A 140,247-nucleotide genomic window follows, 5' to 3' on the forward strand; every position below is an offset into this window, starting at 1 on the left:
GTTTGAATCTTAGCGGTGAGCAGTTTTACCCACACGGGAGACTGATAACTAAAGCATGAAATTATGCTCAATCTAATCGACTTACTAATTATAGAGTTTGAGGTGGGATACTCTCCAGTCTCCATATTTTCTCTCCATTTTCCCTCTTCATTATTATGATTGCTTCCAAAATAAAATATATATAAACGGTCTAACCCAACTTGTTTTGGAACATTTTATTGACCAGGGATCATGTATGTTGTATTGTCTAGAGGTTTAGATTAATACTATGTAAATACTAGGTTTTGTGTTTAAGGGATTTATAGTTTACTGAATTGGTAGTGTGAATTGGCACAATGCGTGATAAACTTGGGTGGATGCTTGAAATGTTGAAGTAAATCTATGAGATCTTGATAAAAATTGTGTAAATGTGGAAGTACTAGTACTCCTTCAAGCTTCTTTATTTGAATTGTTGTCAACCTCAAGTTCTAAAGGAGTGAAAAAAAAAGAAAAAAACAAACCATATTTGCAACCTTTTTTTCCCTATAGATTGATAACTAGGTGAAAATGCATGTTTACAGTAAGATGTATCATGGTGGGGTTTGTTATGCATTTATGCACCACCTTCATTGTATCTGCCACAGTCTCTATTGAGGCAGCCACACCCACACCATTTATTTTGTCATCTAAACACAGTCAAATCACTGTTCAAGAGCCATCACCTTACCAACAACTCCTAAAAGGGAGTTTCTTTTGCCACCTTACTATTTTCTCAAACATCCGCTACTTAAGTAGCGGACGACATTTTTTCTCAAATTTCTCATTTTTACTCATCTGCTGCTTTTATTTTTTCTTTTTAAGAAGAAAAAAAGCATAGGCAAAAGAAGGTCTCCTAAAATAGGTTAATTATAAGCTACATTTCTTGTTGTATGACAGAAAAATATCTGTTTACAGCGGGTAATATTTCCATCATTATAACTTGGGATCCAACATGTGCATATCACTCATTGAGACCCTTCGTAAATCTTATGTTTAAAACATGACTTACATAAACACATCACATATATGTAATAAAAAAAGCATGTAAATATGTCCCATAAGTCATAGCTTAACTGGCAAAATTGCCGAAATTGTTAGGCCGGACGTCGTGACACGGGTTCGAACCCGGGATCTCACAATTATTTATAAGTTTAATTTTAGTGGATTATCACTTCATCTAAGACAAAAAAAAAGCATGTAAATACTAATTGTAACAGTAACTGATAACTCTGTCAAAGAAAAAAGTAACTGATAACTAATAAACCTAAACTAACATTATGTATATCTCTTGATAGTGAACTATAGTATGTACATTGCATGAATAAGCAACTTCAACAAAGTATAATATGAAGTTCTAATTTGACACCATAACATAATTGCCTTATATTAATTAAAAAGTTACCCTTGCCCAGTAAATTAGTATTATCAAATAAAATATTTGTCAAGAAATAATAGTATGCTGGAGGTGGTGTTCGGCTCACCTTTAAACAAGTTTGTTTTCGAGCCTAACTTTAAAGTGTTACCAACCAACAAAAAATTAGATTCTAGGAAAGAATGAAACAGCTCACACTGACTATTGAACAACCAAATGACAACTAAGGGAAACTAGAAATCATTGCACAGAACAATCATTATAACGAAATACAAAACAACTTAGATATTATATATATATCTTCAAGCAAACAAGGTAGTCGTCCTAACTGGGATATTCCAGTCTATTAATACATAAAACGTAACTTAAGAAAAAGGTGGGAACCATGAAATGCAAATTTGACAATTAGAATTCACAATAATTCCAAGAAAGAAAAGCATCAACCACCTTATACTTCAAGGAGATCTAGAGTATGTTAGACGAACGAACACCCACATAGACTCCAACTTCTTCAACAGCATTGGAATGAAAAAAAGGAAGAAGAGGAGAGAAATACATGTCGGGGAAATGGTTGTCAAATTTTAAGACCGACCTAGAAAATCACAATATCGAACAGGCCTTTTGCGCTTTACTCTTTTTTTTCTTTTGCTTTGGTGGTTGAAGGACAACTTTTATAGCTGAATCAAAGACTCCTTTCACGTTCTGCAGTAAAGACCATAAACGAATTTAAAACTACTAATTGAATTAACCGTCATGTACAGGAAGAAAAAACTAGATTCAATTATGTACCTCCTGTGATTTTGAACTGCATTCAATATAAGCAGGAGCATTGATCAGCTTCCTAAGCTCTTCTCCCTTCAAGAAGATATGCAAAATTTAGATTTGATTTAATTAAATAGCTAAAATAGATTGCAAACATGCACAAGAAGTATAATGCAATTAAAGAAACACCAGAAGCACAATATTTACCTGAGCAGTGGTAATGGGAACAGCACCAGGATGGTCGACGAAGAACTGCTTATCATCCCGAAGATCTGTCTCATTCCAAACAACAAGATGGTAAAGGACTAATTTTTATTTGACAACAAAAAACTTGTAATAGAATATGGTCATGAAGACTGTTAACACAATTATTCATCCCCCAAATAGAACAAAAAATGCTGTGCAACTTCTTCGCATGCTATAGATAGATATCTAGATATAGGACCAACCCATCTACTTATACACACACACTGCAGCAATAAAAAACTGAACAACTGTGAATTACAATTCGGAGTGCAAGGCATTAAAACTTGCACAAGATTAAGAGTGGATGGGCTTTAGTTAATGTCAAATAGAAACACATATCCAGTGAGAACAAGAACAATGCAGTAGCCGGTAGTCCAAACTCCAAAACAAAATTTTAAATTAACATCTTTCAAATTGTACTTTAGAATTTGACAAACACTTCCTACTTTCTAAACGAAAGCACATAATCAAGCTTAATAATAGTTGAGACCTCTATCAATGTACTAGACTTCCAAATGCCTTTGATCTGGTGTGTTCATATGACAGGCAAAAGAAGAAAACAAAAGAAAGCCTAATTCATCAAATAGTAAGCATATTGTTCATGTTCAACATCTAAAACTTCAATGAGGATGAGCGTGTAAAATGTATCAATTAGATGATATAAGACAGAAAATGTAAACTTATGTAAAATCCCTACCCATACAAAACATCTTGGAATAGAGACAAGAAAGAAGAGTAATATCCAACAATAATCATGACCATAACTGTTGTAGCAAGCAGTGGAATAATAAATTGAAATGAAAGCTTCGAAGAGAAGAAAACAAAGCACAAGATGAACCAATCAATTATGCATCATCCATTCACAGGAAGAAATAAGTTCCTCTTTAGTATGACTGTTCATCATATATAATATCAACTTAAAAAGAAATATGAATCAAGTCATCAACTACCTCATAACAATGCATAATTTGCAAGGATCTCTGAAAGCAACATTAATGGAACATGGACTCCATACAATAAAGATCATATGATTTCACAGCACAAACAGTGATTAATATAATAAATTAATACGCTAGAAGGAAGCAACTGACTAATCCATGATATTGCAATATCAGATTTTAGTATGTTACATTAGGCAGAAATAAACTTACCAAGCTTTGTGCCAACAAGAATAATGGGAACACCAGGTGCATAATGCTTCAACTCTGGAATCCACTGGAAATGAAATAGCAGGTGAAATTTATCATCAATTTTTTATTAATAAAAACAGTATACCATTCATCCCAGTTTACAAAGAAACCTCATTCATATAAAGCACATATAATTTATTTATTTTTAAATGGCCAATGTTAGTAATTAGTTGTTAGATTAATATTTTTCTCCTTTTGTCCGGGTTTGAACCCAGGACCATCAACTCCTTTAACCCTTGCATCAATTTTTAATTAATATAAAGTTATAAACAGTATACGATTCATTCAAGTTTATAAAGAAACCTCACATTCATATTAAAGGGAATATGCAAAAGTGCATTTCAAATTCATGCGACACAAGTTCTGAAACACCATGGGATAAGTACCTTTTTGGAAACATTTTCATAACTGGCCTTGCTAATGAGGGAGAAAGCCAGTATGAAAACATCGGCACCACGATAACTCAAAGGTCGTAATCTGTTATAATCCTCTTGCCCTGTTTCACAAGATAATACAATAAAAAATCCAGAAAGCACTCACTACATTGTATACTTGCAAAAAGGACAGATAAAAAAAAATGTAACTATATAACAATACCTGCAGTGTCCCACAAACCCAGATTCACAGTGGCTCCATTCACAACCACATTTGCACTGAAATTGTCGAAGACAGTTGGCACATAATCCTGTTTCCAAACAAAGTGAAGAGATGCAAAAATAACAATCACCTATCTTTTTCAACAAGCACACAACACATACATGATAGCATGTCATGGGAGCACAATCCTAGAATCTAATGACATCTAGCAGGATAAACACAGTACCAGAATCTAATTATTTCCTTTCTAACATTTGAATTAATACCCAATTATTCATTTCATATAACTCTCATACCCTTGAAAAGTTCCTAAAACAATTGAAAAAATTTAACTTTACAAAAAGAATTGAACAATTTTACCAAACAAAAGAATATTAACGAATAAAAAGGAAAAAAAAAAAAAGTAGATTACAATACAAACATGCAGATGTATCAAAACAAGGCACATCAAACATTGATTTATTCATATCTGTGATTACAAAAAGAATCACACAATGATATTTTTAAAGCAAAAGGAAAATCCTCCCATATAATTGGTACATCTCAAAATCTCATTTTCATTATAAGAACAGAAAATGCAAACCAACTCAAATTTCCTCAAACATCACTAATCATATGCCAACATTTACGACTAAATTTCTCATAGGTAAAATTCAACAATCATAAGTCATAACACCACTCAAATATGATTAACACCCAAAATCAAATCCAAATTAGTGAAATGTCAATTTCAAAAGGGAAAAACAAAAAATTGATAACAAAAGAGGATATACACAAATTAATCATTAAAAAAAAAAGGAAAAAAAACTCACAGTGGGGAAGGTATTGCTGGTGTATGAAATAAGCAAACAAGTTTTACCAACAGCTCCATCCCCAACAGTAACACACTTGATGAACCTAGAAGCGCTCATCTTCTTGATTTCACCTCAATCAATCTCAAAACAAAAACGAAAACCCTAGCCAGATCTTTCACCTTAGTAACACAAAAATCACTCTCACCCACACACACACAAACACGAACACTCAAAACTTCTTATCCTCCTCCAATTTCTCGCTTCAATTACGCATCTGTACGATGCAAAAACCAAAATCCAGAAAGTTCCATGAAATTAAAGAAAATTGATTTTAAAAAAAATGTAATGTAATAATAATTGAAAATGTAAAAAACAAAAAATGAGAAACCCTAACCCTTTTGGAGGAGATGAAAATTAAGCGTGAGAAAATGAGAATTGATGAACACGCATGAAGATGAAAGAGAGGAACCCCGGAAATTTTGCCGTTGAAGCGTTCGTTAACTCTGCCAACAAATTACTGCCTTATGTGTTCTTACTATTATTGATTCTTTTTTTGCTTTTTCTTCTTTCTTTCTTTCTTTATATATATTAAAAAAAAACATTAAATTCGAGTAATAATTATTCATTTTTTTTGTACTGTGTTTTTATGGGGAAATTTTACTACAATTATTACGCATTAATCGCAATGAAGCTCGGTTTCAACTCAAAATATTCGGATCATGACTCAATTATGGTCACAAAAATGATTTTAGTTGCATATACTTTCTTTTTTAGTTAACTCTACTTACAAAATTGTTTTCTTCGTAAAATAGTCTTCTTTTTTTTTTTTGTGTTAATCTTTTCATTTTTAAATAAGAAAGGATTCTATATAAAAAATAAAAATTCTGGTAAGTAAAACAATTGAAAATTTGAGTTGTTAATTCATCGTAGAAAGAATTGAGTTAAAAATTTGAGTTTAATAAGACAAGTTATTTTTCGAGCTCTCTGATATCAAAGTTTAATTAAAAAAAGAAAAATGAAAAATAACTTGTCTTATTAGTTTACTTTACATCAAAATAATGTTCAAATTATTAACGATGAATTTGTTTAAGTGATAAGTGTTTTGGTCCTCTTAAGTATGTGATTAGAGGTTCGATTCTTAACTTATGCGTATGGAAAGATTTCGATTGGGAGGGAAGAACCTATCTTATGTGCACCACAAGTTCTCCGACATAAATTAATCATCGCCAACGAAGGTAGGAAGTTGTAAAAACAATTTATACTTACATTCGATAAGAATAAACTATAGTGCCACAAAAACAATTTATACTTTTTTATGATGAATTTTTTTTTGGTGTTTAATCAAAACTTTTATAAACTTTGATCGATATTCATTTTCTATGTTTGAAATTGAAAATTGATTGTAATGCTCCAATTCATCGTATATAAACGATATACTTTGCAAATTAAAATAGTATAACAATTGAGTCTTGATAATTTTAACTTCTAATCTTCTATGTGTATATGTATAGATATAGATATATTGCAATAATATACCACAATATTCACACAAACTAAAATACCCAAAAAAGACTAAACAAAACATCAACGCCTTTCAATCTCCACCACTCTTGTTGGTAAAACAAATTAATATATGATTTTAAATTAGTTTAACTTAGTTGATATGTATTATATATGCAGGATCAGGGATCAAAATCCGAACATCCTACTTATTTAATTTAAAATTGAATTTCTATTCACTAGACTCCTTAGAAAAAGAAAACTATTTATAGAGTATATGATAATTTTGTAACACAAAAATAATGTCAATATTTTTATATGTGCAAAATAAAAATATTTTTATTGTCCCAAGTCAAGTGTACTGATTATTGCAAGTCTTCTAATTATTTTAAATTAATTAACTTGCTGTTATTGACTCAAGATCAAATTTCCCTTATGCATATAGTATATACATATATCCATAATGGAAACTTTGCAAATTATCTTCTATTTTAAAAAATATTTCAGCCACCGTGGGCTCGAACCCACGGCCACAAGATTAAGAGCAAGTGTTAATTGCAAATTCTCTTCTATATATATCCTTACCGCAAATCACTACGGTGGAAAATAGATACTTAAAAATCATTAAAAATTTTGAGGACAATCGATGTCGTCAACTTTATGTACGTAAGCATATAGTTTCTTTCTCGTCCTTTGGACCGATACTCAGCGTTGATTTGGCGAAACCAATAAAAAATGAACACAAATTGAAATTTGACTTTTGAAATACTAACTTCGTTATGTTTTTGACAAATCGGCTTCCATTGAATTTTGAAACATTTTAATGTATGAGACAACTCTCCACTCTAAAAATCACCCTAACGAATTAGTTCGATTCTTCTAAGCTGCTCTTATGGTTGACTAAACTAAACCATGAACAATCCTACTGTTGACACATCCTAGTGTTCTACTTAGTTTGAGAGGTGAATTTCAACATGCAATTAAGCAACCATGTTATTAGTTGCCGTAAAAGAACCAAAAGTCTGTTTATTGGTATGGGCATGCAGGGATGGTATATGTGAAAAACTATGATAACAATAAGGTCTTTAGAAGATGAGTTTGTTAGAGGTAGTGGTGCTTGTAGAGGGAATTAATAGGGCGTGGTTTTTAGAACTTGAGACTAGAGGCATTTATTTGGAAGCATCTAACGCACGACATTCTTTAATGTGCAAATAAGTGGATGAACTCCCCTGTTAGAATTTTAGTCTGAGTCTATGTAGCATGGATACTCCTAAAATGGTGAAGTACCCGTACCGGGTACGTATCAGTACCAGATATTTCATGATACTCGTATGGTACGCACCGATTCCGTACCCATTTTTATTTGGTTGATTTATAATGATGAATACGGAAAAAACATATTGGCTGTTGAAAAATTTCTTAAAATATTATAATTTTTTATTATATTTCAATTATCTCTCATTTTTTATGAAAATAGTTCAGACGATAGACAAAAAAAATTAAATCTTCAAATCATGATGATAATAATTCACTTAAAAATAGTTTTTCTAATATTTTATACTAACGTACTCGTACCTTAAATTTTCTAAAAATATCGTACCGCGTACCAGTACCGGTACCGGATACCGTACCCGTACCTAGGCAAACATAGGTCTCAATCTAAATTAACCATTGCATAATAAGCTTCATTGTTCAATTTATAATTTGTTTTTAGGTTATGGAGAATTTTAATACAACTCTCTTATGTACACGACTGAACATCTTAATCCGAGTGATTCGATAGTGGTGACTTGATAGCTGATAAACCAACATATCTAGACCATAATAATATCATATTGTAGAAATTATATTTAATCTAACTCAACTCTTACAAAATTCATTAGATTTGCCTCGATCCATTTGTAAATTCATTTTTTTAGTCTTTCCTCATTTAATGTGGGACTATTCATATTTTCTCTGGCCTTATTTATAAAAAAAAATTACTGCCTAACAATGAATTGTTTTTTGTTTATACAAAGTTAAAGGGAGTAGCTATCTAATTATAAGACAGCATCAATGCATGAATACATGTAGAAATGTAGATATATTTAGGGTCCAATAGTTTCTTGATGTGATTATTCCCGAAACTTAGTTGTTAGATATTTAAGAAATTATTGGAGGGGTCGAAGTTCGAATCTTGAATGCTTCACTTCTCCACACACTGTTTAGTTGTTGGCTCTTAAATAAAATTGTTACTTCTATTACTAAAATTTTGAGTGGGTAAAAGTTCGATTATATCATAACTTTTTTTTTAAAAAAAAATTGTCACATTTATTCATCCAAAATCATAGTAATGGAATTTTCCTTTTTTATTTAAGAAATAAATGAGCCCTCTTTTTCTACAAAAAAGAAAAAAAATTGAGGAAAAAGAAGAATGTCAAAACCATTTTGTATTTTCATTAACTTCTTTTTCGGTGTCGGGTCTCAAACCGAATACTTCAAGACTGAAGAGATGAATTCTCAACCAAGTGACTTCTCGGAAGACAAGCTGTATTTTCCTTAATTTCATCCATTCGTATTTTAACTAAAAAGAAAACATCATTCACTATATTTGAGATCAACTCATTTTAATTATCTAGCATATTAGGAGTAATTACTAATTGAATGTTTATATGTAATCTTTGTTAATTGAATGTTTATATGAAATCTTTGTTTCTTTGCATTTTCTTAATATAATTCAAGTAGTTTTTTTTTTTTTTTTTTTTTTTGGAATGAATAATTCAAGTAGACCATTAGAAGGTTCAATCACGTAATAATGGTTGGTGCATGAAAATCTAATGACTAAGCCACTCATCATCATGTAACTTGCATATCTTGATTTGTTTTATTTTATTTTATCATCACAAACGGCACATTATTTTGATGCTATTATAACTTGCAAGAAATAGATAGAGTATCCCTAATTTTTTTTAACCATGTTAATTGTGCGAATTATTCATCGACTTTGTCGATAACTAATATTTACCGAAAAATATAACTGACCACCTTTAACTTAGTCTTTCCTTGAGATCTTGCTTAAAGAATTCATTTTCAAATGTGGATAGAATATCCCTAAAATATTTACCAAAACTTATAATTGATAAAAAAAAAAATGTTGGGAATGAAATACAAATGTGCTATTTTATGTTATGTTTTTGGTTACAACATGATACACATGTGTTATTTAGAAGGTATCAAATTAAAAATACTATTACACCCCCCTCCCAAAAGGTTTCCTATAAATTGGGTACACCAAAAGTTGAAAATGTCATTAACTTCTTTCAAAAACATAAGTTGAGAAACCTTAGTCATAGAAATTAACATGAAATCACTCTTTCAAATGCTTTTTTCTCTAAGGCTTCAAATAATTTATTTCTGTTATTTCATAGCCATAATCTTGCAACATGTTTCTTCTAAGAGTCTACCAAACAATGAAACAGTTCCAGCAGTTTTTGTATTTGGTGACTCTATAGTTGATCCAGGAAATAACAACTATATCAACACTATTGTCAAATGTAATTTTCCACCATATGGTAGAGATTTTGATGGAGGAATTCCAACTGGCAGGTTCAGCAATGGTTTAGTCCCATCAGACATAATTGGTACAAAATTTCATTCTCTAATGTATTTTAGTAAAATTATAGATAAGTGAACATAATAAACTTGTTACAATTTTCATTGTTCAATTTCTTATAAAAAAATTTTGGCTCATTTTTTCAGCTGAAAAATTTGGAGTCAAGAAAGTTTTACCTGCTTATCTTGATCCTAATATACAACTTCAAGATCTTCTTACCGGTGTAAGCTTTGCATCAGGTGGTGCTGGATATGATCCTCTAACCTCGCAAATAATGGTAGTTAATAATTATTTCGACAACCATATATACACCATATGTTCCTTTTTAATTGTCGATTTTGTAAAGAAATTTTAGTTTTATTTATTCCGCTTTTTCAAAGCTCAATACAACATTAATTATATCAATCATGAACCATCTATTACCGAAAAAAATAAGTTGAACGAGATAATAAATAATTTAAATTATCTTGCAAAAGGCGATTCTTCAAAAAAAATATCTTACGACAAGACATATAATCATATAAAATATAAGAATTGTTTTTAGATAAGTTAAGAGAATATCATCTACCATATTCTCACAATAATATAATATATAAAATATAATAAAAAATTACAGGAGAAATAAAAACTGGAAGACATATAAATAAGATGACAATTGACAACTAAAAAGAAACTAAGCTATCAACAAAAAAAAAATAAAAAAAAAAAGAAACTAAGCTATTAAATACTTTCTATGAATAATATATATTTTTTAGAATATCTTAATTAATGCTAACTTGAATTTGATGTGTGTTGTGTGATAAGTTTGTGAAGTCATTATCAGATCAATTAGACATGTTCAAGGAGTACAAGAAGAAGGTAGAGGAAGCAGTTGGAGAAAAGAAAAGAGAAAAAATAGTATCAAAGAGCATATACATAGTGTGCATAGGAAGTGATGACATTGCTAATACTTATGCTCAAACTCCATTTAGACGTATTCAGTATGATATTCCATCATACACAGATTTCCTACTTTCTGAAGCCTCAAAATTCTTGCAGGTATATACAATATTAATTGTAGATTATATATCTTTTTAGTTGTATAAAATATCTATATTTTGATTTTATATAAAAAAATTATATATTTTTTGTCCCTATCTTTTAAAAAAAAATTGGTGTTTTTTTTTCCTTTCCCACCACCACTATCCGGCCTACTGGACCGTCTAATCTGGTTCAGAGGACGGTTTTGACATCAAGTGATTTCAGCAGTTGCGGGGAATGGGAATTGAACTTTGATCCTCCCTAATAAGTCCAGCGTAAAAAAATTGGTGTTTTTAAGAGCACACTTTTTTTTATAAAAGTAAGAATGAAAATGGTAACAAAATTAGGAGGACTAAGGTTAAAAGATCTGTACTTTTATAAATATATATATGTAACTCTTAATTTTATAATTATGTAAAAAACAAAAAGTAGCAAAGGACACTCAACTGTCTCTGTGCATTTTGAAATTATCTGACTTTATAATTCATAAATGTAACATTAAGGGATAATTGTTCAATTTTCAATTATAGGACATGTTAATGTTACCCCTTATTATACTAAACTCAAATTTAGGTAAAGGAGTGTGGTAGTCTTAGACAAATAACTGAAATCTTGTGATGGTTTTTCTATTTACAGCTAACATGCTCTATTCATATATAGGTAAATATCAATTTCTTCAATTAGGTAAACATCGATTTCTTCAATGAGGAGATTTATCTTTGGCACCGATATTTCTGATAAAAGGCATGTCGGTTTTCAACATGTGTTGACGTCTGACACATATGATTACATTCAATTAATTCATTTTTTAAATTTTTACCGGTGTCAAAATGTCGATATCTTATATGATGTATGTGTCTATGTCGATGCTTCAAAAGGGTACTGATACATTCGAAGTATAGAAAATATTATATACTAAGAAGTAAGAATATCAAACATAAATTTACTATTTGAACTTCTCTGTTTTCAACATGTTGTTAAACCACATACCAAACAAGAACAATTTGATTTGGAATGGACTTTTGAGTTTTAATTTTTATTTTTACATACTCTATTTATATATTATTTTTTAGTGTCTTTGAGTAAAAAAATTAGTAAGATTGGGATGCAGGAACTATATGGACTAGGAGGTAGAAGGATTGGAGTATTCAGTATACCAGCTATAGGGTGTGTGCCTTCACAAAGAACAATTAATGGAGGCAAACATAGAGAATGTTTAAATTCTTCCAACCAAGCAGCACAACTCTTCAATTCTAAGCTCTTCTTCAAAATGAAGGCACTTGGGAAAGAGCATTCAGATGCTAGATTTGTATATCTAGATTCTTACAATCCATTTGTGGACATCATTCAAAATCCTTCTAAATATGGTAAATACTAAGATTTAATTATCATACACCGACATTCAGGACAAAATTTTACACCGACATTCAATCATATTTTACCATGTAGATATTTGTAAGGGTATTTTAGGAATTAACATTGTGACACGACACAATGATAAAATATTCATGCATATTACCAATAGTAATTAATCTCAAATACTAATTAGTTACATACATTCTTTACCATTATCTAGTTCTCATAATCACCTATTTGATGCCAATATTATGTGCCCTCAAAGTCACAATCCATAGAGTCATAAAATTCATTTGCATGTTCATATAAATCTTGGTGTAAATATGTTTACTCTCAATAGTTCCTTCATGCATTTCACATGTGACATACAAATTATCATGAAAAAGCCCTCAACACCTAACTTTTTTTGTATTTATTTGATGATCAATATATAATGATATCATGAACAATTTTGCATGTCTTAAATTATTTTAATTGTATCTCAAAATTTTGAAACATTTCTCATATTTGTAATTGACTAATTGTTTTTGGAATTTGGTGGTTAATTAGGTTTTAATGAGATAGATAAAGGATGTTGTGGTACAGGAGATATAGAAGTTGGGATTTTGTGCAATCCTTTGATGAACACATGCTCAAATCGTTCAGATTATGTTTTTTGGGATAGTTATCATCCTACAGAGAAGACTTATTATGTGCTTAGTTCACTTGTACTTGATAACAAAATTAAGGACTTCTTCTAATAACACTTTTAGTCTCATTCTAAATTTCTATTTAATAATGTATTTTTCTTCTTAACTAAGAGTGTTATTATTGCATAATTAGATGTGATCAAAATAGTACTATATTTTACCATGTATAAATGGTGTACCATGTGACATGCATGGGAATGTAACTCCATGATATTTACTATTTAGTTGTATGGATTTATGGTTCCTTTGTTATGAAAATTTATAGTGAGCCTATTTATTTCAATTTATATGTCTTACCTACTCTCTTTTGAACAAGTCTAATGTTAGTGTGACATTGTTAAAGTTAGTATTCAAATAATTACATTTGGGAGAAAATACTTTAAGCATAATTAGATTTTAATTACACTTTCTAAGGTTCAAAATTTACAAGCCCCACCTCCCCACAGACCAAAATTCACTGCTGTACCAGTTTCACATTGTTATAAATTTCAACTATTGTATTTAGATTGGACGGTCCAGAATAAATACACAATTATATAATCATATATGTTGATTCATATCGGAAGGTCCACAACTTAAACTGAATCACACAATTACAATAGGATATGAAATGAGTGGATTGGTTAGTGTTTGTTTAGGTATAGGCCGGGGTTGCATTGTCCGAATACATCAAATAAATTGAACAAAAATCATTAATGATTGCTCTTTTGTCTCCGTGATGCTCAAAATAGACAAACCACACTATCAGAAGATATCTTTCGATAGGATTTAAGGGTTTCTGAGCAAACACGGGGGAGAACATTCATCGAAACCATTTATGCTTATCTAGTCTAAAGATTCCCTGCCCTTCTCTCCTAGTAGCATTTTCCCACAAGTTTAGTTTTGGACCAATTGAAGTTTGTTTCATATCAATGAGAAAATGTAAGGTGATACCTATAAACTGTAAACAGGTACATTTGTGGAAACACAAAGTTTGTATGAGCTATCTTTCCTGATAAACTTAGAAAAACCTATCCCACTGGATTGAAAAACTACAAGTGCTTGATTTAACTATCTTTCCGTGCACATGTTTAAGGAACCAAAGAGATATTTCAAGAGTAAACAATTAATGCAATTTTAAGGTTATTATAATATATTCAATCCGTTTTAAAATAAGTTGTTTATATTTTCATATAGATTAAAAAACAATAAAATCTTATAAAAAATAAAATAAATGGATAAGTTTAACAATTTTACAAAACTGTCTCGATTAACTGTTGGCTATTACTAGTGATACTCCCTCTATCTCATATTATATTATCCATTTACAATATCTATTTGTCTCATATCATATGTCTATGTTAAAGAAGTTTTACAAGTTTTACATTGTTGCGAGATGACTTAAATATATGTTTATAAGTGAGGGTGATCCTTATTTTAGATGTCAGTTTCGTAGGGTTGAGTTAGGCTTAACTCTTAATTCTAAAGTGGTATTAGAGTCTCCTCCACAATCTGTTGGACCGTCTGTTATCAGGTTTCTAATCGGACCATCCATCATTCATATATGCGCCCCAAGCCCAACAGTGGTGGGTGCGAGGGGGTGTGTTAAGAAGTCGCACATCAATTGCAAGATGACATAAATATATATTTATAAAGTAGGGGTAATCCTCACCTTACAAGCCGATTTTGTAAGTTTTTGATCGGACCATCCACAATTTATATCAGCGTCCTAAGTCCAATAGTGTTGGGCACGAGGGGTGTGTTAAGAAGTCCCACATCGGTTGCGAGATGACCTGAATATATGTTTATAAGTGAGGCCAACCCTCACCTTACAATCCGGTTTTATAGGGTTGAGTTAGGTCAAACTATTAATTCTAAGAGTTTCATTTGAGATACATAGCACTATTGAGCTTGTGTAGTGCATGGATGTAAATGGTAAGTGGTCCGATAGTGAAAACTTGATAGTCGGTGATCCAACGGCTTTGGATTTGAGAGGCTCTGATACCATCTTAGAATTTGGGTTGGGCCTAACTCAACCCTACAAAACTGGAACACGCGCCAATGAACTAGAGTTAAGAAAATTGAAAATTGTGCCCTTTAATTTTTCCCTTGACTAACAAGAGATAGCTAGCACTCTGTTGAAATCTATCGAGTGTGAGTTAAGTTTCACATTGGTTGGAACTGGAAGTGTTGAAGTTGAGCAATGTATAAATGAGAGGACCGTAAATCCAATGCCTTAAGATTTAGAGTGAAAGTGTGGTGTCAAAAGTCATTTATGTAGTTGCCTTTAGTCTAATGCGTTGATCCAACTCAGTGAGACTCCCCTTTACAGCCCAACAAACTCTTACCATGGCAGTTAAGTAGCAGAGGCCAACAGGTAAAGTTTTACATATAGTTCCAATCAATATATGTGTTAAACATGTCCTTATCCTTTATAAATCTACATTCTTCAAGGCTAAAACAGAAGAGTGAAAATTAAATTCAAATCACATGATGAAGATTTTCACATTTATTAAATCTTTTTATGTCTGTTCTTTTCTAGTTTTGTATCATCCATTTGTTGTGACAGCTACAATTAAACCACTTTATAAGAACTATTCATTTCCCGCTGTTATTGCATTTGGTGATTCAATCTTAGATACTGGTAATAACAACTATGTTGCAACGATAATAAAGGCGAATTTCAAACCGTATGGGAGGGATTTTATTGGAGGAAAACCGACGGGAAGGTTTTGCAATGGAAGAATCCCTTCTGATTATTTCCGTACGTAGTTCTAAGTTTTAAAATCGAAATGCTAACTAATATGCTTCGTATTACTTATATAAGAATCTCTAGTAGAAAAAAAATTGAGTTAAATTTCGTTTTTCGTCCCTTATTTACATTTTTTTTGTCCTTATATCTCCGATGAAGTTTTGTAGTTTGTAGAAACTGAATGATGTGTATAAGGACTTAAAAACAAAATTCGAGATAACTACATTTATAAAACATATCTAACCGTAAAAACTTGCATGGTTCGTTATGCTTACGGATTTTCATATAATTGCAGTTGAATACTTTGGTATTAAGGAGGCTATGCCAGCTTATCTTGATCCAAATTTGAGTACTGAAGAGCTCTTAACAGGAGTGTGTTTTGCATCAGCTGGTTCAGGATATGACCCTCTCACAATTGAACTAGCAGTAATTTTTGTCTCTAAAATTTAAATTCTATTTTAAAATTTGTGTGTCCAAAAAATCCATAACATTTTATTTATTTGTGTTATATTATAATTATATAGTCAGCAATTTCATCAGAGGATCAACTAGATATGTTCAAAGAATATATTGGAAAATTGAAGGCTGCTGTGGGAGAAAATAAGACAGCTGAGATTATTGAAAAGAGCATATTTATCATAAGCATGGGAAGCAATGATATTTCAGAAACATATTATTTGACTCCATTTAGAAGGATTGAGTATGATATAGAAAAGTATACAACTATGCTTATTACTGCAAATTCTAAATTTGTTGAGGTATGTTAAATGTTGTTATTTAAGAATATTTGCTAGCTATTAGTATTTAGCAAAATTTTAAAATTTTAGGGACCAGTTTGCAATTTATGAAAATTTAGGGACCTATTTGCAATTTTTGAAAAATTGAAGGGAAAAATTTAATCAATTTTTTTTTCTTCATATTTTGATGGAAATTTACATGAAATTGATGAAGGATCTTTATGAATTGGGAGCAAGGAGATTTGGAGTGTTCAGTTTATCACCAATTGGATGTGTGCCATTGCAAAGAACTATAAAAGGAGGCATAAAAAGGGATTGTGTAGAAAAATTAAATGAGGGAGCATTGGTTTTCAACTCCAAGCTTATCACTTCACTTGTAGATCTAAAAAAAAAACTTCCAGATTCCAGGGTTGTCTACCTTGAAAATTTTACTCTATTGCATGACATTATCGTAAACCACACTAAATATGGCAAGTATCTCTACTTAATACTATTTAGGTCCTCAACATAGTTAAATTTCATGCTATGCAACTTAATTATATTATTCCCAACTCTAGAGTTAAATAGAAGTAAAAAATATTTATGTATTTGATTCAAATTTGGAATAATTTTTTTTGTCTATATGGCTAATGCTACGATGGACCAGGTTCACAAGTGGTTCACTGTGGACCAATGATTAAAATTATTAGAAATCTTAACACTGTCGATAATATTTTTTAAAGGTACAAAATTACGACTCTTGTTATTTTTACGGCTAAAAAAATGACATTATAAACGTCAATTCGGTATAAGTTACATCTTTATTTGTATATGTTGTTTTAATCAAATTGGTGTCAATTAATTCATTATTTCAATTATGAAAATAAAAATAACCATTAAATTATATGAGAATATTTATCTGAATTAACTAAGAAGATTACCAACATAATCCCTATTGAATATGGTTAATTGACTTATTGATTTTTTGTGGAACAGGATTTGAAAATGGGGATGGTTCATGCTGTGGCATTGCAAATCTAGAACTTGGTCCTCTTTGTAGTTCTTTCACCTTAAAAGTGTGTCTAGATACCACTCAGTATGTGTTTTGGGACAGTTATCATCCCACAGAGAAAGCTTACAAAATACTTGTCCATGAAACCTTAAATAACAAAGCTGATGAGTTTGTTTGAAATATTTTCCTTTTTAGATTAGGACTTAATTACCATTTAATGTATTTTACCAGTTTATGGATTATATTGTACTAAGGATGTGAATAAATTTTTTGACAAACACTTGCAACAAAGAAAAAATTCAAATGATCTTACAACAAGCAGAAGTATTTTAACTATTTGTTTCTTTATAAGTTTTGTTTGTTTGGTTATAAAATTTTAGACGAGTTGAATTTCGAGACTTGTCAAAATCAAAGAAAATTGTATGGTTTAAAAGGTGCTTGCAAAAGTAGTAACGTATTACCGATAAATAATGTTTTTATTTACATTGGAAGCAGCACTCGAACCCAAATTATTGTGGATCTGAGCTGAATTCTTATCGACCGGACCAATTTACTTGTATATGTTGTTTGCTTCACATGTGACTTCAGAGTTTTACAACATGAACACATTGGTCATCATTGGCGCATCAAATCTGACAAACAAGGGATCAATTGGATATTTAAGACAAGGTTTTAGAAGAAGCGCTCTTTTTTTTTTTGTGTTCACTCTCCGATTCTTACGGGAATGAGGACTTAATAATTTGGAGTTCGGCTATGAGTTAAGTAAAATTTGGCTAAGAAATTGTTCTACTCAGGAATCAAACTCGAGTTCTTCGAAACGATTCGTCCTTTGGTGAAACTCATTAACAGTTTGAGCCTAATTTAGAAGAAGCACTCTACTTAGTCTATTACTTAAGAAAATATATAATTAAATTTCTTCTTTCTTTTTATTAATTTATAAAAGCTTATTTCAATTAGGCAGTATCTAGTCTATAGATTGCCTGTCTTTCTCTCCTAGCAGCATTTTCCCACAAAGTTGAGTTAGTTTTGGACCAACTGAAATTGGTTTCAATATCAATGAGAAAATGTAAGGGGATACCTATAAACAGGTACTTTTGTGGAAACACAATATTTGTATGAACTATTCCTGATAAACATACAAAACTTTTCCCACTGGAATGGATTGAACAACTACAAGTGTTTCATTTAGCTATCTTTCTATGCACCTGTTTTAAGGAATCAATACACTAACTATTATTGTTAAGAGTGTTTTTGAAAAATAAACTATTTTTATCATTGAAATCAATACAACTAATCATTTCTTAAAATTAGACACAACTCAAATAAGTTCTACCATAATGTATATCCACAACAAAAGTTTATAAGCAATTTAAAAATTCTACTTATTATTATTAATTTTGAAAAGGCCTTCAATAATAATCCGCTTTAGGCCTCAAAATACGTTGGGCCGACCCTGCTTGAAAGTGATCCACACCTTACTAGTATTAACATTTTGGAGTAAAATTAAAATAAATAATTTTTTTTTAAAAAAATGCTAACATGTGCCCTTAGATTATTGTCATGAAAAAGAATCGGAACAACACAAGCCAATGAAGTATAGAGTTCAGAAAATTGAAAACTGTGCCCTATAATTTTCCCTTGAGACTAATTAACAAGAAATAGTTCTAACACCCTTAACATGACAGTTAAGTAGCAGATACCAACAGGTAAAGTTTTACATAGTTCCAATCAAACATATGTGTTAAAAAACATGTCCTTACCCTTTATAATCTACATTCTTCAAGCCTAAAACAGAAGATTGAAAATTAAATTCAAATCACATGATGAAGCTTTTCACATTTGTTAAATCTTTTTATTTCTGTTCTTTTCTAGTTTTGTATCATCCATTTGCTGTGACAGCTACAATCAAACCTCTTTATAAGAACTATTCATTTCCTGCTGTTATTGCATTCGGTGATTCAATCGTAGATACTGGTAATAACAACTATATTGCAACGATAGTTAAGTCGAATTTCAAACCGTACGGGAAGGATTTTATTGGAGGAAAACCGACAGGAAGGTTTTGCAATGGAAGAATCCCTTCTGATTATTTCCGTACGTAGTTCAAAGTTTTAACATTTCAATGCTAACTAATATGCTTCTTATTACACTCGATTCTTATATAAAAATTTCTAGTATAAAATTGAGTCAAATATGTTTTTCGTCCCTTAAAATTTACATATTTTGTTTAGTCCTTATACCTCCAATGCAGTTTTAGTGTGTATAAGCACTTAACAAAATTCGAGATAATTATAGTTATAAAAACTTGCATGGTTCGTTATGCTTACGAAATTTCATATAATTGCAGTTGAATACGTTGGTATTAAGGAGGCTATGCCAGCTTATCTTGATCCAAATTTGAGTACTGAAGACCTCTTAACAGGAGTGTGTTTTGCATCATCTGGTGCAGGATATGATCCTCTTACAATTGAACTAGCAGTAATATATATAGTTTCTATCTCAACAATTTTAATTCTATTTTAAACTTTGTGTTACAAAAATGTCATAACATTTTTATTATTTGTGTTAAATATATAGTCAGTGTTGTCAGCAGAAGATCAACTAGATATGTTCAAAGAGTATATTGGAAAATTGAAGGTAGCTGTGGGAGAAAATAGGACAGCTGAGATTATTGCAAATAGCATAATTATAATAAGCATGGGAACCAATGATATTGCAGGAACATATTATTTGTCACCCTTCAGAAAGCATCAGTATGATATTGAGAAGTATACAACTATGATTATTAGTTCAAATTCAAAATTTGTTGAGGTATGCTTTTCATGTCAAAATTATAACAATATTTGCTCTTTAACCCATTGAATAGAAAATTTAAAATTGTTATATAAGAATATTTGCCATTTAGCAAAAATTTAAAATTCTAGGGACCAGTTTGCAAATTTTGAAATTCATAAGGACCCATTTGCAATTTTTGAAAATTTGATGGAAACAATTTTATCTAAATTTTGTCATATTTCGATGGAAATTTACATGAAATTTATGAAGGATCTTTATGAATTGGGAGCAAGAAGGATTGGAGTGTTCAGTTTATCACCAGTTGGATGTGTGCCACTTCAAAGAACTATAAAAGGAGGCATAGGAAGGGATTGTGTAGAAAATATAAATGATGGAGCATTGATTTTCAACTCCAAGCTTGCCACTTCACTTATAGATCTATCAAAAAAACTTCCAGATTCCAGGGTTGTCTACCTTGAAAATTTTAGTCTATTGTATGACATTATCATAAACCACAATAAATATGGCAAGTATCTCTACTTAACACTCTTTAGGTCCTCAACATAGTTAAATAGAAGCAAAAAATATGTAAGTGTATTTGGTTCAAATTTGAAAATGGTTAACTGACTTATTGATTTTTTGTGGAACAGGATTTGAAAATGGGGATGGTTCATGCTGTGGCATTGCAAATATAGAACTTGGTCCTCTTTGTAGTTCTTTCACCTTAAGAGTGTGTCCAGATACCACTAAATATGTGTTCTGGGACAGTTATCATCCCACAGAGAAAGCTTACAAAATACTTGTCACAGAAATCTTAAATAAAAAGATTGATGAGTTTGTTTGAAAATATTTTCGTTTTTAGATTAGGACTTAGTTACCCTCCAGTGAATCTAATTCTGAAATGGAAATATACCATTTAATGTATTTTATCAGTTCGTGGATTAAAGGTATAACAAATATAGTAACAGACTTGGATTATGTCATGCTTAATATTGTACTGAGGATGTGAATATTTTTTTTTGACAAACACTAGCAACAAAGAAAAAATTCAAATGATCTTACAACAACCACGAGTATTTTAACTATTTCTTTATAAGTTTTGGTTGTTTGGTAATAAAATTTTAGATGAGTTGAATTTCGGATAACATATTTTAGATGGTTGGTAAAACTTCAAGGTTTAGAAAACATTTGCAAAAGTAATAACATATTACCAACCAATGAAGTTTTTACATTGGGAGTAGGACTCGAACCCAATTTTTTGTGGGATCTGAGCTGAATCTTTATCAACTGGACCAATTTACGTTCACAGATTCTTTATAAGTTGAAATCAAGAAGGAAAATTGAATTTTATATTGGTTACATTGTTGACTATTTTAAATAGTAGTTCGAGATTGACTTGGTGAAAATGTTATCTCTATTTGAAAACTATGGCAGATGGAAATTTATGGAGCCTCACACAAGTTTAAAAGGGTAAAAATAAAAAAGAGTATAGTTTCATGTAAATGGTATCTCTTTGTTTGGAATTTAGGAAAGGTTCCAATAAAATCAATCCATGGAAATGTCACACTCACACCATACTTGCTTAGGGATTGGTTAAGGCTGCAAAAGATTAGCAGAAGATAACTTTTTCATGTTAGCTTTAATTAAAGCATGTCAGCTATCTACTTATAGGTTCTAAAGAACAAAATTAATAAACTAACAACATGGTACCTGGTACAGTATATGGCAGATGCAGAGTTTTGCTGGTACAGTCCCAAACATGATCGCCTATAGTTCGATTTTATGAAGTAGTTAATCTCATCTGATGATATGCAATTAAGCTCATATCACATAGTCAGTTTGACGCAATGAAGCGATTTCAATTTTCAATTGCATGACACAGTTACGGCAGAGAATCCAATTCTGTTGCCAAGGTGCTGGTTGCATACAATGAGTTCTGATGTGAATACATGTGTGCTCAAATGAGAACTCATGTATATGTCGCACTGGTGGTCGCAACACCATTTTGAAAGTCTTTGTTTGAGAGTAAAAATGGAGGAAAATGGTTTGAGAGGAGGAAGAGAGAAAGCGATAGCAATTTCTGAATTTGTTTGGGATTTTTTTTTCTGGATGAAAAGGCGGAACATAATACTTTATGATATATAAAAAGAGGAAAATAATTTAGGGAATTTGACAAAGCTTCCAAAACCTCAAAAATCTTGTTCCAATACAATTTGAGTTAATAAAAAAAATAAAATGTGAGTTATCTGTACAGGAGGTTTTAGTTTAATGGGAAAAATTAAATCACCCGTACAAGATAAAGGACTATAATCATTGTTACGCTCATCAAAATCCAATTGTTTTTACCCAAGCCTGATTTTTTTTTTTGGTAGAGAAAGAGGGCCAAAGCCCATACCCAGGCCTGATTTTACCTCATCCTAACACAAACTATGCATGAAAACACACATTATATGCAACTTAGATTAAGAGTGAATAAAATTTAGATGTTTTCTCTCCCCACCCCCCGTGTTTCTTTTATCCCCCCTGAGTTTCCAATTTTGCCCTTGAAAAAACTTCGGTTCGTAGAAACCTAAGTTTTTTTTTGCCTTGAAAACAAATTTCGGTTTCTAAAAACCGAAATTTACTCTGAATTTGCACTAGAAAAAATTCGGTTTCTGCGAACCGAATTTTTCACAAGGGCAAAATTGGAATATTGGGGGGTATAAAAGAAACACGGGGGGCCCGAAGAGAAAACATCTAAAATTTATCCTTTATAATCTAATAGCCCACAAGCAACTTATTTTAGAGAAAAGAGAATCTGGGTTCATTAATTTCAGAAAATCTCTAACAAATCATGATAATGAAAGAAAAAAAAGCTAACTCATGCAACCCCTTTGTCACTGTCAAACACAAATTCTAACATGATAATGTAATAGAACTGTAAAAAGTAACTTACACTCTGACAAAAATAGTCATTTACCTCGCAATACCCACATTTGGATCATGCAACGTTATACTATATATATAGATAGATAAAAGAAAGCACAGCCTTCAATACTAATGAAGAAGATCTTCAATTGTTTCTGGAAATAAACTCACAAATTGTCTCTTGAAAATAAACTCACAAATTGTCTCGGAAAAACAAAAATATACAAGTAATTTATAATAATATTATTTCAACAACCATCGCTAACCCTCAACACCTATTTGGACATCAGGAATATCCACACCAGCTAAACTGCCCCAACACAGACTGCAAAATCGCATACTAACTATTCTAGCATTCACTAGAGAGACCAAAAAAAGAACTATACAAAGTGAAGGGAATAGATTAAACAGAATCACTTCAGAGAAGTTTATTCTGAGCAACTGCCTTACATAGTTCATCTTCACAGAAGAGAACTCTATTAGAAGCCACTGATTTGCATTGGGGCTTTGATATAACTGATGGCACCAGGCAACGAGAAGGGAAAGCCGATTCCTTGAAAAGAACAGCTGTAACCTGTCGCATCTCAGAAACTCTAAGGCGAGAAGGAGGTCGAGGCCCCTGACGAGGTGCTTTAGGTGTTTGTGGTATGGGAATCCTTACTCCCTTCCCATCACCCCTGCTGAAAAAATTCAGAGCACCATAAAGACGTGCACTAAAAATTGCAGGACAGAGATAATTGGTTAGAATTAGAAACACTTACCACAGAAAAGGCCAATGCTCAGAAGGACGGGGAGTCATTGTGCATAACATCTCTTGCCGAGAGCGATCTGGGGTGGTATAATTGAAGTGAAACTGCCTTGCAACAATTACCTAACAACACAAAGATAAAGTTAGTGGTTCATCATAAACAAGCATTTCTAATTCTTTGAGAACTTAGAACAGGAATATACGCAGCAGGGTGACTTAGAACTTACTGCTTTTCTAATTCTTTGAGAAACATGGAAAACAGCTCTCAGTTGGTCATGGTGCAGGAGGCATAATATTTTAACCTAAAATTTGTGAAAGGAAATGGAGTCGACACAATCAGAAATAGTTAAAAGAGATAAGAGCTATATACCCAAATGATTGAATATAGTATAATGAAAATATAAAGATATAGTTTTAACATCATTTTTATTGTAGTTGTATAGTTGTTAACAACTCCACTCAACAAGATTCATTAATTCCATATGATATGATGCTTCATAATTGATTATTAATTATAGTAAATAAATCAAAACAATAAAAAACACAAACAAATTTCAGTCATACAGTAACACATTTAGTAATTTCAGTGATGCCGGATATAAAAGCAAATGCTCTGCTGGAATACAATACAATCAACAAAGGCATGCGAAAATAAACAGGCCTATCCTTCAGCAGGTCCTAATTAGTTTTTCCAGGGGCATCTGTGCCACTTTAATATCACTGATGGAGGATAATATCACAAAACCAACAATATAGTTTTTCCATTTGTGTGCTTTATCACAGTATTAAAGCAGACTTTAACATTTAAACAAGTCAGAATATGGCCTTGTTCGGATAAACAGCTTATTTACAACTTATAGCACAAACACTAAGCTTACATATGATATTTCTGTAGCAAAAGGTAAAATTAAATTGTTTGCATATGCTATAAGCTGTCTTGAAGAACATATGAAAATAAGCTGAAAAAAGCTTATGAAAAATGTCATAAGCTGTTTTTATTAAGTTCTCCCTAACAATCTCACAAAACTTATGTCAGTAAATAACCTCAACTAAGACAATCTAAAAAGGTTTAGTTAATGAAACTCACATGCAAATACAAAAAAAAAAAAAAAAAAAAAGCAGAAGATATAATTCAACACTGAATCAGAAGATACAGAGGGGGGGAATAAATTGAAAACGGAAAAACATACTGTACGTGAAGACAATAAACATACGCAGCAACAATGAAAATTTTCTTGACCTAGCAACTAGACTAATTTCATAGTAACACCAACATATCCACATAGAATCTTCAAAATCAAGGTAACCCCAATATCAATAATAGTGAACAACATAACAAGAGAAAGGGAATCAAGGATCACAGTCCTCCAAGGTTGTAAATTGAATGCATTAATTGTCAACTGAAAGTGATCTCAACAAAAGTTTTCAAACAGTCCATGGCCATAATTTGTGGCAGAAACATTAAGATTTTTTACATCTATGCAACGACATAATGACAGCAACCCCGTAATAACTTACAATATCAAGTATTACAACACAACAATTGTTTTAAAACCATGATCTCAATCTCTAAACCAGATTTCATGATAAAGTAAATACCAAATAAACATTTGTCAATAAAACAAATACCAAATAAACAAAAAAATTGTACGAGCCATTAAAAAAGCACTGAAAACAGGAAAACAATAGATTGTATGTGAAGACAAAATAGTGAGGTGAGAATATTCTTGACCTAATATCTAGACTATTTTGATTGGAACACAAACATGTCCACATAGAATATTCAAAATCTAGGCAACCCGGATATCAAGAAATAGTGCACCAAGGATCACAATCCTCATGGTTGAAAATTGAATACATTAATTTTCAATTGTGTGATCTATCTCAACAAAAGGTTTTCAAAACAGTCCACGGTCGCAACCTGTAGCAGCAAAATTAAGATTTTTGACATCTATATTGCAACATACTTAAGGCGGCATTATTTAACCACAATAATTTACAATATCAAGGATCACAACATGTTTTAAAACCGTGATCTTAACCTTTAAATCAGATTTCATATTAAAGTTAATACCAAATAAACATCTTTCAACAAAACAAATACCAAATAAAACATAAGTTTGATTATTTCAAGCAATTAGACGGTAACTGCATTAATTATGTTAAATGAGCAAGAAACATACCAATAAATCAATTGGAAGAGACTCAAGTCTCGATTCTGACTGACACTCTTCAATCCTCGGGGTTTTCGGTGTCCCAATCAAACGACTCTCTTTTTTAACCAAATTCACCGGGGAAAGCATGAGAGGACTTTTATCAAACACCTTACCCTCATTATCCCCCTCACTCTTCTCCAAATTCAAAACCTCGACTCTTTTCTTCCCAATATCATTACAAACCCTACCAACAGCAGATCCAGATCCCAAACCTAAAGACCTGTTACACCGAAGCTGAGCAAGAGTTCCAGGTTTCAAATACTTCCCAGAACTCCTCAAATTTCTCCTCCCTCTCCTTTTCTCCTTCGATGCCACTTTCCCCATCGTTGTTCTTTCACCGTAAAGCTCCGATTTCAATCAAGAACCTCAATTCAACCTAACAAAACAAGAACCAAATTCACCATAAACAAGCATAATCAGAAACAGAAAATTAATTTTATTAATTAATTAATAATACAAAAAAAAACAGAAAATTAATTATTAATGAATAAATTAAAATAAGGAAAGAATGAAATAGAAAAGGAGAGAACTAACATTGAAGATTGAAAATGGAAATGAAAACCTAAATGAAGAAACAGAGCATAGAGAAAGTGAGGTTTTTTTTAGAGAGGGAAAGTAATGAATGGGGCTGCTAGGGTTTTTATTTTCACTTTATTTGAATTTCGCTTATTGGCTACAAATTCCCGCCAAAATTTCGTGAACAGTTTTGAGTACACCGTGTGGGGTATACTTTACAGGATTCAGGTGGTATGACGTGGCGGATTTTGATTGGGTGTTTTTGGAATCCGAGGAAAGGTGGGTCCCGCTGGACATTGATTGGTGAGATTACTGCGCCTTCTTTCACGGCGTGAATATTTTTTTATTTATCCTTATTTGGTTCAGTTTCGATTTTCGAAATTAATGATTTTATATTATGTGGTGGAAATGGAAGGGAAATAAGTAGGAAATGACGTGTTTGTCCTCACGTGAACCGGTGACGCTCAGAACTGACCGTTTTATTGGTTCAGCATTCACACGTGACTATACCGCGCTTTGTAAAATAAAAACTGAAATTACTTGTGATACGTAGTAGATTTATTTTTTTTGACATTATAGGTTAAGGCAATTTAAAAATATAAAATTGTCTCAATGTTTCATTTTTTTTTTAAGAATTCTTCAAAAGGAAAATGTATTTTTTTAAGGTGGAGTATAAAATTTTGAAAATTTAACGTTCTAAGGATATAAGATATTTGTTGATCAAGAAATGAGAACTACTTCAAAAGAGGGAAGATCAAGCTGAACGTGGGGCGTCATGTACCCCAATAGCGGGAAAACTCACAAACTATATCCCGGGTAATTAGTCGAGCAAGACTAAATTATGTAGGTCATGTGGTTTTCGCTAGTATGACGTGTTTGCCTATAAATAATGGACTTGTAATTGTTTTCAACTCACAATCAATCAAATAAGTTTTTTAAACATTCCTATATATCACTTTATTGTTTTGCTTTAAGTTGAAATTTATGCGTTTCTTAGTTTTTTTTTTTATACAAAATGGGCCGAAGCCCAAAGAAAAGAAATTACAAAGAGATGATTCTAGGGGTAGTTATCCTCATAACATCAGCTAATAACAATAAACTCAGACTCGCAGGACATTGCTCATACACACGCATCCCTGATTCATGGTTACACCCCAAATTAGCCAGAGCAACAACACAAGCATTTGACTCACGATAAGAGTGACAAATTTTAACCTCCTAATTCAAAGCAAGTAACTGTTTAATTTCTTGAATGATTCTCTATCCAACAACACTACAATTTTTGTCGCTTTGTAGCGTTTGAACCACGACATTAGAATCAATATGCAACACAATCTTTCTGAACTTTTTATCATAAGCAAATTTTAAACCATCAAAAACTCCCCACAACTCTGCAAGATAGGCATTGCATCGTCCAAGATGATGTGAGAAACCCCCGAATCATTGACCATTCACGTTTCTAAGCAGTCCCCCACACCCAGCGGAACTGCTACTCCTAACACCACTTTTTCACTTCCCAACACTCCACATCATTTTCTCTTTCTTCCACCTAATCATTCAACACACATTCAACTTTTATCCTCTCCAATAGTTTTTTCATTCAACACTCTACTCCACCACTTTTTATTTCATATTCTTATTTAAATTTATATTTTTGTTTTTATGATTACATAAAATTACAATTATCGATTAAAATTAAATTAAAATAATAAACACTTAATAATTTATTTTTTAGTTTTTTTTAATAAAAACAAAATTTATTTAAATAATTTATACGATACAAATCATTTTAACTTAATTTAAAATACAACACAAAAGTAACGTAATTAGTACGATACAAAATTCGTGAAAGCTAGGTGTTCCACCACTCGGAAAATTTTCATTAACCATTGGCATATAACCATTAAACGGGGGTGTTTGAGATGAATTTCTCAGCATAAATCCATAATATGGATGAAAGTTTGGAACAAAGGATGATTGATTGAAATTTGGTGCTAAACCATAATTAGGTATGTTTTGAGGATTTTGGTTAAAAAATTGATTTGAAATTTGATAATTGTTGGGATTTTGATAATTGTTGGGATGATTAGAAGAATTTTGGGTGTTGTTGAAGTGATTATTGAGATCCATTTCACTTAAAAAAAGACTAATACTTCAATATTAACATTAATAGGAAGATAATAATAAGATTATTATAGTGAAAAAATCCTTTTTTTTTTCTGTGTCCAAATCAAATGAACCAAGTCTCTATTTATAGACAAAAAAAAATTATGAATTTTGGTAAAAAAATAAAAAAAATAAAAAATTAAATTGCTATGAAATAATTGAGTTCAAAGTATTAATTGGATAAAAATCCGGAGAACCAATCATAATCAGCCATGTGTCACAGATTCTTTCTCTCTCCGCGTCCTCATACCCTCACTCTCTCCTGTCTGCGCGTGTCGTTCACGCGTCCGTCTGGACCAGCAGAAACGCGCCAGCTGTCCTCGGTGCTGGCTCTCAACTGTGTTGAATTGTTTCAACTCCTCACTCCTCCACATCAACTTTCAACACACCTCTCCAATCATTTTTCAACTCTCAACACTTATTCAACACACCATTTCGTCACCATTGCACATGGTCTTAGTTTAGTAGTTCAAAAATATCATACGTAACACTATTTGGAGTAGTTAATGAAGTCATAGTTGAGGTGCAAATTAATTTCCTTCTTTGGTGTAATCAACTTGAAGAAAAGGAAATCACAATAAAGAGTTATTAACAGATATTTTATAACTAACTTTCAAGTTCCATAACAAAAACCATTTTAGAACAGTGATAATGTATAAGACTTTGTTATGTAGATTTTGAGGGTGGCTTGGGGTAATGGTTCTAAAGCAATGGTTAGCACTCTGGGTTTGAAGCTTGTGCAACAAATTCCGAGATTGATGAAGCTAGAGTGGGAAGGTTAAAGTGTGTCATTTACATATCATGAAGATTGTTTACTAGTGTCCTATTACTTACATTAGTCATTTTTTTGCTGATTTTGCAGAGATATTGTTAGGTCGCGAGGAGGGCAGCCGGAAAATCATTTGCATTATGCTCATAGCAATGAGACAAATGAGTCACACAATACATCTTTACCAAAAACCTTAACGTATTAGGTTTATAGGTCCTATCATTTATAAAGTGTTCAACTTCCACTTTTTGAAACATTTTGAGACTTAGTTCACCTCACACTAGGGGGTGCATGGTCGGTTATTTTGACAAACCAAACCATATCCAAACCAAAACCACTTATATGGATTTGGATACATAACCATAACCATATTTTTTATAAACTGGTTATAAATTTGGATACGGATACATAACCAAATATTTTTATAAAACCGGTTTAAAAGCGGTTAATTTTTTAAATCCAATTTTAAACTGGATTAATAACCGGATATTTCTTTTGCAAAACTGGTTTTTTTTTTTAAGTAAAAAAAAAAAAACAAATTTTAAGACCATATTTTGCAAAAACAAATCTTTTTTTTTAAAAAAAATTAAAAGTCAATATGTAATTGAAGGATTTTTCAGACACAACTGCTAAACTTTATTAAATACGAAATGTCCTCAAAATGATAAAACTCCAAACCAAAATAACATTGCAAGTTCTTAATCTATATTTTTTGAATAAGATTTCAACTGCAGACCTTGAAAGAATAAAGCATAGAGAGACTATAGCTCTATATGAATTATCTCCAGCTTACACATGAGATTCATTGACAGAAGCAACATGAAAAACCAGTTTAAAATTCCACAGTAGATTCATGAGATTTCAAACTGCAGGTCTGATAACAAAGCAGAACAGAAAATCAACATTCAATCTATAACATCCTGCATCACTACACAGTTGTAATTTGATACACAGACCAATTAAACTAAGCTCAAAACATGCTAAAAGAAAGCACATAAGCTTAAGCTTATACATCACCATAACAAGTTATCCATAGCTAATAGTCTAATACGAAACAAAAAAAAACTCGTCAATCTTCATCGAGAGCAACAGAGGCTGAACAAGAATCACCAGTTTTCATAGCAGCTACTTCTACAGAAAAAAAAAACAGAAATAAAACATATTAATAACCAACTTATAATCTAATAAATCATAACTTTAATTAGACTATTAGTGATATCATCATACCTTGCTCTAATTTCTCAAGTTCATTGTAATCCTCAATAATAAGTGAATCAATTATTGAGGATTTACACGATCCTGTAATGCAGCTATAACTACAAATAAGAGCTTCCACCATTTTAGGTGTGAGGCAACTGCAATGTTCATCAATCACCCGTCCTCCAAGACTAAAAGTAGACTCAGATGGTACCGTGGAGATTAGTATGGCAAACAAGTCTTTTGCCATCTTTGCAAGGATTGGAAGACGACTGGAGTTTTCCTTTCCACCATTTTAAAATATCAAAGTCATCGGGAAACTGAGTTTCTATAGATTCTTCTAGGTACTTCTGCAAATCAGTTTGACCGGAGGAGGACGAACCAGTGGACTGTAAAAACCGACTGTAACTATAACGATCTTGCTTACCACCTAAACTCAACTGAGAACCACGTTGGGAACCTTGCCCCACACCACTATACTCCTAGGGGCGGATGAGGCTTGGTGTGGAGCCACACCAAGCCTAGCCTAAATATTTTTTAAAAATAATAATAATAATTTTATAAATAATTTTAAATTATTTTGTATACATATTCGTATAAATATTGATGTAAATATTAGTTTAGAGTTTATTATTAATGACTGTAAGTCTCTCGATACATATTAGTTTAAATATTAGTGCAAATATTAGTTTATGGTCCACTATTAATGATTTCAATTTTTTGGTTATACACAGTGTATTATTTTAAGTTATATACTTTAATCGTATAATAATCAACTTTAACTTTGTTTGTGAAAAATACTTGAATTCGTAGTATTGAGTAAAATTAATGATTGTGGCATATAAATATGAAATGACATAAAACAATAAGTTTAATTTTTTCAAGTAAGAAAATATGGGTAAGCTTTGGAATAAAAATTAATAAGTTATAAGCTAATCAAATTAGTTTATCAAAATAAACTATAAGCTAGTAAAATTTTGGTCCAAGTAGAATCTTGAGATGTATCAAACAATAGTAATATGTATGATTTCACATATATTCAATAATTTATAGTCGTTCTTGGCACGTCTTGTGCTAAGAAAACTTTTTGTTTATATATATATATATATATATATATATATATATATATATATATATATATATATATATATATATCATTTTGGATATAATATGTTAGTTTGTTAATTTTATTTTTTTTAATAGAAATTTTCTGAATTGTTGGTTTGTTGGTGTTCTTTTTCTAGATACACATGTTGTATTAATAATAATTTTATATGTTGTTCGTTGTTTAACTGAATTATTAAGATAACGATGAATTTTTTTAGTAATGCTTAAAAAATTTAGCCACAGTGAAAATTAATGTCTGGGTCCGCCCCTGTATACTCCGCGAAGAGTTGATACAAATTAGTTTCCAACAATTCTTTTAATTCTCTTGCCTCCTGTGAATTAAAATTATCATTGATCGACCAGTTGACATACTTTAATTTGTACCTAGGGTCTAAGACTGTAGAAATCAACAACAACATGTTCAACTGCTCATTTTTCGGTGTTCACATGGTAGTCCTATTCTGGACATTTGATGGAGGAGAAGAAAACACATTTGTTGTCTCCGATAAATCACCCATTTGTGAATAAACTGCAAAACAATCAACTAATTAGTATTGTTTATGGATACCAATATACACTTATTATTATTATTATTATGGCTTATAGCTTCTAGCATAGTTTACTAATCAAATAGGTATGAAAATCAAATTTAAAATCCGTTGCTTCAAACATAGAGAAAAACCATGGCCTCTGTGATATTAGTAAATTCATAGAGAATTTGTAGAGATTAACATATAAACACAAAACATAGTAGCAACTTCACAGTTCACATTAACATCACAGAAGTAGCTTAACACACATATTTTGCTTAACATTACTGAAATAAGAACGACGAGGAAGAAAAAATTGCTTCAGCATTGAATTAATTAACAAATTGTGAAGAATAGAGAAAGGAAGAATACCTGGTTATTGCAATTGGAAGCAATTAGGGTTCACCGTCAAAGAATGTGTGGTTCGATTGGAAGAAAACATCATCGATTAGGGTTCAATTGGAGAGATCATGGTGGATTTGGGATTTAGGGTTCATCGCAAGATCTGAGAGACGGAGCATGGTGAAGCCGTGAATGAATTTTGCGTGAATGAATTTTGCGTGAATGAATTTTGCGTGTTGTTATTTGCATGAATGAATTTTGAAATTTGATAATAGCCAATTTAAACTAGATCCAAAAATTCAATTTGGGTGGATAACCGACCGGATGAAAATGGTTTGGTTAGTAACCATATACTACAATCCAGATATTTAAAAATGGACTTGGATCTGATTATGAGTGTGGGCCTTATAACCATATATTTTGCACACCCCTACCTCACACTTACCACAATAGATTTTACATTTTAGAGTTATCTCTTTGTAGTCGTTTTTGTTGGTTGTATGCCTCTTCATTTCCAAAAACAAATAAGTTGATGTCATACATACAATTTTAGGAGAATAGCTTTCTTTTGGCACCCCCTAATTTTTCTCACGCACCTTGTAAAATTACCAACGTTTGCTATCTAAGTAGCAGATTGTGCCAACGTATATAAGGAAACTCACCCTGAGAAACTAAAAAATTCCAAATCCAAAAACTGTTTCAAAACCCCAAATCGCATTTCAACTTCAAATCCACTTGTTCCTTCGCATTTGTTGCTGAATTTTTTTCTTTTGATAAATTAATAGCATCTAGACATCAAGATAGGGATCGATATTTCAACTTTGTTGACATCCATATCCTTATCCGTCCTCCACCTATAACTCATATTATTATTGAAAAGAAGAAAAAAAAAATATTCGAAGCAGAACCTTCCAAATTTTATGAAAGTATTCCTTTGAGTAATTTTATGATAAAAGACATTTGTCTACTGTTTTTTTTATTGTGTATGTAGGTTATAGTTTCATGACTATCAAGGGACACAATGATCATATCGTTATCGTAAGTAATTGGAGATTGTTTGAGTGTATATTTTAGGTGCAAGTATGTATATATGTTATATGGTGACAAGAATTAAATTAAATTTGTTCGAAAACACGAGCCTAATTTATAGTCATTCATTTCAAAAAATAAAATAAAGAAAAAATTCAAGATGATCATGGAAGTCATTCAAGATATTACTGAAATCACTATCAAGAAGAAATTGAAGAGTATGGATCCAAAAAATAAGGGCAACGTCAACGGAGACAGCGAAGACAATAATATATTTTGTACTCTTATCGAAAAAGGGTAAATTATCGTTGCTTAAAACTTAAAGGAAACCTTAAAAAATTTGAAGGAGTTGTAATTAAGGACGATGATGGAGAGATTGTGGAGATTGACCTCAAAACTAAATGAGGTTAATGATATAAGTGTTCATAATAATTAATAGTAATATGGATAAATAGGGTTTTACCCCCTGCAAAATAGGTCAGTTTTGCGTTACCCCCTGCAAAAAAATTTTTTGTGATTACCCCTTGTAAAATGAAGATTCCATCATTTACCCCCCTCAGTCGATAACATGGATGTTGACTGGACAAAATTGATGACGTGGCACATACAAGTGGAATGAATTCATTTTATATTTATTTTTTTATTGTCAATTCATTAATGATTGTATAATTATTATTTTTTTAATTAAAAAAAAAAAACTGAAAAAAAAGAAGAAAAAAACGATAGTAATTGGGGTTGAAGGTTCATCTTCTTCAATATTGCTATAATTTCATCATTCTCTCCAAAAAAAATCAAAAACAACATAAACCTGTCATCTTGAACGAAACCAACATAAACCTTCATCGTCACCTTCGCCGAAACCCACAGAAACCTTCATCGTCACCCTTGATTTTTGTTTTCAGATCTGGAAAATATTCATTAAACCTAAAGTGCCGGAAAATATTCCTTGTTAACACAAAAAAGTTCATCAAACTGTAGATCTGAAAAATATTCATTAAACTTAAATTAATAACTCAAACCTTCATCCAAGAATCGAAGAGTTTTGGAAAGTTTAAATTTTTTGTTACTTTGGCTTAGTTTTGTATCGTATAGTTGTGGTTATAGAAGAGAAATAATTTAGGGTTGTTAATAAGATGTGAAATTTGAGAGAAATTTGGGTAAGAATATTTTGTTGATTGTGTGGGATTTGATTTGTGATTACACCGAGAAGAAGAAGAACAAGAATGTTTATAAATAAATTCTATTAACAATTTTTTTTAATTACTTTTTCTTTTTGAAAAATTAATAATTATATTAAGTTATTTATCTACGTGGCACAAAAACTTTAATAAAAAATGAATGAAAAGCCACACATGCATCCCACGTCATCAATTTTGTCCAGTCAACATCCATGTTGTCGACTGAGGGGGGTAAATGATGGAATCTTCATTTTACAGGGGGGTAATCACAAAAAATTTTTTTACAGGGGAGTAACGCAAAACTGACATATTTTGCAGGGGGTAACCCTATTTACCCTAGTAATATTTAAAATCATATTGTTTAAACATTGTTTAGAGAGATTTGTGAAGACAGGATAATATGGAAAGAAGAGCATAACGACCTAATGAGCATAAGTTACTTTCAAAATATAAATCGCAGTTGCCAATTACATCCTCGATATTATTTTTTTTTGCTCTAAAAGAGTGTATGCTCCTCCCATACACTATAAATGATTAAATCTACCACTCTATTTTGCACTCCTTTGAAAACTTCTTAAACAATATATATAAAATACTAATTACACCTCATAAGTGATGACGGATCGTCACACTCTCTAATCCATGCCTATTTTAGCAATATTTAATGCATTTTAGTAGGTTTTAAGCAATAAATGTAAGAGAAATCTATTCATAAACATGATTACTCGTGTTGCAAGAAAACAAGAAAATTGCAGGAAGTTGCTGTAGTTCACTACGCTGGGGGCGTAGCCCATCACGCGCTGCGTGATGGAGATCACAGAGAGCCAAGTTTTTCACCATGATCACACGCGACGTGATGCCTACTACGCGCGGCGTGAAGCTTTGATCAGAATTTGGATTGCTCTCTGACTTGATCACGCGCGGCGTGAAGGAAGGAAGGATAACTACGCCGGGGGCGTGGAGCTATCACGCGCGGCGTGAAGGATGCAGAGTTGGAGATCAGAGACCTCAGATTTGATCACGCGCCGCGTGAGACCGTTACACGCGCGGCGTAGTTGAAGGATTTGCAACCACGCGCGGCGTGGTAGATCTGGCGCGCGGCGTGGTTGCGATTATTATATAAGGAAACTGCATTTTCTGTTTCGGGGTTGTTGGAAAATCTGCTACATTTCATCTACTTTCTGGTTTTGGAAGCTTTCATAGTTGGATCCAGACCTTCATAGGATAGCTTCAAGCTCCTCAATAGCATGGATTCTCAAGCCATGAAGTTGAAGCTAGGACGCGATCGAAGCAACATGAGGAGCTAAACTCCTTGTGGAGGTAGGATCTAGGATAGCTTAGGATGTAGATGGATCTAATGTAATCTGCTCTATTGTAAGAATTTACTCTGTTTCATAGTGTTTACTTAATGCAATTCTTCACTTAATGCTTTATAAACCTTCATTAGTGTTATAATGATTTTGAGTTAAGTCACGTATGAGAATATTGGTTTAATTTCTGAACTGAATTGCATTGAGCACTCGAGTGTTTCCGGTCGAGAGATTAAAACATAGAGTGTAGCGAACGATCGACGCGCTTTCATATCATTCGTTGTAGGTAGCTTCCACCCGAGAGATCGGGGGAGTATCGACAACGAATAGAGTGGATTTTGACAAGAGATTGCGATTCACTAATTTGTTGATCCAGTTGTGAACACTTGAGTAAATTCATATGATACGGTAGATTGCATGTGATTTAGCTATAGACTAGGTGATTCCGATGATTCTACCTCGCTTTTCCACTTATTACAAAGCACGTTTTTCTACCAATTAATCACTCAAACAAACCCCCAAATTATGTTTGATTATTGCATGATGTTTATGAACACTGTTAGACTAGTTTAATCACACAATCCCTGTGGATTGATATTTTTATTACTACATGGTATTTCGTTCACTTGCGAAAAAGTCCATCAAGTTTTTGGCGCCGTTGCCGGGGATTGTGATTGATTCGACAAGGCAATAGTGTTTATATTTTTTGTGTTTTCTTTGATTTCTTTGTTTTTACATTTTTCTGTCGAGAGCGTTCTACTTGTTTGCTTTCTTGTGCATGTGGAGAACAGGTCCAATTGAGCTGGAATTCGATTCTGAGATTGAGAAAACAGCACGAGCAAATCGTAAAGTGGAAGGAAAGCATGTTTGAATCATACAATCAAGAGGCACTCTTAACTAGTTGCAAGTTCTATAATGTCTTTCTACAAATCATTACCAACAACTAGAAGCTCAATGTATGGTGCAAGCAACCTTTCAAAATAATCCTCATTTCAACACCTACAATCTTGGAGTGAAGAATCACATGAATTGTTCTTATGGAGCTAATCCAAATCAAGCATTTCCTCAAGATCAACATTTTGAAGGTCACCTTGAATCTTTTGAAGACACTCTTATCTTAGCCATGAAGATGACTCAAGGCAATTTTGAGGTGATGAAGGCAAACCAAGAAGTGTCAAGCGAACGTCATGAAGCCTCCATAAAAAATCTCGAAAACCAAATGGGTCAACTAGCAAGGCAAGTATCTTCTCTACAAACTCAAAGTGGTTTTTGTGGAAACACCACGGATCCTCGTAATGAAAGTTGTAATTCCATTAATTTGAGGAGTAGAGAAGTTTCATCACAAAAAGTAGTGGAGAATCCTAAGAAGGATGAGAGTAAAAATGGTGTAGTTGAAAAGATGAGGGATGGTGTAGTTGAAAATAGAAAAGAAAATAAGAAAGAAAAAAAAAATAAGGAAGAAAAAGCTTATGAGGGTGAAGTTGAAAAGAGAGTGGAGAATGAGTTTAGTGCCAAGAAAGGCAAGAAACCTCTTGTGAAGGACCCCAAGTTTCAAGTTCCTTCACCATATGCTAGAATGCCTTATCCGAGGATGAAGAAGGTCAAGAACCAAGACCTTGAAGTTTGTGGAGTGGTATCCGAATGTTTCAAAGTGGAAGTGCTAGAGGAAGTGGTAAAAGATGATAAAGAAGAAGAGTGGGATCATGAGATTGAAATTTTTCTTCAAAACTTGGATAACCCCCTAGAAGAGGAGAAAGAGCCAAAGGCGATAAAAAAGCCACCGGAATTGAAAGAACTTCCTCCTAAATGGAAGTATGTGTTTTTGGGTGGCGACTCTAGGAAACCCATGATCATAAGTGATTTGCTCACTCCACTAGAAGAGAATGACTTGTTAAAAGAAGCGGAGAAAGTGAATGACGACCTAGGATGGGACTTGGATGGTGTGGTTCCTATCTATTGTTTGTACAAGGTGGCCAAAGACGAAAAGCCCAATCCGGTTGTTAATCCCCAAGAGTCTTCCACTTCAACATTGAAAGCTTCGGTGAAGAAAGGTTCTAAGAAATCTCCATCACGGTCTAGTAAGAAGGAAAGAACCAATTTGAAGGCCAAATGGGAAGGTCTCAAGAGTGATTCGGGAAGTGTGAAATCATTACTTATTGATATTAATATTGCTCCTTTGAATGAAGAGAACAAGAGGAGCCGGGTTGAATCAAAGTTGAAGTATCCTCCCTAACTTGTGATGATGAAGCGTCAAGCTAATGACGAGAAAGAAGCGCTTCATGGGAGGCAACCCATGAGTTTACGGTCCTTTCTTCCCTTTCACTCTTATGCTACTTTATGAATAATTGTTTGATGTTCCTTTGAATTGGCTGGATGAATGTACTTTAAACTCTAAATTTGAATCTTTTTATGTTTGATTGTGGAATTTCTTTTACCTTTGGAATTTGTTTCGATATCTTGGCATGTTCTTTCTATTTACTTGAGTATCAATTGCTTGATTCTATCCGTGTGTAATTTGTGAAACTTGCAGTGCAATAGCTTGTTGCACTCATGTGATCAAGAGGCAAAGGAAGGGAACGCACACTTTTTGACCGGTTCTTTGATTCGACCCAACCGTGAGGTATTGAGCCAAACACTTCTCATTCTTCTATGTGTGATATCCACTCGTGTATTGTCTCTAGATTTTGCTTGTCGTCTTTTTATTTGATTGGTACTTTTGTAGCACACACGAGGCATGTTCCTTGGTACCTTTGAGCTTTTTTTATCCACCCTTACATATAATTATCCTTTGCTTACCCAATTTGAGCTGAAAAAGAAAATGTTGTTTTGCAAAACCTTAAGAAATTTTTGATGAAAAAAAGGAATGATTTTCTTGGAGGTTAGGCACCTAATTAGTGGTTTATGCGCATTGCTCACCACTAAGTTTGAGGTTGCTCTTTGGAATTAGCAACAAATAAAGTTTGGGGTGAGGGTACTAGAGAACTTATACAAAGTTTTGATTGAAAAATTTCAAAACATTTGCAAGGCTTTAGTCATGAGAAAGAAAGAAGAAAAGTATAAAAAAAAATGATGAAAAATTGAAAATGAAAAAAGAGATGAATGAAAAAAGAAAATATATGTAGAAAAGAAGTACAAAAAGAAGTGATAGCCTTGAGTGCAAAAGAATTACAAAACTTTATTTGATGAATTGAAAAAAGTTCTCTAGTCCGCTATAGTTCAAAAGAAAAAGGGGTTTGGTTTATGAAAATTTTTGACCTTAGGGGGATCTAACTCCAAGTTTTTCTACTACTTATCCCAAAATGTCACCATCCACCCTAGCCAAGCCACGTTATAACCCTAAAAGACCTCTAAAGTGTGTGCACAAAGTGAACCGAATGAATTCTTAGACTACTTGCAAAATTATTGTTGACTTGCATTGATGTGTTGATTTGAGTGAACTACCTTAATTGAAGGGTGTATGTGACTAGTGTGATGAAATCATAGAGCCTTGGTTGAAAAGTGTGAATTACTTGAAAATGCCTTGCGGGAACGATTGTGCAATTGAGCATTGTTTGCAGGTGGATCATTGATCATCAGGTGATTCTCACGTATGTATGATTCGAGTGAATCTAAGGAAAATGCCAAAGTCTTGACACAAAAGCTTGAGGTAAAAGTTGTTTCCTTGAGGACAAGGAAAGGTTTAAGTTTGGGGTTGTGATGACGGATCGTCACACTCTCTAATTCATGCCTATTTTAGCAACATTTAATGCATTTTAGTAGGTTTTAAGCAATAAATGTAAGAGAAATCTATTCATAAGCATGATTACTTGTGTTGCAAGAAAACAGGAAAATTGCAGGAAATTGCTGATGTTCACTACGCTGGGGCATAGCCCATCACGCGCTGCGTGATGGAGATCACAGAGAGCCAAGTTTTTCACCATGATCACGCGCGGCGTGATGCGTACTACGCGCGGCGTGAAGCTTTGATCAGAATTTGGATTGCTCTCTGACTTGATCACGCGCGGCGTAGCACTGACCACGCGCGGCGTGAAGGAAGGAAGGATAACTACGCCGGGGGCGTGGAGCTATCACGCGCGGCGTGAAGGATGCAGAGTTGGAGATCAGAGACCTCAGATTTGATCACGCGTCGCGTGAGACCCTTACACGCGCGGCGTAGTTGAAGGATTTGCAACCACGCGCGGCGTGGTAGATCTGGCGCGCGGCGTGGTTGCGATTATTATATAAGGAAACTGCATTTTCTGTTTCGGGGTTGTTGGAAAATCTGCTACATTTCATCTACTTTCTGGTTTTGGAAGCTTTCACAGTTGGATCCAGACCTTCATAGGATAGCTTCAAGCTCCTCAATAGCATGGATTCTCAAGCCATGAAGTTGAAGCTAGGACGCGATCGAAGCAACATGAGGAGCTAAACTCCTTGTGGAGGTAGGATCTAGGATAGCTTAGGATGTAGATGGATCTAATGTAATCTGCTCTATTGTAAGAATTTACTCTGTTTCATAGTGTTTACTTAATGCAATTCTTCACTTAATGCTTTATAATCCTTCATTAGTGTTATAATGATTTTGAGTTAAGTCACGTATGAGAATATTGGTTTAATTTCTGAACTGAATTGCATTGAGCACTCGAGTGTTTCCGGTCGAGAGATTGAAACATAGAGTGTAGCGAACGATCGACGCGCTTTCATATCATTCGTTGTAGGTAGCTTCCACCCGAGAGATCGGGGGAGTATCGACAACGAATAGAGTGGATTTTGACAAGAGATTGCGATTCACTAATTTGTTGATCCAGTTGTGAACACTTGAGTAAATTCATATGATACGGTAGATTGCATGTGATTTAGCTATAGACTAGGTGATTCCGATGATTCTACCTCGCTTTTTCACTTATTACAAAGCACGTTTTTCTACCAATTAATCACTCAAACAAACCCCCAAATTATGTTAGATTATTGCATGATGTTTATGAACAATGTTAGACTAGTTTAATCACACAATCCCTGTGGATCGATATTTTTATTACTACGTGGTATTTCGTTTACTTGCGAAAAAGTCCATCAATAAGTAAAAAAAAAATTTATCGGAAGCGAATGCAATTTTTTTGTATCAAACACGAATATGAAAAAATATATATTCAATGAGATCACAGAAATTTGAGAAAATTACCATTATAAAATAATGTGAAAATGTTGAAAGCGAACTATCTAGAAAGCGAACTCTTATTTTTTTCATGATATTTTTTTTTCATTCTTGAGGGTGAAAACATTGATTTTGAGTATAAAATATTGTCACTCGCTATTTAAAGGGCGAACCGAAATAAATTTCGCTATTTAGAATGAGAAAGTAATAATGTAAATTTAATGTGAAATATTTTTGTTGCTATATATACACACACGCGTTTTCTCATTGTAATAATGTGAAACAAACAAAAATAGTATTAAAACATTTTTCAATATTATCTCTTGACAATTATGGACAATATTTACTAATAATTGTAACTGTAACTCGTAGCAAAAGACAGCTAACACATCCATTTGTTGCTATGATTGAGGCAGGGTCGGCCCAATAATCTTCAAAATTAAGTGAGGCCTAAAGTAAATTTTACTGTATGAGGCATTTGTTTGTGTGTATTTGAAGCATTTCGTATGTATATAGAGCCTTTTTGTTGGATGCCTAAAGCTAGGGCTTTAGTAGCCTTACCCTAGGGCCGGCCCTGGATTAAGGCTAAGTGCATGATGATACATCCATAAGTGTATTTCTATATATATAATCTTTCAATATTAATACAATTTAATTCATATTATTATTGCCTTATAAGATGGAGGGATAAAAAATTTGATTTTTACAAAGTGAACTGATACGCATCCTAGAAAACGAACTACGGTGTTCCAGTTTTGCAATTTTACACACTCGCATCCTAGAAAGCAAACTATGGTGTTTCAGTTTTGCAATTTTACACACTCGCATCCTAAGTAGCGAGAGTGGTAAAATGAGGTTTTCGGGGGGTGACCGTGACTCTCAGGGGTGCGAGAAGTAACAATCAACTCGTGAATCACTAAAGTGGATGGAGAATCTGGTAACTCGTCATTCTCGAAAAATTTCACATTCCACCCACCCTCTTTCTCGTCTACCCCAAATTTCTCATATGATTCCATCTTACGTAAAATTTTGTTGTCAAATTCATTTAACAATAATAACTCTCTTCGATTAGTAGATTCTCCGGCTAGTGAGTAAGTATTAATCTAATCTAAATAAATAGTAGCATTAGAGTAAAATGATATAAGCTTGAGAGGCTAATTTTGATAAATAACCATGTACATAATTATAAAATTCCAATTTCCATTTTTTAATGTTAATCCTGTTATTATTCGCAAAGATTTTCAAAATGATGCATTGTCTTATTTTTAATGGTCTTATTAAGAATGTTTTACCAAAAAAGTTCTAACTTATCTTACTCCATTTCAAAATTAAAAAGAAACGAAGTGTCAAATAAAGACAGAAACAACTCACAATCCTTATGAATATTATTATGGGGAGTATACTAATTTAAGTATTCATTTTGTAGAGAGATCTTAATTCATTGTCAAGGTATTTAATTGAGAGATTTTTCTTTAAGAACAGGAAATGAGTTGGTAGTTGGTCACATACATTTTGGGTGCAGGGTAAGGAAGTAACATTGGTTCCACAATCATACTCAACACTCAACCACCACAAACTCTGATGGATTGTGATTGCTTAAATTTCACATCGATTATGAATGAGAAAAATGTTTGATTTATAAAATATGTGAATTATAAACCTAATGCCGCGTTGAACAATCTCCTTCTCTTGCAGTGTTAAGTTCTACATCGACTATGAATGCGAAGTGCACCCCGGACCCCAACAACCTCTCCTAATAAAGGGGAAGCGTGAGTCACTGTCCGTGAGTAAAGGACAATCACGTAAATTGAATTTTGATGGAGCTGGGTACCACTCCTCTCCACAAACAGTTTTTCATTTGCTTCTTTCTCACATAACAACAACATTACAACATGTCTTTCGCGTAAATCAATGCCACATTACCTTAAATGAAACACTATGTTCCTGTTTTTTCTTCCTATTTTGGTATTTTTATGTTACATGTCAGTGTTTCTTTTTACCAATGTAGTATATTTACTTTGCTTTCTCTTTGTCTTTTTGACTCACAATGCTTTGTCATACAAGTCTCTTAACCGACAACATATTGTCCTTTTTCTTTTACTTATGCAAAAATATAAATTACTCGCGCCGGTCTTATATATATAAGAAAAAGTTAAGTCAACAAAAGTACGTTGATGTATAATGTTAAACATCAACTTTTGATTACTTTAACTTTTTCTTATATATAGGATCTGAGGGAATATTTTGATTAATAATACGAATTTTGAACTGGTTTAATGTGAAATTATTATTTATGAAAAAGGACTATCTTATCTTATGTTAAAAAATGAAACTAGAATCAAAATCAACACTTTAAAGATTCATTTGGTTTCAGTTTCCAGCTTTTTATTTTTCTACTTAAATTTCATTTACCATGTGTTGTTGCAGTGCCAGTGTTTCTGAAAACTCAAGATCTTGAAAGGCAATGCTGTATCTGAGAAGTGAGAGAGAATCAATCAACATCATGCAGAAGATGATTTCAGAGGCTTAAGCTGTCAATGCTATTTGTACAATCATAGGTAAATAATTGATTATTCACTAAGCTATCTATGATTTCACTAATCAAAATGGTTTTCCACACTTTATTTATATTTTATCAATGATTGAAAATGCAATTTTGAAGGTTGGAGTTGTGAGAGCTTATAAAACATGGCATCTTCATGGGAACATTTTGGCGAGATTGCAAATGTGGCTCAATTAACAGGCTTAGATGCTGTGAAGTTGATTGGAATGATTGTTAAAGCTGCGAATACAGCAAGGATGCATAAGAAGAATTGTAGGCAGTTTGCACAACATCTTAAGTTAATTGGAAACTTGCTTGATCAGCTGAAGATCTCAGAGCTTAAGAAATATCCCGAAACGCGAGAGCCTCTAGAACAACTAGAAGATGCCTTGAGAAGGTCTTACATTTTGGTCAATAGTTGTCAGGATCGTAGCTATCTTTATTTGCTCGCCATGGGGTGGAACATTGTTTATCAATTTAGGAAGGCTCAGAATGAAATTGATAGATACTTGCGACTTGTTCCTCTCATTACTCTAGTCGACAATACTCGTGTCAATACTCGAGTCAGGGTATTTGTACTTCTCTTTTCTTAATTATCTAATCAAGCCATCGACTGATCCTTGTTTTCAACTGCTGTATGTCTATTGTGATAATGTGATTTACTGCTAAACGCCGTTGCTACTCAATAACTAAACACAACATATTGTAAATTGTATCAAACATATATATCCTTTCGACGAATTTAACCTCTTGTTACAAGAGTTATCTTTGCTAGTTTGTTCAACACTTATTGCTAGCGTGTGTGCTCGCACGCACATGTTTTTCTATGTGACTTAAAATAGGACTTTAAGTTCATATTTCGCACATGACACTAAATCTCAAGGACGGACCTGTTTATGATGGTGTTGCACATGTTTTGAAGTAATTAGAATTTTCAAATTTGCAAATGTTTCAAAAGACTTTGATATATTTTTGATTGAGATTTTCTAAGTAATAATAACTCGATCGCATCTTTGAAATATTCAGGAGAGACTTGAAGTTATTGAAAAGGATCAATGTGAATACACATTGGATGATGAGGATCAAAAGGTGCAAACTGTGTTTCTAAAACCAGAACCTAACAAAGAGGACACTGTAGTGTTGAAGAAAACTCTTTCATGTACTTACCCTAACTTTTCTTTCACCGAAGCACTTAAAAAAGAAAACGAAAAGCTTCAACTAGAGTTACAACATTCACAAGCAAATATGGATATAAATCAGTGCGAGTTCATTCAACGTTTACTAGATGTCACGGAAGTCGCTGCTTATTCTCTTCCGGAGAAGTTATCACCTGAAAATAGTCACAAGAAAGTAGAATACATTAGCCAAAGTTATTCCGACGCCAATGGCAGCAAAGGTCATTCTTCTGATGAAAAACATCGAAAAAGCAGTGATACTCTTCCAGCATCAAGGTAATTCATTTCCCTCTTTTATCCTTGTACTTATTTGGATTGTAAAACAAGTAACCTCCGCGAGCATTTGCAGAGACTAATCTCTCAATCCTAGTAGGACTGCAATAAGCGGCAAGACTCTCTCTCAAGAATTTTAACACAGTTTTGGTTACTAACTTACATTGAACTTAGTCTGATGTTTTATTTGTATGGCCTCAATCTCAAACAGATCCTCAGTTTCAGAAAAGGATTTGCGGTCAACTAGAAGTTCATATCAGCAGGAAGATTGGCATACTGATTTACTTGCTTGTTGTTCTGAACCTTATCTTTGTATGTACTTCATGCTGTTAATTTGATTTTCTTTCTTAATTTTCATCTTAGGTAATACTATATCATTTTATTTGTAGGTATAAGGACATTCTTCTATCCATGTGGGACATTTTCAAAGATTGCTACTGTTGCAACCAATAGACCAATATGTAAGTTACTGAAATGGGATGATATATCTTGAATTTTAACAATGATGAAGTCCAATTTTTTATTTATTTTTAAGATAGCATAATATTTGCACCATAAGATTGATTAAGGGTCTGTTTGGATAAACAACTTATTTGCAGCTTATAGCAGTTGCACTTATCATGATAAGCGCTTATGTCTAAGCTTACATAAACTATTTTTATATGCTACGACCTGTGTTTATAAGCTATATTAGAGAACTTATGAAAATAAGCCGAAAAAAACTTATGAAAATTATCATAAGTTGTTTTCGTAAGTTCTTCCAAACAATCTCACAAAACTTGTACCAGTAGATTAGAAGCCCGAAATAAATTGATATTTGTCTAATGTCTTATACATGAACTTAATGCCATAGAGATATAAGTATAATATCTTTTTAGGGGACTATCGAGGTTGTTCTCTTTTAACTTGATTTTAGTGTTTTTTCAGCTTCTGCAGAAGTATGTAATGAATTTATGGCCTATTCATTAGTTTTATCATGTTGTTGCTATACTTGCTGCATAAGGAGGAAACTTAGGTTGATGATGAATATCCAGGGAGGCTATGTTGATGATTTTCTTTCTCATTTGATGTGTTGCTGCTGTGCCCTTGTGCAAGAATGGCGAGAAGTACAAATCCGTGGCTTTTATGGTATCACTTCATCATTCTTCTTTCTCAACATTTATTTTGTACATGTTTTGGACTTGTTGTGAGTTGGTCTGGACAAAAATTTATAAGTAAGAGACAATCCTCACTTTACAAGTCGATTTTTTAGGGTTGAGTTAGGCTCAACTCTCAATTCTTCTGAGACTTGTCAATCTTTTGAATTGGATCTAGCTTGGTATGATATATTTGTGTTTACCTATGGCATTTTTATGGTTTCTACTTGTGCAGGTCCTGAGAAGACTAACACTAGCCCTCCAACCCCGCAGTACATGGAATCATCTTAAATAACAAATTAGTTTGTTTTAGGGGGTAAATACTAAATACCGTGTTAAATATAGACAGTTGGCTATTGAATTTTATTCTCACACTGCTTGGTAACAGTTAACTATATCTAAAGTAGCTTTCTATTTTTTATGTGCTAAAAGAAGTAGCTTTTAGTGTTTGCCTGATATAATGTACTGTAATGTAATTGAGAATGGGATAAATTTCTGTAAAGCATTGGAGTCTGAAATCTCTCATAGTTTCCCAATAGTGCAAACAATTATGTCTAAAGTCGTCAGAATGGAGTTTTTACGTAAATTCATTTAATTTAGGTAAATCAAAATATAAACTCGGCTCGTGAACTTGTAGAGTTTATTTCATATTAAAATTATGTACATATAACTTATTTAGTTTTCTTCGTCTGGAATCAATCTTTATATCTTCTCTGCAATCCTCATTGTTCCTTCTACGTTTGTAATCGTCAACATCTGGGCTTCGTTTTCTTCGCCAAGAATCAATCTTCACATCTTGCCTTCCACTGTCTTCAGTTCTCTTCCTATAATCTCTGTCATAATTCCTCTTATCCAAATGGCTTTATCATCTCCATTTCTTTCAAGCCCTCGGCTTTTGTTGGCATACGTATCTCCGTTATTTGAGCCTGCAATCTCCTGATTACTACGACCTCTACGACTATGGTCTTTAAAATTTTTCCCTCCTGCCTATTTATCATCTCAGTCATCCCTGTCATGTCTTTGGTGTTTTGTTTCACGCCTTCGACTTTAATCGTTCGGCTACCTCACCAAAGACCTGCAAAGATGACATATCTTAGAAACCAAAGAAATAAATTTGACAGTGTAAAAGTTGATAGAAAGTTATAGCTAAGTTGCTTTTATTATAATAGCTGCTTCTGCTAGTCTAGCTTCATTTATTATAAAATTATAAATGCAGTTCTGTAAAATCTCTTGTAGAAGTGCAGTTGCATAACTGCAGAGCTGTTGGGACTTTTTTAACAAACTTATGTAAATTGAGTTTCATGCTCTCTGAAGCTACCAATCAGAAAATACATTTTCAGTTCCAAAATTCATTTTCTCTAATTCTTTAAATTCTAAACGTCAAGTGACATTAAAAAGATGAAATTGGTGCTTAGTGTCTAATAGAATTGGGTAATACATTATGCCTGATGACATTCTTAGAACTGCTTCTTTGACTTTGCTTTCTCTTGGCACAGAAAACATGTCATTTATAGAATAACCGTTTAGTATATTACAGAAGGTAAACCAAAACTCGCCCACATTGTAGGGGGTAAATACCTGTTAAAAAGGGATAATATGTGACATGTATGTTTTTATCAAATAACATGTGTTCTTTTGCTTTTTTTTTTAGTATTAACCCGAGATATCCATAAAAAAGAATCGACAATCTAGCGTTCGACCGCGAAGTACATGTGTTCCCTTTTTACCACTATGTACTATTGAAAGACAAAATTAATTGGTGGTAAATAAGTCATTTGAAAAGATTTCAGAAAAATTATAGGAGATCAATCAGATGAAAATTGATAAAAATATGAGAGGAAAAAAGGGCAGGAACATTCAACCGGGAACTAGAAGGGTCATTGGTCTAGTCTGTTTTTTTGTTGTTGACAAAATTGGTCTGGTTGGTACGAACTGGAGTGAACGGTTAAAATCGACAAAAATCGACGAACTGACGGTATTTTAAAACCGGCTGGTTTACCAATCGTTAGTTGGTTCAGTGGTGATTGACGCTGAACTTGGTAGGAGGACCACGGTTCGATCCTCGCAACTGTGATCGGGAGGGGACTGGAACCACTTGATGTCAGAACTGACCCTCGAACCACATTAAACTGGTGTGAAAAAAAGAAGAAAAAAAACGGCTGGTTCAATGCTTATTAATTATTAGTATTTTTTAGAAAACCAAAAACAACGTCCATTCATTGGTCAATTCTAACATGAACAACCACATTAAGTGGTGCATCATGTCAGTGATATCGCTATAACGAATACGAATTGTACAAAATCAACCGTTGGATTGAAATTTTGTATTATATAGTCATCCATGTCAAATTTTAAAAAAATTGAAAATCATTTGATAACTAAAGTTGTCTCACATGATGTCCAATGATTACAAATCCGTGCCGAATGTGATATTCAAGACTTTCCGTCTTGCTTGTATTCATGTGACACTTTAACATCTCTTGACTTTTATGTTTCCCCTATAATTTATTATAAACAAAATATCTTTTTTCCGCGTTCTCTTTATTTGCCATCACTGACCCGATTGTGCATAGGGCATGTCATCTTTCGCGGTGGAGCCAATTATTTTTAGGCATTTCCCAGATTGAATGTTTTGGCAATTTTTCACTTTCAAATTCTAGGTGAACAAAATCTATGCATATCAAGTTCCACACTTGTCACATTAGTAATACAGGCGTTGCATAAGCCTGAGAACTATTCTGAAATTGAGCTATCTACTCCAAATCTCTGTACTTTTGTTTTTGTTGGTACTCCTTTTCAGATACTACGTGCGAGCCATCTTAGGTCTATTGAACATATAAAGATATATGTACATATATTCCAAAATTATGCAGAGGCTCCTTCAATTCTACTTAGCTGGTTGCTAGAGCTTTCTGATGTCAAATGGTTGGAGGTTGACTCAATTGCTCTTCAGGTATAACTTGTTATGCAAGTATGTTAGACGATATTAGTATATATATATATATATACTACATTAACTGATCATGATTCACCGTCATTCTTTATCGCTTAGGTTCTCTCCTTAGTTCCCGATTGGTTGAAGGTTAAACTCAATTCCTGGCGTAACTTGAAGTCACTAAGAGTAAAAATGAAAAACCTTACAGATCGATCATCTGACTCACTGATGGATGCCAAATTAGCGCAGCTGCCTACCATGTCACAGAAAGAAGTTGCAAAGTTACAAGAAGAATGTAAAGAAGGATTTTCATCCATACCTTATGGAATAATTGACTTTTTGCTTCAAAACTCACCTTCAGCAAAAGTTAATTATTGGAAAGGTGAACAGTACTTTGATTTTTGCATCCTCTATTTTTGTTTCCCTTGTTTCATCAATTATAACTTATTAACAAGCTTAATTACATGTCCCTTAGGTGGAGAAACAATTGAATTTTCATCTAACATGTAAGACTAGTGTGAATTAACTTTTAGTTCATAGAAGATTCTTAACTGAAATAAACTTGAACTCCTAAGTTGTGAAAAATGTTTCATTGTGAATCTTGAATCACATGTTGGCATATCATGAATTAGCATTTAGGCATTAGGTCATAGGAACTACACATTTGATATAAGTTTTAGTTTCTAAATTACAAAAAAAATGACCTTATATGTTACAAGTTTTTATGAATAATTAATATAAGAGATTATAACAAAAAAGTTGATGTGCAGAAGTTCATTTCAACTTATGTGGGAATCATTTTAAAAGAATTCAAAGTAATTTATATCAAATGTGTAGTTCCTATACCTATGACCTAATGCATAAATACTATTTCAAGATAGGCCAACATGTGATTCAAGATTCACAATGAAACATTTTTCAACACTTAGGAATTAAAGTTTATTTTAGCTAAGAATTTGGGAAATAGTTATCTAATTTTGAGATTTGGTGACTTTAGGTAACTCAGAGAACGAACGGTGATTCAAATAAAATTGTGAGAACACAAGAAGATGTTGGATTTTGTTGAAAAGGCTGGGTGAAATTATAGAAACTAGAGGAATCTATGGTGAAGAAATTTGCCAAATGATTGTAATGAAGAGAAGTAACCTCATAAGTATGGATGGGAGCGGTTATCGTGCATAAGTGAATTCCTTATGCACCATGCATAAATAACACACAAAACCATTCCACAGCAAAATGGTTTTAGATTACAACCCTCTGAAACCATTCCACGGTAAAAATGGTTTATGCAACATGCATAAGTTTATTCCTTATGCATAATAACTCATGTCAGCATGGATGCACTATACCAAGAACATTTTTTTCAGCAGAAATCTTTTCACTTGTTAGATAGTACTCTCTCCGGTCCTTAATATAAGAAAAAGTTAACTTTTTAGATACATAGAATGATTGATGTATTTGGACTAAAAAATAGACCAAATACATTCAACATTCTATGAATCTAGAAAGCAAATTCTCTCTTATATTAAGGACTAGAGGGAGTATGTTTTAAGATTTTTTTTCCATTGTTTGACTATAGCTCATATTTCTACTTGCATGAGATTTGCATATTTCAATATTCTTTGGTCTTTGATCATTCTCTGTTTGATTCAGAAATCATGGTGTTATGTGGATTAGAGGGTCTTATATATCCAACTAGATCATTCTCACATTTAAACATAATTTTTGCATGAAAATGAGAAAAACTAGAGAACTCCACTAGCAGAGGTGCATTAAGAATGAGTGGGAGGAAAAGTATGGTTATGGAACAAGATATACAATTCCTATGTAACTAGTTTGACCATTGGCTACATTCACCTTCACCCTATACTATGTCTAAATGACATGACTTCAGATTTTCACTTTTATTAGACTAAGTTTGACGATCCTATGTTGTTTATTTACAAGAATTCTAACTATAATATTAGAGCTGAAAATTATCCTATTTTTTTTCAACAAACTGAGTTGCAAAGAGTCAAATGAATCATATAATGTAATGAAGAATGAGATAAATTTATTTGCCAACAAGAATGAGATAAATTTCATGCAACATATAATAAGACACATTGATATTACAAACCATAAAGGAAAAAAAGACAGCAAGATCACGATTCAAGGGCCCAAAAAGCAGTACACAACCATGGATTGAGGATAACAAGAAATTTTTCTTTTCGCATAACTCGAATATTTAAACTACAGAAAGAGTTGAAGCCCTGATAATGATACTATACAAAGACAATTCTTTGCTAAGATTGCCTGGTTAATATTTGAATTTTCAGAAGCATCACAACAGCATTAAAGAGATGATCTCTCAGCATAGAAAACTTGGTGAATTTACGGGACAACTTGTGCTAGAAATGTTATACACCATGCATCTCATCACTACTGTTGGTCACATAATTTAAATTTATGCTTCTGATCTGTTAACAGAATGAAGCGCCATGTCAGCAAAAAGAATACCCCCCAAAACGAACTTCTATAATATAAACAAGTAATTATAATATTGTGACACTTGAATGGTATCAATGAGGAGATTAAGAAAACTTCTACCTTCTCAACAGCATGTGAAGCATCAGACAAGGCTTGACTGCCTTGTTTAAGGAGTTCAAGTTGTTTGCGGAGCCTTTGATTATGTTCCTCTCCCTAACAAATCGACATGGTGATCAGAGAAATAAAATACAAGGTTCAGAATACAAAAATGAAAATGACGACTATTTAAGTTCCTATTACTTTGTGAAAATATTTCCTAAAATTTGATAATAAAAAAACATTCTTAACAATTGTCTTACATATCTGGAAACAATGAAAATGTCAAAAGAGCTATCTTCATTATTTCCTGAAATGCATCATCCTAGCTAGCATTTTGTCTTCTCACCATCACAATGACTCACTTTAAAAGTCTCATCTCCTATTCTCCTTATTAACAAGTAAAACTAACACAAATTTTAAGAAATGAACATAGAAAATGTTTTGACAGAGTAAATGAGCCCTATGGACCTAAACAAACCCTAAATTCTTTTCAAACAAAATGTTCTTTTTGTTCTGGCCTTGCCAAATTTACTGTGTAGTTTGTTCCAAGTTCAAGAGACCACCTTTTAAGCTCTATATGTGAATTTGCTTGTGATTTCAGAATTTACGCAAACAATTAAAATTTTGTGTCGTCCAGAGGTATACTTCTGGACATAGTGTCGTCCAAAAGTATACTTTCGGAACCATACATAGCTTTTTAGAAAAGTGAGGATGAGGTAAGTTGCTCCATTTATAAAAGGGCAGTGCCGAAGTCATCCAGCACTAACACAAGAAGCAGACCCAAAAAGATCCAATGAGCTTTAAAGTGCTTGGCAGTACTAGGGCCATGGTAAAGTGAATAGTTGTTTCTGGAGCCCACACATCTATGGACGGGAAGTTTTTGGATATTCCAATTTGAGTTGAGATTAATAAAATTAATGCTCAATTGGAATGAATAGAAAACATGAAAACAGCTCCACAACCAGAGAGGAAATATTATTTTGTATAGACTTTATAGGTAAAATTTGAACAGGATAAACAAAGAAAGGAAAATGTTGAGTCAAAAGAATTAGAAAGTATTTGTTTTAGTACATTTTAACCTAATTTGATGTGGATGCATTCGAAAAGTATACCTACCAATTGCACCATATGCATTAAGTGCTGGATTTCGTTCTTCTTTGCCGTAGACAGATTCTCAGCAACATCGGCTATGTTACTCCTGCGTTTGTATAAATGTTTCTTTACTGAGTTGAAAAAATGAATACATTGTAATATCAATGACCAGTACATAATATGTAAAGGAAGTAAATTGAAAAAAGCTATGGTGTTAAAAATATTCTTCATAAATCCCCAATTATAATATGAAGGAAAATCTCTATGGACACAAATGAGAGAACTTCACAAGTTTTAAGAGTTGTGCTTCACTAATTGTTAAAGGGTCATGTTAACTTGTGCCCTAAGGGCACATGTTAAGCTACCTAAAAATAGAAATATAACATTTAATGATACAAAGAATTTAATGTTTAGATAATTGAATACACCACAAGTTCAATAAATTTTTTCCACATTTATCTTCTTAACATGTGCCCTTAAGGGCACAAGTTAACATTCTCCAGATAAAATATACAGTTAAATACTTGAGATGCATGATCGGATAATACCTATTTGAAAACAAAAGATCCAGGTCTTGTTCTTCCACAATTTCCTCTACGGCATCAAGAGTTTCTCCGACCTACATGAAAGGTGAACTTGAAATACAACTCCACCTAGAATACAGAAGAATATCGCAGCATGTATATTTTTTTCACTTCCAATGCAGATTATCAAAGCAAAAAAAGGGAAATATAGAAACTAAACTTATTTCCAAATCAAGTCACAGCCATTGATGTGCCCATAAATCTCGTAAACAAATACCATCTGCTGTCATATATCAAACTTGAGAAAGAAGGGTGATAGGGACTTGAATGATGAAGTGGGCCTTGACTTTGGCCCAAGCCTAAGGTGTGGAAAGGAAGGGGGAAAGGAATAAAAGGATGCTGACGCGGCTACTTAGTGCATGAACTTCAGGGGATAGTTACTATATAATAGGAAGGAGGGAGAGAGAATAAACTACCTAAGAATTCTGTTAGAAAGAATGGGTCACCATCTTGGTGATTGAGGGAGCCTTTGAGCTTTTGGGGCTGATAGCTATTGTTATCGGTTTGTTATCTTTGTTATTTTACATTCCACCATTGCAGTACTTGTAATTGTTCACAGCTTTCATTAATATAATTGCAATTCTCTTTTCATACTCAATTTTACTCTGTTCTTTGATCTGAAACCCATCAAAGGGGAAGGGTGGTTGGCTAAAAAAAATGTTAAAATGGTCTTTGACTTCACTCAATCTAAAGTTTCTTGCTGCTTGCCAACAATTTTTCATAACCAATTATTTCACTTTAGATATAAAGGGTATAACTGTGAATAGTACTATAAAATCCTTAATAGCACAAACATTTAAAAAGAATATCTCCGTCCAAAGTCAAAACTTAACGTGTATTGTTAAAACTCAAACAGAGTAAGGTTTGATTTCTTAACCAACTAATAAAGTTCTAAATTTATAATAAATTGTATTGTTGAATGCAAGCCTAAATCAATTGCAGTATGTGAATGTTGAGCGAACAGGCACAATACTCTACAATTTTTCATTTGTTTTTAAATGTTAGAATAAAACAACAGCTAGAGAATAGTTAAGCAATACCTTCGTTTTGAGACAGATTGTTTCAAAGTCTTCCTGTAAAAATTGACAGAGCATTTAGAATTTAGAATATTATGGTATTAGCGAATTATTACATGCTAAAAAAATACTTGCAGTATGCATAGTTTCAGGCATTTAATCATGCAAATTACAGGAGTCAGGAGACAAGCAAATAAATAAGTGGCTTTTGAGTCCTGACAAATCTATCTTCATGAATGTGTGTGCACAAAAAAGAGAAGAAAATTTCCACTACAGCAAATCAGTAGCCTATCATGTTAAAAGAATCAAAAAAATAATTTAAGCAACCATTACGTACCTATTCAGGACAATTCTAAAAGAGAAATCGTATTTCAGTTGAAGTTTAGAAAGAAAACAATTACCAAAAACAGTTGGCTTTACCAAAAGAATCATATATATCAAATTTCCAACATATAGGCTCCAAAGTTCCCAAGAGAATAATCTGAATATGGGGAAGATATTCTTTCTTATGAACTTCACATGAGTGTATCATATACGCTACCAAACATATATTTAGTTTACTATACTCATAAACCACAGAAGACAAAATAGTCAGTATTAAGTATCTGAAATAAAGAAGCATAAGCATCAGACTTTTAGATTAATAAATGGGTACAATTGAAATGAGAAAAACATCAAAAGTAATTTTTAGACAACATCCTGAACTATTGCAGGAAAACCATTTAAGCATTTATATTAGAGGTGGAATAGATTCTATATCTGACATCACCAAAATAAGCAGTTATAACAAACATACCTCTATGCCTTCATGCAAAGAAGTAATGACCTGAAAGGTTTGATGCATAAAGGGAATTCAGATAACATAATCAGTATGGGCTGAGAGGACCTTTCCTTAAACACTTGAGAAATCATTGCCTTAGTTCTTTTAAGTTAAATTTCACCAAAAGGTAACATGGACTGAAGCACTGTCCATTCATTAAGCCAAAAAGGATTTTGTACGAGGCAATTAGGTATAAAACCATTCATATGTGTTTATCCAACAAATTAAACTATCGAGTTTTGAGATAGTTGGTTCACGACACATAGTTCCCTTAAAAAACACACTTGATACCGACAAATATCTTTAAAAAGTTTGAATTTCCTATCTAAATAAATGTTTTTAAGTAACACAGCTAATACCTTGTTCGATTTACTTAATTCACACTAAAATGCAAAGATTGTTGATAGTCAACACTCCCTCCGTCCAAGTTAGGTCAAGCTCGTTGTCATTTATTTATTTGGCTAAAACTCTATCTAACATTCAGAAATATATTTCTAATCTGAAAGCATATATATCAAGAGAACATACCTGAAGAAATAGGCGATGAAGAAAATCTTTTTCGGTGTTGTTAAAACTTGAAAATGCTTTAAAAAATTCCTTTAAAAATCAAAACAGAAACAAGCATCAAAACAAAATATAGCAACTTTGAAAACTGAATCTAACTACATGTAGAGTTAAGAAGTTAGAATTGAATTTACCTCCTTTGAACATGAAGTTAGTAAAGAACGAAGAGCAAACTTAAAGGACTTGTTGAAAATGGAGAACCTATACCCAAATGCAGTGGAATTTGTTGCATTGGAAGAACCAATTACAGGATTTTTCTCCATTTCAAGTGAAAGAAACAATAATAATGTAGAAACCTGAAAGAGATAGCATAGTAAAATTCAGAAGATTTACCGTTGCAAAAACCTAATTGCAGAGTTAGAGATTTTAACACAATAATAATGATAATTGAACTCGATAGTAAAGCAAATCAGCGAACCACAATAACGAATTGTGAATGTGGCACGCAATTCTTGCAAATCGCGCTGGAATCGCATTATCGAAAAAAGGAAAAAGGAAAACTGGATTACCTGACTGTTATAGCTGCCGGCGACCAACTCCGTCTGTATTTTCCGGCGAGATTTTTGCTTTTCCCGGCAAGTTGAGTTCAGTGCGATTCAAAATGTGCAAAGCGGCAACGTTTTTATTTTTTAAAAATGGGTAGTTCTTCAAAAGGAGATGAATTGGGCTCTAGATAACAAACCTTCTCTTCTAATTTTAATTTCTTTTTAAATAAATAATAAACTTGATTTTGGTTCTTTTATTTTCGTCTAATTTTAAAAATATAGTTAAAAGAAAATAAAAGAACCAAAATCAAGTTACTATTTTTTTAAATAGAAAAATAATATAGCAAGAATGTTATAGTGTCGGTAGACAATTACTTCGATTTACCTCTTGTTTTTTTTTTTGCAGTTTTTGGTCATAATCCTAACAGATGGATAATTTGGCACCCTATGTGTGAGGATGACTATATTTTGAATGTAGATGAAAATTGTTTGGATGTATCAATTAGAATTGGGTTTGGTGGCATTTTCCAGCGAGGAGATGGTAGAGACATGCGAGAATTTTGTACTATTCAGATTCTCAAATTATTATCAACCTTATTTTGTAGGACTATAATACATTTCACTCTTACTTAACTATTATTGCAAATATTCCGAGGATATGATCAAGATGAATTGGGAGATCACTCTCGCTCATTATCTTAGGGAAAGAAATTTTAGATTAAATTTTCTTGTTAAATTTGAATCGGCAAAACGATGATAAATTTGTTAGTTGAAAGTCTCCTCCTAAACACGAGATGAGTTCTCGTTACTGATACACTAAGGGGTGCTTCACGCTAGAGTCTATTTTTTTTTTTTTTTAGCTGGTAAATATTTGTTTTTTGAAAAAGGATCCGACTATTTTTGTTAAAATAAATAAATTGGCAGCTTCTAAAAAATAAATCAATTACAAAAAGAAAAGTGTGAGAAGTGATACTTTGTTCTTAATATTAATTTTTTGACAAAATAATTTAATATTAAAAAGATGGTCTCCACTTTAAGATAGAAAATAAAATACTCATCTTATAAAAGACAAGGGATACAATAAACAAGTAACCACCGATATATTTGTCTGGTACAATAACATGATGATTTTTTTGGTAACATTAAAATAACATCATGATGAATTCATAGTTCATACTTCAAAGGGTAAACATTTTAGGCTCATGAGAAGTAGATTGCTGGCTCCTACAAATAGTTCTTAAAATGGAGCTGTTAATGTTCTATACAGATTTCCATTCCTCTGCTGCTTGGCTTCGGCACACAACTACAAACAACACAGTTAATAAATTAAAAATATAAAAACATTAAGGGTAAATGATCGTTTACCCCCCTGCAAAATAAGGGAATTTTCGTTTTCCCCCCTATTCAGATTTTTTTTCTGTTTACCCCCTTGCAAAAAATAGATTCTGTCATTTACCCCCCTAAGTGTACAGCAGGACATCTGACTGTGCAAATTTGCTGACATAGCTTGTACACATGGAAAAAATTCATTTTATATTTATTTTTAAAATTCCATGTCATTTATTAATTTTTTTTTGTACATGTCATTTATTAATTATTTTTATAAAATAATTAAGGCTAAATTATATATTTGGTCTTAATTTATTTATTGGTTTCATTTTATTCCATTAACTATTTATTCTTACACTTAAGTCCCTTAACTTATCCCCGTCTGTCAAATAAATCATTTTCCATTATATTTTGACAAAACCGTTAATCTTCATCGCTATTATTCATCACATTCAACACCAAACCCATAAACTTATACAAATTCATCACATTTACAAAAAAAAAAAAAAAAAAAAAAACCAAAAATTTTAAAACTTCAAACTTCAATGTTTATTCTTTCACCTAATTCAAACCCATAAAATCATCGTAACTGCTGGATTTCATAGATTCTCTCAATTTTTCTACAAATTTAAACCCTTGAAATCATTCCTAAAAATTCACAGCCATTAGGTTTTATATACTCCCCCAAATTCCCCAATTTATTTTTTCTACCCTAAACCCAGAAAATTATCCCAAATTTCCCCATCACCATAATCGATTCAGAATTCTAATCGCAAGAAAATTACCCCAAATTCCTCCATCACATGATTGATTAAGATTCTTTACGTGAAAGAGAAATGGGTTAAAAAAAATGGAAGTTGTGAAGAGAAAGAAGATGGGGTTGGAATGGTTAACTAGGAAGCTTCCGAACAATCACTTAGGTAGACTAGAAGAAGGAGAAAAGAAAAAGATGAACTTGTTAGAAGAAAGAGAGGAACAGGGAACAAAGTCACCGGCCACATCTAGTTTTTAATTTTTTATTCTGGATTTTTTGGTTTTTTTTTGTATGATAGATGTGATGAATTTGTATGAGTTTCTGGGTTTAGTGTTTGAATGTGATGAATACAGTGATGAGTTTTGTCAAAATTTTAACGGAAAATAATTTAATTGACGGACGGAGATAAGTTAAGCGACCAAAATAAAATTAATAAATAAGTTAAGACCAAATATATAATTTAGCTTTAATTATTTTATAAATTTTTTTAATAGATGATGTGGAATTTTAAAAATAAATATAAATGATTTTTTTTCCACATATACAAGTCACGTCAGCAGATTTACACAGTCAGATGTCCTGCTGTACACCTAGGGGGGTAAATGAGGAAATCTATTTTTTGCAAGGGGGTAAACAGAAAAAAAATCTGAACAGGGGTGTAAACGAAAATTTCCTTATTTTGCAGGGGGTAAATGATCATTTACTGAAACATTAAAATGGAAAGAAAAAAATTGACCAAGAGATTTTTTTATTTTTTGGTTCTAAGAAAAAAAAAATATTGTACGACAAAATAATAAATATTTTTGATAAAAAATTATTTTTTAAGCTAGTTGATAATAATAATAATCTATAACATGACTAACTAAGTAATTAAGGTTAAGTAAAAAAAAACTAAGTAATTAAGGTGACACTTAAATACAATTATTGCATGTATGATACTTTTTTTTCTTTCACCACCAGTTTAATCTGGTTCGGTGGTCAGTTTTAACTAAAATTAATTCGATTAAAATCAATTTTTTTTCATCATAAAACAAAACACAATTAAAGAAAGTGAATAAAACAAACATGGTTTTGTCTTTTGAGTCTGGCATTCTCTTCTTCCAAGCTCTTCACTTTTTTCTTCAACTCAAATATATAAGCCTACACGAAATTAAAAAAAAAAAAAAATCATAAATATTAAACAGAGAAAAGAAACAACAACTATATGCAGAGTATGGTACTGAATATAAAAAAATAACAAATATAAATAAAAATATTGGAAGCAATGCTTTCCTGCTTTCTTGCTCTTGATCGTGTAGCAGATTCTCTATTCTTCATTATTCTGTTATTTCTTCTTTCTATTGTGTTGCTCAATATATCTTCAACATTTGAGAGCGTACTAGTGTGGTGGTGGCTCTGCTCTAATTGCAAGTTCTTGTGTTCAAGAGGGTCGAAATAAAACTCAGGTAGAGAGTTAAGGTTGATGGAGGAATGAAGAGAAGTTGGTGTCTTTAAGGAGGGAGAAGAAACTGGTGTGTTCATATTGTTGTTTAAGGAAGGGAGGTTGATGTCTTTCCAAACATCTTCCATGGTTTTTTGTTGATGTTTTTTGGGGTTTGGTGGTGGTGTGTTAAGGAAGGGGTTGAAGATGAAAGTGTTGTTAGTGAGGAACCTTGTTGTAGAGATTCTTGTAATTGCAGAGGTTGATGGGGACAATATTTGCTTTCCAGGCAAAAATGTTACTAGAATAGAGACATGTCAGATTTGAACTCTTATTTTGGTTAGAACGAGAGTACTTGAATTCCCTTGGATTCTCATTCCCTATGGAAGGAATTTCACCAACAAATTTCACGATGTGGTAAATGCCCACCGTTGATTTGAGATCAGATAGTTTAAATTAGTTTATAATTAAAGTAAAAAAATGCCAAGAACAAATTGGTTCAAGACTCGGTGATAAGAGTCTCGTTCCTCTTAAGTATATGATTAGAAGTTTGATTCCTAGCTTGGTTGGAAGGGAATAACTCAAGGCAACCTTTAACTTGAATTGTTTCTTCAATAGTTTAAAACCAATGTTAAATTAACATTTATTTAAGTTTTGATTTAGTTAATAGAATAAGAATTATGTTCTAGAAAATTCAATAAGATTAATTACTAAAGGAAAATGCTAAATAGTGCCCCCGGGGCACTGTTTAAGGAAGCAAATATAGTAATATGACATTGAACTTTGTGCAGTCAACGCCTCGAAAGTCTAAAAAGTATTATTTTCAATTTAAAAATTTCCTTTTTTGGTTTCCTTAACCAGTGCCCCGGAGGCACCGGTTAGCATAACCCATTACTAAACATTGACCTTTTTTTATCTAGTCTAATACTCTAATGACCAGAATTTTACACTTAAAATTAAATAAATAAATAAATAAAAAATCTCAAGTTTATACTCCGGCCAAACACACCACACCATTTTAAAAGTAATCACCAAAAATTACTAAACATAGTTTTAAAAGTACTTTCACTTGCATAAAGTTCCGATGCGAGTTTTCAAGAAACTAAGTACTTTCACTTGCATGAAGTTAACGGAGAAGAACCAAAAATACATCGATGAGAGTTAACCATAAATGAGAATCAAGTGAACAATTTGATGCAAAAAGTAATAGCATGCTCCATTATGAAGCACAAATAATTGATCATACCACTAACAAAAAAGAATGGATTAAACTAATTACATCAACAATAAAATAGGCGAAGGAGTATGAATTATGAAATAATAAAAGACCAGTTAGAATAGAGCAGTACAAGTCTAAAATTGGCAAAATAACAACCTTATACAGCAGTAATCTGGATAGTGCAAGTTTAAATAGGCTCACATCAGACATGAGCAAACTTATGCCTAAGTTAGAATAGAGAAAATAAATAAATAACAAAACAAAAAAGCAAAAAATAAAGAACATAAAAGTATAAATATAAGTTATTCAAAATATGATGTGATCATATTGTACAAAGCAGTTGCAGGACAAGCTCTGTCAGCAGAAATTCCATTCCATTTTTCTCCTTCATTCAGTGAACCAGTAGCTATATCAAACTCATTCATATCAGACCCATAATAATAATCTCACACATAATGCTCCAAAGTTGGTGAGAAGATACCCCAAAGATTATAAAAAGCAGCTGAGGGGAATTCAGGGGAAAGCAAAACAAAGAAAAGGGTGGGATTAAAGCAAACGACCCTCCCACAATCAGGGAAGGAACATTGTATCCATTACAAGCAGAAGTAATAACCAGTTATGCTACTAGCTCCATGACAGAGATAATGTAAATGTGCATTTTCTGTGAGCCTGTTTTAACTCATTTGTCTTTGTCTGTTATGTATAAAATGACAAAAATGCACTTTTCATCCTCTATTTTTGCTGATTCAAGATTTTAGTTCCCCAATTTCTAAATCCGGAAAATAGTCCCTCCATTTTTAACATCTCTGAAATATTTCGACCATTTAATTTTGGACTTATTTTTATTGATGTATCACATTGAATAATAAGCTGACAAGTCACCAGATGATGTGATAATGTTTTTGTTTTTGGAAAATCTAAAATGTAGACCCTTGACTTTTAAAATTTCAAAATTTTTCACCATTGAATTTTCAACTTATTTTTATTGATGTTTCATGTTGAATAATAGGCTAACAAGTCACTAAATGATGTGACAATGCATATTTTTTAGAATTTTTCTTCTTCTTTCTATAAGCTAAAAGTAGATTAAAAATAAAAAGGAAAAAGCAAAAATCTGGAAGACATAGACCTACCTCATGAAAAAGGAAAATAAAAAGGAAAAGGGATGATTTTTACAAGGTTTTACATTTTTTTTTTTCATTTTTAAAAATAATCTTAATGATATGGAAAAGAAAATAAGATGATTAACCACATATGCATTGTCACACCACCCTATAACTTGCCAACTCATTTATCAACTTGACACATCAAGAAAAATAAGCCCCAAATTCAATGATGGTGAATTTTTTTGAAATTTTAAAAACTGGGTGACTATATTATCGAATTAAAAATGGGGGAGTAAAATTGTGAATCAGTAAAAGTGAAAACCAAGATTGCATTTAAGTCAAAATATTTTCTCTCCATTTCTCAATCACATTATACTATATACCTTGAGAATTCATGCCCCACTTTGTTGTATGAAGAAATTCAGAACATGTTAGATCCCGCTTCCAGCCTCTCTCCAAAGAATATTCTCCACCAAAATTGTTTTAAGGAACATCTCCGCTGCATGTCTAACTTTTTGCAGATGCAGAGTGATCTTGATTTTCATTTCGTTGAATGCCACCATGAACAGTACTACCCTCAGAAGTGGAAATCAGATATTGTCTATTCGAACTTTGTGAAACATCTAGTCCTCCAGTTGTGTTGCTTTTATTTGTTTCCAGAGAAATGCTTTGGATGTTTTCGGCTAGTTGTCCAACAGTTAGAGAACCTGTAACATTAGGGATCTGTGTAGAAGGTGTGATCCAATTCATCCATTCATTCCGCCTCCTTATTTTGCCACCCTATAAATAAAGAGGAACAAATTGAAAACAAAAGAAATTGAAAAGGTTAATACACCTCACAAACAAAGTACCAGATAAAATGTCTGCGATTTCAAATTCTTAAAACTAGGAAAATACCTGCACTTCAACAACATTTGAAGTTTGAACAGCATCTAATACAATCTGAATATTGTCCGTCAAAAACTTTACCTGATAGACAAAAAAAAACACATTCATTATCTAGTGAACAATGCTAATACCCACATTATTACTGATATTATCATTAACATCACCATCATCTATATTCCAAAGATCGTCAATTTAAAAATCCAGGAGAAGAGTCAAATCAAGTGAAAATGAAAAGGATCAAACTAAAGCTTTATTTAAATAAAGTTTTGATTTTTGCAAATGTGGTGTGTGTGTGTATTTTCTCATTAGAATCCTGCATCCACTCATATTTTCTGATTTTAGGGAAGAGTGACATAAAAAAGGAACTACATAGAAGGCCAGCACAAACAAGCAATTTCAACCCAAGCTTTTCAGTATAAGCCAGCTAGAAATAATTTTGTATCATCATTATTAAACTAAAATTTAAAAGAAAAAGAGGAACCTGCAAAAAAACTCATATGAAAATATGAAAATAATATTACTACATATTGAATCAATCATTACCGAATAAACTTAATGAAAATGTATCTAAAGAATATAACAAGAAGCTTCCAGTAAAAGATAGAAGATACCGATCAGATATAAATTAATGCTTCAACAGTAGATTGATTATGTAAAGTTTTTAAAAATATTGCTCTACATAATCAATGAGTTATAAACAAAACAATGACCCATCTCAAAGAAAATATCAGTTAACCCAAAGGAACTTACTTTTTTGAAACCTGCTATTAAACTTAAAGGAACCCAGCCCTGATCATCCATCTGACTTTTCAAATATGTATCGTTATTTAAATTCTCATTACTGCAAAAAAGACAAGTGGTGGTAAAAGCTCAGCTTTGTAAAAACAATTAAAAATCAAAAAACAATAAAACAAAAATAGCAGCAGACCAATGTACAAACATTACCTGAAATAGTAGTTGATCTGGTTGACAATCTTAGTATGCAACTCAGTAATCGGAGGTTGAATAAATATTGCATTAGGTGGTATCGGTGGCGGCACATACGGAACACCACGAAGTGGCTCCATGGGCGGAGGTGGACCATATACCATTGGAGGTGGTATTGGTGGTTCTGTAAATGCAATTAATGTGCATAATCATCAGAGCATGTACATAAAGTATAAACTATAAAATACCATCTTAGTGTTAACACAGCATACCAGGGTATGCATAAGAGCCCCCAAAAGGCGGAATTGGTGATGGTGGTGGTGAATAGTAATAGTATTGAGCATGAATAGCAGGCATTGGAGGCCTAGGAAACTGTTGAACAAATCTTGGAGACCTATAATGGTCTCTACCATTAAAATTTCTCTGGTGGGCATTCAAGTCCTGATTTCTGCGGTCCTGATCACGCCTGTTCCCATAGTTATTATGGTGAGAACCATCTCCGCGTGGATGTGGACCACCATTCCGATTCCTGAATGAATTCCGGTGTTGCGGTTGATAATTAGGCACAAATCCAGCTCTCGGTGGATGGTCCTCTGGAGCAGAGGTTTGGTTGTGGGACCCTGGTGGGACAGCAACAGAACCTAGAGGCCCAGACATTTGCGGCAAGTGGTATCCATTGGAAGACACATTCGAATTTGAACGCCTATAAGGTCTTTGGTGAGTCGGCCCCGGCACCGCATTGTTGACACTGGCAGTATCGTTAACTTGTGTCTGAGGAGTAGGAAGCATGCTTCCAGTACCCTAAAATCATCACTCAAAACAATGTCATCAATTTCTATCTCCACAAACAAACCAAAAACAGAAAACATAAATAGCATGAAAGTAAAAATAAAAAAATCAAACACATTTTGCAATTAACACTAAATAAGTAATAAACTTGATCTTCTAATAACAATCCCCACTAATTCAGTTATATGCAAATAATATAGAAAAAACAAAAACAAAAACAAAACCAATTTAGTAACACAGCAACTACAACAAACCCTAACATGATAAATAAAATAATTACTAAAATTAAATATATACTGAAAAAACTAGCAATGTAAATTGTAAACTTTATTTATTTTTATTTAATTTATTTTTACGTAATAAATAAGAAACTAAAACGTGAGCAAAAAAATACCTGCAATTGAGTCGATGTCGATGCATCCAAAGAAGTTTGTACCAATTCAAGAGGCGGCGGCGGTGGTGATCTGGCCGGAGCCTTAGCGGATTCAGATAAAGCAGGCCATGATTCAGCACCCATGACGGAAGCAGCAGCAGCATTGGAGGGTTTACTCCAAACCTGTCTCTTACCAATATCGGCATTGTTTCCACCGGAGATGTTGTCGAGGTCTTCTTCCACCGACAAAGAACCGATGGCAGAAGTGTTGACCGAAGTGACGACCGGAGTGTCGATGACGGCTACGGCGGAAGGAGGTGGTGTGGTGGAGGCGACAATCTGGCTCCACGGAGGGGAAAAAGGTGCGGCGGCGGAGTGATTGGAAGAAGAAGCCATTGGATTGAGAATCGGAGAAGTGTTTTGCTTAGGAAATGAAAACCTGAATCAGAGTGAAATTAGGATTGAGGGTTTGGTTTCGTTTTGATCTCTGTAACAAAAAATGTGATTTCGGAGTGAATTAAGGAATTTATATGCCGCGTATACAAGGGTTAGGTATTTTATTCCATGTCTATTACACTTTTATTTTATCTTTTTTTATTTTTTCCATCTATAACTTTTTTTTCTTTTTCTTTTGACAAAATCTATTTTTTTTAAGAGGGATCTTTTATACTCGTTCTATTTTTTTCATCGAAGAGATCTTTTATATTCGTGTTTTATGACTTCATAAAACTTTTCGATAATGTTAATGGAAAGTATTTTAAATTCTGCCTCCACGATTTTGGTTTCCTAAAACTACAATTCGACTTATCATGTATTGCGTATGTCCTCCAATTTCTCTTTATTATGGAATGGGAATAAAATGTCTCATTTCAAGTCCTATCATGATCTCAAGCAAGGTGATCATTTGTCTCCTTACTCGTTCATTCCTTGTATGGAAAACTTTCTATTGCCATCAACAATGTTGTCCATTGTAACTAGCCCCTTATCCACATCTTTGACGATGGACCTCGTCTGTCTCACATTCTCTTTGTAGATGATGTCCTCATCTTCAGCAAGGCCAAGAACTCTCAGCTTCAATTTATTATTGATCTTTTTGATCGATGTGCATTGGGTTTAAAGATAAATTTTTCACAATAAATGTCTCTCTTTGTCACATCCTTAGAGAGAAAAATCAATGTGTGGATTTAGTAAAATTTAGAGCCTCCTCATATGTTGATCTATCTATTCACGCTTCTTCTCTGGAAGACATTCTTGATTTTCTACGAAGCTGCACGGCTAGAACTTTCTTGCTTAGGTAATAATCATTTCTTTTTTTCTTTGCCTCTGTTCTTTTCTTTTTACTTAGCTTTGTAGCGCAAAAAAGTCTCGTTAACCAATATACTTTGGATTGCATCATCACGAGTATAACCTACATTGTTTTTTTATTAATTAGTCTTATAATTTCACCGTTAATGTGCAAATTAAGAGTTTAATATAATTAATTTTTTATATCCAGAAAAACATATTAATTTCTTTTGAGGAAAGTAGGAGTTTTACTAGTTTTTCCTTTTTTTTATTACCAAAGTAGGAGCTTTACTGTTAAAAATACTAAGTTTAGGTTTTCATTTTAAATAAATGAAATACTAGAAGATAACTTTATTAAATTAAATTCATAATAATAACTTAATTAAATTATTCTTTTTCATATTGATTATTCATTATATTTAAAACATAGTGAATAATATTGATTTTTTTGGTTTACAGTGAGCTGAGAATCGAACTCAGGACCTATTACATACTACCCAAACCCATAATATTGATTTGACACAAATCATCAAAAACAAATTATTAATATATATAGTATTAATTAAAGGGGGCTGCTAATTTAGACCCAGTTGGGTCTAAATTAGCAAGGTGCACCTTTTGAGTTGGATAAAAATACCCTTTCTTTTTTAAAAAAAAAAAAAAAAACATATTGGCGCTGATCCAGTGTCGCGCGCCTACCGCAGGACCACCGTTACAGACCGTTGATTTCCATCAGACGGCCAAGAGATGATCTCATCATGGCTGTCGGATCAATCAGACAGTCCAGATCATCCATCTCCATGATAAGCCAGCGCGTGCACCACACTAGATCTTCCCCTGGAGAGAGAAAATTTCATTTTAAAAAAGCAGGACACGTGTCAACTGCTGGGTGGTTGGCGTGTTTTTTTTTTCATTTAATACTTTAAACTCAATTATTTCGTTGTAAATTAATTTTTTATTTTTTTATTTTTATACCAAAATTCATAATTTTTTTTTTCTACAAATAGAGACTTGGTTCGTTTGATTTGGACACAAAAAAAAAAACTCAATTTTTCACTACCTTTAATTATCTTTATATAATACTGTGAAACCATTTAGCTGGTAGAATGGTTTCACAGTATAACTCTCTGAAACCATTTTACTGGTAGAATGGTTTCAGTGAGTAATTTCTTAATTGTTTGCTTCTGAAACCATTCTGAAACCATTTAGCTGGTACAATGGTTTCAGAGCGTTGTACTTTGAAACCATTTCACTGATAGAATGGTTTCAGGGGAGTTGATTTTTAATTGTTTGCTTCTGAAACCATTTTACTGTTAGAATGGTTTCACAGTATAACTCTCTGAAACCATTCTTCCAGCTAAATGGTTTCAGAAGCAAACAATAGTTTTTAATTACCGTTTTATCTCATTTAATTAACGAAAAATAGTTTCAGGTCTCAAAAAATTTCATAAAATATACCAAAAGTTCCAGAATATTATCTAATATTTTATTAGAAACAAATAAAAAAACAATTGATTTCAGAGTACAAATCTATGAAATTATTATTATTATTTGTTAAATGGTTTTAAATAATCAGCGGAATTTGTGAAAATAATTTCATGACTTGAACTAGGGAGAGTGAGGTACACAAGAGGGTTCTAAATAATTCATAGTACTTTACATAAAATTTTGGAAATTTTTTATGGAATTATAATATTTTTAATTACATTTTTACTCATTTAATTAACTAAAAATAGTTTCGGGTCTCCAAAAATTTCATACAATATACCAAAATTTCCAGAATATTATCTACTATTTTATTATGAAAAAATAAAAAAAAATAGAGCCTCCCTGAGGCCGCACGCGCCCCCACGCGCCGCCGGTGAGAGTGGGCGTGGGCGACGCGCACTGTTCATCGTCCCTCCCACCCGTTTTATGCAGAAACGGGTCGTGCGACCCGGTTTTTGACCCGGTTCGATCTCCCTCAATATTCAACGAAACTCGACGTTCCTTATATGGATTTTGATCGTTTTTCAATTTTACAAAGGTTTCCGGTATTAGTTTTTGAAATCGGCGTTCGATTCGCACGTAAAATGAGGTCGAAATTTGGAAGAAATTTAAAAAATGTAATAGTTGTTCTATTGTTTCAAAAAAAAAAAAAGGGTATTTTTATGATGCAAATTACATACATGCCCCAGTTGCTCTATTGTTTCAAAAAAAAAAAAAAAAGGTATTTTTGTCCAACTCAAAAGGTGCACCTTGCTAACTTAGACCTAACTAGGGTCTAAGTTAGAAAACCCCATAATTAAATTATACAAAAGAAACATAATATTTAACAATATTTTATAAAAAAAGAAAAGCATAATGTTTAATAGTGTTGAAAATAAAAATAACACTCACTTTATTCCAAAAACATAAATAACACTTGTTTTAAAATATTTTTATTGTAAATATGACACTATAAATGAAATCGGTGCAATATCTCATTATTTTTGCAAAATATAAGTGTGACTAAATTATATTCACTATTGCAAATATTATACTCACCCCAAAGCTCGTCCATGAATTTTTCTTGCTCACCTGTCTAGCTAGCATGTTGTTTCATAATCCTGAATGGTGTGGAATGTCGATAGAGGAAACACACATCTATTCTTATCTAGTTTGTACTTTGTATCTTGCTGACTTGCAGAGATATATAACCAAACCAACATGTGATTCTTGAAAATTATAGAAGAAAATTATACACAACCTAAAACAGGAGGGCCCACATTCCTTGATACTAACATTAATCCTCATACATATGAAAAGCTATAGCCTCACATGAAATGATCTAAATCCTCACATGCCCATCATTTCCTTTGCAGGATTAATTATTAGTCAAGTTTCAGAACAAACATACACACTCTCCACCTTAGTCAAATACAGAATGCTTAAATAAAATTTCACTAACACTTTATAGTAGCATATACTAGATAACAACATTGAACATCAAATTGCAGCAAAGAAGACATTGCAAATGAAACAAAAATATTCCTTGTCTAAAGTCTAAAAAAGTGTAAACTACAATGGCAAAAGCATGACAGGACAGGGAATGAACTCAGCAAGCAAATTTGCATCTATATGCTTTGTATGAATTGCTTCCATGCTAATAACTACCAAATCCAAATTAAGTTCATCAGCAACATCACCAATTATTGCCGTTGGCTTACTTCCATCACCAAGCCGCTCAAGCAATTTATAGTCCTTCAATCCACCTGTATTTTTCATTATTAAATACAAAACACAATGATGGGATGAATAATGATTTATAATAACTCTTACACCTTAAGCCCGCTTATATTTCATAAATGTTTAGTTGGAACTGATTAAAACAATGAGCGAAACAAATGAATATCGCATCATTCTTAACACTGCCGCTGCATTTGATTAGCTACAAAATGAAGGGCTTGGTTTCACAAAACACTTGTTCTATGTTTTATTTAAAATAGGGTTATGGGATTAGACAAAGTAACTCTAAAAATTTGTTACTTAATAATTTAGACCATCCCTTAAAAAAGAAAAAATACCCAAAACGTTTTCTCTTCCCAGGCCAGTCTCCCCTCATCCCTCCCCTTTCATCCTCTTTTACCCTTCACTCCCTCAAATCCCCTTCTTACCCAAGACAAAAATTATGCATGAATCAATTACATGTATTGTGTTATTCTGCTTGTGCTGTAAATAATTGTGTATCAAATCCTATAATTCATTGTGTGTACATCCTTTTAGGATCTTAAATCAATTAATCAAAGTTGTGCTTTCACCACAATTCTATAGGAGTAGCTCAACTAAAATACACAACAAACTTACAATTCAAAAACATTCTAAGATAATGCTAAAGCTGGGAAGGGATGTTGATGCTCATCAAACAAGGAAACATATTATTGATAATGTACCTTCAAGGGCCTCAACAAGAAAATGACTCGGTTCCTCTAAAGTGATTACTATCAATCACTGATAAATAAATCAAGGGTTGGTATTGCATACAAATACATAACAAATCATGAGCATCTTGAAATATCAATCATTCTTTTTTACGTCACTAGTTTACTACTCGCTTTAGAAGAGCTAACTCCACAACAAAAAAAAAAGAATTCAACGACTGATGAATAGACAAAAAGCTTTATACAAACCTTCAGATATATGCCAACGGATGCTAGATAGTTGGGTCTCATGCTCAGGCAGTGACTCCTTCTGCTGTTCATCGATAACTACACAAGTATATAAAGTACATAAAGCAAAAATGTAAAAAGATTTTCCTTTGCAGCTTCATACAAACACCCTAATAAAAATGCATAACATCAACACAATGTATACACACACTCACACAATCACACATATTAACATACCTACAACTGTTATGTCAGCTCCATACTTTTTAGCTAAGGCAGTAGTAGTAGCTATAGCCTGGTAAAATAAAAATAGCCACAACCACAAGTCAATATTTAATGAAGAAATGCACAAAATTAAGAGTCTGCTTGAATTGACTTTATTTAAGCTTATCTGATGACATAGCACTTGTGAGACTGTTTGACATTGCTTATAAAAACAACTTACTATCTTATACAAAAGCCGCACATATGCTATAATAAACACTTAATTAAATGCATGTTTGGTTCCACTTCTAGAGGGGTCAAAATTGATTTTGGCATGTTTGGTTTCTCTAAATTAGCATTGATTTTGACTCTAGAATTTATTCTACTTGAAGCTAAAAATTGTAGCTTCTGATTCTATAATTGATTTTTACACTCAAATTTTTTATTCAACTCACTTTTACATGGATATATCCTTACATAAATCACTTTACATTCGACTCAAATTCAGTCAAAATCAATTTTACAAAATAAAAAAATTAAACAAAAAAATAAAAGAAAATAACCTGTTTTGTTCCCTCAGATAGATAGGGTTTTCTATCAGTAATTGGCAAAAGCAAATGCTTAAACTGCGTAAATGCATCAGAAGCCACACTAACTTCAGGTTCTTGTGCTTTGGACTTAACTGAATTAATTAATATAAAACAAAACAATGGCGAAATTACATGCATCAGAGATGGACGAGTTAATTGGGGAAAAAAAAGCGGTAATAGAAGTAAAGTTAATTGAATTAAGAAGTTTAATAATTACCGATGATCCTGGTGCGGAGGGTGGAAAATGGAGAAGGGTTATGAAGTGTGGAAGGGGGGTTGAAGAGATTAGAGGAGATGGAAGAGGATTGGTTGAAGAAAATGGAGGGTTTTGGAGAGATGGAAGAGGGTTTAACAAGTTGAAGCGGTGGTGGCAGAGAGTGAGTAAACGCCATGGGTGCTGTGCTTTGATTGATTTCAGTTCTCAGAAGAGTGTAGAAGTGAGTTCCAGACAAAAGGAAATAGTGGAAAATTACATTATTATTATTATTATTATTATTATTTTTGGAAAATTATTATATTATTGAAAACTAATTAACCACAAAAAATAAATAATAATAATAATAAAATAATAAAATAGAAAAAATTAAGTATCTCAAGAGAATAATTTATTCTTTTATTTTAAGAAATAGTAAAAGAGGATTAAGGCAAAATAGCAAAGATAAAAGTGAAAAAAAAGATTCTATAGACTAAGAAATTATATTGAAACAGCTTCTCAAAAAACTTACTTCACAAACTATTGAGATAAACTCATGTAGCCAACACCTACATCTCTACTTTGGTGAAGGGAACTTATAAGTCAATCAAAGTTATAAACTATCTAGCTTATTGAACTTGCCAAAGACAGAATGTCGAAACGAATCAGAATATCACAGCTCAACTAGAATTAAACCAAGAAAAGCTTCCTAATTAACCAACCACCCTACAGTCCTTCCTAATCTCTTGACCACCATTGATGCTACTCATTTTGATCATGGATTTCACAAAAGCCTTATAAAATTCATCTTGTGAGGTAGCAAACTTAGATACAAGATCTTTGGTATTTGGAGTATCAATAAGAACTTGATCAGAAGAAAATATAGCCTTCCCTTGGAGGATCAACTTGTAATATGTATTATCAAATGTAGTTGAAGAAGCATCTAAAGTGCTGCCTGCATTCTTTAACTGATTTTTTATTGGACAAATTGATTTTAGCTTTGATGCAAATGATGGGTTTAATTTAGGGTCCACATCATGTGTAGCATCATAGTTGTGGATTCTGCTGTTGAAGGATGAACAATGAGAGAAACCTAAGGTATGTCCTCCTACATAAGGGCAAAAAGAGACAAATTTAGAGATAACTACTAGAAATAATTGAATTAACTATGGAATACAGAGATGAAAAAATATAAAATTGGAGGGAATTTTGTTCTAGTACACCAAAAAGTAGTGCATTGCTTGGAAAGGAAGATTAATGGTAGTTTATAAACACACACTTTGTGTATTGTTCGCTTTGGGTCTTGTGTGTAAGCGGATTGAGTAGTGTGAGTGTTTATAAACTACTCTTAGTATCAATGACCAAACAATGCAAGACTTTTTGGTATAGCATCAATTCCCAAATAATGTGGAACTTTATGGTGTATCAGAACAGTAGCTCCCCGTCAAGCCTAAGGTGCAAAAGGGCATGTTATGTTAGCCCTCTTGCGTGACTTAGACCCTCGATTTCCACATAAGGTGCCATTAATGTTCCTGCCTCACGTCTGTTGCATCACTTTTTCGAGGTATTGTCCACTTTAGTCTTGTGTCTAAGCCCTCATGGTTTTGTCTTTAGTTAAGAGTGTGAGTGTTTATAAATCACCCAAGCCTCGACTATCAAACAATATGAGACTTTTTGATGTACTCGAACAATTTTCATTTTTTTTTGTTGCTACTTAAAGAAAAAGTAAATGGTGAAGTTTTGGGCTTGGAAATTTGTTACCTGACAAGGCTACCAAGTCTTCCATTGAGAGACCTCTTTGAGAGAAGCTCTTCTGTAGTTGTGATATGTTGAAGTTTGGTGATGGTAACTGTATTGTTTCACTGGCCTTGGATATTCTTCCATCTTTTCTTCCTTTAGGAACATCCCAACCTGGACCTCCAGACTGCAACAATATTGAATCCACATAAAACGTTGGTCGTATAAGTCAAAGCTTAAGAAAATTAATGATAGTTATATAGGATCCTTAATTAGTTATGTGATGATAATTTTTTAGTTTATTAAGCTTTATTATATTATTATACCAGAAATACAGCATCTCTTGCTGCTAGTGCTAGGATATCAGCACAAGAGACCACACCAGGACAAGCAGCTTCTACCGCTTTCTTTGCATTATCAATGATAAAGAATCCATGCAGAGAAACATTTGGTGGTCCATCTTTTTCTGCTTTGTTGCTTCCTTTTGAGTTTAGCAGCACAGAAGCATCACATCCCTTCAAAAAAGTTTAACAAAAAGAATGAGATATACTACGATGTCTTCAAAAAAGAGAAAATTGCATGGTTTCAGATTTTGATTAGTGCATTCAAACAATCATGCAGTTGTCGGTATGAACCGTCAAATCAAGATCAGACGTTTCATGTTTCAATTCTGCATTTTGGATTGAATTCACAAAAGTCAGAACTCAAATCATCCAATCTTTATAAGTTGGCATGACTAGGTCAAGTTCATGATTCATTGACTTGATGGAATTCGAATCAGTTTCTTTTTGTAGCATTACCCGAATGAAGCAGTCATGGAAGTGCATTCGGAGAAGCGCTGCAGGGACAGTTTTGTCCGAAGCAGTGGCAGCTTTTACTGTCTTGGCAATAATGAACTCTACATCAGGACATGTCTTTTCATAGTAATTATAACTAAGTGAATTCCCTGTTGAAACTAGTGAAAAAAAGAGAAATAAAATCAAGATTAATGTAACCATAGAAGCCATGCAAGCAAATTAGTACTATTAATTCAATGTTTCTTAGCTTCTAGTTGTGGATAACATTGTTATTTATAGAGTGGAAAAAAGTGATTAGTTAGTTATTGATATGATGTAGCTTAAGACAACCAATTTGTTTAAGTAGAATTATCAATGTAGTAATGTCAAAGCATTTTCATCAGTATTACCAAAAGGCAATCATGTTTTCTTTTCTTTCTGGTATATTGTCCTATACCTAATGTGAGAAATGATATGTTAGGTTATTAGATTACTATGTTTCTGTTGGCTCTTTAATGTGGATTTGATGTTAGGTCATGCCAAAGTTTGATAAGAGCTAACAAAATCAACTACTATTACATATATTTCCTTGTTCTTACCAACAAGGCAAGGCTAGGGACATGACCTCAATAATATGATGGAAGAATCTAAGATGGTTTCGGTTGAGCCATCTCAGTTGTTTCTTTTTCTTCCTAAACTTGCATTCTAAGCATTTTAACTTTGTTAGTTATGATGTTGACAAGGTATTTTTCCAAAGTCATAATTATTGGAGCTTTTAGTGGTAATGTGGATTGTAGTCCAAAGGTGCTAATTACTAATTAGAAACATTAATATTCAGTGTCCTAAATAAGAAAATAAAAGACAAAAGCAATTGCCTCTCATGGGTTTCATAATGTGAAGATCTTTTGGATTGACAATTGAAGATATACTCTATAAAACTTTTTTTTTACACTATAAAACTTTTAAAAAACAAAAAAACTTGATATCTGACTCAAAAACCGACTAATCGGTATAAAACGTTCTTAAATGAGTGCCACTATTCATAATTATGGGATTAAGCTTGTCACGAATATCGAGGCCTAACGCATCCTTACAAAACCGGCTTGTAAGGTGAGGATTGTCTCCTCTTTATAAACTCTTCTCAAGAGTCCTATCTATCTGATGTGGGACTAAATCCCACCGAGTGTTGGCCGCTAACACACCCCCTCACGCTTCAGCCCGGCCCAATAGGCCTGAAGCGTGAACGATGTCGAAAGCCCAACGATAGTAACTTTTTATTAAAAAATAATAATAATTTATTAAAATATTACTATACATTAAATATAAAATGCAATTTTTATATTATCAATTCTTGTTAAATACATTGGCCTTTACCTCATAGACTCTGATTTATTTATTTATTTGTACCGACTTGTGCATTGACTTGTCCAGTTATTGCAATGTTTTTGGAGATAATCAGCATTGAAAATAAAAGATTCCAACCAACTGCCGTATAACATATAATGTGAGAATGGAATTTCTGTAGTTTACAACTCTGCTATTGCTATGTACTTATTATTTACAAACCCAAGATCAAATTAATGCTATGAAAACTATAAAAAAAAAAACACAAAAAAGGAAGCAATATTGCTTCTCGTATGATAAAATTAATAAGCCTATTAATTTAAACAATACATAATAGAATGACAGAAAGATGCTAAAAGAAGGCTATAAGTGTAAAAAGGATCACCATATATGCAAAAGTAGGCTTCATCCTAAATGACTGACTAGGTGAAAGTCTGCCAGTATTACTTGATGGTTCTGATTTAGCCACAGGATTCACAGCAATAGCAGGGGAAATTGCAGGAGGGTGAGATTTGTTTATAGGCATTGTATTGGAGAGCACTTCATCAGTACCTGATAAGAAGATCATATTTCAATGTTTCAACAACAATCAATGGAAAAGAGAAGTAAAATGTGCCCCAAGATCTTAATGCTTAAGAGGTTAATTACACTCACAGTTAGATTCCTTCCAACCAAGATTCATGTTCTCGCGATCGAAGACTATACGGTAACCAGTCATGAAGTTTTCTGCATGAAGTCATATATGGTCTTGTCATGACATTGTTACAAGTTACAACTAAGAATAAAAGGCATAGATTAACAAAATAGTTTCAAAATGGACAATATAATTGATAACTCTGAATGAAAAACTTTATCATCATATATTTTCGTAGAAGAAATATTTCTTCTGTTATACTCACGTCCAATGATATTCAAATTGCCACTTTTTTGTATCCCCAAACAAACAAGATTTCCTTCAACCTGGATGATCACAAAAGGAATCAGAGATTAAGAAGGTAAAGCATCATTTTAGGAATGAAAAAACCAAAAATTTGAGCTTATGTTCTCACCTCACTAGAAACTGGTACTATTGGATCCGTGACATAATAATCGTCTCCACCTTTCATTGTTAGATTCAAAAAGGGAACTTCAATTGTCTGATCTGGACTGCAGGTAAAGTAGAATTAAATTCAGTACCTAATAATAATTGTTTATAAAAAAGAAGAAAAATTGATTGTTTCTTTCAAACCTTTATTACCTTATGTCATAACAATATTCAAAAGGGAGATCAGAATCGGGTGATTGAGGTGAATGTCGAACAGCTTTGATCAGAGAATTGAACTACAAACATAATGAAAATATTTTAACAACAAATGACATGGAATTCCTTATTCCATATTGATAAACTATATAATACCTTCTCAGATATTAGTGTATAAGCTGGGTCATTTAGGTATGTGAACGAGGTACCAGAGTCGAAAATTGCATGAAACTCAAGATCAGAAGCATTTCCTCCCACAACAATTTGTGTAACGGTGATGTTATAGGTTGGACTGGCAAGAAATATCCAAGGTCAAAATCCAAATAAGCACTAGTAAGTTAGACACTTTTTCATGTTTTCTTTTGCATAATTTGATAACTTTTTGTTAAAAGAGAAATGACGATAACATCCACTTACTGCAATTCCCTGAGGTTGAATGGTGTTTTTCCTTGGTCCGAGCTGCCAGTATCACCAAATGTGATTCTTCCGGAACCTTCAGATCCAAAACACATTGAAAAAGAATCTGAAATAAGCCCCTTTTGGGCTAGGATGCTCGGAACAGATACATTTTCCATACCAAGTCCAAATAAACCATTTGGAGCTGCACCATTTAGAAACACACCAGTCTGAACTTGGCCACAACTGCAATAAAATTGATCTCAAATTCCGTAAATTGGTATTAGGAAGACACACTCTAAAGGTTATCAATAGCAAGAAAATGAGAAACATCGAAGACAAAAGGGTAATTTATAGAAGGAAGTTTCAAAGAGAGAATCAAACATTACAGAAGCAATTGTGTTGACTATTAGTTTAAGGATCACTACTGGAAACTAGGAATCAAAGCGAAGTGATTTGACCAAGAATGCATTCAGGCTTCAAAATACAACACGGCCAATATAATTTCTCAGCAAGATTTTGAGAATTTTACCCAATAGTAATTTGTGTGTCAACATCTTTTGTTTGATCATTATCTGTAATCAAGTGTAAGACATCTTCTATCAAGAATCCAGAAGACGAAGTATCATTTGAAAGATACTCAACTTCATAGCGACAACTACTACGAGATGAAGGGCATTGTGTTTGTTTACACATGTTGCTATTGCATGGAACATTTTCCCTTGTAGATGACTTATCAAGCTCATAGATATTAAGATCAATTGTCTGAAAATGAAAAATAAATAAATTAAAGAGAGACACGTTCTGTTTAGAATTCCCAAAAAAAACATAGGTAAAAAAGAAAAGAGAATCCATTTAATCAAGACTAACCATCAAGATATCTAACAAGTAACAATTAATTAAGATGAAAATAAAGTTTCATATAAGTATCGTTATTACAAAGGAAACACAATACTAATACAAAGTATAGTGATAGAGTCACTATAGTTGAGTAATGAGTATGAATCTTAACCAGCAAAAAGAGAGTGCAAAGAGCATACCTTCCCAGTTTGTGTCTTTAAGCCACGCACGCAACTGGTACAATTACAAGGTAACCAGAACAAGTCACTCCCGGTATCTAACGCCACCAAAAACCACAAAGGCGGTGTCCCAACGGAAACATTGGCAAAATGCAAACTGAAATCCAAATAAAGAGGATAAATTATTACAGACATACACAAAATCATATACAATATTCACTCTAGACTCAAATATAAGGAAAAAAGAAACTTGTCATATTTGATTGACTCAAACAAGCAAATTCTAACTAACTTCACCCTATTTAATGTTATCATTCCAAAATCCAAACATATTTTTCAATTAATGTTAATATTCTTAACTACTGTGTAAGTGATTATTTTTAGTATTTTATGTTATCATACCTAAACTTTTTTTTAATCCTAAAAAAGAAGGAGGATAAATATACTGATAAACTAAGCCCAAATTTCCTTCAACAAGTTGTATCTGGCAAGCAAAAGACTACACTCTTGTATTGTATCACAATAAAGACCAGTGAATTTTCCAGCTTAATATTATTGTTTTCAAATTAATCAAATTGACTAACAAAGACATTGAACTCGAGTGATTAATAAACTCCACCAAATGACAGATCATTCTGGAACAATTCTTGATCAGACATTACCCAAGAACCGGAGGGTTCACGCAACAAAACATTAATGAAATCAATATTCATTTCCCATACACTTTCTCATGTACGAAACCAAACACAATAAATTCCCTATATTCTTTTGAAAAATACTAGTAACAAGTACTACCTTATAGCATTGTTTAGGAATCTCAATAAAAAGAGATAATTTTTGTATAGAAAATGACGTAATTTATTAGTACTACTACAAATATTTGACTTATTTTCAAGATAAAATTTTATTTTTTTGGATTCCATAAATTCTTTTTTATAGTCAAAATTCTGATAAATACCAAGACCATAAAAAAAAAAAACTTTTAAATTATTTATTTTTAAAACAAAACTAATAAGAAAAAATAAACCAAAGTGGAATATTTAACAAGTGGGAGATAAAGTGTCATACAATCCAAATGCAGCAATTCGAAGAGTTTCATTGCCGGCGGCGAAAGTGACCGGAGTACGGTGATCAACGGCAAGTCGACGACCGTGAAAAACGCGATCTCTATGAACCATTGCAGAATAATATTGAGGAGTTCCTTTTTGAGGTAAAAATTCATCATCAATGCCTAGAATCTGAGTAACTGGATCGGAGAATCTATGATGGATATCCAATCCGAATTTGCCAAAACTGTAACAAGTCTGTGAAGATAAACTCAACACCATCATTAACACCAATAACACCATTGAAGAAATTACTTGTACAGAGTCATGGCTATGGTTACAAGCCATGATGAAGTTGAAGAGAATGAATTTTCTATGAAGAGAAAATTTGCAGGGGAATTTTCCGGGAAAATGATATGGTTAATTTAATTTTGATGTTTGGTGGAAAATGTGGATTGAGAAGATAATGAAAGGAAGAATAAAAAGAGATGTATTTAAGAAATGATTGTGTTTGGTAGAGGATTCTATAATTCTCATTAAGTTCTTAATTTTCTGTCAAGAAAAGGTTAATTGAGATATTAATTAAGCTTAATAAGTCTTTGGTCAACTCGGTAGTTCTTGAGCCCACAGTCCACACGTATAAATTGTGGGGACATGATCATTTAGGAGCGCATTTAATTTAGGATTTAATTTTTTTTTTATAATCAATTTAGGATTTAATTGATATACATCTGCGGTGTAAAATAATTTTACACTATCAATCAATACCAATCATGTTTTCCGCCTCATCACCCCACTTTCTTAATATGACATGACAAAATAATGGTTATTTATTGGACGATTGTGTAAAACTATTTTACACTATTGGTGGATATCAATTAAAGTTAAACCATTTTAATTTATCGTTTTTTTATTTAAAGAGTACGAGAGAAATAAAGACAAATATATATACCGTCACTTATTTTGTCAATATTTCGATGTTTGAATAATACAATTCTTCGTTTTATATTTGAAAATTACTAGTACAAAAAGAGCAAAATTATAAAAGAAAAAAAAAAAGTAATAAATATTTTCGGAAAAGAATTCCCTCCCATGGGAATCTCTCATGTGTAACGTTCTCGCCCTTAAAATTTATTTCTATTAATTAAATTTTTTTATATTTAATTTTTTATATTTCACCGGAGAGATCCGGACTCAATATTTTCTTATAAAAATATACATCTAACAATGCTATCAGAGCCGATGGTTTGACGACGACTCTTTGTATCGAAAGTCTTCTTGATAAAAGTGGTCAGGCGGACTCAGACTTGAGGGGGAGATCCATAAACCAAACACCTTAATGTTTTGGGTAAAAATGTGGTGTCTAACTCACTTGTAAAGTTGTTCTTAAATCCAATATTGATAATCATTTGGCTGCCCATTTAAGTGGTGCACAAGTCTTCGATATTTTTATAACGAATACGAATTTTACAAAATTCATCGTTTGATAGAAAGTTTATATCGTTTAGATCATTCATAAATTTTTAAAATTTTTTTGAAAATCATTTGATATGTTATTGAGACTCATCAAGATTAACGGTATTCAATAAAAATCCATAAACCGTTAATTTTAACGGGTCTCAATAACATATCAAATGATTTTCAATTTTTTAAAAAATTTTATGGATGATCTATACGATATAAACTTTCAATCCAACTGTGAATTTTTTCGTATTCGTTATAGCGTTTTTGATGACTTGTGCATGATGCACAACTTGAGTCACTTGTGCACCATAGATGTATCATCCTGAACAATAGTTACTCGTTTAGTCCTTTTGTTCTGTTTGTAATTTTTGGTTTTTTAATCTTTTATTTTTGACTCATAAGTTTGGTTGTTTTAGAAAATAGCATACAATTGAGCATGCTTTTGCCTTTACATTTTTGCATAAATCTAAAGAATCAAACATTAAATCAAATGATTGAATTGAAAGTAGTTTATAAACTTCATTTAAAAATGAATACAAGTTCAAAAGAGTCACCTTACTTGGATGATTAAGAAGAAAAAAATTAGACATTATTGATGGAGTGAATACAAATTATGTAAGATCAATCCAATTCAGCCATGTGGCAGTAGCAGTTAGGAGTGTATGGAAGATTTTCTTTTGTTTCTTTTTGACAACTTTTATTATATTGATTATTTTAAAAAATTATACTCCTCCAAATTTATCTATTAAGTTTCTTTTTTTTGTTTTTTGGGTCTCTTGATTTGTGTCTTGTGAGTTGTGACACATGAATGAATAAACCATGAAGAGTGAAAGTGACAGTGCAATTGCCTAGTTGAGCCACTGCATTCTACACAATAGAGACCTTCCAACTAAAAATATCAACCCCAAATGAACACAAAGGAAGAAACCATCCTTTTACGCTTGTTGAGTTTAATAATAATGCATCCATGGATAAGCTTTCTATAATAATGCCTAGTATATATATATTAAAGCGAAATTTTATTGGGCTAAATAAAAAATTCACATAAACTATATACTATAGTAAATAAAGACATTGTTTCCGTGAGTTTAGTTGTATGGAGATCGCATTATATCGAGATTCGAACCTCAGACACTCCATTTATTCATCTTAAAGGTAGAATTCTAGCAACTAAATTACTTGACAAAAAAGGAAAGACATTGAGGCTATAATGGGAAGGAAAACTAGATGACATTTACACTATGTTACAATATGATAGAAAAAATCTTACACAAAATCTTACAATATGAGCTAAATGTACCATAAACTATCAATGTTGGATACAAATGAAGGATCATAGATCATGTAAACAAAACAAAATACAAAAGATTAGATATCCAATGCAAGTCAAAAGTGAAATGCAGCTATAAAGCGGGGCCGGTGATGCACTTGACTGTTGAGAATTGTAATTGGACTTTCTACTTGAATCAGTGGCAGGGTAACGGCCGAGTCCCGCGGCAACTGCAGGAGGCACATTATCTGAGTCTGGTCTTGTTGGGACAACATTATTATGATCCTCAATGTCATAACCTATTAAGGGCTCAAAAAAGTATATATAAACCTCAGCATAAAACAATAAATTGGAGAACAGTAATTATGAGAAGAAAATAAACACTTACAATCAGATTTCTTCCATCCCAAAATGAGCTTTTCTCGGTCAAAAACAACACGGTAACCAGTCATGAAGTTTTCTGCAATCAACATCAAGAGTTGAGGCATGAGAATGAATATACATTGATACATCATGCCGATTCATCCATCATTTGGATTTCTGCACTCAGTGAATCAAAACTTCTTTTTCAAGATAGTACGAGAGACTTACGTCCAATTATGTTCAGCTCAGCACTCTTGACTACTGCTAGACAATATACAAGTTCATTCTGCAGAAGTAACAAGGAAAAGAACATATTTGTTATATGTATATCGCCAAAGCTTAACAATTGTTAGATACGTAGATTCAAGAGCTACCTGTGTAGAGATAATAATTATTGGATCATAAACAGTAAAACGGCTTCCACCTCCCATAGTTAAACTCATGCTAGGGATCAAGCTAGTATTTGAATCAGGACTGTCCAATCATAAGAAAGAATGTTAAGTTTTGACTGAAATAGTTAACGAATGAAGCATAAATAGTAATAGTTTTATAACCTCATATCATAACAATATTCGAAAGGGATCCTTGAATCCGATGGACGCCGCCTATCTTCCACTTGGGAATGAAACTACAACAACATAAATACTTCAATGGTAAGTTTTATCTTCAAAAAATATTTATCTAAATGAAATTGTATTTTGTCCCTTTTTTGGCACTTACACTCTCGGAAAGCCTTGAATAGGTTGGATCAACCAAATAGGTAAAAGAGGTTCCAGAATCAAAAAGAGCTGTGAATTCCACGTCGATTAGAGTTGTTCCTACACGGACTTGATTGATTGTGATGTTATAGGTAGGGCTGTGAGACGTATCCAAGCATAAGAGATATATTCAAAAGCATTAAGATATAGTACTATTTGAAATTCGGATAATCAGAGGCAAGAAACAGGGAATTACCACTTACTGTGATGGGTTCAGATTAAATGGAGTTTCATCTTGATCAAGACTTCCTTTGTCCCCAAAACTTATTCTTCCAATGCCATCTCGTCCAAAACACATGGAGAACGAATCTGCAGTAAATCCTTCCCTTGATAACATGCTAGGAACTGATATTTTCTCCATACCAAGTCCAAACAAACCATTCGGAGCAGCAACATCTAAGAACGATCCACTCTGAATTTGTCCACAGCTGCAAAAAACATGTATTGAATTTTATTACTAGTTTAAAAGATACAATTAAGAGAGCCAGAAAGCTTAAAAGAATATCAGAAAAATATCAGTTATGGTGATTTAACAAAGAAACTTACCCAAATACAACATTTGCCTCGACAAGGTCATGGTCATCATCTTCTTGAGTTAAATGCAGAACGTCCTCTACTAATATTCCGGATGTAGAGGTTTCAGCGGATACATAAGAAACCATGTAAGGGCAGTTGCTGAATGTCCCAAGGCATTGGTTGCGGTGCGTGCAGAGACTATTGTTACAAGTAACCTTTTTACTTGTTGAAGATCCATTAGGATTATACACACTTAGGTCAAAATCCTACCATAATAACACACATTCCATTCAAAAACAAACCAAGGGTAGGAAAACACATAGTAGCATAATACACGACCATGTTTGTATTGACTTTTTTGAGCTTATCTAATAGCATAAACACTTGTGAAACAACTTAAGACATGTTCATAAGTTATTTTCAGCTTATTTCCATAAACTCCCTAGTATAGCTTATATAATCACTTATATGATAAACATCTATGCTATAAGCGATTAATTAAGCTGTTTATTATCCTAACAAGACCCTAACATATCATTGAAATCTCACTCAACTGAATAGGCCGTCGTCGTCATAATTAATTACAAACAATCTATTAAAACAAATTAACTTGAACCACAAGATAAGACTAAACTAAGAGACGAACGAAAACATACCGAAGCAAAGGCAGAAGAAGCAAAGGAAGAACTATCAGTAGCTGCACATCTAGTGCAATCACAGGGCACCCAAAACAGATCACTTCCTGTATCAAGCGCCACCATAAACTTCACTCCAGGTGTCCCTAACTCAACTGTTGTATAATGCAAACTGCATTCAAACAACCCAACACACACACCAAAGAATATCAATGAGCAAATTCCAAGAACAAAACCACAAAAAAAATGGGTTGATTGAAAATGATAAAAATTGGATTTTTAAGGAAACATGATCTTAAAATAATGATTTTCTAAAAAAAGGGGTTGATTGAAAATGATAAAAAATATGATTTTTAATAATAAAAAGAAAGAATTAACATACAATCCAAGGGAGCTAATACGGAAGGTGGAATTGCCATCGGAGAAAGCAAGACCGGCGTCGAATTGGGAGAGTCTACGGCCGCGGAGAAAGCGGTCACGGTCAGCTAACTCAGCATAGTATTCAACAGTACCCTTTTCAGGCCAACGATTGGAAGGAGAAGGTGAAGCAGAATGAGACCATTTCTTGACAGGTTCAGAGTAACGGTGGTGCATAGTGAATGTGAATATGTGAGCATCACAGTAACAGCACCACCAACAAAGTATTAAGAAGATGATGATTATTCTGCTGAAACTGAAACTCAACATTTTTCTTCTGCTAAAAAACCACCAAACCCAAGAAAAGAGAAAGAAAAAGAGAGGATCTTTGGTGTGTGATGGGTGAAATCTTGGTGTTAAATTCAAAAGAGAAAAAAGAGAACATTGGATCTTGTTATTAGGTGGGATTGATTTGAGGTGAGTGAGTATGAATTTGACTTATTACTGACTGGTTGGACCCACATGATGATATGGGCCATGATGGCCATGTGAGTACTGAGTGGGCCCTACATAAATCTATTTTTGTTTAGACAGTTGTTGACGGTTGCAAAATGGAATGGTGGGGTGGGGGGTTCTGTCCTGCGGCGACAGGTATCGGGACGTATGGTACGCGTATTGGTGTTGGGTGTATGTTGGACACGATTCTTCACCATTTTTACAGTATCGAGGCTTCACAGGTCCTGCCTTCTTGTGGAGTATTTAATGGTTACTTAATTGAAAATGGATGTTACAATAATGTTTAACAATTGTGTATTAAAGGTAACTTGTTTGATCAACTTTTGGGGGAGGTGATTACTAAGGCATGGATTGATAGGAGGAGGGTGATTGAGATCGATTTAGGTGGGGAAGAGGAAGGTTTACGAGATGTGCGAAAGGAACGACTAATAAGAGTAGTGCGGTGACTTTTAAAAGAAGCTAAGTATATGCATAGATTGACGACGAGTTTCACAAAATCACGATCATATGCATTAAGTGGTTTAAGAGCAAGACATGGTAACAAATGGGCTGAGTGGATGAAATATTTTCAAATTGACTTATGTTTATTTTTCTCTTTAAAACTTTTTTTTTCTTCATGTTACCTCAGTTGAATTAGGCACGTGACTAATTGCTTAAGAGATATACGCATGAGATGGTCTATTTCTAGCTAAAGTAACTCCTTATTTCGAATGAAGTCATATTAATTTTGTAGGTCTACTCTTCTTTTTTCCGTTTCCTCTCTATATCCACTATTAATCTTCCTTCTAATTTCTCTCATTTTTATATGTTAAATGTGTTTGATTCGAATCTTTTCATTAACATTTATATTGTAGCAAAAGAAATTGTTAAAAGTCCCATGTCATTCTCTTTAGGAATTACATCCAACATTTCTCAAAAATTGAAAGTATACATAAAAGCCAAATTTTATCTAGCAATTAACTACATAGATTAAAGGACGACATAATGTTCTTTCATTAGTCTATATTTTTTTTTAACAATTTCTTTAATAGTTTTTTTAGGCCTTCATCTGGTTTAGCAATTAACTACATGGATTAACTTCCTCTCTTCTCACTAATATTGAATATTTTACCATTAAGGTACTCTAACAAGGGAGAGTGGAGATCCAAATTCCATGGTTTTGTACCTCTCACTAAAATAAGTATATCAATACTAAAACAGTCCAAAGTATAATTAGTCATATTGCCAAATTGGCTTGCACAACAAAATTTGCTATATACACAAAAAAAAATTAAAAAAAAAATCTTGTCTATGAAGCTCACATATGTATCTACATTTACATATTAAGCATTACTAATTACGCCCTACAATATAATAATCCCTCAAAATTTAAGTTCTACAAACTCTTCCCTTTCAACAAAAGCTACTTTCCCCCTTTTATTTTTATTTTTTTATTTTTCTGATTCACATTGTAGAAGCAGATGTAATACCAAATTTATTAGAAAGTTTAGTTTGTGATAATAATGGTGAAACAACTTCCACTTGATGAAGAAATTCAACATCATGAACCAATGGATTTTCCGTTCTGCGCGGTGGCGAGCCGGAATAACAGCATGGTAAACATCCATTACATATTGATTCCCTTCCATCTGCATTCTGCACAAACATTCACCAATCTCATCAACAATCATTCATACTCAATTCAATTATTTACCTTAGTTGGTTATTTATTAAGTTAACAAAACCAAAACCTTTTCAATGATCATATTCAGTACTCCATTCCCTTCATCAATGTTTTGCTGACTGGTGAAAAAGTATAACAAATCATAATCAAGTTCACCAAAGGAATAAAATACATAAGTTAAATGTTTCATAAAATCACAATCGTTTAACTTTAGTAATTGGATCCTCTATTGCCGCAATATGGTGATATAGTTGTAGAACCGTTAGGTTTAGCGAGAGAATGGTCCCTAACGCTATAGTCTATTAAACATTGACATAGACACCGATACAAACATGACAGTCACATTAACACGCCAACATAAGTAGTGATTTGAAAGAAGAAGAAATTAATTGAATGTAATTATGTGTCGGTGTCAGATAGACGGATACTTGAGACGCCTTCGATCAGAAGTGTCGTACTGCAGCTGTAAGAATTATAAATGAATAAATTTTGTATGAAGACTAAAGTTAAAGGATTGTGATTTGATGTAATCAAAATAAAACTATATTATATTGCATTGAAAGAAAAAGAATCAAACCTATGTTTGTTACACCTAATTGGTTTGAGGAAATCAGGTATGGAAGGTGAAAGCCTAATAGGTTTTGGACAAAGGGGTTGATCATAATTTCTTGATCCAATTCTTTTTCTATCTGAACCCAAATCAACAAGATTGCTTTTCATTGCTTGTTGTTGCATGTTCTTTTGTTTGTTTGTTTTTATCTCCCTAAGTGAAAGGAGCAAATGTGACTTGTGACTTGTTATTCAATCTATTTATGCACACATTGAATTGGTTATAGTGTGTAGAGTATGAGTTACATTGAAAGAATAGCCACACATTTTTTTTAAGAGAGAAAGTTCCATGTGAGAAAACTAGAGATTAGTGGAGCCACAATGTGTATTAGAATTTAGAGTATGTTCGAGTGAGTAGAGATTAGCATTTGTTTGGTTGAGAGTGATTATAGGATTGTTATTTGACTAGAGTGAATTACAAGATTGGAACCTTAATTATTGTTTTCTTAAAAAAAATACTAAAATGCTTTTTACATATAATAATCCATGGTTTTCCAATCTATACATTGGACAAAGTGTCAATCATGCATGTTTTTTTATGTGTTTAGTGTTATTAATTATATTATATTTTTTATCAAAAAGTGAAACTAATTGTTTTTGGTCAAAGAAAAGTGTAACTAATATTCGTGACAATCAGTTTTTCATTGGTGGATTGATATTCAGTATATAGTTAAATTATTAACTTTTAGCAAAAATCACTTGTAAAAAACAAAACCTTAACAAAAATCTATATTTAAAATATAATGGTGGAGCAAGCTGTGAAAAATAAAATTTATCAGGAATAGAATAGTATCTAATGATGGATTTCTTAAATATAAATCTTGCTATAAGTATTAGATGACAATTTTTCACAAAGATTTTTTATAAGTACTACATACATGATAATTTTTCACTAAATTTTTTCTTTTTTTTCCAAAATTCCTGCGCGTCAACATTTTATTATTATTCGTAAAAAAAAACATTTTATTATTATAAAATTTTAAGAAACAATAAACTGATATCGAACCATAAGCCTCAATCAATAGTATAGAATTGTAAACTAGTTTTTTTTTTTCAAAGGCAAAAGGAAATAAACTGCATTAATGAGGCATAAGGCAAAACACAAGGTCATAAACAATTCTCAATACAGGACTCCTATAACAGAAAGCCAAAACTAGTGATTAATAGACACCAACACAGTCCCCTTCCAACCCGAACAACACCGATAGCAGGCTCCAGCAAAATCAAACAGTTATCCCACTAGGCCTATACGCATCTAGCTTCGCCATGGGATCTCTCTCCATGCCACCAATAGAGCTTCGGAGTTTCGAGAATAAGACCTACGCCAATTCTCTAACCGAACCAACCGAGCATGGAATTTGAAATCAACCACGACTATAACAAAGATGGATCGCCAGAATAACAGAAACACCAATCAAAGGAGCTGCAAAAACAACCTGAAACCTGCAAACAGAAAAAAACAGGAACGTGCCAGAACAGAATTCGGTCTCACCAAATCAATCACCCAGACAAGCAAGCGGATTTGTCAGCCAATTACTTAGAGAATAATTAAATTCTTTGGACCTTCACATGAGAAGAATTGTAAACTCGTAATCAAGAGTTTATTGATTTTATCAAAATATATTTAAATTCATAAGAATTTTACTATAAATAGAATTTACATATAAGTTGATTCATTTTTGTGAACTAGAATCATAAACTCGAAGAGTTTAATAGTTATTTCGAGAATTTATTCAGACCACATTATTTATACTGATCTAAAGGATTTTTTTACCATGTACCAGTTGAATGACAAAATATAAAATGGTACTACAATACAGTACTATAAGTTAATGAATTTAGTACCACTATTTGGTACGAAGTGTGTGAATTCAATTAATTGGTCGCAATGCACAGAACTAGATGAGAATACATAGAAGAAAAATAATAAGAAAATAACACGTTTCTATTTATTTTCACATGATTTTCCATTTGCCTGATTTAAAGGTTAAATTAAGGTGTAAAAACACAATTTACACCTGACCATAAAATGAAGGGAAATGTTCTTCCTCTACTTCTCTGCTGATTTACTTTAAATGAGATTAATTGACTAAAACAAAAGTTCATATGTATCAACAACAAAAAGAAACAAAAGTTGATAAACGTGACCAATTTAACTGGCAATAATATCTCTATACATTTTTTTTCTCTTCCAAATCTATATATCTAAAAAATGATGGTAACTAGTAAGCTTTTTTATAGGAAAATAACTTGGCATGCACTTCAAATTCTTAGCAAGAGTAGGCTGTGGGAATGTACCAATAGTAGGAGAAGCACCATTTGCTCTGAAACTTGTCTCAGAAGCAACAGGCTCTCACTGTTACTTCTCTAACGAAAACAGGTCCAACTTTCCCGAGAATTTCCCCATTGTGATGAGCATGAAGATATAAAAAGTGGAAACATTACAATCGCCCCAAATTTGCACAAAGCAAATATGATATGGTACATTCATTAACACCGTGGCCAATCTTTGGAATTGGGTGACAAATGGAACAGATGGTAGAAATGAAGTGTGTATAACGGATTATGGACTCTTGAGTGATCCCTTCATCCCTATCCCCCCCATCACTACTTTTCTGAGTCACATGTTTTTGTATGGGAACAGATACAGCTCTATTTGACAGCAGGAATATCAAAGCTTGAATCACCTTTGGGAGTTATCCCAATCAAACCTGGGCTGTGAAAACACCTCGTAATCAACAGGACTATTTACAACATTATCAACCGTTTGAATGCCCTCCAAAAGGGTTGATTGTAAACTATCACGATGGGAAGGCAGTAATTTATACAAGACTAATAGTCCAAGAGTGAAAATAGCTTGCAGCTTCGTAGAGTCCCCTTGTACTGAGAAGAATAGGAGCATAGCGAGTAAGAATAGATCAACGCAGAAACGCATGATGCATAATACAGTATCCATTAACCTCCCATCATTGCCTGCAGGAAATCCTCGAACTCGATAGACAAAGAGAAAGTTGTACTTGTCCACCACATATCTATACCCAAAATAAACTGCACCAACAGGGACAACAAGTGGACTAAACGAACAGTATACCAGAGTCAGGGCAAATATTGTCAAATTGAAGGCATAATACTGTGCAAAATCGAATGTCTGTTTTGGGTTAGGTGAGCTCCCGGTGGTTGGATAGACAGAAAGATCTTGTCCATCTTGATTATAACCATTGGAAGTTTCATAAGCACCGGGACTGCTATGAATTAGTGGTCTCTGAAGACCATCTACGTCCTGGTGTTCTAACGGGTATTCTTCACTTTGTTCTGGAACTAACTGAAGCATGTCATTTTTCCGAAACTTCTGAATGTTTCTTTTAATCCAAGGAACGGGTGCTAATAGATCATAAGATATCCCCAAGAAAGTGCTTGTGATCAGAAATGCAAGAGAAGAAAGGCATGACTTTGACAGGAATGATGCACTCATATATTGCTCAATCCTCTTGCAATCCTCTCCATCCAAATAGCACCGTCCCATTTTCAGGATGGCACTTTCCAGTGATGATTCGACCAAACCCCGCAAGAGAATGAGATTTACAAGGAAGAAGCAAACCAACTTCATGAGTGCAGCTCTTTGCTCCCCAGAAACTGTCAGATGGCGTTCAAATTTCGACAGGTAAGAAAGAGCAGATGGAACAACTATGTACATGCTGACAAAGACGATAACATTGGGTAGAAATTGAAAAATAAGGCTTCCAAGCCAGCCAGAGCTTTGCACCCAAGCCATCCACATTTGTGCATTATCCATAGCTTCGGCATTGATGATCCTTCCAGCACTTTGAATAGCACTGATCACAGCAAGGGGAGAACTAAAGAACAAGAGCATCAACAACAAACAAGTATTCACACACACTCTCCGCAATTTCAGCGATACTTTTGGCGTCCCCAAATTTTTCCAGTAAATGTCACTCGCCAAGGGAGCACGCTCAACCTTCCATTGGTTTCTCCTCAGACGCAACTCCATGACAGAAAAGAACTTCCCAACCCTCCTCTTCTTTTCGTTCTGAAAATCCTGAACAGCCTTATTAGCAGTATACACATCCTTGAACATAACAAAGGCAACACCAGCACCCTGTGCACGTCCTTCTTTGTAAGCAGCCAGCTCAGTCTCCAGTTCAGCCCTCAGTTCCTGCAATTGTCTCAACCTCTCCTCATCAGTATAACCAAATAACGCCATAATGTCAGCATAAAAACCTTTCAACCATTTCCAACAATTTACCACCCAACTCCTCAATCCCTGAGACACACTCCCACCAATGCCACCATCCTCTGCACCATCATCGGGCAACAAGCGAGAATCAATCCTAGCCACCAACCATGAAATCTCGTCCCTCACACGCATCAACTCAGTAGCCAAACCATCCAATGCACATAAATCCATCGGCACAATAACCTTGTAAACCTTACCAGGATACCTATACTGAAAATACTCCTGCAACACAGCCCTATCAGCTCCTATAATTTTCGGTAACCCCTGAACCATTATAGTAAATATAGCACTAGAATTCGCAGTTGGATCACTCAAATTACCATAACCATCCCTAAACCTAGTAATTCTCAAACGCTCTTCCGTAGCAGAGATGCCGAAATGAACCAATAAAACTACAACAACAGCGAAAAGGAAATGAATCCAAAGCAAAGGCGAACCTTTAGGTATATGATTGATAGTTGTCTTGGAGAATTGATCTCCCAAAACAACGGTTCCGGCATGGAGATTAAGCGGAAGCAAAACAACGAGCGCGAGAGCCGCAACCGACAAGAGAACAGCACAGCTTCCACCTTCAATGAGGAGAAACTGAGCAGCATCGGCGCCGCAATGGCGGGCAATTTCACGGCCGGTAGCATGCCAGACGGCGAGAAGTTTGCTGGCAATGGCGGAAGGACCGGGCATGCGACGGTGGTCGCTCCGTAGCTTCACCAAGAGGAAAATCAAGAGACAGAATAAGGCTCCGATCGCCGATATGTTGAGAAGGTAGTCGATGTTGCCATACCAGGAGCCGTATGGATCACCGTCGTCGCCGGAAGACGGCGGTGGAGGTAGAGGATCTCGCATGGAGGTGCGATGTCGCCGGTGGGATTAGGAATTAGGGTTTTATAGGAACGGAAATTAGCGATTTTGTTGCGGAGGGTTGAGAAAAATTGAGACGAATCGATTGAAATTGGGATTGAATTTTGTTGATGAAGGAGATTTGAGTGAGAATTTGAAGGAGTGTGAAAGGGGTTATGGTTAGGGATTTGAAGATTTTTGAAGGAAAATTGAGATTCGCAGAGAAGAGAAGAGAAGAGAAAGAAACAGGGGAAGGGAAAACCAATTGGGACATGGATGGAAATTATTTATTTATTTTTTTCTGTTCTGTTTTGTTATTTTCTGTTTTTATCGTTAATTTTTGAGTCTGTTAGAATTGATTTATTTTTGAGTTTATGCAAAACATTTTATTAAAATAAATAAGATTTTATGTTAATTTATAAGTTTACACTAACAAAAATTATATTTTTATATGTTATTTTTTCATAAATTACCTTAAACAAACTCATAATACATAAAAAATTATTTATTTGTATAAATTGTTTTTCATAGGCTAAAAAATAAGTGCCGAATAATTGCTTTTTATGATATTTCTGTTGGATATTTTATAGAATAATTCATTTTAAAGTTAATTATTGTATAATGATTAACTTAATAAATTTATTTGTGACCAAGTCATAACATATTATTAAGTAAACGTTTATCTTTTAATTCTTATTAATTGGTTTTCAATACTAATTACTAGGATTTTATGGTGGGAAGGTTAATAATTTTTGAGAGGATCCAATGTATTGTGCTTATAAGAAAGGAGTTCAGGTTCCCTCCATTTATTATCTCTTCATTTATTCTCCATTTAGAGAGAGATAGACACATGAAAAAATTAGTGGGGTCCACAAATTAGTAGGACCCACTTTTAATGGGTCCCACTAATTCTTAATGTGTCTATCTCTCTCCAAATGAGGAATAAATGGAGGGATAATAAATGGAGAGAACCTGAACTCATAAGAAAGATACCAAGAAGAAAATAAAGAGGGACGAGAGTGAGAAAATACTCATGGAAGAGATTGCTTCCTCTTCCTTTGTTTTATGAGATAAAAAACTATGAGAATGACATGTGAGTAAAATATAACTAATTAGAGCAACACTCTTACAAAGTTCTTCCTCTTCACATACAATCGAGTTATCTTCCTGGATTACATCACCGGTGTTGCTAATTCTATTACCTCGGATATGATTCATATCCGGGAATGACCTGTTGAATCCTGAGGGATTTGCGCTTATGAGGCGGATAAATCCTTAAGGACAGTGCGATCAACACGCCTCAGGTATTATTTCATGGTTTACTATTCTCCCTATTTGAGATTCGGTGGTTGTTTACTTCGCGGCCGACAACGATATACAACAATCATAGATAAGTTCTATAATCTCTATTTTATTTTATTATCATTCATATTTGTTTAATTACATAAATTAATATGTTGTTTTTTATTATGAATATTGTGATTAGGTCCAATTTTTACAATAATCTTAAGGATTTATCAAATGAATTTTTCAATTTTGTTGAGACCTAATTCCTAGAGCAGTCGTCACGGCTGTAATATGTATATTGTGGGAGTTACGAGTTCCGGTACAATGCATGCCTACATGGGGCTTAAAAGGTTTTGAGAGATACATGCCTAAATGGTCATCTTCACCGGATTCTATTACTTTTAAATTTTGTTTCCATGAATTTAAATGTATTTTCTTGAAGGATAGAGACTAGGGGTGATCGCGGTGCGGTTTGGTTCGGTTTTGAGCATAAAAGTCATCCTAACCGCGAGATAAAAATGCATGCGGTTCGGTTTGGTTCGGTTGATTTTTAAAAAGTCATCCAAACCAAACCAATGCGGTTTGGATCGGTTTGGTTGGTGCGGTTTAAAACATAACGATTGTACCGAACAATTTTAAGCATAAAAAAAAAATAAAAAATTGAAGTTCCAAAATAACATTGTAGTACCAACAAAAATTATTTATCCAAAATAACATTATAGTAACTTACAATTTTAAATATATAAAAAAATTGAATTTTCAAAATAACATCACGGTACCGATAAAATTTGTTTATTTAAAATAACATTACAACACCAAAATAAAATTTCAGTACAAAAAATAAAAACAACTTGAAGTTCGATTAATTTGGTCGACTGACTTGGTAATTGGGCATGTATATTGGAATATAAATATATTTTCTTTTACGATATTGGAATATAAATATATAATAGTAACTTAATGCGGTTTTTGCGGTTATCCGCGGTTTTTGCGGTTTTTGCGGTTTGCGGTTTTGCGGTTTGCGGTTCAGTAAGAAAGTCATCCAAATACATCCAAACCAAATGCGGTTTTTGCGGTTTTCGGTTTGGTTTGGTTCGATTTGCGGTTTTACTTTTGGATTGGTTCGGATACGATCACCCCTAATAGAGACTCTCAAAGTGATCCGAAATAATTAAATTTGATGCATATAATATGAGAGTAAATTTAATAATAGATTTATTTTGTTTATATGTCACCTAAAAATAATTTAAGTGGACCTGTTTGTATATGGTTAGTTAATTATGGTTCTATGACACTTAAAAGTTAAATATTAAATTATAGCATGACATGGAGTGGATATCCATTGATTAAAGTTGACGTTGCAATTCTAAATAATTTTGTTACATTGCAGCAACAATATAATTAAGTGAACTAATATCTAGTTTTTGTGATGTTTGATTTTTTAATCAAAGAATTTGTATAAATTTTGTAAAAGGCTTTTAGACCTTTTCGTATGTGTGATATATTTCTGCAATATGTTTGTGTACATATGCATTATTTGAGTTTCTAGTATTTTATAATCTTGTTGAATTTTGAATTTGGTATACATTTAATTTGTGAATTCAAGTTGATATCTGTGCATATATGAGAACAATAATTTTAAAAAGATGTATACCAGTTAGGCATGAATGAAGAGTATTAGATATATGAATTCATATTGTACATATGGTGATGTTATTTTCCTTTTAACTTTAACAACCAAAAGTTGTGTGGGTTTTTGTTAGAGTCCTGATACATATATCAAATAAGTTGAGAAATTTTCGAAGACACATAAATTTTGATAGAAACGTTGTCGCTTAGAAATATTCTAAGTAGACCTATACATGATTGTAATTCATGAAATATTTTTGAGATACCATAAACTATAATATGGTATATTGTGGATTATTCATTGTATTAAAATAATACAATGATGTTTAGAGAAATTGTAGATTATCTATTGTATTAAAATAATACAATGATGTTTAGTGAAATTTGTTTATGAGAAAATATATCTCTATGTGCGGAATTATAAATTGTCCTTATTGTTGGACATTGTCACTTGAAATCATTCAAGTAGACCCGAATAAAAATCCACATATGTTACCAAATGTGGGAGTGTTGTCGATTGATAGTCTTTCAAGTAGACAGGTATAATAAATTAAATCTTGAGTTTTATTTTCTCATTTGTGGAGATATTGTCACTTAGAATTTATCTAAGCATGAAATATATGATGAAAGGGGTTATGATAATATATTAGATATCACTTAAAGTGATGAACCATTGTATTAAAATAATACAATGATGTTAATCGGATATAAGAGCCGATAATAATAAAATCGATAAGTGAATTTATTGTGAAGAACAAGTTTATTATTATAGACTTGGATAAAATATGAGATTAATTGACTTAAAGACGTCTTAGTCAATATTACTTGATGAAAGAAAATTATGTCTTCATCACTTGTGTAAAGTACGTACTTGAAAAGCCCCTAGGAAGAAATAATTTTGTGACACATCGAGAGGAATTGGACTTTAGCCATTTGAAATCAACAAGTGATGGGAACTCAACCTTTGTGATTGGAGATCCCATGAATAAGGTTTATATGGGTAAAAACAAGTTACTTGTTAGATCTGCTAGCACCAAAAATTAATCAATTAATTTTTGTCTTAGTCGTTTTCCTATGGTGTGAGTGAGAAAGTGCTGGACACTGCATTATTGAGAGGGTAAACAATAAAGCTTTTAATGAATTTCATATCCCTTATGGGTGGTGTATGATTTGCAGCATACACTTGATGAAATCACCTATGTGAGTGTCAAGTGGGGCCGCTTGTATGAGATTTTGGCGAAATCTCTAGAGCACTAATGAAAGAATCCAGGCACGCGCGTGGCCTATTCGCTTACCACAACGTCAACAGCAAGAATTGTGAGGTGTAATGCGATTGGTAGACCGCTAACATACGCTAAGTTTCATCGGTTCATATAGTTTGCTACACCAATGTTACTGTGTGTTAAGTACTATTAGTCTAGCACTGGTTCATATAGCTTGCTACACCAGTTTCATGCATTACATCAATGATATTAATCCAGGAAATGATTTTTTTCAGTACTCTTTTAAACGTTAAAATAAATTGTGGGAGATTGTTGGATATTTTATAGAATGATTTATTTTAAAGTTAATTATTGTATAATGATTAAATTAATAAATTTATTTGTGACCAAATCATAACATATTATTAAGTAAACATTTATCTTTTAATTCTTATTAATTGGTTTTCAATACTAATTACTAGGATTTTATGGTTGGAAGGTTAATAATTTTTGAGATGATCCAATGTATTGTGCTTATAAGAAAGATATCAAGAAGATAATAAAGAGGGACGAGAGTGAGAAAATACTCATGGAAGAGATTGCTTCCTCTCTTCCTTTGTTTTATGAGATCAAAAACTATGAGAATGACATGTGAGTAAAATATAACTGATTAGAGCAACACTCTTACAAAGTTCTTCCTGTTCACATACAATCGAGTTATCTTCCTGGATTACATCACCGGTGTCTAATAATATCTTGCTAGTTCTGTTACCTCGGATATGATTCATATCCGGGAAGGACCTGTTGAATCCTGGGGATTTGCGCTTATGAGGCGGATAAATCCTTAAGGACAGTGCGATCAGCACGCCTCAGATATTATTTCATGGTTTACTATTCTCCCTATTTGAGATTCGGTGGTTGCTTACTTCGCGACCGACAACGATATACAACAATCATAAATAAGTTCTATAATCTCTATTTTATTTTATTATCATTCATATTTGTTTAATTACATAAATAAATTAATATGTTGTTTATTATTATGGATGTGATGATAGGTCCAATTTTTTACAACAACTTATACCTAATTCCAAATCAATTTTGTAGGAAAATGGAAGCTAAATGGAAATGGACTCAAAGAAATCAAATACTGAACTTAGTCACAATTGCCAAGCAAGCACACAATGACCATAAAGCGGCCAAGACCAGAGTCCAGGAAAATCCAGTACAAGGCTTCGCCAGGTAACTAGTACCGATGATCATGGAGCGATCGAGATTACACAGTCGACTTTGCAGGATTCAAGGTTGGTTGTCAAGCGATCACCAAAAGACCAACAATAGAGAATTCCAATTTTGGAAACAAGAGTCTGTCGCCTAGCGACCATTTGTGCTTCAGAGCAAAATCGACTGATGCAGCTTTTCCCCTCCATTGAAGTAAGCTTGGTCAGCGAGCGGCCAAGTCGTCATCCAACAACGAAATATTTTTAGAACTAAGTATAAATAGTTTTCCATTTCATTTGCAATATGTGTGTGTGAGAGGGGGTGGTGGTGGTGGTGGTTCAAAGAAGGAAGTTTTACACCGTTGAAGACATTTTGAGCTTGATCTTGAAGTTTCTTATAATCTACCAGTAAATGGTGTCGATTTAAAATTTATTAAACTATTCAAAAAATAATAATTTTATAGAAAAACGCTAAAAATAGAAAAGGAGATGATGTAATATTGACGAAATTGAGGGAGAGTTTGTTGACATACTTTTTCCTTTTCTTTACGGTGTGTTTGATTTGGGTGAAAGAAAGAGACAAGAAATAAAATTACGACAACTAATGAATGAACTTGCACTAAAGCTAGTCCAAGTTCATTCATAGTAGATACAATAGATGATATTAGTAGAAAACAAGTGTGGCTACTGGAATAAAATATCATCTATTAATGTACTGTACTAAACATGACTACTAGAAAAATTTAAAATTTCGAATGATATACACAAGTTGATTGAAAAGTAGAGACTAAAAATCATGACTGAAAATATTTGAGGGAGCAAACGTTACTGAAATTTTTTATATGGACTAAAAATAAAGTGTGAGATATTTATAGGGACCAATAACATATTTAATTCTTTTTAAATTTATATTTGTTTCTTTTTTTTTGGTAGTAATTTATATTTGTTTTAGTGACCATACAAGAATAATCCATTAAAAAATCTCTCAAAATAAAATAATTTTTTTTTGGTCTATAATTTAAAATGTTAATATTAGACTTAATAATTTGTGATTTATATTTATTCTATAAATAAATTAAAATGTTAATACTAAAATTAATTAATATTTTTGGAATTTGCTCTCTTCTTGTATAAAAAAAGAATTAATTAATATTTGGTCAAAAAAGGATATATTAATTAATACTCCCTCCGATATTAAATATAAGTAAAAATTCTTTTTTTAGATTCATTTAATGATTTATGTATTTAATCTATATTTTAAACTAAATACATAAATTATTCATTGAACCTAGAAAGAAAACTTTGACTAAATTTAAGAGAGGAGAAAGTAGATAAATATTAGTTAAATATATTTTGATAAATAGTAAAATAAAATGTTAATATTAATAACCCACTTGAGTTAATCAGATGATATTGGCTTAAAACCTGATAGTGTGCTCCTCCTTAAAGTGTCTCAGGTTCGATACTCTCCGATGCTAATATGGGTGAGCTAATTTAGTTTTTTTTTAAAAAGCGTTAATATTAATAAATTTTTGGTCAAAAGGAATTAATTAAATATTAAATAATAGATTCTCTCAAAAAGCAAAAATAAAAATATATTAATTAATGGATAAAATAGTAGTCGTTTGAAGTCAAACATAAACAAAAGTAAAGTAAAATAGATTTCAATTTAATTTCTTCATCAGTTTCATTTCATTTCATCTTTATTTTCACAACAAAGTCACTCTCTCTCTCTCTCTCTCTCTCTCTCTCTCTCACCCAAACAAATGACTCATCCATCATTAACACCTTTTCCCTTCTAAATCATCATCTCAATCCCAATCCCAATCCCAATCTCAAACAAAACTTCTTCTTCTTCTTCCTCCACATCATCACCACCGCCTCAATCCACAAAACCCTATCTCAACGATCTCTACTCTCTTAGATCTAACTAACCTCAACAAAATCTCACAGTACGTGTAACTCTCTTATCCTATTATTTATGTCTTCAATTTTGAATTTTAATTTTAATTTAATTAATTTGAATTTGAATTTGAATTTTCAGGTAGTGTTTGATTACATCCAATTTTGGATGTGTAATTAAGAGTAGGTAGTTTTAGTGGTGAAATGAGGGATGCTATCAAAGTTGATGGACTTTCTAAGCGCCTGTTGGCGGAGAAGATCCTCGGACCGAAAATCATCCGATGTTTCAGGGAAGAAAGAAGGTTTACTTTGGTACAAGGATGCTGGACAGCATCTTTTTGGTGATTATTCTATGGCTGTTGTGCAGGCTAATAACCTGCTTGAAGATCAGAGTCAGATTGAGTCTGGTCCTTTAAGTTTTCTAGATACTGGTCCTTATGGTACTTTTGTTGGTGTTTATGATGGTCATGGTGGACCCGAGACTTCTCGTTTCGTTTGTGATCACCTCTTTCAACATTTGAAACGTAATTATTCCATTTTCTTATTGTTGATTCAAATGTTTTAGATGTTGTTGTTGTTGGGTTCAAATATCTTTGCATTTGAGTGATTTAGTTTAAATGGGTCAAGTAAGCAACTGTTGATGTGATGTCTTATTTGTAGGGATTTGATTTGACTTCTCTAAACTGAATAGATAGTGAAATGAAAAATTAAATAAAGTAAAATCAATACTTGGTATTACAACTTGTGATTAATTATACAAGTATTTGTCAATTTCAACTGTTGATTTTTATTTATCATCAATGGTTCATATTGCTCGGTTTACACAATAAACTAAGGCGTTCATTTTAGAGGAGTCAGATCCTACTTCAAGTAGTGTTGTTATTTAGTATAACATAGCGGAATTTGAACAAATTGGTATATGTTTTTTTGTACAAAATATTGTCAAATAATGGCTATGGAATTGTTATATAGCGGATTTTGAACAAATTACTATTTTTTTTGTAATCTGCGGTTGATAACACTGATTTTTGGTTACTTGACAAATCATAGTTATGGTTTTTTGAAATATACTACCTTGATTTTTCATAACATGTTTAGAGTGAAATTCTCACTGTAGAGGAGTTAGTTAAGTCCATGGACAATGATATAGAGCTAGAAAAATTTATTGATTCTCATTTCATGTTGTTTTTGAACATTTTGTGAGTGTTTATTTTTATTTTATTTCAGGATTTGCGACTGAGCATAAGTCTATGTCTGTGGAAGTTATTCGGAAGGCGTACCAAGCCACAGAAGAAGGTTTTCTGGGAGTGGTTACCAAGCAGTGGCCTATTAATCCTCAGATTGCTGCTGTGGGATCTTGTTGTTTGGTCGGTGTGATTTGTGGTGGTTCCCTCTACATTGCGAACCTTGGTGATTCTCGTGCTGTGCTAGGGCGGGTTGTCAGGGCAACTGGCGAGGTCTTGGCAATCCAGCTTTCGCCGGAGCATAATGTGGCCATAGAGTCTGTTAGACAAGAGATGCATTCCTTGCATCCGGATGACCCAAAAATTGTCGTTCTAAAGCACAACGTGTGGCGGGTGAAGGGTCTGATACAGGTAACTTCTATAGCTATTGCCATTTTCATTTACAAGGAATTTCGAATGTCATTTTCCCAAATTCTTCAGTCCTTTTTTTTTTCTCGGAAATTTCAACATTTTTTGCAGTTTAGGGTATGTTAAATCACATTTTCTGTGGTTGACTTTTTGAGAGTATTATGGATTATGTTGATTGACACCACCTTGCAAGAAGTCATGGGTGATTGAGCTTTTTTGTCCTTTGCAGTCGGCATTCTCATGATTTATTTATTTATTTATTTATTTAATTTGCTGAGTTATTATGTTTTTAAGTCCATTTGTCTTTTTGTTGGCAAATGCAATATCTAAAGTAACTCAACAAATCAAACCATGGAATCGAATGTTCTTGTTAAGTAGTGCACAATGCCAAAGCTAGAGAAAAGACTCCAAATTGTGGGTCATATCCTGTAATTTTACAAACAGTCTAAACCCCAAATCTGCTTACTTCATAATGAGAAAGATGCAGCTGTAGAAGCACTCGACTTAAACATGGGGAGATATGCCCCAATATTATAATTATCTAAGCACTTGGGGAACCCACCCTTATAAGCTAGCTATCAATGGGAAGAACCAAGCCACTTAAATACTCCACTAAGCATCCCATTCCACTCGATGTGGGGCATGGGCACCCCATAATGCCCAAGCCTCTATCTTATCACTGCCCCTGAGAGCCGATGACCTGCCGACTGACACTCTTATGACACAATACTTGGCCTTTCAGGTCAGCCCTTCTGTAGGTAGCCCTTTCCGAGCCACCGGCAACCAGCTCTAATACCAATTGGTAAGTATCTAAGCACTTCAGGAACCCACCCTTCAAACATAGTTATTAAGAGGGAAGAACTGAGCCACTTAAATACTACAACGAGCACCCCATACTACTCGATCTGGGACTTGGGCACCCTATAATACCCAAGGACCTATCACATATCTATATAAAGTCACATCAATGGTATTCCTATGAAGGATTGCTGTCCACTCAAAAGCCTCAATGGTTGAGGGAGCTTTGACCTTTCAAAGCGTATGATCTGCTACACAAATGAGAGTATTTAAGATAGTACAATACAACATATAGCTTATACTCAACTGAAGTATCCAACTATTGGTACTCTATCTATTTTCCTCTCGGGATTTTTACAGCAGATCATGGGCTTTCCTCCCTATGTCTGGGCCTATTTTTGTGTTTGTGTTTCTGATTTTTCAAAGAACAAATATTTCAAAAATGATGACAATTTTTTTTTTTGAATCAGTAAATATATTATTATAATATTCAACCATAAATATAAGACATACAAATGGCGAGGAAAAGTACAAAAAAAAAAAAATTATGACAATTAAATAAGTTTTTCTTTTCCTTACAAAATAAACTCCCAGAATTTTGTTTTTCTGGATGGATATGGTGTTCATAAATGTTATTAAGGTAGAGGTCTAGGAATCTATGATGTCGATAATGGCGCTATAGCATGCAATAGCGGAAACGCGTACTGGAGCTGGTGGCCACTGTGACTCCTTCGGCCTGCCTCTGAGGCGATTTCTACAGTCGCGGTTATCACGGCCGCAAAAGGCCGTGCAATCGCAGCGGGTCGCAGCCCAAATCCGGTATCACGTCTGCTATTATGGTTTCAGGGCCAATTTTCAAGATGTCCTTATTTTTAAAACAGTCCTTTTTTTTAAGGTTATAATTGTCCTTTTGAATCATTTTAGTGACCTAATACTTTACTATTTCAATTCCCACATTTTCTTTCATATTGTTGCCGTTTCTTTCTTCGTGTCCTTTGCTGCGTCTTTCATCATTTTGTTCTGCTTTGTTATGCTTCTTCGTACATGTTCGGTTCTGATTTTTTTTTAAGGCATCTGTTCTCATTTTATGTTTTCTTGTTCTTGCTTCTGTTGCTCTGCTTTGTTCTGTTAAGTTCTGCTCTTTGATTACTTTTAGAACTTGATTTTGATGGGATATCATTTTGATGAGTGGATATTGATAAATAAGAATATCAAAAATTAACAAAACCAAAACATTTTTAAAATTAAAAATAAATTGAAAGTCCCAGATGCAAAACAAACCTAGGTCAAACACAAATGGGATCTAAGTTACTCTTCAACAAACCTAGATTCTGGCTTACTATCATCAATCTTTGCCACCACTTTCTCTCTACCTCGCCCTCCTCCTTCCACGCTTGAATCATCCATTCTCATCCTTGCATCTTTCTCTGTTCCACTTAGCATTTCGTGCACACCACAACCACAATTACAAATTTCAATTTTCAACAAGGTCAAAAGTCCTTCCCTTCCTCTGTTCCGTCTTCTCCCTCTAGTATTGCCGTCACTTCTCGTTTCTTGCAGTACTATAGCAATCCGTTACTAGGGATTTAAAATTAAAATCCTTTTTGTGTTTCAACACATGGGCCAAAGTAAAAAATATCAAAACATTCAACAAGGTAAAAAAATCAAACAGAGGTAAGCTGCTGAACACTTGTGAGAGAGAACACCTAGATACATTAAATAAAAATGAAAACTTTCAACAAGGTCAAAAAATCGAATGTTGAAGAAGAGTGTGAGAGAGAACACATAGAAGATGAAACGAGAGTCTTGTGGAGGAAAAAATAGATCTGGAATTAAAACTCATCTTCAATCTCACCTCAACTCATCACAGAGATTTTATCATGTATTTTGATGTGGAGTTATGGATCCATGTCTATCAGCTATTACAATGGCTTGGATGATGACGAGAGATGTGTTTGTTGTGGTTTATAGGATTGACGATTGAGGATTTATTGAGAATTTGGATATTTTGTGGAAAAAACATTGCCTTGCTCCATTTTGTGGATGTGAGTTAAGAGATGTCAATGGCATTGACTGTGAGAAGAATGGTTGGGGCGATTTGGCAGTGATGAGATTGGGGAGAGTAGGAGTTTTGATTCTTTTTCAGAAGTGGAAGCAGAAGATGTAGCATAGAGAGAGGTCAATGGAGGGCTTTTTTTTTTTTTTGAACAATGGAGGGCTTTTTGAGTTCTCTATTTTGCAGGTTTTTTATTTAATAAAAAATAATTAAAACATTTTTTTTAATGTTTTAATTTACCCAATATCCACATTGGCCAAATGACTAGCTGCCAACTCAGCACAAAATTGGGGAAAATTGAATGGAGCATTATGAAATCAGAAAGGGGGTAAATGTGGGGTTGGCGCTACAGCATTTTAGGGGGTTGGCGCTATGCGATGCTATCTGGGATTACAGAATAGATGTTAAGTGTGGATTACAGAATAGATGTTAAATTTCATATTTAAATTCACGTCCTGACGTCCAATTTCATATTATTAAATTTTCATATTTAAATATTTAAATTCACGTCCTGACGTTAAATTTGCTCAACCTGAAGTCCAATTTCATATTTAAATTCACGTCCTACGCACTTGGCCTCACTTTTCTCTGTAAAAAAAGATGTTAAGTGTGGATTACAGAATAGATGAAGATGAATTATTATATTAGTAACTAAGATGACTACACGAGTACAATGCTTATTTAAATAATGGAGTGTGGGGACAAACTGACCCTATACCTGCAACTGCCCTGCCATGGAATTGGTTTGGGTGAATTTGCCAGCCCTAAGATTTAAGATGTGTATAGCTTTACTATCCTATGCTGTAGTTGTAGTTTTATTAAATATTTAATTCTTGATTCAAAGATCTTCCAACACAGCAAATGAAAGAAGTTTACATAAAGGGTGCAAGTTAAAAGTGAATTTGGTCTCCATATGATCGTTAAATATTTGGACTTGGTATTTAGAATACAACTTATGAATTTTTTATGTGGCAGATTTCCAGATCCATTGGTGATGTATACCTGAAAAAGGCAGAATTTAACAAGGAACCACTGTATGCCAAGTTTCGCCTTCGGGAAACTTTTAAAAGTCCAATTTTGAGCTCTGAGCCATCAATTTCTGTTCATGAACTACAAGAGCATGATCAATTTCTGATATTTGCCTCTGATGGTCTTTGGGAACACCTTAGCAATCAGGATGCTGTTGATATAGTTCAAAATCACCCTCACAGTGTAAGATAACTGTACTATATGTTTTAAAGAAACCAGGAAGATAAATGAATTATATGGTTGCCTCTATTTTGTTTAATGGTTTTTATTGGTTAATTATTATATTTTCTGTCCATTCCTGACTTATCTGCCCATTTTTTATTCAATAAGTTTCAAATGAGTTGATACTTGAATTTATTATGCAGTCTGATGACATTGATGAACATTTAGCCTTCAATATATTTTTCATGCTTTTCGATGTGCTAACAAGTCATTACTGTTTTGGTTAGGTCATGCTAGTGTGCTCTCCCTGATGTAAATGATACTGATTTCACTTTCAGTCAATGGAAGTTAAAATGGATAGACTTTTTTTTTTATTTCTTTTGTAGATAGGAAAAAGCTGCGTTTGAAATTGCTTAGGATGCATAGTTAAAATGATAGTGATTACACTGTAATAGCAACATTAGAGAGTGAAGAGGATATATGCATTATTGTAGGCATTACATGCTTTCTGTCTTGCAGGGGAGTGCTCGGAAGCTGATCAAAGCGGCTATGCTGGAAGCGGCAAAGAAAAGAGAGATGAGGTACTCTGATCTGAAGAAAATTGACCGTGGTGTCCGCCGTCATTTCCATGATGACATCACAGTTGTCGTTGTATTTCTCGACTCAAATCTTGTCAGTAGAGCAAGCACAGTAAGAGGTCCTCCTTTGTCGCTAAGGGGTGCTGGTGTTCCCCTACCGTCTAGATCTTTGGCACCAATGGAACTTCCAGGTCCTGGCTGATGTGGCTGTATGATCTATTTACCTTTGTATGTAGTGTTGTACTTTGTACCCTTAGCAGACATTGAGCTCTGGTCTGGTAACCCACCAGCTTGTATATTCAATTTAACAGAGATTGAGAATTTATACATTGTAACAAGTAACTTGGGGTATGTGGATTTCGGTGAGTAAAGCATCATGGAAATAGAGCGTCGAAGCCAAACTTGAGCTTCAATATTTTATCATTTAAAGAAAATCTTGTTTGCACATCATTTTCTTTTTTTTATGATGAAATAGAATCATAACATTTTTCTCTTCCGGTGAGAAGTGATTCATGTAAATTATGCGTTCACTATTTTGAATGCGTTGAAACGTTGAGGGTGGAAAAATAAGTTGCTTATGGTTATGTGGATAATATTGCCATTGGTTTGGTGTTTGGGAATTTTGGCGCCGCGGCACTTCCAATGGACTGATATGTTAGCAATGTATTCTGTCAATTGCAGGTAGGAGCAAGAGTATTGGTTTGGATGTTTGGTGCAAAATTAAGAAAATTGCTTTTTTCGCCCCCCATGTTCCTCTTAAACCCCCCAAAAATCCCAAAATAACCTTGAATTTGGGGGGTTTAGGAAGCTATGGATCTTAGGATCCAAAATATATTATGTTTGGTTCGTGGGATCCGAAACAAGCCAATTATAGATGGGAACACGTTTGGGGGGGGGGGGGGGGGGCGAAAATTGTGCTTATACGTTGGTTTGGAGTCTACAATCCAAAACCAATTATGTTTGGATTCTGCGAACCGAAATGGTCACGAAAATTACAGGTTTGGATCCTGCGAACCGAAATGGTCACGAAAATCACAGGTTTGGATCCTGCGAACCGAAATGGTCACTAAAATTACAGCTTTGGAGTGTACAGTCCAAAATCAAGTTTTCTGCAGAAATTTTTTACAGTTTTACAGGCCAACATTATGCATGTTCAGAATTTGCTCTTTTGCACTAAATTAAAAGTTAAAAATAACCATTGTCATTACATACGATAACTTCAAACATAATCAAATAAATCACAACTTCAAACTCTAAAACGTAAATTACAACTTCAAACTTAAAAACAATTCAAGCAAAATGAGTTCGTCTTCATTTGGCTTCATTTTAGCCTCTTTTTTGCACCATTCGATCATCTCATCTCGGACCTTATACTTTTCACACTTAAAAAAAATAATTGGCAGTGTTAACCAAAATATTTGCGGGTTCAACTACATTAGGTTGTGCAATGTCGGGTTCATCGATGTTCGATTTCATTTCAAACGGAGGTTCGGCCATCACAAACCCTACCTATCACAATAAATTTCAAAATTTTTAAAAGCTGTCCAGTTTGGCATGTGGGATCCGAAATGGGTTCGGATTGTATGAGCCAAACGCGACTGCGATCATAAAACCATGAAAATTGAAAAAATGAACGGTTTAAAGTGCTTATTACCTCTTGTATGACTCCGATTGAGTATTGCGCCCCTCTTTGAGTGAATAAACGTTGCTTTCAAGTCTCTGATACGCCAAAAAAATCGCCCTAGCTCCAAAGCTCCCAATTGAGTGTCCAAGTGGTTATGAAAGTGCAACTTCTGAAATATAGGCTATATAGACTCTATTCGGATCCTACACACCGAATATGAGCGTTTCCAGTTGGTAGAATCCGAAATGATGCAAAATTTTAAAAATCAAAGCATTTCGGATTGTACAGTCCAAAATCAAGTTTTCCTGGGCAAATCATCAACGATGTACAAGTCAGGCATAGCCAGCCAATGACTTGTTTAAACTGGTTTCGGATTGTATGGTCCATATCAAACAAGTTTCGGCTTCCATACTCCAAAACTGTTAAAAATAAGGATGTTCGGATTGTACAGTCCAAACCCAGGTTTTCCAGGGCAAAACATCACGTACAAGGCAGGCATAACCAGCCAATTGCTTGTTTAAACTGATTTCGGATTGTATGGACCATAACAAACAAATTTCGGATTCTAGAGTCCAAACGCATTTATAGGGTCAAAATGGTCACTTTGGGGGGCCTTGGAGGAAACAATGGGGGGGAAAAAAGCAATTTTATGGTGCCTTCATTTAGAATTGTGTTGTGAATTGTGAACAAAGGAGTCCAATACATTGATTTTCAGGGGCTCTGGAATAGCAACTGTGCGTATGCTATGGTTTTTTAAAAATAAATTATCACTTCCATCTTTTTAATAGTGTTTGTTTTAGATTTTTTAGAAGACTATTTTGTTAAAAAAAATATTTTTAACTTTATAATGAAAAGCTGATTTTGATAGCTTTTTCAAAATATATTTTTTCTAAAACAAGAAACTTTCAAAATTTTCAAAAATAATTTTATAATAGTAAACAAACAGAAATTAGTTTCAAAGTTTTTAAAAAATCTTTAAATTATTTTAAAACAATTTTTTTTAAATCCAAAACAAACGCACCCAAAATATGTAGTGTGATAAAAAAAACTGTAATTTGTAATTAAATAGACCAATTGGCAGCTCAATTGGTTTTAAAAATATGATTTGTGTGATTTATCTTCACTAGACAAATATTTACATTGAGCCCTTCGAGATTTTCGTAAAAACTAGTACATTTTACGGCTTCGATGAAGGTTCATCGTGTGATTTTACAAACAAACTTTCTTACATTGAAGGCAAGCGATTGCTTTACCTTGAATTCCTGAATTGAAAGATAGAAAAAGGGTGACAATTGTGCTTAATTATAATTCATTACATTACACAACTTAACATCTCTGTTATATTTTCCTCAAATTGTTCTTAACATCAATGTCAATACTAATACTATTATTTTCTAGGCACCTTAAGTTTGTGCTCTTAAAAGAGAAGCTATCCATATCAACATGGAATTTCTCTAATCCAACACCATCTATGCTCACATAGCTCTGTGAAAAATCAAAGTGTTCCATTGCTCCATGGGTTTCTGAATCCTTGTTAGTGAACCTATCATCATCTGAGTAGAGGGCTTGCTCTAGTTCTCTACAAACTTGGGTCATTGTGGGACGATGTTTTGGTTCTTGAGCCACACATCTTATACCAAGTTGTCCCATTTGTAGCATAACTTTCATATCACATGGCTCACTTTCACAAAATAAATTTGCATCCATGATTTCTTCAATGTTACCCTTCTCTATGCTAGGCCTTGCCTGCAAGACATACCAAGTTATCACAATAATAACAGTTAATTAAGGGATTTATTATGTTATTTATTTTAGTTCTAAATATTGACGAGAAAGTTCCACGGTGGACCACCTTAACACCGTGGACTAGTACCTGAAAATCGTCTGAAACTCCTATGATAACTGACATACTATTACAAGTAGAATTCACAGTTTTCGTTGTCATAACGTTTGAGACAATGACCGATCGTTGTAATTTTCATAAAAATAAGAAAAAATAGATATGAGTGTCTCAAAATTCAATGTATGTTTAGTTTTCTTTTGGTTTTGTCAAACCATTTATCAAGTCACTCTCTCATTTGTGAGGACGAAGAGAACCGTGAACTTCTACTTCTAAAAACAATGTCAATGATCCACAATGGACCACCGTAGAACTTGCGTCGTTTGCATTACTTACCCAATCGATAATATGTTGATTGCTTGGATTTTCAGCACTATCAACAGCAGGTCTAGCTGAAATAAGTTGCAACAGTATGACACCAAAGCTATAGACATCACTAAATTTGGTCAAATGGCAGCTTGAACAATAGGCAGGGTCAAGGTACCCTGGTGTCCCTTTGATTTGGCTACTAACATGTGATTGATCACCTGTAGGCCCTGATTTTACCAACCCAAAATCTGAAACCTTAGCCTCAAAACATTCCCCTAATAGTATGTTACTTGGTTTGATGTCACGATGAATTATGCTTGGCTTCACCTCTTCATGCAAATAAGCTATGCCTATAAAATGTGCCAAGAAATATTCTATGCTTAATTTATAGGATTACTTGTTAAGTGAACAGATTATTATAAATAATATACCTTTTGCTGCTCCTATTGCTATGTTTATTCTTTGCTTCCAAGTTAAGCTTCTCCTTCTGTTTCCTACAAAAGCCAATATTTGTTATTGGTGTTGTTAGAATCAGATAAAAGAGCCATGGTTTCAAATAGTGATCTACATCGCTATATATATATATATATATATATATATATATATATATATATATATATATATATATATATATATTAGAGGTTTCCACAAACATATCATCACTACCATAATTGCGGACTCATTTGTCCGCATTTCTTTTTTGTAATATCGAAGATCATAGTGCAACTACAACCGAAATTTAAAACTATGATTTGTGTAAGAGTTTGTAATAAAAAACAATCCGAACATACACATAAGAGGTGTGATATTTGTCCAGTATGCACAACTAACCGATCAATGAAAATAATAAAAAAGTAATTAAGTAGTAGATTTATACGGTGTCCGACAACTCAAAGGTTGTCAAAATAAAATTTCTCTACACAAAATAATAACTAAATTTAATTCCTTAAAATAGTAAACTTACCCATCATGTACTCCAAGAGTGAACCATTTGGTACATATTCATAGACTAGTATTTTTGCCCCATCTCGTTCTGATCAAAACACAAAAATTTGTCCATTTTAGCATGAAATTGTGTTGGAATAAATCTATTACAATTAATGTTATGAAAAAATCCAAGCTACCATACCAACATGCTTTTGCATGAATCATACACAATAAGTTCTTAACTCCATATTTACTGCTTAATTAGAAAATATAACTTTTGGCCTTTCATAAAGTTTACCTGGTTCCTCACAATATCCAACCAGACCAATAAGATTCTTATGCTTTACTGCTGAAAGAAGCCTAACTTCTGTAAGAACAAAGATAAACTATTAACTACAATAAAATTGAAGGGTTAAATATATTTTCGGTCTAAATAATTATCTCGAATTTTGTTCTTAGAAAGTAAAAAGTCTATACAAGAGACTATAAACAAAAAATGGAAATTTTGTTGAGATTAAAATCATATTCAACACTTAGATTCGATTATTAGTATTATTTTTTTTGGCGAGAATCGACAAGAGTAAAGCAAGCAGTTATAATTTGTTTTTGAGGCTAACCATTTCTAAATTCCTCCATACTTAAGAATGATTCAGAATGAGATCTCTTTATGGCTAGTATTCCTTCTAACTCAAAAGTTCCCTTGTAGACATTACCAAATGCACCAGAACCCAATAAGCAATCTTGGCTAAAATTTTGTGTAGCCCTCTCTAGTTCCTCAAGATTAAAACACCTTAAAGATATTTTCTCATATTTCAAGCTTTTAAATTGCTTTCCTGCATCAAAAGAAAAAAAAAACATCCAAAGATTTAGTGCCAGATAAGTAACATGTGGTTCGGCTCAAGTGATGAATGATTTCTAGTTAAAGTGAAATCGTTCAGGAATACTAGAGTTTGATCTCGCACTGAAATAATCTTTAGTCAGACTTTACTTACCATCCAACTGAACTCCTTATCACCAGACCCTTTTCCTTAAAAATCGGACGGTGAAATAAAAAGTTCCACATAAGGTATACAAAATGTCAAATTTGATTGTAAAAATGCATCTCACCTTTCAAAGTCTTAGGTTGTTTAAAAAATGGAATGATCCTTTTCCAGAAGAGGTAGAACAATAAGGTCAATGCCATAACTGTTGTAATGCCTCCAATGAATCCCAGCAACATATTTTGTGCAGATGCATTCTTATCATCAACCATTGTTATCGCCTCAATTTTTTTTTTAAAACTCAGTATCCGGTCAAAGATGTTGCAACCTTAATTACAATGATATTGTCCAAAAAAAAAAACTTCAAATACTATGACACTTCTTTTGGTACCTTGATTTCTAGATTAGTCTTGGGGCTAACCTTACATAGATACTCATACTTGCCATGTCTATTCTTGGGACGGCATATAAGCCAAAAATTCCTATTACATAATAGTGACTAATTAAGCATGATAGTTTGTTAATTAATTTCAAAAAATTTGACTTTGGCAACGTACTCATAATCATACAACGTGGAAACGTTATTAGAGAATCATCTTTACTTGAGCATACTTACAAAATTTAGTAGACATGCCATGCCGGATAACCTTCTACATAAAGGGTCCATATATCAAACGAAAAAGAAATTTAACCTCTATTGGTTCGGATATCTACTCAGCCTTATCACCCTAGCATGTCTTGTCACATATGCTGACACATGTGAGTAGTCTATGGGGCAAGAGAGTAAGATAGGTTGACGTAACATGCAAGTCATTGTTCACGTATGCGTTGACTTGATCAAAATAAGTGGGAATTGGTCAAAATCAGTGGGAGACCATCCTTTTATAAAATTGTTAAAGTCAGGAGATAAAAGTGTTATTATGAAAGTTAGGGGACCACAATCGCAAATTTGTGAAAGTTAGGGGTCAAAAATGTAATTTAGCCCATTTTATTATATTATTCTTTTATTTCATACTATATTACTAATGTTATTTTGAAAAACAACATTGTATTTATTTATTTTTTTTAATTATTTTTTTGACGCATTATTTTTAATTATTACTCTATAGTACTATGCAAAAATCCATAGTACTATGCAAAAATAATTAATTTGATTTAGGTTTTATAAAATTAACATTTTTAATTTTTAAAGATAAAAATATGATTGAATCAAACCAATTCAACTTGTTATTTTATGACTTTGTTTAAGTAATTTGGATATATGTTGTGAAAAAATATTACAAAACCAGAACCAAATCAACAACTATTTTTTATTGTTTAGTACATTACTCTTCCAGATACCAAATTAAACCAACAGTTTATGACATTGACCAAGTAAAGTTTGTTTGATTAGAGCAATTGATTAGTGTTTGGTTTGTCATGCATATAGATTATTTATTTATTTATTTATTAAACATGTACCTCAATTTGTTAGAGGCTCTCTCTTCTGAGCAATTTGGAGGCAGTACATGCATTAGAAAGTTTAGTTTGGAAATTGTTTTCTTTATCATATATTGATGATATTGATTAATCCCTTTGATGACTTTCAGTATTAACGATTATTTTGAACTAAATTAGTAGTATACACGTATATTATAATCTTATAAGAACTAAATTAGTAATTAACTCATTCTTTATTACTAGTAATTAAGTCCATTTACATGCTTGAAATTTTGGCAGCACCCTTTTAGAATGGAGTGTGAATATCAAATCAAAGGTATAGTACAAGTCACGGCAATCATATAATAGTTTGATTTCATTTTCATGTCAATTCATAAAAACTTGCGGGTCCATTTGAGTTTAAAGTAGGATTATCTTAAGATTTTTTTTAAGTGAGTTTGACACCATATTTTAACCCAAAATTTTAAGATATTAGGTTCATGAGTCATCTTATTTATAAAATGTTAAATCTTCATTTTTCTATCTAATGCGGAACTCAGCTCATACTTAAAATACCAACATATCTGAATGGAAGGTTTTAAAGAGATGATGTTTAAGGTGGGAAGGGTTGTTTTCTTTCCCATAGTAAGAAAAACTCCAACCTACCGCCATTGAAATATTGTCGAAATATAAATGGTTTGCATTTGACAAAGACTACCTTTTTGTATAAGTATCTTGCTAATCTTTGTTTGATATGAATGTGTCCATATATTATTGTACAATATTAATTCGAAAATTGCTAGTAATAAAATCCATTTGCAAATAAAAATAATAGAAAATAATAAAATAAAATAAAAAGAAGGTGCAAGGATGCCACCGATGATGGCTGATCACGAGATGGCGAAGACAGTAATGAAAGTGGCGGCACGACAACGAGTAACAGTTCAATTTTACCTCCTGACTGAGTATAGTTTCTTTTTACTTCCTTACTTGATTGCTTTCTCACTTGATTGCAGATTTAGAGATTGAATGAATTATAATAATTTCATTTTTATGTGACTATTTTTGTAACTATGGTTCCCTACTTCCCTATTATATATAATTATAAAAATATTTTTGTATTGTTTTTATGTGTTGACATGATTTGGTTGGATATATAATTTGTTAGCATGGCATTGGCAGGGACCATGGAGAGTTGGAAGAATTGGTTAACCTAGTGGTGGGCACGTATGAATTAATGTTGGGTTTATTTATATTTAATTACTTAAACAAAATATACTTATATAAATAAAATCAGTAATTGAATAATGTTTTTTCTAAAGGACCAAACTTATCTAAATTTCCATGTACACAGTTCTTACTGTGCTAGATACATGAAGAAGTTAATTTTATTTAAAAATAATTTTCTTTTACTTTTTTTAATTAAATAATATAAATAACTACCTTTTTGTGAGAGGAACAGAAAAAACTACATCTAAAGAAATGCATATAAATTTTGTCCTTTTCGTCTAAAATAATTGAATTCGTGTATAAATATTGAAGAGAAAAAGTGTGATAAAAATGAGAGAAATAGAGTGACCAACAAAAAAAAGAGAGAAATAGATTTAACATGTTTATTAATTATTTGTTTGTGTTAAAAGGATAATAATATAAGTTATTGCCATCTAAAAACATATTTAATTTTGTAGGGAAAAGAATTCTAATTTATAAAAATTTGGTGCAATAGTCTACAATCAGTTAGAGACTATTTTCCCAATAAATAACCTTTTCCACCTTACCAGGAAACCTTTTAAAGGAAGTTAATTTTCTCTTTTAAATTATGGACACTAATTTTTTGGTGTATATAAAAATTAAAAAGTGTTAAATAATATCAGCAAAAAAAAAAGTGTTCAATGAATTTATAAATATCGACATATTTTTTCAAACAAACTAACTTACTTGCACCCATGAGCATAACACAGTTGGTTGAGACATTACATGTAAAATACAAGGACCAGGGTTCGAACTCCAGTCGGTACTCCCATTATTTCACCTTAAAAATAAAATTTTAACCACTAAATTACTTTAAAAAAAAAATACCTATTTTCATTTCACTCAAATACATTTGTTAACGATTTATAAGACATAATTTAACTAACAATTTTAATATTATTAAGTCGAATATCTTCGTATGTTATGTGTGTAAATTTTTCGTGGTAATTTTCATTTTATCTATTGACAATAAGAAAATGTCAAAAAGAGTACTCCATTATTCCTTAGTCTTTATTCCTTTTTAGATTTGGCTTAATTAGTTAAATGATCCCTTAAAAATATTTTAGGTTTCAAAATGGTCTCTTAAAGAAAAAAAGATCTGTTTTGCTCCCTTAAAGACATCTTTGTTTGTCATTTTAGTCCCTTCTGTTAGTTTTTGAGAGAAAAACGTTAACTTTTCAATAGATGACATGAACTTCAATAAGGTGAACCAATATACATAGTGGTCCACCATAGACTTAAATAAAATTTTAAAATTTAACCATTTGATCATTTTATCAAAATCTAAACAGTTGAATCTTGTAAAGTCTATGTAATTTACTAGTGAACCACCAACACCTAATTTATTTCTCTTTTTTTTCATCTTCTTCCTTGTTCATCTTCATCACCATCTCCATAAAATTCATCATCTTCATATAAAAAAATCCGAAAAATTTAAAATCAAAATTAATTTTTTTTCCTAATCATCTCACATAGGAAACTCATCAATCAAGTATATTGTCCTAGGTGTGAGGATCATTATTATGCTCTGTCCAAATATCAAGGTAGTATCCTTGTGACCTTTTATCTATAAGTGATTTAAGCTGGTGCTTTATTATCCTTGCTCCTCATTTTTTTCCTTGTAACCGTTATGTCGCCGCTGTCAAAGAATTGGGAGTTAAACTTGGTGGTGGTGAAGGGGATTGTGAAAGAGGGGAAGAGTTGTTAGGTTGAAATAGAAATTGGTGTCACAAGGTTGAAACACAGAACATGGTGGTGGATTTGGATTTGTGGGAAGATTCAAATTTTGTTTTATGTTATGTTTTTCTGGTGGATCTGGGTTTGCGGAAAGAAAGATTCTGATTTTGTGGTGGATCTGGGTTTGTGGGAAGATTTTGATTTTTTTGTTTTCTTGGTAAAGATTTGATTTTTTTGTTTGTTTTCTTGATAGAGATTTGATATTTTTCATATATGAATTTCTGGGTTTTTTATCTCCTGAATGAAGATGAAGATGCAGTTTTTTGTGTGATGATTTTCTGATTTTTTTTATTTTATTTTATCAATAATATTAAGATGGGTGATGAATCAAGTGTTGGTGGTTCACTATAAGATATCATAGATTTGCAAGACCCAAATGTATAGGTTTTAAAACAAAGATCGAATGATTATAATTAAAAGCTATACTGAGATCTATGGTGGACCATTTACAATGTTGGTCCACCTTATACATTTAGTGTTAAAATTTAACGGAAGGTACGTTTTTGGCTAATGGAAATGTCTTTAAGGGACCAATCCGAATATTTTTTTTCTTTAAGAGATCATTATGAAACCTAAAATGTCTTTAAGGGGCCAAATAACTAATTAAGCCTTTAGATTTTTATTTTTTGTCCCAAAATTTTAATATTTTTAAGAAACTAAAGTATAATTAATAATGATGCTTTATTATTGTATCTTTATAAAAACTAAAATATTCATTAAAAATAAATTTTCTTTTTTTAATAAAGTAAAAGTAAAAAATTTAAGTTATTAATATTTATTATTTCTTTCAAAAAAGGACAAAAAAAAAATAGGGGACTTTACTAGGGGCCGCAATAAAAGTTGAAGGGTCCTACCTGAACTTTTTGTTTCAACAAGGATAAGTTCCTCATTCAATGCCTGTCAATGCCTGTTAATCTCCCTTATCTTCAATTTTAATTTTTATTTCCAATTTTATTAATTTTCTCCTAAAGGCTTGCAAAAACCTAAAGGCGTGCAAAAAGTGTCAACCACTGTAAATATATTGTAGAATTTCTTTATTGTGTTTGCTTTAAAATTTAAATAATACTCTATTATTACTTTGACAAATCTAAACTTGATTAAACTGAACCAAACTAACATGATTTTTATTGGTTTAGTCTAAATTTCGTATGAAAATATTACAAAAATCAAACCGACTATTTTTTATTAGTTCATATTTCTTTCTTTTAAAAAGTCGAACTAAACCGATGTGAATAAATACTCCTTGAGAGATAAATAAATAAGCGAAAGAACAATGTCATAGGAAGAGAGATAGTGGTATTGGCACTGAACTTGGTAGGGAGGAACACGGTTCGATCCCCGCAGCTGCGATCAGGAGGGGGCTGGAACCACTTGATGCCAAAACTGACCCCCAAACTGGATTAAACTGATGGTGAAAACAAAAAAAATGTGATGTTGAATGTATGTGTAAGATTAAAAGGTGTTTAAATATCATAGTTATAAATTTTAATAGTCTGCACCCCCTGAGCCAGGGTCCTGGCTCCGTCACTGTCCCACACGGTATGGGGCCGAGCCTGCTTAAAACAATGGTAGAACCTATTCCAGGGTGTGCACTCTGCTTGTATATAAAAAGTAATTAATCATAGATTTGTCCCGGTACAACTCATATCGTTAAAAACTACTCCATCCGTCCCAAAATATAAGGGAAAATTGGTCAACTAAAGTTGATGTATCTAGTCCAAATTTTTAATCAAATACATCAACTTTCTTTGACCAATTTTTCCTTATATTTTGGGACAGAGTAGTATATTAACATTTGATATATAGCGGCACACACAATATTTTTTTGTCAAATAACCTAGTGGCTAGATCGGCACACACAAATTTAAATGTACAATTTTTCACTTTTTAGTATTTAATGTCTGTCGCTAGACTCTAAAAAAAAATATAAAAAAATTATAGATCTCTTCTGCATAATGGGCAAGAGCCATGTTTGATGAGCCACTTGTCAATGCAAGGTAGGTGAAACATATGATGACAATGAGGCAAGCTTCTAACTGTCTCTCCAATTTGGAAATCCTGAAATTGCACAAATTTACAATGTCAATGCAGTTGCACATTGTAATGATTGATTTTTTTTGGATAATAAATATCATTACTACTCTCTCCGTCCCATTTTAAATAATCTTTTTTGACTTTGATTTGTTCCAAAATAAACGATTTATACAACTTTCAAAGTCATTTTTTCCAATTTTACCTTTTATGCGAGCCCCTGTTTATGTGTGGCATACTCAACCAATTTAATCATTACTACTAGTAATGAAAAAGGTAAGGACAGTTTAGTAATTGTACAACTCTCTCTTTTATTCATGCACTTTTCTTAATTTCTTAAAGTGTGTGAAATGGTCAAATAACTCATTTAAAATGGGACGGAGGGAGTATAATAAAGAGATATAGACAAAGGATGCGGACGAAACATACTTTGTCCCTTGATGCTCTTCGTCTTATAAATAAAATACTACATGATATTGTTTGACATTGTGAAAAATTGGAATCAAATGTTTCCAGAAATGCTCTAATTATGTTTATAATGAATTACAATGAAACATGTAAAACTTTTACACAAGCAACGCAAGCGTAGTTACAACCTCAACAGATATGTGTCAAACACCGATATTTTACAAATTTTGGAGCTTCGGAGCTTCATTAAATTTACATAACAATAATTTTGGAGTTTTGGAGTTTCATTAAATTTACTAATTGCATAAATTAGAAGAGATAAGAAAAACCTGAAGGCAAACTGAACATGAAACTCTGTCACCAGAAGCATCAAAATTGTTGTCACTTGTGATTGAGATTGTTGGGATCTTTTCAACTGAAGCTCCTGATAAACCTCTGTCACCTCCAATGTCAAATATATTTTGAAACTCATAAAAGCTCATTTCATCAGCACCCATCTACGAAGGGAGAACAAATTAATGTATAATACTGTATAACGCAAAGTGCATATTCATAAGTCATAACCATATTTACTATGTCTTCATAATGTGGAGGAAACAATTAATTTACCTGACTTTGGACAGCACTCAACATGGCTGGACCTATCCTTTCACGTACAAGTCTCCCACTCAGTAGGCTACTAATAACATCAATCTGCATATTATATACATTAAACTCAAAAATTATTACTAGACTAGACTATATAGGTAAAAATGACACTCATCTCATGCGACTTCAAAGAACATTTTTTTTTCTTTCATTTTCTCGAAGACGGAATAGTAAATATCACTAAAACTCACATACGTACTATGAGGGTTTGGAATTGAACTCAAATGAATGCGTCCAACTTAAAAATATTGATATTGCCGCAATAAAATTATTTTGCTATAGGTAAAGTTTTAATTCAAGGCCACATTGTGGAATTTGATATTTCAAAAAATAAAAATGAAAATGGGTCGGATTGACTCATAAGTCAATAACACTCATAGTCATTGTCAGATCAACCTTAATAATGTGCAACTCAATAATAAACAAACTAATATGATCTAGTCTATTTTTGTATTTGGCTCATCGGCCCAAAATTGGCCGCATCAGTCCATTTAACAACTCTACTCGATAGGTAGCTCGGTCGACAAACTAATGGACATTGAAAGAGTTTTAAGAAGGAGGTTCTGAACTAATTAATATTTGTTTATCAAAGAAAAAAATATTGAAAACCATGTGACTCACCAAGTAAAGGAGACAACAAATTCCAGATTGATCAGAATGCCAAAGATCAAGAGAACATTCAAAGACTTCAATAGAGAAAACAGCCCCTGAAACAGCACCAACAGCAGCACCTCGTATGAAGCCACTCTCTGTTTCTTGACCTATCAATGCTCCAGTCATAGCCCCCAACAAAGTTCCCACTGCCAACAAAACAAAAAACAAGCCAAGTCCATCAAACAAACCTTAATAACCCCAAATATGTCACAATCACAACACTCATAATGATTTTGAAAACAAAAACAAGACAACACATTGAAAAAATAAATTGTTATCTGCGTGCGTTGTACAGGTACTCCGACAATACAAACAACCTCGTACGAACATATCATAAGGTCAAGATCAAGAATGGGACTGTAATTATATATACCAAATGCAAAGCAGAATGTCAAGATCGCACAGAAGATGTTTCCAATGATGACTGAGATGATGAGGCCACTAACCCATCTGACCCTCTTAACCAAATTAACAAATAAATCCAATAAAGGGCATGGATTTGCCATAAACTCCATTTGGGTATGTCACAAAATTGAGGTGTACGTTGTTTCTTTCTATGTCTAAAGATTGTGGTTGAAGCAACCGTACTATATATAATGTGTTTGTTTATATAAAAGATGAAGATAAGAAGCTATAAATGCTTAGTTAGTAAGAACTAAAGAAGAGTGATAAGATGCAATAAAACTACCATCGACCAACCCGCATTTATAGCTGCTGCCAAGGCATTATAAAAGGCCTAAGTTAGATTATAAGATTAAAGCAAAACAAGAAGAAAATATGATGATTATATTGTTAATAAAAATATGAAATATATGGTATATTTGTTCATGTGGTAAGGGTATTGAATCTCTTAAACATGTAGGTTCCATGGTAGTTTTATTAACAATATTGATTAAGATTAACGATGTTCAATAAAAATGTATAAACTGCTAATCTTGATGGATCTCGGTAATATATCAAATGATTTAGACTTCTTTAAGAATTAACATGAATGATCTATATGATATAAACTTTTCAATCTAACTGTGGATGATTTTAGAGACTAAAAAACTTATTTATAAAAATGAGGGATCGAAATTTTAAAAATATTAAAATAGGGAGACCGAAGGTGTATTTAAACCTATTATTTAAGTATTGATCTACGATAGACCATTTATAAAGGTGGTCTATATTAAAAAATTTCTGCATTTTTTATGTTAATAGTTTTAGGTTAGAGTTTGTTCTCAAGAAAAACTTTACATCAGTTATTACTCCATCCACTTATTCTTTTAAGGACACTCCATCCACTTCTTCATTAGCCTAAGACCTTTTTTTGTTTGGTTTGTTTATTTTGTTTTCACCAATCGGTATTCGATCTACTGGATCGTTTAATTTGGTTCGAGGGTCAGTTCTGAAAAAATTATTTCAAACCCTCTTAATCACAATTGTGGAGGATCGAACCGTAATCTCTCTATCAAATTCAGCCTTAAACTTTAGGCTTAATTAGTAAAATGGTCCCTTAAAGACATTTTTGGTTTCACATTGGTCCCTTAAAGAAAAAAAGGTTTGAATAGGTCCCTTAAAGACATATCCGTTAATCAGTTTGGTCCTATTCAGACCTCTTTTTAGGAACCAAACTGATTAACGGAGATGTCTTTAAGGGACCTATTCGGACCTTTTTTTCTTTAAGGGACCTATTTGGACCTTTTTTTCTTTAAGGGACCAATCTGAAACCAAAAATGTCTTTAAGTGACCATTTTACTAATTAAGCCTAAACTTTACTATTAATGTAATGAGAAATGTTATACAAACACAATAATTTGACAAATATACACACATATCCACTTTTTCTAAAGAAAATCCATGGGACCACACATAACAAAACACATATTTCCACCTGTATTGTATATTTGTCAAATTATTATATTTGTATAACACTTCTTCGTAATGTAATAGTTTGTTTTTAGTGCATTGTATGGACTTGTGTGGGGACAATATGAAATTTGAAGTGAAGTCATTATGTAAAATCAGCTAGCCACCGCTTAAAAAAAAATGAACATGTGAGAGTATATATCTGTTTCTAGGTGTATTTAGTACAAAATATTCTGTCGGTCCTTTTAGATCAAGGCACACATGTTTTATTTTTTTTCTTTAATTATATATTGTATAAAATTATAAAAATTATATATTTTAAAAACACTAACGAGACAAATTAAATAATTTCTTATATGCTAACATTTATTTTTATATATCAATTTAAAAAAGTATGGTCAAAATAGGTTATATGAATAGTGCGCACGATTCTCAAACTACGCTAAAAAAAATAGAGGGGGTAATGAATACCTTAAAATTTAGAGAACAATTAAGTTTACTCTTGCAGTTTTGTTTCAATTTGAGCCGCTTAAGATATTCTAGTATTCTGTATCAATTCAATATAAGAATTATGCTAGCAACACACTCTTTCAAAGACACTCATTCTAATTGGTTGGATTTCAAATGAGTCTCAGTTAATTTATGTGAGGCCTACACAGTGAGATCCATTTGAATTTCAACCAATTAGAAAGAGTATGTTAAAAGTTGTATTGTTAGCATTGCTCTTCAATATAATGTTTAATATGAATTGACTTATTTTTAAGTTTATGCGAAATAGTTTATGCAAATAAATAACCTTTTTATGTATTATTATAAATTTTTTAATATAGTTTTAAGAAAATAATTTATAAAGATACAATTTTGGTTAGTAAATTGAAATAGGAAAATGCTTATTCAAGCGAATTTTTGTTTCACGAACGCTCGCGAATGATGTGGCATTTGCAGTTCCCTTATTTAATTTCCATTGAATTAATTTTGATTTTCTCTGACCTCCTCCCTCTTCCAACTTCCAAGTTCCACAGTCTAGCAATAATGTAAAACATTGCCAATACAACAGCAGGGGAGATAAAAACAGATTTAGTGATTAAAAAACTTTAGTTATAAAAAAATCCGGTCTCTAAATCAGTCAAAGACAAAATTTTAGAATGGGTTCGATAAGGACCTGGATCCCATGCAGTCAAAACATGCTGCAGTCATTGCATGTGAACCCTTAGATTTCATTTTGATCAAGTAAATAATATAGTCTGATAAATTTGGAAGGCTGAGATTAATCTGCAGTCAAATAGTGACTGCACGGAATCCATTTCCGTTCAATGGGTTATGTGTTCACCCATCCGCATCCATTTGGCGCATGACCACTTATCACCCTTGATCACAGGACAAGCACCTGCAAATTATCACATACAAGCAGTCAAACACCTTAGTCATGTCTATTAATAAGAGGGCAATTCTAACATGCACAAGTGAAGAAAGTCTTCCACAGTTTTTATTATGAAAGAGAAAATAACTAACCATGCAAACTTGCGCGATCTAGAGTCGCATCAGGCTTCATGCTCCAGAAAAGTATAGCATCACCCATCTTTGGTTTAACTGAAAGTCCTTGTTTTCCACAATCAGAAAGCTCATTCCACCAAGGCACAGAGCTAAAGTTTCCCTCGGCAGCTGGGAACACTGTCTCACCCCCTTCTTCAACATCTGAACTGTATTATCAAATACAAAAAGTGCACACCATCAACTTCATATCCATGAAGATTGTTCAAGTTAGAAATGAGTGAATGAGAATTGAAGTCACTTACAGGTACATCAACATTGTTGCTATACGTTGACCTCCATTCCTAGTACTAAACTTATCGTAAAAGTAGTCAAAATGAGATTCATATTTCTGTCCAACTTCATAATGGAGAACATTAAGGTTTTCGCCATGCTCTGCATATTGCGAAACACAACTTAAGTAATGGTTGTTAAAGTATATAAAGAAAATTAGTAATATCAGCTAATATGAGTATGACAGCGAGTTACATATTCGAAGACCTAAATGGTGGTTTGCCACTTAAATTTATGAATACTAAAAAAAACGCACCTACAGGTATAAAAGTTACATCAGCTATTCTTTTCTCAATATTCCTCACAATTTTATCACGTCCTCTCGCAAGAAAAGCTCCGGAGCTTGTCCGTGAACTAAAATGCAAAAGGAATATGTAAATAACATGTTTGACATTAATGAAGTACATTTTGAAGTGAAAAAAATCTAACCTGCTGTTCAAACCTTTTCCTGTTATATTATCAACAACCGCTGACTTATGCATATGTGGCTTAGCTATATTGATTATATGTTCACATTCTTCCTTTGTCTGCTCTTGTCAATCACATAAGCATTAGCATTTGAGAAATGAAAACATTGTAACATTGTAAGCAAAGCATTAGCATTGTAGCATTGCTTTATAAAACTATAAATAAACAAAATCTAAGTATTTCATGTTAAACATGATAAGTTCAAAATTTCGGACTTAGATGCACTGCTGTCAATAAATGACGCAGTTTCATGTTGTAATCGATCATGGCTGTTGATTTGAAATCGGACGGTTCATATTTAAAATACAGTTTTAAAAAGCAAAACAATCTAAGCTGCCGATCAGATATCGAACAGTCCAGATCGGCCACAGTATGGTTACCAGTGAAAAGTGGTAGGTGTCCACTAACGGCCACTTGTTTCTGTTTTACCCTTATAAGTTATAGTCTTCAAATCTTTAAGCACGTTGTCATGTATCTAACATTAAATTAGTGGACATGAAAATAACAGCTTCTATTTTCCATCATATTAAAATTATTATGATTTACAAATACAAAAAAGCCTAGCTCTGCCTCTGGTTGGTACTTCATATATATATAGAACACAACTTATTTCTATTCCAGTTATAATTTGGTAATTAGATCATTAACAAACAATTGATTTCATTCAAGTAACACAAAATCTCTACTAATTTTTTATTCACTGATTTTAAAAAGTAAAGCAAAAAACTGACCAGAAAATTATGATGGATAAAGGCTCTAGGCTCCCACGATATAATTTCAACCCAACACTTATTGTCATTGTCATCGCTTCTGTGAAGAATAGATGAGAAAGAGAGGTCATATACGGGAAAAACACAAAAGAAAATGATCTTATAGTGAAATTGAAGAGAAACCTGAGATCGTTACGAGAGATGGAGTTGAGTTGGTTGGGTTTAGGAATACGAAGAGTTAAGAGAATGAGAATGAGGAATGTAAAGGTCACAAACAATGTGAAGATCAATGTCTGTAAATTTGGCACTGACAGTTTCCGAGGTCCAACACGAGAGTGTCTTAATTTCAGCATAACCATTTTCAAAGATGAATGAACAAATTTAAGAAAGTTTAGTAAATTAAAATATGAAAACTTAATTGAAATGAGAAAGAATGAGAATGAAATATTTTAAATATGTTAATATTAAATTATTTTCTTTTTTCTTGCAGCTATTTCTCTGTGGGTAGTGTTGTTTGTTTCTAGCTTATATTTCCGTGTGCGACATTCTTTGCTCAAAGTCATTACTTTTGCTATTATATGTAGCAATGGTATTGTACTCATACCATGGTTTCATTTCATTGGAGAGACAAATACTATATATTCAATTGAAGTCAAACATATATCAACACACCACTTTTTGATTTGCATATACGGTAAATAATATCTAAACATAAACACACATATATTTATTTATATATAAAAGGAATTAAATTTAATTGATGTAACATTTTGTTAATGTTAGTCTGTTCAATAACATTTTAATGAATGAGTCGAATAAACCTTTTATTTTTTCAATGTTTTTTTAGCGCGATATAAATTACACAAATATTACAGTGTAATTTGATATCTCATTTTACGGCGTGCCGCGTGCACCCACACATATTTGGTGACCTATAAAAAATTTCAAATTCCGGTACTGCCGTTCGAAAAATTTAAGTCTAACTCTGTCACCGAAGCTTAGGAAGCCAAGAGGCCGTTAGAGCTGGTGTTGTTGGTGTCTTGGTGCATGGTCATGCTTCTATAGATACTACATTCTCTTATTGATTCTGGCCAAATACTAGAATCGATCACTCCATTTGGACTCGCAACCATTTGGTACATGACCACTTATCACCCTTGATCACAGGACAAACACCTGAAAATTATCACATCTAGATAGCTTTGTAAATTTATTTTCAGTTGTTGAGAGGGACACTGATGAAATACAAACAAGAAGGTTTAGAGTTCAAAACCCCGAAACTAACCATGATAACTGGATGGATCAAAAGTTCCATCCGGCTTCGTGCTCCAAAAAAGTATAGCATTGCCCATCTTTGGCTTAATTGAAAGTCCTTCTTTTCCACAATCAGAAAGTTCATTCCACCAAGGCACAAAGCTAAAATTTCCCTTGGCACTTGGGAAAGTTGTCTCGCCGCCTTCTTCAACAGTTGAACTGTACTGTACCATCAAAATATAGAAAGTGCACACCATAAATTCGCATCCAAGAAGACAATGAATGAAAACTAAACTCATACTTACAGGTACATTAACATTGTTGCTGTGCGTTGACCGCCATTTTTAGTATTAACCTCATTCGAAAAATAGTCGGCATGAGTTAAATAATGTTGTCCAACTTCATAATGGAGAATATTAACCTCTTCACCATTCTCTACATATTGCAGGAACATTTGCAGGGACATCAAACTTAAATTTTATGAACAATGGAAGAAAAAAAAGAGACACAAAAGGCAGAAAGAACACACCTGCAGGTATGAAAGTAAAATCAGCAATTCTTTTCTCAATATTCCTCATAATTTTATCATGTCCTCTCCTGATAAATGTTCCGGAGCTTGTTCGTACACTAAATACAAGAGGAATTGTAAACAAAAGGTTTGACATCATTGCAGATTCAATGATTTTAGCGTCCTGAACATATTGAACCCACATGACACTTGATATAGAATTTTGGGATTGGAAAAAGTAAAATCTAACCTGCTGTTCACACTCTTTCATGTTTCACTATCAATAACAGTTGACTTACGCATATGAGGCTTGGCTATATTGATTAGATGTTCACATTCCTCTTTTGTCTGTTCAGATCAATCAATTAGCTAGTACAATAAATCATAACTAAATTTCTATTAGGAAATATCATGAAGGATCTAGAATGAATTGTCTAGAATACCTTCCACACCTGTAAATAAGCAAACATATGTACAATTGTATTCAAGCCTTTGGAATAAGCTAATTACTAATGTGTCACCTCTTGACTCGTATGACTAAATACTTCGATACTAGCTCTCAAAGTACTACTTGCTACTATCATCCACTTATCAAATAAAACCGTTTACACTATCCAATTAAATTCTAAAATCTAAACTAACAGTACGACTACAACTACTAACAATTTTTTTTTATTTTTTATTATTTCTAGTTGGTAGGAACATTACATTATATATGTAGGAGTTGAAGTTCGAACCCGAAACACCTCACTTATTCACCACCTTCACCTTAAAGGTAGAATTTCTAACCACTTGAATACTTGACAAAAAAACATAAAATAAACACTCCACTCCAAAACCCTTCATCCAATGTTTCAAAAAAAAAAACCCTTCATCCAAAAATACCCTAACTAAAATAATTTTTGAAGATTATTGAGTGGAGAATTTTAAAAAAGAATAAATCATGATTGAAAGAAATTATTAAAATTGCTTTTCATTAATATTGTTGAAAAAGTATACACACCAATCACACCATAATTAAATTGTGATATTTTCTCTCTTCTATTAAAATTGATTTTTCAAAATTTAATTCATTTTCAACATAAAAATCATCTGTTTAACAAAATAACTTTTGGGAAAAACTTACACACAAATATAGCTAAATTATAAAAAATAATTTTAAAAAAATTGATACAAAGAGGCCCAACTGATACGTGGAATGAAGAAAAATAATGAACACAACAAATGAAGCACTAATATAGACATAAACTCTAAACACAACACTAACACATAGACACAAGAGCAATAATAATTTAAGAAAATAAAAGTAAATTAATATAACTACAATATGTGATCCCTTCCAATGTCTGATGCATATATAACAATTAACAAAACTCATTTGTACTTCAATTATAATTTCATAATCATATTATGAAACATAAAAACTGACCAGAAAATTATGATATAAAAACAGTCTAGCTAGGCTCCCATGATATAATTTCAACCCAACGCTCTCCTACACCATCTTTGCTTCTGCACATAATATTATAATGAGAGAGAGAGGGAGAGAGAAAGAGATGAGTTGTAGTGGATTTGAAGAGAATCCTGAGAGTGTTATGGGATATGGAGTTAAGCTGGTCGTTGGGTATAGGAATACGGAGAGATATAGAATGAGAAAGATAACGAGGAATGTGAAGGTCACAAACAAGCAGGATTCCGAGATTTTCGAGGCTTCGGGACAAATAATAAAAATGGACGATTAATAAAAATACAATTTTTTTAAAAAGAAATATTGGTAGTATTTTTAATAAAAATTACAACTTAAATTTAGAAAATAATTCTTTATCAATATAATTTTCTTGAAAAAAATAAATAAAGTAGTCAAATTATTTATAAGTTATAGAGTTTTTTTTTGTCAGAGTTATAGAGTGTTTTTTTTTATAAAATAAACAATAATAGTTGTGTAAATTCATTATAGAAGTCTTAAATAAGAAAAAACAAAACTGTCCCAAGGGGAAGTCGAACTCACGACCAAGTTATAGAGTGTTTTTATTTATAAAATAAACAATAATAGTTGTGTAAATTCATTATAGAAGCCTTAAATAAAAAACAAAAATTTTCCAAGGGGAAGTCAAACTCACGACCCTGAAGTCTTAAATACTAGACAGGTGCACGCGCCAACGAACCAGGGAGTCTTTTGTGAAATTAATTGTCTGAACAAATACTAAACCTTTATTTTAAATGATGAGTATGGAAAAAAAAATTGAGGCCCCAACTCTTTTGAGGCCCTGGGCTGGAGGCCTGGTTGCCTTGGCCCAAAACCGAGCCTGCAAACAAGGTGAAGATCAATGTCTCTGAAGTTGGCAACAACGGCTTTAGAGGTCCTACACGAGAGTGTTTGACTTTAATCATAACGATTTTCAATATATGATGAATGAATTGAAGGAGTAAAGTAAGATATGAAATATGAATTGAATTAGAAGTGAATGAGAATGTGAACTTTTAAATGTTCACAATTTTTTTTTTAATTAAAATGGTATTTCCATCAACTCTTCATAATTTCATGTTGACTATTAATTTAAGAATATACCTTTTGGCAAATGCTAACATGTGCCCCAAGGGCACATTTTAAGGTGCATTTAATTAACTAATATTTCATTTAATTTACTTTAAAACTAGTAATAATCAACTCTATTAATTAAAAGATATGGTCCACTATATTTATTACCTATTTAAAAGAATTGAAAAGAAAAAATATTATATGCTGCCAAATTTAATTTATGATGACGCGCATGATTATACAACCATAATTATATGATTCCAATTTTTGTTTTTGTTTGTTAACAATCAGGCTTATAGTACTCCTGGTAATACTACTTAATTAATGATGACTTGTATTTTTTGCTTTTTCTCGGTGAACAAGACCGAATATTATAGTATTATGTTGTAATGGTAACGATTGCTAGTACTATTTTAGCTTTTGAATTGCTAATATGTTTTAGAATTTTATAATACTTACTTATAATTTAATTTTTTTTTTCAACTTAAAAAAAGGTTTGACAAAAAAAAAAGCTTTGTAGCAAATTTTTTTTTGACCAAACGTGTGATCATACATCAAGTATTTGGCAAGTATCATATTTTGTCTATGCAATTTTTTTAAATAGGTAATAAATATAGTGAACTATATCTTTTAATTAATAAATTTGCTTATTGCTATTTTTGAAGTATATTAAATGAGATATTAGTTAATTAAATGCACCTTAAAATGTGCCCTTAGGGCACATGTTAGCAGAACCCATACCTTTTTTACATTTTTCATTGGAAAGAAAATATCCTTTTTAAAAAATAGGGCTAAACATGTTTTTGGTCCCTATAGTTTTTCAGAATTTTTGTTTAAGTCCTTGAAGATTTTTTTCACACTTTTTAGTCTCTGAAATTTCTCCCGCCAATATTTTTAGTCCATACTTTTAATTCAACTCGTGCATATCATTCGAAATTTTAATTTTTTTTCAGCGCTCGTGTTTAGTACATTATATGAATCTCTCTTACAAAAGTTTAAATTTTTTTAACGAGAGATGAATTAAATATGAACTTTTTAGTTTTTTACACATAAAAATTCATAAATAATTCATCTTATGTCTCTTGTACTTCCTCCCCAATAGTGAGTTTAGTACTAATTGTACTTTGTTCCATTTTGTTCTATATATATATAAGCTTTTGTTGTTCAAAAAAAAAATCTTATGTTAAAAAAATCTAATTTTTATATGATATATTCCCTTCGGTCCTTTTTATAAGAAACACTTTGAAAAAATTACACATACTAAGGAAGTACATTGTAGATAGTTATTTTCATTTAATACTTTTATAAATTTAAGTTTATTCCATATATACACTTATTTAATTACTCTTAATTCAACTAACTTAATTATTTTTAATATTCTCTCTCATAATAAATAAGGGAATAACTGAAATTAAACATTTAAAACATTTGAAAATTAGTCAAAGTTTCTTATAAAAGGACCACATTTTTTCTCCAAAGTATTATAAACATGAATTCAAAAATGTGAAAGTATACAATAGTTTAATTAAAAGTAGAGACTAAAAACCTTGACGGAAAAAGCTTCAGGGACTAAAAAGTGTGGAAAAAAATTTCCAAGGACTAAAACAAAAATTATGAAAAACTATAGGGACCAAAAACAAATTTAACCCTAAAAAATAATTAATTTTACAAAAATTGGCGAAGCGAAAATTATTTATTAAATAAATTGTAAAAAAAAAAAGATAGCACCCTAAAAAACTTATGAAAAAGTAAATAATTTTAATATGTCACACGCTTCTAATTAAAATTAAAATATTAAAGTTATTAGGTTTGATGTAATGTAACGATGAGTGATTTCGGTAAGAAAAATGCTTGATTTAGCGAAATTTATTTCACGACAATTTCACATAATTGTGCGTTTTGTTCATTAGGCAGTGCGTTTAGATTTAGTTTCCACTAGGCAACACATGTAGTCACCTCAAGTCCTATATAATGTTATTTATTTATATAATTACGGATAACTTGGTATCCATATAATTACACATACATTTAGTCAAAAAAAAAAACATAATTACAAAAAGAAAATATAATTACACATACATTTTCTTTAGCTCATTTGGCTCATGAACATTCTCGCAAATAGTTCAACAATTAAAGCTTGGTGTTTTATGCCAGTTTGAATTTTGTACGTGTTTATCCGGTATACACTTAGATGAATTTTATTTTAATTTAATATTTGATATTTCTTTAAAAAAAATAGATTAAAAGGTTAAAGAACAAATTTTGACAAAAAAATTGACTTAATGAGACGAACCGAATTGTTTGTGAATTTTAAACGAGCCGAACTCGAGCTGAAAAAGAGTTCGTGCCGAACTTGAGCCGAGTTCTGAGCTGGACCAATTCTTATCGAATCGAGTTGAGCTCAGACGAGTTTAACTCAACTCGACTCATTACCAGCCTTAATTCCGGACCAAAATATCACTCATTTCTTTATTATTTTTTTAATAAAAATAACAATAACTTCAAAAGCTGTTGGTAAACTTGACCAAAAGAAAGTAAAAATGCATGCGCTAGTTTTTTAAGATAGCATTGTCGTTTTTTAAGATATAGTAAATAATAAATATAGTAGTTTATTCAATTCGTGGATAAAGGCTTCGCTGCATATAGCAGCGCTCTTTCGATAATATGCTAGAAGTTCTTAATTTAATAATCAGCTTCATTATAAACCAAAATAAAAACATTAAAATATCAAATTTTCACAAATCATTTTCTTTTTTAGGAAACAAATCACTTTGCCGTAATTAGATTTAAAGGGTGTGACACGTTCCTAATTTTTATTTTTTTGTGTACGATAAAGTTCTTAACATTTTTTTGTCATCATCATATTGATATGAAGTTTTCATCACCATTAGTGATAACTAATCTTGATAGGAGAATTGTAAGGCACATAAGATGAGTTCTTCCCACTAAACTGAATTTTTTTTAAGACAAAACTTAGATATAGTACCATATGTACTGTTTTTGCTGTTTTCCAATTAAAATCCGACACGTGTACCCATCCACTACTCATTTTAATGCCGTTAATTATCTTTAGTCAGAATCACACAGTGCCAATGCCAAATCAATTATTTATTTATTTTTTGCATAAGAGTTCCAAATCAATTTTGTTTCTCTGTTTCTGGTATCCTATTAATGAGGATCAGGATTGGCTTGTGACGGTGTAACAACCTCGCCAGAAATAAGGCTCTCACCATGGCAGCCATGTGAAGCTAGCCACGTCAAAACAAAACCTCTCCCTTGTTCACTTAAATCTTCAACCTCTTCGACGATTCCCAAATCATTGAATCAAAACTTTGATTCCATGCCACCAAGTTCTCATCACTCTCTCTCGCTCATTCCGTCCTCACCCTTACTGTCTACTCCCTGAACAACCACCACCCCCTTCGCTTCTTCATTTGGGATTTCGACCGACATAAATTTCTCAATTGCTTGATTGTTAGTTTTTCTCATCATCATTCTTTCTCACGGCACTACCGCCTCCTATTCTCAACAACATAGTTGATGTTGATATTGTATCTAAGCCTTACTTCAAACATATGTCAAGAGTAGTGAATCGAAAAAGAAGGGGAAGGTGATGAAAGCAGAGAAAGAGAATGGAGAAGTAGGGTTAAATAAAAACTAAAAAAGAAATTTTATTTAAAAGTTGAAACAAAGTTAAGTTGTGTGGTAGATTGGGACAGGTGTCGAATTTTAAGCGGAAACCATAAAAACAGCAGCTAAAGGACTGTATCTAAGTTTTGTCCTTTTTTCTGTATGCATGGGTCGAAAATCAAACTCTTGTTCTTATGCTTAACGGAATAAGATGCTAACGTTTCTATTAATTTTAAAAAATTTATAAAAAAAAAGTAGATATTAAAGTATTTATTTTTCCATTAGGCCCAAACTATTAAACTAAACTCACCGTTAGAGAGACAATTTAAAACCCTAAACCATCAAATTCAAATTTAACTTTTCATTCACTTCACTTTCATCAAACTTCTGTTTTTCTCTATTCCCTTTTTCTCGCTTTTCAGAATCTTCATCTCTTCGTTTCCATTTCTCACTCCGTCCGTTGCAGTTTCTGATTTCGAAAATCTACTTTCTTCTCCTTTTTAGGGTTTTTTTACTTTCCTCCGTCGTACGCTTCCTCCGCCGGCTGATCCCTTTCCCTCCCTCCCTCCTCTGTACTGGAAAACCCTAAAACGGTGGAGTAACAAAATTTGATGAATGTATTGTTAAATTGCGTTCCTTTAGATTTATTTGATTTGATACAGTCTCGTTGGCTTTTATGAATACTGATGGTAGTGAATTTAAGCATTCAATTGTTCATTGCGACACATCTGTTCTGAAGACAAATAAAAAATTCCAACATGCTATGGTAAGGTCTCTCTCTCTCGGTTGTATTTTAGTAGAAGTAGAAAATGTATCAAGTGAAATTTTGTGGTGTGGGTTTCGAAATTTTGTTATTGAATATGATACGTGGGTTTTTTTAAAGTACTGAAATATGGAAGATGATAATGATAATTGGAAGGGTAGTATTGTGCCACGTTGACCCATAGATGCTAAATATGATATTTGAGAATAGATGCTCACATTTTTATATTTTCGATTAATGGTCTTAAATCTTGAGACATTGGATGTGAAATATGATGATTTTGTTCTTAAATCTTGAGACATTGGATGACTCTTGAATGCAAAAAGATATTGAGTCTATATGACTTATGTGATTAATGATGATTTTTATGCTCTATGACCCTTGAATGTGAAATATCAAATATGATGGCTTTGTGGTTCGATGACCCTATAATTGGAAATATGATATGTGATGATTTTTGTGTCTTAATGACCTTTGAATGCAAAATATGATATATGGTAGCTTTGTGGCTTGACGAAACTTGAATTTAAAATGTAATATACATTGGTTTTTATACCTCGAGACCCTTATGATATATGAGGACTTTGTGCCTCAATAACCCTTGAATACGAAATATGATATATAATAGTTTTATAGCTCAATCACCCTTGAATGTGAAATAAATATGATATATGATAACTTTGTGCCTCAATGACCCTTGGATGCGAAATATGATATTTATGGTGGCTTTGTGTCTCAATGATCAGTGAATGTGATATATGATCATTTTTGTGCCTCGACGACCCTTGAATGCGAAATATGAAATATGATGGCTTTGTGATTCCATATCCCTTCGATATGAAATATGATGGTTCGATATCCCTTGTATTCGAAATGTGATCAATGATGGTTTTTATGCCTCGATGACCCTTAGATGAGAACAGAATATGATGGCTTTTTGCCTTAATGACCCTTGGATGCGAAATATGATATATGGTGGCTTTGTGTCTCGATGATCCTTGAATGTGGAATGTGATACATGATCATTTTTGTACCTCGACGACCCTTGAATGCGAAATATGAAATAAGATGGCTTTGTGGCTCGATATCCCTTGGAAATGAAATATGATGACTTTATGCCCTGATTAGCCTTGAATTCGAAATGTGATCAATGGTGGTTTTTATGGCCTCTATGACCCTTAAATGAGAAATACGTACGGAATATGATGGCTTTTTACCTCAACGACCCTTGGATTTAAAATATGATTTATGATGATTTTTGTGCCTTGATGACACTTGAATGCTAAATATAATATATGATGGCTTTGTGACGCAGTACGGAAGCGCTAGGTTAGCAAAACGCCAAACCTAATGGATAAAGACAAGCCGCAAACACAAACTTGTCAAAATAGGGTTTCGGAGTCCACCGAAAGAGTAATTTGGAATCCACCAAATTTGAGAAAAATCTCTGAATTTTTATTGAATCAAAAAACTGCCTTCAAGGCTACAATAATTTAGCTTAAATAGGAGTGAAAAATAAAATTAACAAATCTCCTAAAAGATTGTAAAAATAAAAATAACAAACCTAGCTAAATAAAAATTACAAATCTACCTAAAATATAAAAATAACTAACCTAAGGTGAAATATAAAAATAAGGAATCAACCTAAAATATAATAAAACTAAATCTAACTAAAATAATAAAATACAGAAGAAATCCTCCTACATCAGACTCCTCTACCTCAAAAGAACTCGACCCCGAGTTCTCGTCTTGATAAAGAGCTTCCTTTGCAGGTTGACTCCTCCAATGAACAAGAGACCACCCTCCTGGATCCCATTGAATTAAGTGAGAGGACCTGTCTCGTGTCAACACATCCAAATAACCACCGGGGTTCCATTGCTCAAAGATAGAACATAGAATTTGAAATTTATCACAAAAGGGTATTTGACCCAACTCAGTTAACATGTTTGAGCTAGTGCCTAAACCATAAGATTTAAGGTAAAATCCGAATTGAACCCGATCTATAAGCAAATCCTTGAGTTCAATGTGACGGCTGTGATGCGGAGGTTTTGCTGATATGGAAGTCGCCGCCTGCATCCTAGTGTCCGGAGGTTCTAGTGGCGGTGAGGTTGTTGCCGGATTTCGCACAAATACATCTGGCCTAAACGGAGCCGCCACAGGTAGGTCGACATCAAGTTGTGGATCGCCAGACTTGCACAAGACAATTTTTTTTATCCTAGTTGGATTCTCTTCACCTCCCTTTTCGGACACAACTTCCTCATCCTCAGAACTCGAGTCATTAGTAGATGGGTTGTTGCGGTTGTTGTCGCCGTTTCTGTTGTTGTTACTGTTTCTATTGTTGTTGTAGTTTCGGTTGTTGTTGGATAACGTTGTCACCTGTGGTGTCAGAGCTGTGATGGCCGCGGTTAAAGCCGTCATGGCACCGTAAAACTCTGATTTCGTCACTGGTTGATCTCCCATCTGATCACGTTAGAAAAGAACAGGAGAAACCTGCTCTGATACCAACTGACGCAGTACGGAAGCGCTAGGTTAGCAAAACGCCAAACCTAATGGATAAAGACAAGCCGCAAACACAAACTTGTCAAAATAGGGTTTCGGAGTCCACCGAAAGAGTAATTTGGAATCCACCAAATTTGAGAAAAATCTCTGAATTTTTATTGAATCAAAAAACTGCCTTCAAGGCTACAATAATTTAGCTTAAATAGGAGTGAAAAATAAAATTAACAAATCTCCTAAAAGATTGTAAAAATAAAAATAACAAACCTAGCTAAATAAAAATTACAAATCTACCTAAAATATAAAAATAACTAACCTAAGGTGAAATATAAAAATAAGGAATCAACCTAAAATATAATAAAACTAAATCTAACTAAAATAATAAAATACAGAAGAAATCCTCCTACATCACTTTGTGTCTCGATAACCTTTGAATGCTAAATATGATATATGATGACTTTGTGCCCCAATGATCCTTGATTGCGAAACATGAAATATGATGGTTTTTGTTCCTCGATGACCCTTGATTACGAAATATGATATTGTGTCTCGTTGACCCTTGAATTCTAAATTTGAAATCTGAGATTAGTTGACCCTACATTCAAAAAGTTTGGTTGATGGTTTAAATCTTGAGACATTAGATGCGAAATATGATTATTTTGTGGCTCGATGACCGTTGAATGTGAAATATGATGTAGGATGGTTTTGTACCTCAGTGACCATTGATTGTGAAATATGATGTCCCTGTGCCTCAATGATTCTTGGATGCTAAATTTCATATTTGAGATTATTAATTTTTAAGATCGCTGCCATTTTTTTATCTTTTTCATTAACGTAAGGTCCACCCCTTCCCCGCCGTGTAAATTTTCAGTTTTTCTTGTATTTCTCTTTCACTATTCTTCAGGTAGTCTATACTGCTGTGTTTTTTTTCCAGCTCTTGATGTTTGTCGATAATGGGTTTGCTGTGAGAATGAGTTTGTAAGTCCTTGCATCCATTAACATTCGATGTTATTGTTTGTTGGTTATTTCATTTATGTCTCGTGTTTCATAGATAACAAATTGGGATTGTGGGGCATGTGTGTTTTGGTGTCTAGTTTGAGTTTTGTTTAGCCTGTCTCAATTTGAATGCCGAAAAGGTTCATCACTTGCTGGAATATGGCTTTATCATGCTTATGTTTGCACAACTAGCACACCATACCATATCATAATGAGCCTACTTTTTTTATGACAATTTTTTGTGGAGAACAAATAACTTAATTCCTCAAACTATCTATTTTAAACTTTCTGTCTTTGGCAACAGACTGCAACAATTCAATGTAGTCACACATGTGCGCAACGAAGTTCGACAAAGGTTGTGTAGTGCGTTGGAAGCTGCCAAGTGGACCTCATCCCAGTTGTCAAGTCTACTATTAAGAACGAACTGTATGGTTTGAATTAAGTTCTCCTTGTTAGTTTCATTTATTTTTCTCCATAGTGTTTAGCTTTGATTTGATTGATATATGATTCCAAACCTTTGGAGACCTTTCAGTAAACCAGCCTGTTAGGAAGGAATGTCTGAGGGAAAATAAGGTGGTTTAAGTGATAAGGTTGTGTTGAAACTTGAGAAAGTGAAGACCATATGCACAGATTCTCACATCCTCTGTACATGACCCGACAAATTTTGCTCTACAAATGTTTATCTCCTACCTCCATATAAGTATTTAATTTTAAAAGCTCACTTCATTGAATCCTCATGTTTTGTGGTGAATCCACTTTTTTAGAGCAACTGGTTAGGAGTCCCAGTGAAGATTAATCTTTTAGGCTTTGTTTGTGAGTTGGATTTTGGAGGCCTAAGTTTTTATATTTTACTATATGAATGATCATTTAATATGTTGATCACACCTAATTTTTATTTATAAAAACATTTTAGTGTCCTTACTTTCTCTGGGTTACATATATATTATGCTTAGTTTGGTAGATTATTTCAAAATTTAAGTCTTTTGAAAAAACTGGGTTCCATTATTATGGAAGCTTTTTGTTTAGGTGTTTACTCTTGGTGAATGGAAAGGTTGGTTTCTATTCAACTTTCTCATTGTAGGACATAAATGAAGAATGGATTTCAGACAAAAATCCGCTTTTGTTATGACTTGTGATAGTTTGAAGAGGCAGAGGTGAAATGACCCTATGATTCGTGGTCCTCATCCCAGTTGTCAAGTCTACTATTATGAATGAACTGTATGATTTTAATTCAAGTTCTAATTGTTATAGTTTCATTTATTTTTCACCATAGTTTTTAACTTCAGTTTGATTGATATATGATTCTATAGGGACCTTTTTCCATACAATTTGAAGAGAATAAAGTTGTGGCTACACATTGCTCTATTGGCAGTGAACAAAGGATATCGTGCTATCGACGAGTTTGTAGTCGCAAGACCCAAACTATACCATCGAAAAGACGAAAACTAAAAGAAGAGGTCCAACATCATACTATCCGACAATTTAGTTGAAAAAGAAATATCTGGCTATAATATAGATATTATGTGTTAGCTGATAGAGAACATTATAAACAGTTCCTAAAAAAATTATAAGCAAATATTATGTGTTCAACAATTTTTTCTTATAAGCAAACAGTTCCTAAAGAGTCATGGGCTAATCTTGCAGAGATTGAAGACCAAAATGTTTTACCTCTCTCAACTCTTATTCAAAATCCTGACAAACCACCAGATAAAACTCACACTTCTGCTAATGCTAACATTCAAGCTGACAAGGCTTCCACAAGTAATGTGGACAATGAAGGCTACAAATTGGTTACTGCTAGATCTGCAAAGAGGATTGATAAAGCTAAAGCTGCATCTCAAAAGAGTAGTCACATTACCAAATCAAAGGTTGGTTCTTCCAAACCTTCAAAATGAATAGGTAGGAATCACATTCAAAAGATATTAGATAGGGTTATTTGCAATAATTATTGGTTTGATTGCTGCAACTCTGTCAATGTTTCCACCTTAACCAAACAAAAATCTGATTATTTCCCTATCCTTTCTTAATTCAAAAACCTTGTTTCTCAAATTCCTTCATCATTCAAGTTTTTGAAAATGTGGACTACTCACCAAGATTGTGCTATATAGTTCAACAAAGCTGGAATATAAATGTCGTAAGTTTGCCCAATGTATGTCCTCAGTGAAAAGCTTAAGATTTTAAAAAATAATCTTAAGACATGGAATAAGAATGTTTTTGGAAATGTCCATGAAAATGTCAAGTTATATAGGATTAAAGTGGATGAAATCCAAAGTCTGTTAGACTCAAATGGCCCTTCAGATGCTCTACTTGATCAAGAAATATTAGCACAAGTCAACCTTGAGCAAGCCCTTCATATGGAAGTTATTTTGGCATGAAAAATCCAAAATCAAATGGCACTGTGAAGGAGATAGAAACACAGCTTACTTCCATAAATTAGCCAAAATTAGACAAGCTACCAGCCAAATTACATCCATTAGGAATGGTGAAAGCATCCTAAATGATCCAGTTGACATCAAAGCTCATATTGTAAATCATTTCACTTCTCTTTTAATGCTCCTGATCCTAACAATGACAATGGTTTGGTGAATGAGGTTATTCCATCACTTATTACTGATAGGTTAAACACTATGCTCACTAGATTACTTACTCCTGAAGAAATAAAAAAATGTTGTTTTCTCTTTAAACAAAGATAGTGCTCCAGGGACTGATGGTTTTGGAGCCATTTTGTTTCAAACTTATTGGAGCATAATTAAGCTAGATGTGATAAATGCAGTAATGCAATTCTTCACATTTGGGTGGATTATGCCTAATTTTAATTCAAATACTCTTGTTTTGATTCCTAAAACTGACCAAGCAGACAGTGTGAATGATTACCTATAGCTATTGCTAACTTCAAGTTCAAGTTGATTTCAAAAATTATTGCAGACATGTTATCTTCAATTATGCCGGCCACTACCTCCATTCAACAAAGAGGTTTCATCAAAGGAAGAAGCATCAAGGATTGCATTTGTCTAACTTCAAAAGCTATTAATATCATAATATGTTGCATAATAGAAGTTTTGGAGGTAATTTAGCAATCAAAATTGACATAGCTAATGCTTTTGATACCCTTCAGTGGTCTTTCCTCCTGAGAGTTTTGAAGGCCTTTGGACTTAATCAAATTTTCTGCCAATGGATTCATTCAATACTTTTTTCAGCAAAAATGTCTATTT

At 32.8% G+C, this 140,247-nt stretch overlaps 19 protein-coding genes and 2 pseudogenes across 24 annotated transcripts in view; 7 read left to right on the forward strand and 14 right to left on the reverse strand.

The window, feature by feature from the left end:
- Positions 1–1,649: 1,649 nt before the first annotated feature.
- LOC123882376 (rac-like GTP-binding protein RHO1) lies at positions 1,650–5,540 on the reverse strand. The gene is made up of 8 exons (XM_045931229.1): positions 5,374–5,540; positions 4,998–5,253; positions 4,186–4,273; positions 3,975–4,084; positions 3,550–3,613; positions 2,360–2,424; positions 2,180–2,245; positions 1,650–2,092 (listed from the first exon to the last, which is right to left on the reverse strand). The coding sequence occupies exons 2-8, from the start codon at positions 5,094–5,096 to the stop codon at positions 1,991–1,993; spliced, it is 594 nt and encodes a 197-aa protein (XP_045787185.1). The 5' UTR covers positions 5,097–5,253; positions 5,374–5,540; the 3' UTR covers positions 1,650–1,990.
- A 4,224-nt stretch (positions 5,541–9,764) lies between these two features.
- On the forward strand, positions 9,765–13,434 carry LOC123882377 (GDSL esterase/lipase EXL3-like). Its single transcript, XM_045931230.1, has 5 exons — positions 9,765–10,099; positions 10,218–10,348; positions 10,876–11,109; positions 12,203–12,458; positions 12,997–13,434. Exons 1-5 carry the CDS (start codon positions 9,820–9,822, stop codon positions 13,185–13,187), a joined length of 1,092 nt encoding a protein of 363 aa, XP_045787186.1. The 5' UTR covers positions 9,765–9,819; the 3' UTR covers positions 13,188–13,434.
- Positions 13,435–15,552: 2,118 nt separating this feature from the next.
- LOC123882378 (GDSL esterase/lipase At1g20120-like) lies at positions 15,553–17,817 on the forward strand. Its single transcript, XM_045931231.1, has 5 exons — positions 15,553–15,879; positions 16,163–16,293; positions 16,392–16,625; positions 16,819–17,074; positions 17,580–17,817. The coding sequence occupies exons 1-5, from the start codon at positions 15,606–15,608 to the stop codon at positions 17,771–17,773; spliced, it is 1,089 nt and encodes a 362-aa protein (XP_045787187.1). The 5' UTR covers positions 15,553–15,605; the 3' UTR covers positions 17,774–17,817.
- A 1,555-nt stretch (positions 17,818–19,372) lies between these two features.
- LOC123882379 (GDSL esterase/lipase EXL3-like) lies at positions 19,373–21,328 on the forward strand. The gene is made up of 5 exons (XM_045931233.1): positions 19,373–19,689; positions 19,943–20,073; positions 20,173–20,406; positions 20,641–20,896; positions 21,021–21,328. Exons 1-5 carry the CDS (start codon positions 19,416–19,418, stop codon positions 21,212–21,214), a joined length of 1,089 nt encoding a protein of 362 aa, XP_045787189.1. The 5' UTR covers positions 19,373–19,415; the 3' UTR covers positions 21,215–21,328.
- A 2,071-nt stretch (positions 21,329–23,399) lies between these two features.
- Positions 23,400–26,921, reverse strand: LOC123882380 (F-box protein At4g35930). 2 transcript variants are annotated; one of them, XM_045931235.1, is made up of 5 exons: positions 26,776–26,921; positions 26,209–26,617; positions 24,253–24,327; positions 24,039–24,148; positions 23,400–23,954 (listed from the first exon to the last, which is right to left on the reverse strand). In XM_045931235.1, the coding sequence occupies exons 2-5, from the start codon at positions 26,563–26,565 to the stop codon at positions 23,696–23,698; spliced, it is 801 nt and encodes a 266-aa protein (XP_045787191.1). In that variant the 5' UTR covers positions 26,566–26,617; positions 26,776–26,921; the 3' UTR covers positions 23,400–23,695. The 2 variants fall into 2 exon arrangements, with proteins under 2 accessions (XP_045787191.1, XP_045787190.1); XM_045931234.1 differs by having other exon boundaries at positions 23,400–23,957.
- A 16,491-nt stretch (positions 26,922–43,412) lies between these two features.
- Positions 43,413–47,163, forward strand: LOC123882381 (protein MID1-COMPLEMENTING ACTIVITY 1-like). Of its 4 annotated transcripts, none has more exons than XM_045931236.1 (8): positions 43,413–43,523; positions 43,947–44,077; positions 44,182–44,630; positions 45,088–45,512; positions 45,721–45,821; positions 45,899–45,970; positions 46,437–46,637; positions 46,881–47,163. In XM_045931236.1, exons 3-8 carry the CDS (start codon positions 44,208–44,210, stop codon positions 46,934–46,936), a joined length of 1,278 nt encoding a protein of 425 aa, XP_045787192.1. In that variant the 5' UTR covers positions 43,413–43,523; positions 43,947–44,077; positions 44,182–44,207; the 3' UTR covers positions 46,937–47,163. The 4 variants fall into 4 exon arrangements, 2 of the variants coding, with proteins under 2 accessions (XP_045787192.1, XP_045787193.1); XR_006799797.1 differs by lacking the exon at positions 43,413–43,523 and having other exon boundaries at positions 43,705–44,077; positions 46,426–46,447; positions 46,544–46,637; XM_045931237.1 differs by lacking the exon at positions 43,413–43,523 and having other exon boundaries at positions 43,705–44,077; positions 46,437–46,447; positions 46,544–46,637.
- Positions 47,106–51,253, forward strand: LOC123922842 (annotated as a pseudogene).
- Positions 51,254–51,659: 406 nt separating this feature from the next.
- Positions 51,660–56,893, reverse strand: LOC123882382. Its single transcript, XM_045931238.1, has 9 exons — positions 56,734–56,893; positions 56,359–56,520; positions 56,189–56,257; positions 55,637–55,666; positions 54,865–54,897; positions 53,789–53,859; positions 53,265–53,346; positions 52,170–52,262; positions 51,660–52,039 (listed from the first exon to the last, which is right to left on the reverse strand). Exons 2-9 carry the CDS (start codon positions 56,485–56,487, stop codon positions 51,980–51,982), a joined length of 567 nt encoding a protein of 188 aa, XP_045787194.1. The 5' UTR covers positions 56,488–56,520; positions 56,734–56,893; the 3' UTR covers positions 51,660–51,979.
- Positions 56,894–57,793: 900 nt separating this feature from the next.
- Positions 57,794–60,528, reverse strand: LOC123882384 (protein FD-like). Its single transcript, XM_045931239.1, has 3 exons — positions 60,065–60,528; positions 59,858–59,932; positions 57,794–58,012 (listed from the first exon to the last, which is right to left on the reverse strand). Exons 1-3 carry the CDS (start codon positions 60,359–60,361, stop codon positions 57,947–57,949), a joined length of 438 nt encoding a protein of 145 aa, XP_045787195.1. The 5' UTR covers positions 60,362–60,528; the 3' UTR covers positions 57,794–57,946.
- A 986-nt stretch (positions 60,529–61,514) lies between these two features.
- Positions 61,515–66,289, reverse strand: LOC123882385 (la-related protein 1B-like). The gene is made up of 6 exons (XM_045931240.1): positions 65,536–66,289; positions 64,625–65,153; positions 64,371–64,536; positions 64,176–64,266; positions 63,435–63,506; positions 61,515–63,317 (listed from the first exon to the last, which is right to left on the reverse strand). Exons 1-6 carry the CDS (start codon positions 65,908–65,910, stop codon positions 63,045–63,047), a joined length of 1,506 nt encoding a protein of 501 aa, XP_045787196.1. The 5' UTR covers positions 65,911–66,289; the 3' UTR covers positions 61,515–63,044.
- Positions 66,290–69,688: 3,399 nt separating this feature from the next.
- Positions 69,689–72,175, reverse strand: LOC123882387. The gene is made up of 5 exons (XM_045931243.1): positions 71,937–72,175; positions 71,693–71,811; positions 71,163–71,220; positions 70,947–71,024; positions 69,689–70,031 (listed from the first exon to the last, which is right to left on the reverse strand). The coding sequence occupies exons 1-5, from the start codon at positions 72,109–72,111 to the stop codon at positions 69,838–69,840; spliced, it is 624 nt and encodes a 207-aa protein (XP_045787199.1). The 5' UTR covers positions 72,112–72,175; the 3' UTR covers positions 69,689–69,837.
- A 221-nt stretch (positions 72,176–72,396) lies between these two features.
- LOC123882386 (peroxidase 64-like) lies at positions 72,397–75,023 on the reverse strand. The gene is made up of 4 exons (XM_045931241.1): positions 74,450–75,023; positions 73,976–74,164; positions 73,674–73,836; positions 72,397–73,020 (listed from the first exon to the last, which is right to left on the reverse strand). The coding sequence occupies exons 1-4, from the start codon at positions 74,654–74,656 to the stop codon at positions 72,626–72,628; spliced, it is 954 nt and encodes a 317-aa protein (XP_045787197.1). The 5' UTR covers positions 74,657–75,023; the 3' UTR covers positions 72,397–72,625.
- Positions 75,024–75,900: 877 nt separating this feature from the next.
- On the reverse strand, positions 75,901–80,045 carry LOC123882388 (aspartyl protease family protein 1-like). Its single transcript, XM_045931244.1, has 10 exons — positions 79,493–80,045; positions 78,446–78,581; positions 77,938–78,170; positions 77,427–77,651; positions 77,166–77,301; positions 77,007–77,089; positions 76,819–76,915; positions 76,669–76,729; positions 76,424–76,495; positions 75,901–76,321 (listed from the first exon to the last, which is right to left on the reverse strand). Exons 1-10 carry the CDS (start codon positions 79,816–79,818, stop codon positions 76,122–76,124), a joined length of 1,569 nt encoding a protein of 522 aa, XP_045787200.1. The 5' UTR covers positions 79,819–80,045; the 3' UTR covers positions 75,901–76,121.
- Positions 80,046–82,145: 2,100 nt separating this feature from the next.
- Positions 82,146–85,325, reverse strand: LOC123882389 (aspartyl protease family protein 1). The gene is made up of 10 exons (XM_045931245.1): positions 84,859–85,325; positions 84,498–84,648; positions 83,872–84,107; positions 83,529–83,753; positions 83,288–83,423; positions 83,122–83,195; positions 82,942–83,041; positions 82,796–82,853; positions 82,593–82,664; positions 82,146–82,503 (listed from the first exon to the last, which is right to left on the reverse strand). The coding sequence occupies exons 1-10, from the start codon at positions 85,161–85,163 to the stop codon at positions 82,268–82,270; spliced, it is 1,593 nt and encodes a 530-aa protein (XP_045787201.1). The 5' UTR covers positions 85,164–85,325; the 3' UTR covers positions 82,146–82,267.
- A 4,220-nt stretch (positions 85,326–89,545) lies between these two features.
- On the reverse strand, positions 89,546–93,046 carry LOC123882390 (CSC1-like protein At4g35870). The gene has a single exon (XM_045931246.1). The coding sequence runs from the start codon at positions 92,717–92,719 to the stop codon at positions 90,305–90,307; it is 2,415 nt and encodes an 804-aa protein (XP_045787202.1). The 5' UTR covers positions 92,720–93,046; the 3' UTR covers positions 89,546–90,304.
- A 6,665-nt stretch (positions 93,047–99,711) lies between these two features.
- Positions 99,712–106,602, forward strand: LOC123882391 (probable protein phosphatase 2C 46). Its single transcript, XM_045931247.1, has 5 exons — positions 99,712–100,003; positions 100,096–100,477; positions 101,181–101,548; positions 105,375–105,611; positions 106,110–106,602. The coding sequence occupies exons 2-5, from the start codon at positions 100,165–100,167 to the stop codon at positions 106,368–106,370; spliced, it is 1,179 nt and encodes a 392-aa protein (XP_045787203.1). The 5' UTR covers positions 99,712–100,003; positions 100,096–100,164; the 3' UTR covers positions 106,371–106,602.
- A 2,308-nt stretch (positions 106,603–108,910) lies between these two features.
- LOC123882392 (probable serine/threonine-protein kinase PBL28) lies at positions 108,911–112,303 on the reverse strand. Its single transcript, XM_045931248.1, has 7 exons — positions 111,976–112,303; positions 111,486–111,701; positions 111,167–111,235; positions 110,906–110,974; positions 110,373–110,435; positions 109,969–110,291; positions 108,911–109,538 (listed from the first exon to the last, which is right to left on the reverse strand). The coding sequence occupies exons 1-7, from the start codon at positions 112,118–112,120 to the stop codon at positions 109,131–109,133; spliced, it is 1,293 nt and encodes a 430-aa protein (XP_045787204.1). The 5' UTR covers positions 112,121–112,303; the 3' UTR covers positions 108,911–109,130.
- Positions 112,304–117,905: 5,602 nt separating this feature from the next.
- On the reverse strand, positions 117,906–121,038 carry LOC123882394 (NEP1-interacting protein 2-like). The gene is made up of 5 exons (XM_045931252.1): positions 120,370–121,038; positions 119,964–120,142; positions 119,304–119,387; positions 119,024–119,191; positions 117,906–118,313 (listed from the first exon to the last, which is right to left on the reverse strand). Exons 1-5 carry the CDS (start codon positions 120,509–120,511, stop codon positions 118,191–118,193), a joined length of 696 nt encoding a protein of 231 aa, XP_045787208.1. The 5' UTR covers positions 120,512–121,038; the 3' UTR covers positions 117,906–118,190.
- On the reverse strand, positions 120,009–125,272 carry LOC123882393 (probable prolyl 4-hydroxylase 10). Of its 2 annotated transcripts, XM_045931251.1 has the most exons (8): positions 125,033–125,272; positions 124,871–124,949; positions 124,101–124,198; positions 123,928–124,025; positions 123,644–123,773; positions 123,360–123,547; positions 123,120–123,234; positions 120,009–120,142 (listed from the first exon to the last, which is right to left on the reverse strand). In XM_045931251.1, the coding sequence occupies exons 1-7, from the start codon at positions 125,206–125,208 to the stop codon at positions 123,158–123,160; spliced, it is 846 nt and encodes a 281-aa protein (XP_045787207.1). In that variant the 5' UTR covers positions 125,209–125,272; the 3' UTR covers positions 120,009–120,142; positions 123,120–123,157. The 2 variants fall into 2 exon arrangements, with proteins under 2 accessions (XP_045787207.1, XP_045787205.1); XM_045931249.1 differs by lacking the exon at positions 120,009–120,142 and having other exon boundaries at positions 123,042–123,234.
- A 376-nt stretch (positions 125,273–125,648) lies between these two features.
- On the reverse strand, positions 125,649–129,002 carry LOC123882395 (annotated as a pseudogene).
- Positions 129,003–138,339: 9,337 nt separating this feature from the next.
- The window catches only part of LOC123882397, a 2,771-nt gene continuing 863 nt past the window's right edge, over positions 138,340–140,247 (forward strand). Inside the window, exons 1-2 of the mRNA XM_045931254.1 lie at positions 138,340–138,903; positions 139,961–140,247. The exon at positions 139,961–140,247 is cut by the window's right edge and continues 863 nt beyond it. Coding sequence (XP_045787210.1) covers positions 138,616–138,903; positions 139,961–140,050 — 378 coding nt within the window. The 5' untranslated portion in view covers positions 138,340–138,615 and the 3' untranslated portion in view covers positions 140,051–140,247. The remainder of the gene's footprint in view (positions 138,904–139,960) is intronic.

Source organism: Trifolium pratense, linkage group LG4, assembly GCF_020283565.1.
Source record: "Trifolium pratense cultivar HEN17-A07 linkage group LG4, ARS_RC_1.1, whole genome shotgun sequence".
NCBI classification, from domain to species: Eukaryota; Viridiplantae; Streptophyta; class Magnoliopsida; order Fabales; family Fabaceae; genus Trifolium; species Trifolium pratense.

Bases quoted from the DNA above. Each gene is read 5' to 3' on its own strand.
- LOC123882376 (XM_045931229.1), bottom strand. From the start codon at position 5,096: ATGAGCGCTTCTAGGTTCATCAAGTGTGTTACTGTTGGGGATGGAGCT. The intron at 4,274-4,997 runs GTGAGTTTTTTT...GTTTGGAAACAG, and splicing joins CCAGCAATACCTTCCCCACT to GATTATGTGCCAACTGTCTT. The intron at 2,246-2,359 runs GTAAATATTGTG...ATCTTCTTGAAG, and splicing joins TTCCCATTACCACTGCTCAG to GGAGAAGAGCTTAGGAAGCT.
- LOC123882377 (XM_045931230.1), top strand. From the start codon at position 9,820: ATGAAATCACTCTTTCAAATGCTTTTTTCTCTAAGGCTTCAAATAATT. The intron at 10,100-10,217 runs GTACAAAATTTC...TCATTTTTTCAG, and splicing joins AGTCCCATCAGACATAATTG to CTGAAAAATTTGGAGTCAAG. The intron at 10,349-10,875 runs GTAGTTAATAAT...TTGTGTGATAAG, and splicing joins CTCTAACCTCGCAAATAATG to TTTGTGAAGTCATTATCAGA.
- LOC123882378 (XM_045931231.1), top strand. From the start codon at position 15,606: ATGATGAAGATTTTCACATTTATTAAATCTTTTTATGTCTGTTCTTTT. The intron at 15,880-16,162 runs GTACGTAGTTCT...ATATAATTGCAG, and splicing joins AATCCCTTCTGATTATTTCC to TTGAATACTTTGGTATTAAG. The intron at 17,075-17,579 runs GCAAGTATCTCT...TTTGTGGAACAG, and splicing joins CGTAAACCACACTAAATATG to GATTTGAAAATGGGGATGGT.
- LOC123882379 (XM_045931233.1), top strand. From the start codon at position 19,416: ATGATGAAGCTTTTCACATTTGTTAAATCTTTTTATTTCTGTTCTTTT. The intron at 19,690-19,942 runs GTACGTAGTTCA...ATATAATTGCAG, and splicing joins AATCCCTTCTGATTATTTCC to TTGAATACGTTGGTATTAAG. The intron at 20,897-21,020 runs GCAAGTATCTCT...TTTGTGGAACAG, and splicing joins CATAAACCACAATAAATATG to GATTTGAAAATGGGGATGGT.
- LOC123882380 (XM_045931234.1), bottom strand. From the start codon at position 26,565: ATGGGGAAAGTGGCATCGAAGGAGAAAAGGAGAGGGAGGAGAAATTTG. The intron at 24,328-26,208 runs GTATGTTTCTTG...CACAAATTTTAG, and splicing joins CTCTTCCAATTGATTTATTG to GTTAAAATATTATGCCTCCT. The intron at 24,149-24,252 runs GTAAGTTCTAAG...TTGTGTTGTTAG, and splicing joins CTCAAAGAATTAGAAAAGCA to GTAATTGTTGCAAGGCAGTT.
- LOC123882381 (XM_045931236.1), top strand. From the start codon at position 44,208: ATGGCATCTTCATGGGAACATTTTGGCGAGATTGCAAATGTGGCTCAA. The intron at 44,631-45,087 runs GTATTTGTACTT...TGAAATATTCAG, and splicing joins GTGTCAATACTCGAGTCAGG to GAGAGACTTGAAGTTATTGA. The intron at 45,971-46,436 runs GTAAGTTACTGA...GTGTTTTTTCAG, and splicing joins TGCAACCAATAGACCAATAT to CTTCTGCAGAAGTATGTAAT.
- LOC123882382 (XM_045931238.1), bottom strand. From the start codon at position 56,487: ATGGAGAAAAATCCTGTAATTGGTTCTTCCAATGCAACAAATTCCACT. The intron at 55,667-56,188 runs GTATGTTCTCTT...CAAACCTTTCAG, and splicing joins TTCATCGCCTATTTCTTCAG to GTCATTACTTCTTTGCATGA. The intron at 53,860-54,864 runs GTATTGCTTAAC...CCTTTCATGTAG, and splicing joins CAATCTGTCTCAAAACGAAG to GTCGGAGAAACTCTTGATGC.
- LOC123882384 (XM_045931239.1), bottom strand. From the start codon at position 60,361: ATGGAAGATGTTTGGAAAGACATCAACCTCCCTTCCTTAAACAACAAT. The intron at 59,933-60,064 runs GAAAGCATTGCT...AATTTCGTGTAG, and splicing joins GATCAAGAGCAAGAAAGCAG to GCTTATATATTTGAGTTGAA. The intron at 58,013-59,857 runs GTTTGTTTTATT...TGTTGTTTGTAG, and splicing joins GACTCAAAAGACAAAACCAT to TTGTGTGCCGAAGCCAAGCA.
- LOC123882385 (XM_045931240.1), bottom strand. From the start codon at position 65,910: ATGGCTTCTTCTTCCAATCACTCCGCCGCCGCACCTTTTTCCCCTCCG. The intron at 65,154-65,535 runs GTATTTTTTTGC...TGATGATTTTAG, and splicing joins CGACATCGACTCAATTGCAG to GGTACTGGAAGCATGCTTCC. The intron at 64,267-64,370 runs GTAATGTTTGTA...TCTTTTTTGCAG, and splicing joins CAGATCAACTACTATTTCAG to TAATGAGAATTTAAATAACG.
- LOC123882387 (XM_045931243.1), bottom strand. From the start codon at position 72,111: ATGGCGTTTACTCACTCTCTGCCACCACCGCTTCAACTTGTTAAACCC. The intron at 71,221-71,692 runs GTTATTTTCTTT...TTATTTTACCAG, and splicing joins TATCTGAGGGAACAAAACAG to GCTATAGCTACTACTACTGC. The intron at 71,025-71,162 runs GTATGTTAATAT...ATACTTGTGTAG, and splicing joins AGCTGACATAACAGTTGTAG to TTATCGATGAACAGCAGAAG.
- LOC123882386 (XM_045931241.1), bottom strand. From the start codon at position 74,656: ATGGCTTCTATGGTTACATTAATCTTGATTTTATTTCTCTTTTTTTCA. The intron at 74,165-74,449 runs GTAATGCTACAA...ACTTTTTTGAAG, and splicing joins TCCATGACTGCTTCATTCGG to GGATGTGATGCTTCTGTGCT. The intron at 73,021-73,673 runs GTAACAAATTTC...GCCCTTATGTAG, and splicing joins AGACTTGGTAGCCTTGTCAG to GAGGACATACCTTAGGTTTC.
- LOC123882388 (XM_045931244.1), bottom strand. From the start codon at position 79,818: ATGGCTTGTAACCATAGCCATGACTCTGTACAAGTAATTTCTTCAATG. The intron at 78,582-79,492 runs GTATGACACTTT...TTTGGATTTCAG, and splicing joins CGAATTGCTGCATTTGGATT to TTTGCATTTTGCCAATGTTT. The intron at 78,171-78,445 runs GTATGCTCTTTG...TTTCATTTTCAG, and splicing joins TAAAGACACAAACTGGGAAG to ACAATTGATCTTAATATCTA.
- LOC123882389 (XM_045931245.1), bottom strand. From the start codon at position 85,163: ATGTTGAGTTTCAGTTTCAGCAGAATAATCATCATCTTCTTAATACTT. The intron at 83,754-83,871 runs GTAAGTTTCTTT...TGTTTTTTGCAG, and splicing joins GAGGCAAATGTTGTATTTGG to CTGTGGACAAATTCAGAGTG. The intron at 82,665-82,795 runs GTAAGTCTCTCG...TGTTGATTGCAG, and splicing joins TGAGCTGAACATAATTGGAC to AAAACTTCATGACTGGTTAC.
- LOC123882390 (XM_045931246.1), bottom strand. From the start codon at position 92,719: ATGCGAGATCCTCTACCTCCACCGCCGTCTTCCGGCGACGACGGTGAT.
- LOC123882391 (XM_045931247.1), top strand. From the start codon at position 100,165: ATGCTATCAAAGTTGATGGACTTTCTAAGCGCCTGTTGGCGGAGAAGA. The intron at 100,478-101,180 runs GTAATTATTCCA...ATTTTATTTCAG, and splicing joins CCTCTTTCAACATTTGAAAC to GATTTGCGACTGAGCATAAG. The intron at 101,549-105,374 runs GTAACTTCTATA...TTTATGTGGCAG, and splicing joins GGGTGAAGGGTCTGATACAG to ATTTCCAGATCCATTGGTGA.
- LOC123882392 (XM_045931248.1), bottom strand. From the start codon at position 112,120: ATGGTTGATGATAAGAATGCATCTGCACAAAATATGTTGCTGGGATTC. The intron at 111,236-111,485 runs GTTAGCCTCAAA...TTGTTCTTACAG, and splicing joins TATGGAGGAATTTAGAAATG to AAGTTAGGCTTCTTTCAGCA. The intron at 110,292-110,372 runs GTATATTATTTA...CACATTTTATAG, and splicing joins AGCAATAGGAGCAGCAAAAG to GCATAGCTTATTTGCATGAA.
- LOC123882394 (XM_045931252.1), bottom strand. From the start codon at position 120,511: ATGGAGTTTATGGCAAATCCATGCCCTTTATTGGATTTATTTGTTAAT. The intron at 120,143-120,369 runs GTATATATAATT...TTTTGTTGGCAG, and splicing joins GACATTCTGCTTTGCATTTG to TGGGAACTTTGTTGGGGGCT. The intron at 119,388-119,963 runs GTGAGTCACATG...TATAATATGCAG, and splicing joins TTTGTTGTCTCCTTTACTTG to ATTGATGTTATTAGTAGCCT.
- LOC123882393 (XM_045931251.1), bottom strand. From the start codon at position 125,208: ATGGTTATGCTGAAATTAAGACACTCTCGTGTTGGACCTCGGAAACTG. The intron at 124,199-124,870 runs GTCAGTTTTTTG...TGACAAGAGCAG, and splicing joins TTATCCATCATAATTTTCTG to ACAAAGGAAGAATGTGAACA. The intron at 123,235-123,359 runs GTTAGTTATTTT...GATAATTTGCAG, and splicing joins AGATCGCGCAAGTTTGCATG to GTGCTTGTCCTGTGATCAAG.